Below are 144,179 nucleotides of genomic sequence, written 5' to 3'. Positions count from 1 at the left end.
ATATAAAATCTGACACTGCTTCCATTTCTTCTCCCTCTATTTGCCAGGAGGTGATGGGACCAGTTGCCAAGATCTTAGTTTTTTTGATGTTAAGCTTCAAGCCAGCTTTTACACTCTCCTCTCTCCTCATCAAGAAACTTCTTAATTTTTTTCCCCCTTTTTGCCTTCAGAGTGGTATCACCTGCATATCTGAGATTGTTACTATTTCTCCTGACAATCTTAATTTCGGCTTTTGATTCACTCAGCCTGGCATTTAGCATAATGTACTCTGCATGTAAATTAAATAAATAAGGTAACAATATATAGCCTTGTCATACTCCTTTTCTGATCTTAAACTAATCAGTTGTTTCATGTTCAGTTCTAACTGTTGCTTCTTGGCCCTGCATACAGATTCCTTGGGAGACAAGTAAGATGATTTGGTACTCTCATCTCTTTGAGGACCTGTACAATATTGCAAACCTCTGTACATAGTTCTTCAGGGACTCTAGTTACCAGATATAATTCCTTAAACGTACTCATCACTTCCCCTTCATAGTCATAAGGGATGTCACTTAGGCCTTATTTATACAGTCTGATGGGTTTCCTTACTTTCATCAAATTAAGTCTGAAATTTGCAATAAGAAGCTCATGATGTGAGCCACAGAGCTCCAGGTTTTTTTGTTTCGTTTGTTTTTGTTTTTTGTTTTAAACTGACTGTATAAAGTTTCTTTACCTTTGGTTGCAATGTAATCAATCTGATTTTGATATTAGCTATATGGTGATGTCATGTTTAGAGTGAGTTGCCTTTTGAGTTATTGAAAAAGAGTGCCATGATCAGTGAGTTACCTTGACAACTGCCCTGCTTTATTTTGTATTCCGAAGCCAAATTTGCCTGTTTTTCCAATTATCTTTTGATTTCCTACTTTAGTATTTCAATTCTCTATGATTAATGTGACATCTTCTTTTGGTATTATTTCTAGAAGATGCTGCGGTTTCTTCATAGAACTGATCAACTTTGGCCTTCTGGTTGGACCATAGACTTGTATTGCTGTGATGTTCACTAGTTTGCCTTGGATTTGAACAGATACCGTCACGTAATTTTCAAGATTATGTCCCAAGCACTGCTTTTCTTACCTTTTTATTGAATATGAGGGCTACTTTTCTTTCTTCTACTACATTTCTTTTAAGAAATTTGCTTGACCACAGTAGTATATGTAATGATCACCTGAATTCAATTCACCCATTTCTGTCCACTGAAGTTCATTCACACCCAAGATGCTGATGTTTAATCTTTCCATCTCCTGTTTGACCACATCCAACTTACCTTGGTTCATACATCTTACATTCCAGGTTCCTGTGCAATATTGATCTTTACAGTGTCGGATTTTCCTTTCGTCACCAGACACATCCACAGCTGAGCTTCCTTTTGGCTTGACCCAGCTGCTTCATGAGTACCGGAGCTATTCATTGTCCTACACTCTTTCCCAAGAGCATATTTGATACCATCTGACCTGAGGGACTCATCTTCTAGTATCATATCTTTTATAATTTTGATACTGTCCTTGAAGTTTTTCTGACTTTTTGTCAGAACTCTTCACCATGACCTGTTCACCTTAGGGAACTTTGTACAGCATAGTTCATAGTTTCACGGAGCTATGCAAGCCCCTACTCCATGACAAGGCAATAATGCAGGAGGAGTAAAGCACAATAGTGTTCTGTTACGTTCATATACCATGATTTGTTTAGTTATTCCCTAATTGATAAAGGCTCCATTAGTTTCCAGTTCTTTGTTACTTAAAAAAGATCGACTATAAATATTTTTGTACATGTAAGACCATTTCCTCTAATCTCTTTGCAGCTTAAGTTAGTAGTGATATTGCTATGTCAAATGAAATAGGCATAACATAACATTTTGGGCTTTCTGGAATGCCTGGATCAATTCACAGTTACACCAAGAGTACATCGATGTGTCCATTTTTACCTTCCAACATTTGCAATTTTTGGCTTTTCACAATTTTGCTAATCTGATAGGCATGAAATAAAATTTTAGTGATGCCTTAATTTACTAATTATTAATGATTTGAATAATTTTTTATAATATGACTATAAATAACTTGGATTTTTTTTCCATTAAGAACTCACTGTTGATCTTCTTTCATGATTTATCATTTGGTGGGTAATGTGTATTCTTACAAATTTGAAGTTCTTTTTATATCTTGGAAATGGGCACTCCATCAAAGAAGCTTACTGCAAAGACTTTCTCCCAGTGAACTATTTCTTTTCCAATCTTAGCTGTAATTGGTCCATTTATTCAAAACCTTTTTAATTTTATGTAATCATAGCTCTCCATTTTATCTTCTGCGATCCTCTAACCTTTGTACAGGAACTCTTTCCCTAGAATAGATCTGAAAGATATTTCTTTAATTTGTACATGATGGTACTCTTTACGTTGAGGTCATATGTTCATTTGAAGCTTCTCTCAGTGAACTATGGTGCAAGGTGTTGGTATAAACTTAATTTCTAGGAGCAGCTAGGTGGTGCAGTGGATAGAGCACTGGCCCTGCATTCAGGAGGACCTGAGTTCAAATCCGACACATAATGCTTACTAGCTGTGTGACCCTGGGCAAGTCACTTAACCCCATTGCCTAGTCAAAAAATAAAATAAAATAAACTTAATTTCTTCCAGACTCTCATCCTGTTTTCCTGGCAGATTTTATCGAAGTTAGTCCTTAACCAGTAAATGGGGTCTTTGGGTTTCTTACATACTAATCTGCTTTTTTTTTTTGTTTCAGTATGTTGTACAGCCAGATTGCACCACTGGTAGACCACTGTATCTTTTTTAAACCAATACCAAATTATTTTGATGATTACCGTTACGTAGGATAGCTTGAGATCTGATATCATCATGCTCCCTTTCCATTTTCATTATGTTCCCTTTTCATTATGCTCACTTTTAAAATGATTTGCATGAGACTTTTGGCCTTTTTTCATCTAGGGAATTTTTGTTGCTATTTTTTTTTAAGGTCTATACAGTAATCTTTTAGTGCTTTAGTTGAATGAGTAAATTAATTTAGGCAGCATTGTCATTTTTATTATATTGACTCAGCCAACATTTGAGTAAAAACCAATTATGTAGGTGTGTCTTTATTTTCTTACTGTTTTGTAGTTATATTCAAGTCCTTCTTGTTGGATCTCATTAGGTGTACACATTCTGTAGTTATTTTACATGGAATTTTCTTGTTTTTCTGCTATGTTTAGTCAATAACATGCAGAAATACCAATGATTATGTGGACTTATGCTATATCCTGCCACTTTGATGAAATTATTGGCTCAATTTTTTAGTTGACTCTCTAGGGTTTTTGGTATACCATGTTGGGACCAGTTCACAACTTTACCAATAGTGCATGTGTCCCTTTTTTCTCCCCCCACATCCCCTCCAGCGCTTGTCATTTTCCTTTTCTGGCATGTTAACCAATCTACAAAAAAAGACCATTTGTTTCTTCTTTGACCATGCTTATTACTTCTATTTTTGTCATTGTTATAGCTAGCATTTCTAGAAGTATTTAACAAATGAACAGCTTAAAGTTTTTTTTTCAAAATTTATTTATTTATTTTTAATATTCTTTTTTTTAGTTCCAAGTTCTCTTCCTCATTCTAGTCTTCTCCCACCCTTAAGAAGGCAAACAATATGATATCAATTATAGATGTGAAATCATGCAAAACATATGTCCGTATTAGCTATGTTGGGAAAAAAAAGGGAGGAAAAATAAAGTGAAAAAATTATACTTCAATTTATATTCAGAGTTCATCAGTTCTCTCTGTGGAAGTGGATAGCATTTTCCATGCTGCTGTTTTCAGGGCTAGTTCTGGGATTCTGCATGTTTTTGGTGCCTCCAAGGTGGTATTATCCAGGGATATGTGTGGTTACTGCTTTCCTGGTCTGTGCTATGGTCTTTATCCAGGAAAGGCCCCTGCACCTTTGCAGCCTGTCCCAATGCTCCTGCTTGCCTTGGACCTGGGACCAGGGTGCCTGCTCCCTTGTGACTGATCTCATGTGCTTCTCTCCACCCTGGAACTGTGACCCAGAACTGCACATGGGCAATGGAATTGCCAACAGCACCTGGTTCTGTGCTCAGTGTCAGCTCAGGGTGCCTGTAATCTCTTTCTAACCAGTTGTCCAATCTGCTTACTATCTCTGGACTGAGAGATCCCAGAGATGTTGCTGCTGTTGCCACCACCTCTAAGACCCCACCACTGGTGTTACCTCTGTGTGTGCTCCAGACCGACCTACACCCCAGTGTCATGGACCTCTATTGCCAGTGTCCTAAGTTGTCTTGGAATGGAAAAATGTCTCAGTCCAATCTTTTGTTGACCATATCACTCCAGAATTTGATGTGATGCATTAAAGTTATTGGGAGGAGGAATGTTGGGAGAGTTCAGATGGGTTCCTGCCTCTCCTCGCCATTTTGCTCCACTGACATCTTTTCTTTATGTTGGATCTTACTGGAAAAGGACTCTAGTTTTCCCCATTTAATGTAATGCTAGCTCTTGTATAAATACTAATGTGTATATATATGTACTAGATATGTACTATTTGCCATGTTGTTCATGTAATTAATATAATTAATTATGTTTATCCCTGCTTTCTTGGTTTAAATCCATTGTGGTCCTAGTGTGAAACCTTTGTGATAGATTGCTGTGGCCTCTTTGCTCATATTTCATTTAAACATTTTTAATATGAATATTCATTAGGGGAGTTAATATTCATTAGGGGAATTGGTTTATCATTTTCTTTCTCTGTTTTAACTCTATGTTTTAGGTATTAAGACCATATTTGTATCATAGAAGGAATTTGGTAGTGACCTTTCTATTGCATAGCATTTTTTTCATTTGTTAATTCTCTTTTCTTCAGTTTTATACTGCTAATTTTATTTTGCTTTTTCTTCTTTTTCATCAAATTAGCTAAGGGTTTTCTCTATTTAAAAAAACAGCTCCTAGTTTTATTTGTTAATCTTATGTTTTTTGTTTCACTTTTGTTAATCTCTTCTTTGATTTTCAAGATTTCTCTTTTGATATTCAGTTTATGTTTAAAACATTTTTGTTTTCCAGTTTTTTTCCAGTTCATGCTTTATTTATTTTTCTTTATTTCATAGATGAAAGTGTAAATATTACCTTAAGTACTGCTTTGGCTGTATCTCAAAAATGTTAGTAGAGGTCTCATTGTTGTCATTACCTTTAACGAAGTTATTTTTTGTTTCTGTATTTTGTTCTATATACCACCATTCTTTAGGATTAAGTTATTCAGTCTCCTGACAGTTAATTGTGGTTAACTGACAGTTAAATTTTGCTACTCAGTATTTCCTCTATTTGTACAAAAGATTGAATAATTATACCCTCGCTGAGAAAAAAAATAATGGTTTAAGATTTAAACAAGTCCTTCTGTGTTGAAGCATTGAAGCATTTATTCTGAAGACCTGGGACCAGTAACCTTAGACCCAGAATTTGGTGGACTTAGCAGCCTTGGAATCACTGGGCTTTGTGACCTTAGACTCAGACTTGTTGACTTTGTTAACTCTGGCTTCAGACTTTGTGGCCTTGGCAACTTTAGTATCAGATCTGGTGACCTTGGGGTTGGTAGGTTAGTGCCCTTTGATTCAGACATGAAAAACAAAATTGATGTGATTTTATCAATAGATACAGAAAAAGCTTCTGACAAAATACAGTACCCATTTTTGTTTTTAAAAAAATTAAAAACATAGGAATAAATGGTAAGTTAACTTGGGCAGTCTCAGAATCACTTTACCTTAAAATGGCATATTTGGGGTTTTGCATTATTAGGAATTATCCATTTTCATCTTCATTAGTCAATTCATCCATTTCCCATCCATTACTCCACTTCATTTCACCTCCATTTAAATAGAAATAAAATTTAAAGCTACAGACATATACACAATCTGAAAGTCTGGTTTTCTTAATAATACTTCACATTTACATAACACATTAAGGTAAATGAAACAATTACTTTGCAACAACTCTGTGTCCTTTTTTTTTTTTTTTTCCTAATCCCTATAACATTTTTTCATTATGGATTTCTTTAACTAGTGTCTGGGAGGAAATTTCCTCAAACTATGAAGTTCCAGGGAAATTATAAGGAAACTTTTTATCAAGGAAGAGAATTCATTCCACAGATAGATGCATTACTGAAACTGGGAAGAACTTTATGGAAAAAGAAATCAAATGCCAGAAATAGTTTCAAATGGGCCAATTCAACAACAACAACAACAACAACAACAGTTTAAATTAGAAAACACAAAATGGTGTCTAAACAGGAGACTCAGTAATATCATTTTCCTCCCGTATATAAAGAGAGTGTCTTTCCCTGAAATTACTTTGTGTTTATTTAGTGTACTTATACTTCTGTGTATTTATGTAATCTGAGTCCCAAAGCCCATTAGAATAGGACTCTTTCCTGATTGGTGGAGATCAATGCTCCACTCCTGCATGAGGGGCAAGGTGGAGTTGGAGAGATTGAAAGAGAGGAGAAGGTTGCTTTCTTCAGGTTCTTCAGGCTTTAGACCAGCTTTGAATCTCTTTAGGTCTTTTTGATCTCTCTGGGCTCTGCAGAGTTGCTTCTGTCTTCTAGGTTCAAGAGAGAAGATGGATGGTGCCAACACCACTTCAGGTGACTGAAGGAGAAGACTCTGGGAAGAAGGCGACAGGAGGAGTTGGCAGTCTGCATCATGTCCCTAATTCCCAGCTTGCTGCATTAAACATTTTGGGGAATTTCTCCGTGGGTGAGATTTGGAACTCTATGTCTTGATTGGGCTGAGTTACTTCACTCCCAATAGAGAGCTGCTTCAATCTGTATTGCCTGCTGTATATTTTTCTATGTATACTTTCTCTGATTTCATTTTTTTTTGCTGTTCAACTTGGATAAATGGGTTTCTTTGATAATTGCTGCTTTCTGTATGTTCGTTGTGGAACTGGTATTTGGGACTGAGAGTTAAACCTTGGATATGAAGCTTGTAGTCCTGCTCCTACAATTAATGAAATAGCAATCAGAGATTAGTTTGGACCTGAAAAGCACATCCCTTTGACTGATAAGGGAGTAGATAGATGTATTCTAGCCTAATACCCTCTATCTCTGAGGAGAACAAAGTGGCCAAGTGTCTGGTCCCAACCTCTTGCTTCCCTTCCTGGCAGAAATTAAAATGTCCCTTGGAGAAAAGGGGAAGGACGGCAGGGAGAAGAGGTTAGAGATGTTTATTCTACTGCCTTTTGAGCTACACAATGACACTCCCATGCTCCCAACGAGGGGAACAACCATTGTTACACTTATTTTTGATTATATTATTTTTCCTGGTAGACTATCAACTTTCTGAGACAGTCTTTGTACCCCCAGGCTTAGTGCAATACCTAGCATAAGGTAGGGATGAAATATTTATGGTTTGGTAATTGTATAAATATTGTATGGTATAAATTGTCCCTTTCTCATGTGGACATTTAATTCACCTAAAGAAACCAAAAATGACATTCATGTGAAAAACACAGAAAAAAAGAATCTGAGGAGAAACAGTTCTGAGGCCATGGGAGAAAACAGAACCTCATATAAAAGTACTGAGAAGATCTGAATAAAAGCAGCTCAGAGGCAAAAGTACCACTAATTAAGGTTAGAGCTGGCTGCAGTGCATTGCTTTCCAGTAGCTAACATGGCTATTTGTTCTTCATTTTTGAAAAGGACCAGTGACCAGTGGTGATGTCTTGACTTGCATGTGAAATAGATTTTTTAAGAGAGGCAGAGGTGCACAAAGCTGTCAGCTCACTCTCTCTTCCAGAGTTATCAAAATCCAGTGGTAAGACAGAAATGAAGAGAACTGGCCATGGCCCAGGATGCAGTGGATGACCTTGGCATCTTTGGTGTCTGACCAAGCTCTAAGCACTCCACAGTGCCTGCTTCAGCCACCTTCATGCAGTCAGAACGAATTGTCCTCATCTGCCCATTCCTCCAGAGGAAGCCTTCACATGCTTGGGGTAGACATCCCCCCTAATTCACTGGTGGATTTGAGGTCTGTAGGTTATACTTAACCTGGCTCAACCTATCTGCTGAGACAGTTTAATTGGGACGTAGATGCTGTGAGTGCTACAGTTTCTTGAAGCCGTGGGTGAAAATTGGGTGAAGGTGGACATCAAAGGTGGATGAGCAGACCTGAAAGGGGCTTGGCAAAGCCTCATACCAGGGGCATATGAGGTATTCAAGGAGGACTAGAACCTCTGGTGTGAGAACAGATCAGCTAACATGGAGACTTTCACAAATATGGCTGCTTTCAGGACTTTGGAACCTGTTGCTGGGAAACTCTGAATCAAACACTCTGAAACATTCTATATTATCTATTCACATCATGTGTGACAGAAATGTGTATTTTGGGTTTCTCAGTCTGAGACAGAGATAGAACACATGAGAAAGCCCTGGTCTTAGGAAGGAGAGATGATGAGAAAATTCAGAGAAGCCGACAAGAAGAGGTGTTTAGAGAACATAGAAACTTGCCCCACTGAGAAGCTTGGAGAAGAGAAGCTTACGGAGGGGACAGAAGTCAACGAGACTGAGAGGTTGACAAGAGCTGAAAATAGCTGAATAAGGATGTAGATTCTACAGTGAATACAGGAGGTTCATGTGTAAGTGCTGATGCTCAGAACTGGTTGGAGAAAAGAGCATTCCAAGCGGTGATGAGAGTTGGCTCGGGCAACGTTCCTGGCTCTCTTGGGCCATCTATAGCTTAAGAGAAGCAATACCCTTTTGTGGGAAGAGAAATAGACTAACCCCTGCTCCCCCCACCCCCCATGCAAGGCAGGCTTGTATTTCCTTAACAGGTATTGAATCTGTCCTCAAGACTTGATTGGCTCAGAGGACTCTATACTGAGGCTGTTGATATCACTTCCTTGCCATCTGTGTACAAAGCAGCCATGAGGAGTTCCCAGAGCTCTTTTTGATGTTTGGCTGGGTAGAAAATGATGACTACCCCAATTTTGCTCCCCTGAATCAACTCAAAGTTTCCTGTCCTTGTTGAATATCCTGCTCCTGCCTCCTATTGCTAAGTAAATCTTCTGTTACCTGCTGAATGATCTTCATATATCATATATTTGGTTCCTATATTGAACCAAAACTACCAGGGGACTGGCCTAAGTTATCCCCTGTCCATAACACCTTCAAAGCATGCCCATTTAGCCCTTTAGAGCCGATGGTGAAGAATTTTGCTGATCTCATTGCTTTTCAGTGGAGGAATTGTCATGGTGCCTCACATAGGAAGCCCTCTGAGCTGCTGTTACCTAAAAGGATTTGACATTGCTTCAGAGGCCCATGAGAAGCAGAAACGAGGCTTTGTCCAACAGGGAAATGGAGAATCTTGGAAGAGATGAAGGAGGTCATAGAGATCTAGGCCTGTTGTCCATACACGTCACCTTATATCGTAGTTTCTGTAAATTCGCTAACCTCCCTCAGACACTATATGCTTTGGTAAGAAGTGTGAGCCAAGGTTTTGGGTGGATTCTGATGTTTCAACTATTCCTGGTTTTGCCTTCTATTTAGTACTGTGTTATGATTATTATTGATTTTGTCTTCTGGTTCAGTAAGTTAATATGTTATTTCAACTACTTTGTGTAAATGGGAAAGATGCTGCTGGGGGCTCTGGAGCTATAACTGTGAGTGCAGACATATATTTCCACCACTCCAGGTTACTTCTGGGACCTGAGAGGGAAGACGGGGCACAACCACCATGACCGTGCTTGGCACCCCCCTCTCTGAAAACTCAAACCAATAGTGTAAAATACAGGTGGGGGTGAGTGAGCCAACCCAAAAAGAGAGCAAAGGAGTTGGGTGTCACATTGGACATTTATAATGAATACGTTACACACATTACCCAATACATTACACCATGCCCAAAAGAACCTTTTTTCCCCTCACAGGGCTGTCCCCCTACCCTCCCTTGGATGCCGCAAAGCTGAGAATGACAGGTTGAGTAAACAGATGGTCTGGTTTAGTTTCCCACACAGTTAGTTTGTTTGGGGGTGGGAGAGTATGGGCTCTGTGATCTTGGGACTGACTTTCCCACATTTCTCTGTGAGATGAGTAGAGTGGAGGTGGTTTGGTGGTTTTTGATATGTGCTAAATCCAGTGCATGATTCTGCCACCGTGGCATTAGTTTTCGGAGTCCATGTCTGAATCTTAAGATTTTGAGGGGAAAGGCCCACACCCAGGAGAAGCCACAGAGACAGGAAGTGATACAGATATATTTTTCCTCTCTAAAGAAAAAAAAATCTGTTATCAGACTCTATTCTTCCTCACTGGTCTTTTATGTATACCTGTTGTAAAATATTCCAAAAAAAAAAACCTTAAAATTTTACTACTTAATATAGATATGGGCCGTGTACCATTTATTTATAAATGTACCACTTTCCTTCCTAAAGGTGAGTGTTCCATCATGGGAAAGCTGGTTTGATATTTGTACCCACATTATTTGACTGCAGGATTTAGCAGGTTGCATTGGTTGCAAAGGGCTCTATTTTTTTCAGTGGAATTTCAAGTGCTTATTTTTAAAAATCTCATCACTATTTTTGTTCCTTTTTATGGGGCTCTCAGTCCCTGCTACTTGTGGCAAGTGGGAGTTGTCTGTACACAGAGCTTTCTGTGCTTAAAAACTGTTTGGTTTGCTTTTTTTATAAGTATAATTAAGCAAAAAGATGTGCACAAACAGAAACATTGGGCTTCTTTGCCCAAAAAGCAAGGGAGGCCTGTGTTTCACGGTGCCGTGGAACGGTAGAATCTCAGGAGAATTTTTTTGTGATATATGCTCAAGTAATTAAAAACTTTTTAGGCCCCTTCCTCAATGCAGGGAGAGCCAGTTTTGCAATGAGTCAGCTTCCCACAAGCTGAGACCTATTTTGTTTTTTTTTCTTGTATACAACACTGTCCATAGTATCTTCCCACTTTCTAAAACTGCTCTTCCCAGATGGCCTTGGTCTAGAAGTGGTTTGCTCTACGTGGTTTTAAGCGGAGTTAAGAATAGCAAGAACAAGAAAATTATTATTTTTTTAACCCTCATCTTCAAAAATGCCATATTTTCTCTGCATTTATTATTATAGTGTCAAAATAGTAATTCTCAGGAAATTTTCAGGGCTTTATAGAATGAGTTTTGAGTGAAGAATTATAAGATTTTCATTCTAGTCCTAGTTGTGAGACTTTGTGTTAGTGGGCTTCATGTCTCTGGACCTCAGTTAACAAACTGTAAAATGGATCAATTGAACTCGATGAACTGTAAGGTCCAGTTATCTTCTGATAGTTCTCTACTGGTGCAGCACAGATGGAGAGCAAGAAACAGACTTGGTTCAATCAATTAATCAATCCCTAAATATTTATTTATTTATTTTAAAATATTATATTTTTATTTTTCACATTTTTTAAAAATCCTGAATTTTGAATTCTCTCTCTCCCTCCAGCCCCTCCCTAACCCATTTAGAAGGCAAGCAATAGGATGAGTCACTAAATTTTTATTAAGTACATACTATGTGCCAGGCACTGTGCTAGGCACTTGTGATCACACAAAAAATATGACTACAATAGTCAATAAAATATATGTAACAAAAAAGGATCTCTAATGGTACACTCTGATTTAAACAAAGTAATTTACCGAAGTTGACACTATAGGCACATTCCATTTCAATAACACTTTGCTAACTCTCAGAAAGGGAGTCTCATTTTCTTTTGGGAATCTCAACAGACGAAGTGCCTTGACTGTTCAATAGAACTATCCCTTACACCATTCCCAATTCACTTGTTTGGTGTCATAATTTGGTGGCAGTAGGTAGGAAGCGTGGATGGACCTGTTCAGCTGAGATTTCTTTTTGAAAAAGAAAGGAAAAGTCATCAGGGATTTGAGGATATAGTTTTGGCAGATGTGTGGATAATGAATGGGCTGGGGAGAGATTTACAGGAGGAAGACTAATTGAGAGGCCATTTCCATGGTCTAGGAGAGAGATGATGAAGACCTGAGTTACGATGGTGATTGGGTGAGTAAAAAGAAAGTAATTGACTTGAGAGATTTTGTGGGGGTAGAAGCTGCAAGATTTGGAACTCATTAAATATGAGGGAGAGGGAGAGTCCAGGATAATTGATCAATCACTAAGCACTTATTAAGTGCTTCTTGTATTCCAGTCACTATGCTAAGCATTGGGAATACAAAGAAAGTTTTTTGCCCGCAAATAGCTTACATTCTAATGGGTGAGACAGCATGTATATAAATATGGTGCATATGAGCTACATTCAGAGTAGGTAATCTTTGAGGAGAAGATAGTAATGGCTAAAGGAACGGGGAAAGGCTCCTTCCTGTATTTGAGCTAAATCTTAAAGGAAACTTAAGGATTCTAAGAGGCAAAGGTTCCAGGCATGGCAGACACTAAGTATAAAGGCAGAGAGATGGAGATGGAGTGTCCTGTGCTACCAGCAGCAAATGTGGCTCGCCTGTAGAGCATGTGGAGGGCAGTAATGAGTAAGAAGAATGGAAAGGTAGGAAGAGATCAAGTTATGGAGTGCTTAAAATGCTAAAGTACTTCATATTACATACTTGAGGTATTGGGGAGTCACTGGGGTGGGGTTAGTGACATGGTCAGATGTATGCTTTAGGAAAATCACTTTGGTAATGTTATGAAAAACGAACTGCAGCGGAGAGACGATTTTTGCAATAGTCTAAACAAGGGGTGATGAGGTCCTGAGCTATGGTGGTGGCTGTGAGAGTGGAGAGAGGAGGCTGTACATGAATGATTTTGGGAGGGCAGAATGACAATTTTTGGCAACTGATTTGATACACAGAATGAGGAAGAGTAAGGAGTTTCAGGATGACCTTAAGGTTACAAATTTGCTGGGACGGTGGCAGTTTCATTTAACAGTAAGAGAAATTTAGAAGACAGATGGGGAAGGATGATAATAAATTCCATTTTAAACATAATGGATTTGAAATGCCTATGGGATCTGCAATTTAAAATGTCCATTAGGCAGTTGATGATGGAGAACTCTCTCAAGAGAGAGACTAGGGTTAGGGTTGGTCAGGAAGTAACAACAGGGAGCAAAGATCATTCTGACTCCCACACCAGGACCACTGAGTCTTGAGATTTGGGAGCTCTGGATTTTGCTTATGATATTTCTGAGACTTTTACTTTTTAAGGTTTCTTTAAGGGGGTGATTGATGTATTTTTTCTATCTTTGTTCTCTGTTTCAAATAGATCTGGGAAATTTTTATTTATGAAACAGTTTTTCATTAGATTTCTTGATCATTGTTTGATCTAATACTAATTTCAGGTTTTTGTTGGGGTAATAAGGGAGCTGGGCAGTCTGTTCTTTCACGCCACATGCTGTCCCCCAGCCAAATTGTCAGAAATACATTCTTTTTCAATATATTAAGTGACTAATAGGTGCTTAGTATGCTATATGTTAGTGCAATGAATGGTTTTTTTTTTCGGCCAGTTGTCTTTCAACTTGGTACTTATAATATATCTCTAGCTCACAAAGGTTCATCAGTGACCAATAGGAAAATGGATAATTTCCCAAGATGAGACAATATATTGAGTTTTATCCACCTTGTGTAACAGGAATTTACATCAAATTACATGATGTGGAGGATAAAGGTGTAACAGAATTTAGCAATGTTCTACTAATCCTGGCACATTTTCTTAATTCATATAATTGGTATGATTTCTTAAACATCTGAAAGCCAAATTTATGTAAAATTTTTGCAAGGGCTGAATCAGATTTTATCACATCTTGAGAATTTAGTCTGAATTCCTTACATACATTTCTTATAGATTTACTAGGGGTGGTATAACTTAAAGTTGGGCAATTTAGCTGAAAATTTCTAATTGTCATTGGCAAGATTAAATGATTTTAACTTAGCACTTGTTTTGTTTGTGATGACAAATAATCCTTCAGATGGAACGCTACATGTTTCCTTTGATATAAATACTAGTCGTGAAGAATAAAACAATTTATAAATGGTTGTTAGTAGCTTGACTTTCCTACATCACACAAGTAAACCATTTCACGTGTACTCAACAAAAGCTTTCTTTTTCCTTCGTTCATGTGGACGACTATCGCCATGTTGGCATTTCTTGGCTTTGATTGGGTTTAGTTTGGTACTACAAATGGACTTAGGTGGAGGAGGGGGAAACAGAGAGAATTTCTTGAGATAATTATACAGAATTGAGTATACATATAATTTAAAAAGAGATTATCTGAGGTGGAATTTAAGAATCTGAGAACTCCAAGAGAGGAAAAGGGGAAAACAGATACATGCACTCTTTGAAGGAGAAGGAAGTGATGGGGAAGAGAAAGGGATGTGAAGGCAGAGAAGTGAATCTTGAACCATGACAAGAGATTGGGAGGGTGAAGGAATGCCATCAAGAGGCGAAAAGAAAGAGGAATGACTGAACTTGGAGCTTAGAAAAATAAATTTTGAGTATCTTCCTGAAGAGAGGGAGCATGTTGTAAGGGAGAAGACCCTGTCTCAGAGTCAGGAAGACTTGGGCTCAAACTCCATCTCTGATGGGACTGGTTGTAAACATGCTGGTCATGTGACCTTTGGAAAGTCACCTAACCTCTTCGTACTCTGGGCAACTCTTTAAGACTCTATGTTGCAGAAAAGTTACCTGCATTGATAGAAGGAGTTTCTTCATCTAGTCTATTTCCAATTCCTGATGAGGCAGGATTATGTGTTATGAGGGGAAAACAACTGCTTGTCTTCCTAGGAATGATAAAGTAGATTTATAGGTACTGTGAGGTGAGGGATCAGTCAATGAAAGTAAGAAAAAGAAGAGAATAATAGTATTAATAACTAACAATTGTATAGCACTTACTGTGTGCCAGGCAGTGTGCTAAGTGCTTTACAATTATCTTCTCATTTGATCCTCACAACTCTGGGAGGTAGGTGCTATATTATTCCCATTTTATAAATGAAGAACTGAGGCAGATAAGTGACTTGAGAGGGTGAATGACTTGCCTAGGGTCACAAAACTACTAACTATCTGAGGCTAGATTTGAACTCAGCTCTTACAGATTCCAGGCTCAGAGTTCTATCCAATGCACCACCTAGCTGCTGATCACTCCCCCATCAAGGGTTCTAAGGCAACTATTATGTCAACTTGAGAATAACAATTGAAAGATCTAGAGGATTACTGGGGCATGTATCCATAATGTAACAGAGAGCCTTCTAAGACTTACAAAAAAGGTGAATACTATCCATTTCTGGTGATATCCACAGGCACAATAACAGGTCCAAAAGAAAGACCTAGTACAGCTTGACCAAGAATAGGGCATGAGACTTCTGGGTCATTTGACCAAAAAGTTAAGGTCTTTCTCCAAGATAAACCTATCCAAACCTATAAACCTATCCAAAAATAGGTTTATTATCTCTGTTATTTCAATATTCACTGGAAATAATGCAATTTTAGCTGTCTTCATGGTCTAAGACAGCAAGAGCTCTAATAAAGAAATAAACTGATAAGCTAACAGCAGAGAAGGTTAATATCTAATCCTTCACTTGATAACCTAGTACCCTCCCTCCACCAACCACCACATTCTGGCAGTGCTGTACAAGCAGAACCATGGGCTTGCAATAGAACTCAATTTTAACTTCCTTCCTTCCTATACTACAGAAAACCAAAAGACAGAGTCTTGCCCTGAATAGATTGTATCTTTGCAACTCTCTATTCCATAACAGTACTCAGCTGGAGAAATGAAGAACAGAGGAAACTGAGGCAGGATGCCAGTGTGTGAGGGGCACTGTACTAGGCCTGAATGAAAGAAGACTGCCACTCAGCTGGGGCCCGTTGTATTCTCTTAGAAGTAATTTTTAAAAATAATACTATGTTATGTAAATGCTTGTTTTATTCCATAATTAAAAAGAGAAAAAAAAGTAAAAAGAAAGGAAGAAAAAAAAAACTTGGGGCAGACAGTGGCTGATGAGATGTGAATTTCAAAGTGCAGTAGGAGGTTTGAAGCCCCCAGGGGGACTGCCATCAAGTATAAGGAAAAATATTGAAATGATTAAATGTCTCAGGAAGAAGAAAACTCAATTAAAGATATTGAACATAAGCAAATAAACCAACAGGAAAGATAATTAATAACAGAAGGGAATATGGCTTCCAGATTATGTAAGAGTTCAGATATATGTGAGTAAATATTACAAGACAAAGGGAAAAAAAATCAATATCTTATGAGGCAGAATGCCTCCACACCTCCAACACCTGTTGGATTCCCAAGGGAGCATGGAACCATACTAGTGGTTTACTGAGTGATTTGAAAGAGAAATAAGACTTGTCAAAGTAGAATTTCTAGCTTGTTCAGTAGAAATAATTGGCAGAATAAAATAACTTGAATCCCATGCTGGAAAACCTCACCAAAGAAACAAGAAAGAACAATGAATTGGTAATGAGATACACAGAAGCAAAGGAATATATGAAAAGGAGAAGCAAAAATCAATAATATAAAAAGAAACTTGATCTCCATGTAAATAAAACATATTGATCTTGAAGGTAGGACACAGAGAGAGAGTTTAAGGATTTTAGGTCTCCCAGAAGAAAACCACAAAAACCCTGAAGACCAGAATGCAAGAAATAATGCAAGGAAATTGCCCAGAACTTCTGAACACAGGAAATAGAGTCAATTAAAAAAAAATTACACGATCGTCTCCAGGAAAATGCAAAACAAATAAAAACACGATAAATTCCAAGACACATATGGATTAAATTTAACAATTCCAATGACAAACAACAAATTCTGAAACAAGGAGAAAGACCTTCAAATATAAAGAAAAGGAAATTTGAACAAAACAAGACTATTCTTTACCTATAAGACACTGCAAGAGTGGGAAGAATATTGTGTTATGAACAAGGGCCCAAGATGCAGCCCAAGATGACACACTTTTTGAATCCGAGCCCAATAATTTATGAAAAAAGTCAGTCGATAAATATTTGTTAATGTCTACAATATGAAGAAAGACAAAAGACAGTAACTGCTCTTAAGGAGATCACAGTCCTTGGAGGAGAAAACATGTAAATGAATATGTACAAATAAGACATATACAGGATAAATTGAAAATAAGCAAGAAAAATAAAGCATTTGAATTAAGGGGAATTGGGAAAAGCTTCTTTTAGAAGGTGGGATTTTTAGATGGGATCTGAAGGAAGTCCAGGAAGCAGAGATGAGGAAGGAGGGCATTCCAGGGGTTGGGGAAAGCCAAGGGAAAGGTCTGGTGTCAGGAGATAGAGTGTCTTATTGGATGAACAGCGAGGAAGCCAGTGTCATTGGATGCAGAGTATGTGAGGGGGACACGTGTGAGGTATAAGAAAATTGGAAAGGTAGGGAGAAAGGTTATAAAGGGCTTTGGCTGGTAAATAGGGGATGTTCTAGCTTATCCTGTAAATTACAGAGAGTAGCTGGAATTTGTTGATTAGGGAGAGTGACATGGTTGTGTCTGAACTTTAGGAAGATTACTTTGCCAGCTGAGTGGAGGATGGACTGGAATGGAGAGAGAATTGTGGCAGGGAGACCAACCAGCAGGCTACTGCAGTAGTCCAAGCGTGAGGTGATGAAGGCCTGCATTAGGGTAGCAGTAGTGTCAGAGGAGAGAAGGGGTAAAATCAACAGGCTTTGGCAGCAGATTGGATATGGAGATGGTGGTGAAAGAGTGGAGGGTGACACCTAGATTGTGAGCCTGGTGTCTTGGGACAATGGCAGTACCCTTAAAAATAAAAAGAAAGTTAGTAAGGGGTGAGGGTTTGAGGGAAAAGATAAGTTCAATTTTGAACACGTTGAATTTAAGATGTTTATAGGACATCTAATTCAAACTGTCCAATAGGAAGTTAGAGATGCCATAATGGAGGTCAGTAGAGAGTTTAGGGAGGAATATGTAGATTAGAAAATCATAAGCAGGGGGCAACTAGGTGGCGCAGTGATAGAGCACCAGTTGTGGAGTCAGGAGGGCCTGAGTTCAAATCTGGCCTCAGATACATAATGCCCACTAGCTGTGTGACTCTGGGCAAGTCACTTAACCTTAATTGCCTCACCAAAAAAAAAAAAAAATCATAAGCATAGAGATGATGATTGAATTCACACGAGCTAATGAGATCACTGAACAAAACTGTACAAAAGGAGAAAATAAGAGGGCCCAGCAGAATTAGTGGAGGTAATCTGGATGCAACAAAGGAGATGGGGAAGGAGTTTTCCGATAGGTGGGAGGAGAACCGCTAGAGAGGAGTGTCTTGAAAACTTAGAGGGAAGAGAGCATCAAGAAGAAGAGCTTGAATAGCAAGTGTCAAGGTCTGGCAGAGATGTCAAGAAGGGTGAAGACCGAGAAAAGGCCATTAAATTTGGCAGATCATTAGCAACTTTTGGAGACAGCAGTTTCGATTGAATGAAGAGAGTGAGAGCAAGTACAGGCACCAGTTTTAGATGGCCTTCTCAAAGGGCTTAGCCACAAAGGGCAGGAGAGATATGGGATGATAGTTATCAGGGATGGAAGGATCAAGTGAGGGTTTTTGAGGATGGGGGAGACATGGACCTGTTTGTAGTCAGTAGGGAAGCAGCCAATTGATAAGGAGAGATCGAAGAGAAGAGAGTGAAGATGATAGAGAAGACGATCGGTTGGAGCAGACAGGATGGAATGGTGTGACCTACACATGGGGGTACTGGGTCTGGAGTCAGGAAGACATGACTTCAAATCCAACCTCAGACACTTATTACGTGACTTTGGGCAAGTTACTTTGCCCCTGTTTGCTTCAATTTTCTCATCTGTAAGTGTGGATAATAATAATACTTACCTCCCAGGGTTATTGTAGGGATCAAATGGGACAATAATTGTAAAGTGCTTAACATAGTGCCTGGCACATGGTAAGTACTATATAAATGTTAGCTATTATCTAGAAAGAGTTTTTTGTTTTGTTTTATTTGGCAAGGAGGAGGAATATCTCTTCACATTAATTGGATAAAGGAGGAAATAATGGGAGAAAGCATCGGTTTAATATAAGATGCAAAGAAGGGAAGGAGAAACTCTCAGAAAATGGCCTCAGTTTTTTCAGTAAAATGGTAGGCAAGGTTCTCAGGTGAGAGGATTGGGGGTGGAGGAAACATGAGATGCTTGAGGAGGAATGAGGAGATTTGGAAGAGCAGCTGTGGTAAGTGGGATAGTAAACTGATTAGGGAGGTGATAAAGGATTGTTGCCTCATAGCAGCAAGGCAAAGGACTGCCTTGAAATTAGTAGTGGATCAAGTCAGCTCACTTTCACACTTTTCTCCAGCTTCCTTCAGCAGCATACGTGTAGGAGCGAAGGCAGTGGGAGTGATTGAAGGCTGAACGTAGGGTGAGATTGACCATATGATCAATGGGCAGTAGACTCAGGAGAAAAGAGGACAATGTATACTCCAAAAGGTTTACTCCAAAAGGCCACCCAGAAGAAATGGAGACAAGATTTCAGGGATGTAGCAAAGGTAGAACTGAGCTCCCCTCCACAAAACTTCTCCAAACAGATCTAAAAATGTACCAGACCAAATTCTGATGGAGAAATCCAGAATAACTCATAATGAGTCATTTGTCTAGCCCAGCTCTGTATAGAAAGACAGAGAGGTCTTCAGACACAGAAGGCTAATAGGGCCAGGAGCACACCCAGGGAGCCGTTATGCACCAGGGCATTGGAGGTCCCAGACCCATAACAGGCTGCCACTAGACCCATACCAGGTACTACAATGGGGACAGGTGCCAATTGGAAGCTTCATTACCTACTACCTAGTTCTGGGTCACAGATCCAAGGTGGACTGAGAAGGGGACCTGTACACAGGGTAGTGTGGGTAGGGAGGCCATGGATGATATTCCAAGAAAGGAGGAAATTAAAAGTCAAGCAGCAGTGCTTGACTTTCATTTCAGTTCCAGCATCTAGTTGTTTTTTTTTTTTTTTGTCTGGAGAGAAATAACCAGAGTAGACCAAACCAAGGAGAAGCATATAGCTTCTTCACTCTGAACCAAGAGAGCTCTGCAACTGGCTAATAGGGACTGATTCAACAACATCAGTTATTGCTCAGACCAAAACTCAGGTCAAGAACTCACAGAGCTCAGATTAGGGGGAAGACTTTTCCCTGGATAATACCACTTTGGGAGCACTAAAGGCTTACAGGTCCCCAACTTATCCTTGAGACCATGGAATCAAACTCTAAGAAAGCAGCAAAAGGACCAGCTCGGATCTTCCCTCCCAAAGTGTGGCAGACCTCAGTCTCAACATTGTCAGAACTCAGGGAGTAGGCAGGAAGAATGAGCAAAACTAAAAAAGAATCCCTCAATAAAAGGTTATTATGGTGTCAGGAATGCTCAAGACATAAACTCAGAAGAGAATAGCTCCAAAACATCTATAAGCAAAACCTCAGAGAAAAACACTGCTTAGGCACAAACTCAATTAGAATTCCTGGAAGAGATGAAGCAAGAGTTTTTAAAGAGTTTAAAATATTTTTTTATAAATGGAATGAGAGCACTTGAGGGAAAAAAATCATAAAGGAAATTAGAACTATGGAAGAAATAATTGGAAATGGATTAACAGCTAGACACAAGAAGTACAGAACCTTGACCAAGGAACAAACTCCTTGATAATTCAAATGGGACAAATAGAAGTCAATGATTTCCTGAGAAAACAAGGAATATTGAAACAATGTAAAAAGACTCAAAAATTGAAGAAAATGTCATATGTCTCATAGGAAAAAAAATTGAGGAGCAAAAAAAAAAATAAGGATTAGTGGACTATCTCCAAGCTGTGACCAAAAAAGGAACCTAGAAATCATATTTAAAGAAATTTTAAAAGAAACCTTCCCAGATCACTTGGAACCAGAAAGAAAAGTCAAAATAGAATGGGTTCACTAGTCACCTCCTAGAAGAAACAGCAAAATGAAACCTCCCAGAAATGTCACATACAAAATCCAGAGTTTTTACCTTAAAGGAAAAACCTTCAAGAAGCCTGAAAAAAAAATAATTCACGAACAGAGGACCTGGAGTCAGGATCACATGTGATTTAGTAGCCACCATTATGAAGGAGCAGAGAGCTTAGAATTCAACAGAAGGCAAAGGATATAAGCTTATAAGCTAAGAAAAGATTTACCCAGCAAAATTGAGTATAATGCTATAGGGGAAATAATGTACCTATCATGAAATTGAGATGATTCATAAATCATCAATCAGAAATCCTGTTGAAAAAACCAGGGCTGCATAGAAACTTTGCAGTTCAAACACAGGAGTAAAGAGAAACATAAAAAGCTACACATGAATAAACAATAATAAAGGACAAAAAAGGATGAACTGCTTACATCATAATATGGGGATATGATACATATGCCCCTTCTGAACTCTATCATCATCGGGGTTCATAGAGGGAGTATAAGTAGTTAACTGGTTCACCTAGGGGTCAAGATGAGGAAAGGAGGAGATTGTGGCTAATACTGGGGTGATGACCTGGGTGAAAATTTAGGGATTGAGAGATTGGAGGTAAAAGTGTGGATTAAAAGCAGGGTTTGACATTAGAAGGCAGAAGCAGAGGTAGAAATACAACAGATTATGATCAGATAGGAGTTCATGACCATGAAAGCGGTGGATCTGTGGGTGATGGCAAGATCTCTTGACCTTGAAGTGAATAGCTGGAGGTGGAGAGAAAGAGTAGATCTTGTGAAATGGGTAAATTGAAAACTATGAGGTCAGGGTATTTGAGAGAGTATCAATATGTATGATGAAGTCCCCTAGTATGAGGACAGGAGTCGAGGAGGAGAGACGGTGAACCAGATACTAATCTCATTCAAGAAAGAAAAGATATATCCTGGAGGCTGGTAGTCAGTAGCTACCAGAATTTTGATTGGGGGCATAGATATGGATCGAGAGAACCTCAAAGGAGAAGATGTTATTGAATGATGATGGTAGATGGGCATTCAACTAAAAAACAGGCATTCAAAACATTCCTAGGAAAAAAAAACAGACCCGAACAAATTGTAGATTTGTAAATGCCCTAGACAACAGAAATACAAGCAAGGTAAACAAATATAGCAACCAAAAAGGTACAGATAACAAAATTAATTCACCCAAGGAGGGGAAAAACTAAAGAGAGCTGACCACCACTACAATAACAACTCTGCAAGAGAGGGACCATTAACAGATTTCTTTCTAAAAGTGTAGAAAGAGAAAAGGATGAAAATGGAAATCAAAAAGAAGTAATAGTGGAGAAATAGACCTGTAATGTCTTGGACTGAGCCTCATAACACCCCAGCTCAAGGGGAATCAATTTTTTTTTTTTGTTGGACTAAACTGTAGAATGTAAGGTCACCATAGAAGGAAGTCAATAGTTAACGACAAAGGACAAATAACTCCTGTAGCCTCTTAGGAAGAAGAGGGCCGATGTAATAATGGCTGAGGAGGAAAAGAAGAAATTGAAAAGGGAAGTTGGTAAAGAAAAGGGAAAGCTTGTTTCAATGGTGGGAAGAAGTTCAACTGAAGAATGCTGCCAATGGGCAAAAGAGATTATACAGTGAGATCTGAGGACCTTACAATGGGTATAATATGCAAGGATTTGATGCTTAGAGATACGCCTCATCTTACCTCAGTTGAGAAGGGGAATCAGAATTCCTCAGGGTAACTGGCACCCAGAAGGAGCTATGGGCATGATCCAGAGAGCAGATTTCATGGCAAATGGGGGAAAATGGTAACAGAGAGGGTAAAATGTCGTACAGAACTGCATAATCAGGGATGTGGCCTAATTTTTACCAAGGCAACACTTCTATCTCTTGCAAGAATTTCTATGTCTAAGAACGAGGCACAAAAGAAAAAGCAGGGGAAGAGGCAAGATTTACACAGCAATACCATAAGAAATTATTTAGAGGAGAGAACTCAAAATAGATTTATTAGAAATTTTTAATTCCATCAGGAATTTTGTTGTAGTTGTTTAGTTGTTTCAGTTGTGTTCAACTCTTCATGACCCCATTTGGGGTTTTCTTGGCAAAGCTACTGGAGTGGTTTACCATTTCCTTCTCCAGCTCATTTTACAGTTGAGGAAACTGAGGCAAACAGGGTGAAGTGACCTGCCCAGGGTCATATAGCTAGTAAGTGTCTGAGGCCAGATTTGAACTCAGGAAAACTAGTCTTCCTGACTCTAGGAAAATGAGCAGAAAATGAAATGCAAAAACTAGCAAATTGAAGGGGAAGGGCTATAGAGGGATTTTACTTTATTAGTTTACTTGTTAGAGAAAAAGAGGGGAAAACTTGGAAAACTAGATTAAGAGAATGAATAATTAAAGCAAAATCCCCAAATTAGGGAAAAGGGTGACAAATGGAGGGTGAGGGTGTTGAAGGTTGTTCTTGTATTGTTCTTGTTTGGTTTTGTTTGTCCTTCATTCTCCAAGAGAACCATGACTTCAGGGAGGTGATGCCATGACATGCAAGTTAATTGGATTTAAGCAAGACAGGGCTGTGCAAAGTCACCAGCCTCACTTTCTCCTCCAGAGCCATCTGGGTCCAGTGGCAAGATATAAATCAGGATGACTTGAGATGGCCCCGCAGGTGTTGAAGAGAGATGTTGTGAATAGGGTTGCCTTAAAGTAGACTAAGCTAAAATAAATGAAGAAACAAAATACTATCTTTATAAAGGAAGAGGAGGAAAATCCAATTCAGAAATAAATTATATTAGAGACAGATGGAGGAAAATATAAATCTGATTCTCATAACTTTATTTGTAAATTGATTAAAGTTTCTAAAATGGTTCTCAAAGTGTCGTATGAGGACTCCTCAGGGTCTCTGGGATTCAGGGGTTCCATGAGGTCAATATTATTTTAATAATAATAATACTAAAATATTTTAATTCCTAGTAAAGTAACTGTCAATGGATACAGTTTATATAAACAAAAGCTCTTTAGGGGGTATTTAATACTTTTTAAGAGTATAAAGTGGTCCTGAGATTAAAAAAAAAAGTTTGAGAACTGCTAGATTAAACAGTCTAATAAAATGAAAAAGAATGACAGATTGGATAAGAAAACAAAACCTCACAGTCTGTTACTTATAAAAAACACATCTGAAAAGCAAAGATATACACAGAATGAAAATGAGGGGTTGGAAGGAAATTTACTTCTAGTGAATCCAAAAGAGCAGGTTTAATAGCAATCATATTATTAAGATAAAGCAAAAACCAAATTCGCAACATAAAAAGAAGTAAACAAGGAAACTATATGATACTGGAAAGAACCATAGACAACAAACCAGTATCAATATTAAACTTATATCCTATTGTCTTAGCATATAAATTCTTGAAGAATGAAGTGGCTTACAAGAAGATATGGAGAGTAGTAAAATAGTGGCAGAAGAGAGAGTCCCTCTCTGTTTTGGACAAATCAAACAGAAAGATAAACAAGAGTAGAATTGAACAAATTGCCCAAGAAACTAGAGCTAAAAGACAAATGGAATCTTCTAAATGGTGCTGCTAAAGAATACATATATATCTTACCACCACATGGAACTTCTATAAGAAATGAGCATGTTTTAGGGGATGGAGATGTTGCTAATAATGGGCATACATAGTATTGGCATAAATGGAGGACATAGTAAACACATCATTTGCAGTAAAATATTGACCAGTTCAGGGAGCACAAACAAAAGACAGTAACCCAAGTAGAAACTCAACACTGAAATCCTAAAAATGTGTGGGCCAAAGAACACATCACAGAAACAATAATTATACGAAATAAAATGATAATGATGAAACAACATGCCAGAATGTCTGGGATGCAGTTAAGCTGCCATTAAGGGGAAAATTATACCACTGAAAACATCGACAAAATAGAAAATGAGAGTATTTAATAAATTGGATATGCTTTTTACAGTGTTTTTATTGATGTATTCTTTTACATCATTATATTATCCCCAATATATCTCCCACTCCTCCTCTGAGAGAGCTAATCTATTTGTTATAAATAGTATCTTTTAAGGACAAAAAAAAAAGAAGAAAAAAATGAGCACAACTGATTGATACATGAAAAAGTCTGAAAACATTGCAATGTATAACACCTGTGGACCTCCCACCTCTGGAAAGAGTGGGTTGAGGATGCCCTCTCATAACTCTTAACTTGAGTCATGTTTGATTTTTCTTGGCTCTGCTTACTCCACTCTGCATCAGTTCATATAGATCTTTCTATGATTCTCAGTGTTTATCACACACATCTTTTCTTACAGCACCGTAATATTTCATTACAATTACATACTGCAATTTGTTTATCCATCCCCCAATCAGTAGGTATCTACTTTGTTTCCAATTCTTTACTATCACAGGAAATGTTTTTATAAATATTTTGGTGTATATAAGGACTGTCTTCTTATTGATGACTTCGTTGGGGTATAATATCAGTAATGGAGCCTCTGAGTCAAAAGGTATGGTCAATTTAGTGACTTAATTTTATTCACTTTGCATAGTTATAAATTGCTTTCCAAAATGTTTATTCCATATTCAAGCTCCACCAACAATGTATTTGTGTGCCTATCATTCTACAACCTAACATTGACAATTGCCAATTTTTGTCATTTTTACCAATTTGTAGGGTGTGAGGTAAAACCTCAGGATTATTTTGATTTTCATTTCTCTTATTTTTACATTTGTTCAGTTTCATATTATCCCTTTTATTTAATCTATCCTATTAGACTTATCCAAATCAGAGAGTGAGCTATTGAAGTCTCTTTTCACTGTTGTGTTATTTTCTATGCCTTCTTGTTTCTTAGTTATGAATTTGAATGCAAATACATTTGGAGCACAAGTTTATTACTGATATTGGTTTGCTGTCTATACTTCCTTTAAGCATAATGTTATTTACTTACTTACTTCTTTTTATTTTTTGAATGTTTTTAATAGCATGATAGAAACTGCTGCTTTTTTGGATCCACTCGTGATATAGTAAATTTTTTCCATCCTTTCAATTTTATTTTCTGTTATGTCTTTGTTTTTTTTAAAATGTGTTTCTTGTAAACAACAGATTGTATGGTTTTATTTTCTCATCAAATCTATTTCCCATTTTCATTTTGTTAGGTTGTTTAATCCATTCACATTTCAAGTTATGGTAATTAGGTTTATATGTTGCTTTATTTGTCTCTGTGTTTTTTCTTATGGAAAAGGGAATTCCCCAAAAGGGAGCTGAAAAGAAGTGGGAGAAGGAAGAAAGAGTCCAGCATGGGGTAGGGGTGGGGGGACAGGACATACTTTTGAAGTTCAGATAGTCAGGAACAGAGCTGGAAGGAGAATGAAGTCTGACCCAGGCCCTTCAACAAAATTGAAGCTCCAAGAGGAAAACACCAATGAAAGAAGGGAGATGATCCTGGTGGAGGAATATTTCAAGGTGGCCAGACAAAAGAGGCAATAATTCCAAGAGACTCCTTCCCTCCTTTCCCCCTCATTGCCTATCTGGTTGTCATCAAATTTTTGTGAAGTGATTTTTCTACTGATTCCCATTTCTAATCCAAAAGATTTCTATTACTGGTTTATCATGAACCAGGAATAAAATAGGCAATTGGCGATGCAAACTGTTCCCACACAGCTGGAAATATTCTTTAATTTTGTTCTGAGCAGACCACCCAGAGGGAGTGAGCCAGTAGTTTCATTCTTGGCCCTTTTTCCAGGAAGACACAAGTCAAGGATGTAATTAACATCAAAGAAGATGGGGTTGCATTATTTTTTTCAGGACACCAATATAGGATACTCTTAAAACAGCATTTAAAGTCAATGATTTCTGGATGGGCCACCAACTGCTTTCATTCTTGGTCATTATTGCATTATCTGAAGAATTCAAGAATGAATGAATTAGGAAAGGACATAAAGCTGTCAGGATACAAGGTAAAGAGGGGATGTGTCAAAGTTGTCAAATAACTAATTCCCTTATCTCTGGCTATCTGGGAGAATTGAAATCATAGTCAATTGAAAATGTGAACCAAAGTACTTAACTCTTTTGATCTGGAAAGTTGGAGGGTGCACATTATGAAAGTCTTTGAATACCAATGAGAGAATTTTTATATTTGATGCTGGAGGCAATAGAGAATCACTAGAGTTTGAGTATCTGGGGTGGTGACATGGTCAGATCTTCCCTCTAGGAAAATCATATGGACAAATAAGTGGAATATGGATTGCAGGACAGAAAGAATTGTGACAGGCAAAACAACCAACAAGACTTTGCAATAGTCCAGGTGTAATGGCAGTGTCAGAGAAGAGAATGGAGCATATTCAAGAGAAATTACAAAGGTAAAATCAATAGGCCTTGGCAACAGATTGGATAGGAGTGAGAGAGTGAGAGTCAAGGATACCACCTATGTTGTGAGCCTGGATGAGAGGGAGGATGATGAGGTCCTAGATAGTAACAGAGAAGTTTGGAAGGAGGTGGGGTTTGAGGAGAAAATTGATTAGTTCAGTTTTAAACATGTTGAGTTTAAGATGTCTACAGAACATCCTGCTTTGCGTGTCCAATTGGCAGTTGGAGATGCAAGTAGAGAGACTAGAAAAGTATATTTAAGAATCATCCAGATAACATCCAAGACAGAAACTATATTTTAAATGGGACAAGGACCAAGCCACTTCATCCAAGACTGTGGCTGAGCAACAGCATCTACACTGCAATGAAAGTAGGACAAACTTTAGTACTTTGGTGTCCCACTCAAGGGCTGCGATGGGAGATGATACCTGGACTTGCCTATCTGATCCAAATATGGAGGAGGGGGCAGAGCCTGGCCCTGGCAGAAAATATAATCCAGAAATTAAGGTTGAAGATATATTTCAAATAGAAGGAGACTCCCAATAAAATAAAGAAATACAAAGGCTTGAAATAATTCCAAGGTAAAATCTCATAAGAAGATAAATTCAAAATAAGCAAGAGAACTCCAGAAATGAATGGATGCAGGAAATGAAGGAAGAGATGAGACATATAAAGAAAGAAATTTGAATACTTGGAAAGAGAATAAACAGCTTAGAATAGAAGGTAGAAAACTTTATCCAAAGAATGGATTCTCTGAAAAACAGAAATGGAGCTAACAAAATGCAGTAATTAATTAGAGAGAACTATTAAAGCAAAGCTAAAGACTGAAAAATTAGCAGAACGTGTGAAGTATCAGTACAACTAACCTGGAAAATAGGATAACTAAACACACCAGAAATGTTACAGACAAATTCCAAAGCTTTCATATCAAAGAAACAATATTAGAAATACCCAGGAAGAAAGAGTAAAGAACAAGGCACCAGTCAGGATTACACAAGATTATGAAGCAAATAACTCAAAGAAAAGGAAAGTTTGGAATATGATCTAACAAAAGGCAAAAAGCAAAAACTTTAGAACCAAGAATAATTTATCTTACAAAATTCAGCATGAATTTATTGGGTGAAAAAAGGATTTTTAACAGAATAGATGGCTTTCAAACATTCCTGATGAAAAACCAAACCTTGGTGCAATCTTTGAAATATGATCACAGAAAACAAGTCAAAAATAGAAACAGCAACAGCTCTGCCCCACATCCCCTCTCCACTCGTGGGTCCATAAACAAGAGTCACATCATAAACACACTAGAATGAAGACATTAACTTTCAGATTTATCTATAAGAGAAAAGTTTATGACAATAGAAGTTCCAAAGAGGGAGCAAAGACTATTACAGAAGATAAAATGGGTAATTCTGATTACAGATGACTTAAAAGTTCTTGCACAAACCTAATGCAGTTAAAATGTTAAAAAATTATTACACCAAGTTTCTCTAAGGTTTTCTATTTCAGATCTATTCAATCTGATTCAAATTTATAAGAATGAGAGCCACTCTCCAATTGATAAATGGTCAATGAATATGAATAGGCAGTTTTAGAAAAAGATATCCAACCTATCAATAGCCATATAAAAATGTTCCAGTCACTAATATTTACAGAAATTAAAATTATAACAATTCTCTAGTTCTACTTTACATTCACCAGATTGACAAAGTTTACAAAAAAGGAAAATGACAAATGTTAGAAAGCGCTAGGGGAAAACAGGTACATTAATTAATAGTTCCATTGATGATAGATTTGTGAATTGGTCCAGTCATTCTGCAAAAATATTTGGACCTATATTCAAAAAGTTATTAAACTATGTATAACCTTTGACCGAGCAGTGCCACTGCTAGTTCTATACCACAAAGAGATCAAAGAAAGAGGCAAACAATCCATACGTTTAAAAATATTTATAGGAACTTATTCAGTGGCAAAAAAAAAAATTAGAAACTGCGGGGGAGGTGCCTGTGCCGGCCACGCCGTGCACTCTCCTCCTATAAGGAGCAGGCTGCCAGAGTCATACTTACCAGTCTTCGGTGCCCAACCGGATAAACACAGAGACGAGCCTACCAGGAGGTGCCAACACCCGAGCTTTATTCAGAGGCCATCACAGCAAGGCCAAGCAGGAAGGCCATAGCAAGAGAGCAGGAGCAAAGAGAGCTCGTGATCCGACCACGATTCGTTCCTTAAGTACCTACTTAGCCCCTCCTCCTCAGCCCGCCTACCAGTCAATGATTGTAGGGTCAGATACCGGAAGGGGGTGTCTGAGTTTAGTGCACCAAGGGAGAGGAAGTGACGCAGGAGGCTAGGACCGGATACAGGAAGGAGACATCTGGGACTAGTGCATAGACAAAGAGTACGTGACCTAGGAAGTCAGGCCCAGATACCGGGAGGAGGCGTCTGGGGTCAGTGCTACACAAAGGGAAGGTACGTGACCCAGGAAGTCAGGAAGGACACAGGAAGGAGGCGTCTGGGGTTGACGTTGCATTTAGGGAGGGGACTAAGCAAAGGGAACTCGTCCTCTGCCGTCCCACTCCCACGTGGCACAGCCCCCTGCCTCAGGAGCACGAGCTCCGGCTACTTCCTTGTATACTGTACCTTCCCCAGCTTATCTCACATAGCACTGCCCACTGCCTCAAGAGGGACTTCTCCGTATCCAGCCCATCCCAGTTCACCACAACTCTGCCTACCACAGCCCCTGCCTCGGGAGCGTGAGCTCCGGTTACTTCCTAATATCCCGTTCCTACCCCATCTTGCCACAACCTCCACTTGGCAGTAGTCAACATCAGACAGTCCCTCACAGGTGCCTATCAAATGTGGAATGGTTGGACAAGAAAAGGTATATAAATTCAATGAAATAATGTTACACAATAAGCATTGATGAAATGAATGGCATCAGAACAATTTGGAAATTTGCCTGTATGAATTTATGTAGAGTCAAATGAGTAAAGCCAGGAGAACTATTTACATAGAAATAACAACATTATAAAGAAAACTTTGAAACACATGAGAACTCTGATTGTTGTAAGACCCCCCACAGTTCTAGAGGACTGATGATGAAACATGCTATCAGTCTCTTGACAGAGAGGTAATAGATTCAGGATATAGAATAAACATGCATTTTCACACATTATGTAGAACTTTATTTTGCTGGATGTATTTATTACAAGGGCTTTCTTTTTTTCTGTTCCTTTTTTTAAATGGAGGGGTGTGTGTGTGTGTAAAGATGAATGGAAATAGGATTACATGGTAGCAAACCCAAAAAGAAATAAAAAAAGGTAATTGAGGTATATTTTAGTTTGTTCTTGTTCTTGTTGTTTCAAAACAGAGAAGATAATAGAGGGAAGGCCAGAAAGAAGCTTAGACAAGAAATTCAGCTCTGAAAACTACAGGTTGAATTCATTATATACTTAAAAAAGAAAAGTTGCACACAGTAAAGATCTGCAGTTTGATGTGCAGTCCTATTTTTCTGTTCTACCACAAATATGGAAATGTCTTTTTATTTGGTTTGTTCAGAATAAAAATAAGGAATTTAAAAAAGACGTGAGAAGGATTAATTTATTCATAAAGGGGTGGGGTTCAGCAATGAAAAAGGAGAATCTAACAAAATATTATTATAAGAAACCTACTTGCATCATAAATATTCACACATACTAGAAAAATGAAGGACTGGAGTGAAATCTATTCTGCATCAGAATATCCAAAAAAGGCCAGAGTGAATATCATGATCTCAGACAAAAGAAAAGTATAAATAGATATGATTGAGTTAACTGGTATTTAGGGATATAAATAAAATCAAAAGACAGTCCCTACTCTCAAGGAGCTCCAAGTCTTTGGGGGAGACAACAGGCAAACAAATACGATCAAATGAGATACAGACGGATATGTTGAAGGCAGTGTAAGAGACAAGGTAGTAGGATTAAGGACTGAGAAAAGCTTCTTGCAGAAACTGGAACTTTAGTTGATAACTTGAGGGAAGCTAGGGAAGCCAAGAGGTAGAGATAAGGAGGGCCAGCATTCCAGGAAGGAAAAACAGCCCATTAAGCTGCCTAGAGTTATGAGATGGAGTGTCCTGTGCAAAGAGCAGCAAGGAGGCCACTGGCACTGGTTTGCAGAATACTACTGAGGGGAGTATGGTGTAAGAAGACTGGAATGGTAAGAAAGTATCAGGTTATGAAGGGCTTTGAATGCTAAATAGAGGATTTTATATTTGTTTCTAGAGGTAATAGGGAATTATTATAGTTTATTGAATGATGGGTAGGGAGGGTTATGTGATGTGATCAGACACTGCACTTTAGTTTGTCAGCTGAATGGAGGAAGAATTGGATGTGGAAAGACTTAAGATAGGGAGACCAACCAGCACACCACTACAACAATTCAGGTGTGAGTTGAGCATGGTTGCTGTGTCAGAGGAGATCTTTCTGTCCACTGTATACAAGAGATGTTACAAAAGTAGAAATGACAGGACCTAAAAAATGAGTTGATGTGTGTGTGGACACAGGTAGTGAAAGAGAGTGAGGAGTCAGGGATGTTAGCCTGGAAGATTGACAGGTGGTGGTGGTAGTAGTACTCTCCATGGTAACAGGGAAGTTGAGGGGGTTGTTGGGAAGAGGTCCAAAACAGGACTACCCGATGAAAGAATAACCTGCAATTCTGTCATTTTGAAGCTGCAGAACTTCCCAGCTATCTGAGAGCAATTGAATCCAGCAACAGTCCACTGGAACTTCCAACCAGAGACACACCCACAGGTATGTTGCTCAGACTCAAACCTAGGTAAGAAACTTTCAGAGCTCAAACCAGGAGGGTAGTGAGCTGACTTTGCCCCAGAACACAGTATTTTGGGAGCACTGAAAAGCTTGCAGGTTTCCAGCCTGATCTGCACCTGAAATCTTGGGAAAACGCAACACTCAATATCCCAAGAAAACACTAGGACCCAAAAAGACAAGAACTCAGCACAGAAATTTCCCCCCTAGAAGTGTGCAGAGCTTGGCTTTAGCATAAGTCCAAAATCAGAAAGCAGATTGGAATGTGCAAACAAACAAAGGTCTCACCATAAAGAGCTATTATAGTGACAGATGAATTCAAGACACGGAAGAAGAGAATGACTCCAAAACATCTCCAAGCAAAACCTTGAAGAAAAATATAACTTGAGAGCACAAATCCAACCAGAGCGCCTCAAAGAGATGAAGGACGAATTGTTTTTGGTTTTATTTTTGGGGAAAAGAAGTTAAAAATAAATTTTAAGACCAAATAAAAGCAGTACAAAAGAAAAATGGGAAAAGAAATTAGAACTTTGGAAGAAAGATAATGAAAGAAAGGAACAAAAGGTACAGAACCTTAATTAAAAAAAACATTAAAATTAGAATTCAAATAGAAGCTAATGACTATGCAAAATCAAGAAATACTAAAACAATGTTAAGGACTGGGAAAAATAGAAGAAAATGTAAGGTATTTTGTAGAAATGACCTGGATAAGAAGGAGAGAGAATTTAAGAATCACTGAACTACCTGAAAGCCATGAACAAAAAGAACCCAGATATCATATTTCAAGTAATTCTAAAAGAAAACTGACTAAATCTCTTAGAATCAGAGGTTAAAGTGGAAACAGAAAAAATTCACAAGTTTCCTCTTGAAAAAAAACCCAAAATGGAAACTCCCAGGAACATTTTAGCCAAAATCCAGAGCTTCCAGGTAAAAGGGGAAAAAAACTGCAAGCAGGCAAGAAGAAAGAATTCAGTACCAAAGTGCCACAGTCAACATCACATGTGATTTAGCAGCTACCACTATAAAGGAGCAGAAAGTTACAGTAACATACCCACCAAAACTGAGTATAATCCTATACAAGGAATAATAGATCTTTACTCAAAAGGACTAGAGCTGCACAGAAACTTTGAAATATAAACACAGGAGTCAACAGAAGCATGAAAACGTAAATATGAGAGAACAATCGTAAAGGACTAAACAAAGAAAAACTATGTTTTAATGAGAGGAGACAATCGGGTCATTAAAGGGAGTCTAATTAGAAAGAGGGTTTGGGAGTAGTTCTTTCATATTTTTATGATTTTGAAAGAAGAATGAAAAGGAAGGGGAAGAGGGTTACACTGGGAGAGAAGAAAGAGAGAGGAAAAATAGGGAAAATTATTTCACATAATTATTTCCAAAAAGAAAAAAAAATTTGAACTGCACCTTGATCGAAACTCACAAATGGAAGGAATAATTCACATACACAGAGTTGGATATGGGAATACATTTCATCCAACAGGGAAATAGGAGTGAAAGGGGAGGGTTAAGGGAAAAGAGAGAGGGCAGAATAAGGGAAGACTCAGTCATAAGCAAAACAAACTCTTAAAGAAAGGGCTGAAAAAAAAAAAGAAAAATATAAGACAATAATATAGAGGATTATTAATATACAATGAACAGTCATAATTGGTAATAAGATAAAGAAGACAGCAGAAAGAATTATAAACTAGAATACAACTTCTTGGTCATGTGGGCAACAAGATGGAAGACTAGATATTTTCTCTCACCCACACAACCTCATAGACCTCTCCGAAACAGAAATTATATAGCAAAGATAAAGCAATTTTAGTTGTCTCCATGGTCTAGGGCACCCAGAATCCACGAGAAGGTTAAAAAGAAAAACAAAGTCCATGAACTGATACCTACATTGAGCTCCCTCAGCATCCGTTCCCCACCTTCCATGCGACTGGTAGTGAAGCTGCACTACCTGACCCAAGTACTTGACACATAGACTCCCAACAAAATTCAATCCCACACCTTGGAGACCCTGGCTCCAGATGACTCAAGTTTTCTCGGGCTGTGTAGCACTCCACTAAGCCTGATAGAAAGAGTTCAGCATCAAGCTGTAGTCAGTTCTGTCCACCCAAAAGTCACTTGGGGTAGAGACCTTGGCTGGTGAAATAAAAATTGCCCAATGTGGGAAGAGACTGAGACCCTTTACAGCTAGATCTATTTCCTTTTCTGAGATTGGGTTAAGATCTCTATCTGTGTTCTGATAGTTTGGATATGTAACTCCTGTTTTTGAAGGAATTCCTCTATTTCTTTTGTGTTCTGTTTTGTTAGCATGTTGCTCTTCAGTCGTTTTCATTATATCTTACTTGTTGTGACCCTATTTGGGCAAAGATACTGGAGTGGATTGCTATTTACTTCTCCAGCTCATTTTAGAGATGAAGAAGCTGAGGCGAACAGGGTAAAGTGACTTGCCCAGGGTCGCAAAGCTAGTAAGTGTCTGAGGCCATATCTGAACTCAAGAAGAAAAGTGTTCCCTACTCTAGGCTCAGAACTATATCCACTGCAACACCCACCTAGCTGCCCCTACAGTGAAGCTGGAGAATTCCGGTCTTGATCCCACGACCTCTCTCGTGCTAAACAAGCACACTACCATTTGAGATAATTCCTCACATATAATTGCAAAGAATCCATCCAATTGTTCTTCCTATTTATTCTGGTCTTGTTATGATTTCACTTTGCTTTTTGTTATTTTACTGATTTGATTTTCTGATCTCTTTTTAATCAGATTAGCTAAAAGTTTATCAGTTTTGTTAGTCTTTTCAAAGAACCAGATTTCAGTGAGAGCCATATAGCTGTTCTTTACTCTTCCTGCTCCTCAGCTAGCACACTACTTTAGGCTTCAGCCTCATTCCAATCTAGAATTATGTCCGGGTCTGAGATCAGAGCTACACAGCCATAGGCTGGCTCCCATATCTTCTTCCTGAATGGTACATAGTTTACAGTCCTATCCGTGCTGGATCTGTGACCCCACTCCTTGTTCAGTCTCTACTCTGGAAGCCTCCTGGGTGTACATCCTCTCCAAAGCCCATGGGCCTCTGGCAATCTTTCCTTGCTGTCCTGGGCTGGAAAAAAAGACTCACAGTGATTTTCCCTCGGATTTCCCAATCATTACTCATCCTGGTATTCTTCCTCAAACTTTGTCAGAGTAGTTGTGGGAGAGAGCTTGGCTCTACTGCTCCTTCCTATTCCTCCATATTGGCCAGTCTGTTCAGATAAAAATGTTCAGTCTCCTGCAAATCATTTGGGGTACATCATATACACGTTAGTATTAAATATGACACATAATTCAAAGCATGGCTTGATGGGCTGTTTTAAGTAACAAAAATACAACATTAACAATAGTAAAAAAAAAATAATCATATCCAGTTGTTTTCCTCAGAGTCTTATATAATTTGTTTTCCAATTCATTGCTCTAGAATTTGATTGTTCACCGGGTCATGACATTTTCTTTCAAAGGAACTCTTAAAAACTAGCATGGTGCTGTGGACTTAAGGATCAGAGGATCTGGGTTCAGCACCTTCATTCTTATTATCTGTATGGCACTGGGGAATTCACTTAATTTCTGAGACTCAGTTTCCTCAATTGTAAAATGAAAGGGTTGCTTTAGTTGGGCTCTGAACTTTATAGCTTTGGATCTAGGATCCTAAGACATGGAGTAAGAGAGGTAGTGCTGCTATCTCCTCTAACCCAGCTCTAACTCCAATTCCAATCCTTAATATATTAAAGTGTTTTATGTTTTGCTGTTTTAATATACATTTTTCTCTCTCTCCCCCTCCTCCTCCTCCTCCCTCCTCCTTCCTACTCCTCCTTCCTCTTCTTCTTCTTCTTCTTCTTCTTTTTCTTCTTCTTCTTCTCCTCTCCCTCTCTCTCTCTCTCACAATATGATAGAAAATATATCAACCAATCACCCAGGCCTGTGTCTGAAACTCATTTGTTAGTCCTCAAGTAGGCAGGAACAAGATTTAATATCAAAGAATTCCAGAGTCTAAACATTAGAAGGCATCTAGTTCAGCTTGTATCCAAGAATCAGCTCTGTAACTTCCTGACACATAGGAGGCAGCTCATTCTAGTTGAGTTCCAGTTGTTAAATGATTGGGTTTCCAGCCCACATTCACATAAGTTTAAATCTGCTTCTCTTTGTGTCGCCCACACTTCATACTGTACAGTACTACTTAAAAAATGTTAGTTGATTGATTATAATGACCCAAGCCTGGGTCAGTTTTCCTGATGGACAACCCTGTTACCTGTATTGGGGACTCTGGGTACCACTGAGTATGTGTGAGATAATGGGAGTCCTCATTGACTGAGAGAACTGGAGCCCTATGAAGGGAATTCATTTTTGTTGGAGACATACTTGGAGAAGGCCTTCAGGAGAGATGAGTCATGAGGGGCAAGGCAAAACCACTTAAATGGCTAATAGGAAAATTGGAACCACAGACCTGAAGGATTGTCTTCCACTATGAATCCTGAATTCTTGTGTTTGCACCCCTAGTGTGATAATTTTTTCTTCCCTCTTTGGATGAGCTTAGATCTTATCTTACTTACAATTAAAGACTTTTTTGTATTCTATGGATACATTCTAATCGGTTTAACTTTTCCAGTTTCTGTTTGCTATTTTCTTCGATAAGGAAGACCACCACTGGGGTTGTCTTTTGTGTTAGTAGGAAAGGGCTTCTCCTTTGAGAGCAATCAGGACAGTGGTTTTCCTTCTGTGCCTGATGCACTTTAGGCTAGAGATATTTAAGGGGTGCCAGATCGATATAATTCTGGTTTTGGAGACTGGAGAAGAGATAGCCCAGATTTAATGATCTTCAATCCTGTCTGTTCTTCCCTCCATCTTGGATACTGGGGGTGCCAGCCTAGTCGTTTGGTTATATTTAGACAGCCCATGGGGCATGGACATCACATACATACACAGACTCATTCACACACATTACATTTACTTTTTGTGTCATAGTCAGACTTCTTTTGTTATTTTTTTCTCTTGCCTGGGACAATGCTGAATGAATGGATGAAAATTTACATTGCATCCTCCAGAAAGGGAACAGAAGTAAAGCGATGGCTCTGTGGAATCAGAACATATGGAAGATGAAAAGGGAGAAGGATAAAGAGTTACTTGTACTGTGCTCATCTTTCAAGACTTGTCAGCTGTATAATGAGGGGCTTGGACTAAATGATTGTAGTCTAAAACTTTAGGATTCTGGGCAGAGCAAAGGACTCACTGGCTGAGGGAGAAGTGGAGAAGATGACAGAGTTGTTTGACTTCCCTGCCCCAGCTGCCTCCTCTGGCCTGCAATGGAAGTTCAACACATTGCCAAATAAAACATGGCAAAGCATTTTATTTTATTTCTACTTTAAAATCTCGGGAAAAAATATCTCCACAGAATCAAATACTTTCATCCTAATTGAACCATATCACCTCTTATTTAAAACATATAACACATGTTTTTCTCTTTTTACTTATTTCTGGAACTGTGGTTTCTCTAGGGCAGAACCATGCCAATGAACCGAAGCTAGCACACCTAACCTTGGCACTGAGAAGTGGCAAATCTAAAAGCTTATTTTTGTTTTACTGAGCTATTAAAAAAATCTCAGGGGCAGAAGAGAGACAAGAAAAAATCTCTACATATAAATACTGCTAGAGAATGCCAAGAATTTATTCAACTCTGACCTGAAAAAATTTGGCACCTGAAATTAAGGTCCCAAGAGACCATGCCTTCAATTTGCTAAGTGTATGGTTTTAAGCCATAGTGGCACCCGCTTACAGGCATAATTAACATTTCAAATACCTTTTAAGAACAAAACACTGAAGTCTGTGAGGTGACCAGCTACTACTAAGGAAAATATTGAGTTCTGGGATACTCTGTTTGCCCTTGGGAAAGGGTGGGGACATTTGATTGTAATCCCAACTCCCCACCCCCAACCCCAACCCTTGGCAGCCCCAAATACCCCCAAATTAACCCTTGGGCTTCAGAAGGCACTAATTTGCTGATAGTTGGTTTCATACAATGGTCATCCACAAATTTGCATGTTCTTCCATTTTAGGTTATGGGAATGATATGCTTCTAGGGATGGTGGCTGATCTTTTTCTTTTTCCTCCCTAATTTTCTCACCAAAATGTTTAATCGGCAAAAAGACAACATATTTATAGATATAATAAAACAGTAGAGGAAAGAATTGTTTAAATATACATGCTGCATATCATATTTTGCATGTATACATATGTGTGTATGTGTATGCACATGTAAGTATTTTTCTTTTAATTATCCAGTGCCAAATTCAGGAAACTCTATGTAACACTGTCTACACTGGCCCTCAGTGCCTGGAAGGCTAAATATGCTTCATTTCACCCCTTCCTCAGGGGTCTCCAGTAGCCTTAAGGAAGGTTTGGGGGTGTCTAAACTCTCTGCAGATTGCTTCAGCTCCCACAGATTGGTATTCCTTCAAGGGCAGAGATAGCTCCCTGTTCTCCAGTTTCATTTAGCCACAGATAGTTTAGCTTTAACAAAGAAAGATTTACTTCAAGAGTATAAACACAAACATACAAATTTACCCCCGCACATATTATGTGGGCTTAATCATCCCCTTGTACCATCTCATGCTTTGGGGAGGGGAAGGGGAATTAGGGTCATAGTTTAATACAGTCTCAGTTTCATGCCCGGCCCCCCACCTTGGGCTTGTCCCTTGCCAGGGTGGCTGGCTGCAACAAACATGCTGTTTGGAATCCTGGCTCCAAAGTTGCCATGGCTTGACCTCTCAGTCTGGAGGACCTGAAACTGAGGGCAACAACACAGAACAGAAACCCCAGGCCTGATTCTTGGAGAAGAGTAAAAGAGAGGTGGAGATTTCCCCCTCCTGGTTCAGTTTGTGATGCCTGCCCTTTGTGTGAACTGTGATCTTCACTGTCTGGAAGAGAGCGCACAGGAAAGAGAGAGAGCTAGAATGAGAGAGAGAACTAGAAAGAGATCAGCAGTCTAAATCTGGCGGGTTCTAAAGACACAGACTGTTAGGCCTACTTTGTCTACACACTCAACTAAAGGTGGTAGGGGATGTAGAGTACCTCCATGTTGGGTGACCTCAGCATGCCCAAGCAAGTCTTTCATGTTGGGCAATCTGGGGATGTTCCAAAGACCCTTTATACCTTCTCCCCCCCCCAATTCTTCCCCTCCATTGAAATTCATCTTCCCTGGCAATAAGTGGGGATGCATTTTTTCAAACACAGTCTTCCTCCCAAATTCAGAATGGTTGTCTGTGGTCTCTGGGAAGGCCTAAACAATACCTTTCTACTTGCTTCCCAGTGCCACAGAGAAAAGAGTCTCAAAACAGTCAGTGTTGTAGATCATGTACAATCCCACATGGGTAGATGAAAATCATAAATATCCACAAATACAAAGTTTTGTAGATTCAACAAGATAAGAAGCATTTGACAAAGTTTGCCAGGTATCTCTGCTCGCTTAGCCTTATCCCCATAGGGCTTGTCTCAACCCACAAACAAAAGAAAGAGCAAAGACAAAGAAAACTGTCTTCTATCTCAAACAGAAATCCACTGGACACCGAGTTTTCCAAACTACACAGAACTGTCCCTACAGGGCCGTGGAGTTGGCTAGACACCACTTAGTGTTGTCCTTAAATGACAACACTGTCCTGGTCCCAATGATTCCTCTTACTGAATGCCCTTGCTGAAGGCTGCGCTTTATACTAGAGGCACCCCTAGAGAAGATTGGTGTGCTCTGCTTAGAAGGCTTGTTTATTGCACAGACCCCATTTGGATGGCCTCATACGCACTGAGGAATCAACCATTCACGCAGCATTCCTGACCTTCACTGTAAGGAGCAGAGCAAAAGTAGTCCAGGGCCCTTCCTTCCCCCCAACCCAAGATGAAGATTTCACATTGTTCCAGAGGGGGCAAGGATGAATGTATAAGACTGACTTGTTCCTCTCTCTGTTTTCCTCCAAGAAGAATAGAGATGAACAATTTAGAGAGGTTTCTACACCCTTTAATTCATCCTCACTAATCTGCACAAAGTTATGTTTTCCCCCCTTTCTCCTCTATGTTGTGCTTGGCCTGTCTCCCCAGAAGAGGGAAAGATAACTGTAGGGGTGAGAGAGTGGGGAGATAGGGAGGTATGAATGACCCTCTGGGGTAGATTCCCTTAGCCTTTGACTGGCCTCAACACTGGAACACTGGAGGTATCTACAGTAAACAGGTGAATGGTTAAAAAAACAAACCCAAGCATATCAGTTAACAGGTACAAATATATCAATATTTATACAGAATTCAATAATACAAAAAGTATCAGAATTTAAACAGGCAATCAACAAATGTAAAGTTTGCAAAATTAAATCAGAATTAAATTGTGAGTTACACAACAGAAAAAAATCAACTGTACATTTACAAATTAATTTTTTTCTTGCCAAATTCCTCTAGGATCTTATAGTCTAAGGTATCTCAAAAATTATTTTAAATTCCTAGGCAGAGAATCTCTCCTGGTCCCTTCTAAAGCAAAGGGTCCAATTTTATCTCAGGCAAGACCCCACATGGAATGTGGTTGCCTTGATGTGGCTTGCAGGGAAGCCAAAATAGACATCTCTAGCATCTTCTCCCTCCACCCTTCTCCAAGGGATACTTTAATTCCTGCCAAGACAGAAAGCTAGAGGTTGGTGCCAGAGGCTACTCATTCTTCTTTCCTTAGAAAGAAGGGGGTAACCAGGCTAAAATTACGCCTGTCTGCTCCCTTAAGAATTATTAGTCTAGGTGATGTAATTTTTAGGTTCAAGCTAAACTCCTAATCACTATTCATTAATGAGGAAAGAGGGACCCTAAGTTTTATATCCAGGGTTTGATTCTCTTCCTATCAAATAGCAGTTCCACAGTAAGCATATATAGCAAATCGCAAAGAAACTCATTTGTCTAATTCAATAGCAAACCAGAAATAAAAAAGAGTATACACAAGAGAATATATAGTCGACAATACAGATTGAAGGAGCCCTCCCAAAGTGAATGAGCTATTTCAGCTCAATTTCAAGAGAGATTCCCAGATCTCATGCAAAGGGAAAATTCTTAGAAGTCTCTAGTTTAGTAAGCTAAAGATAGGGACCAGATAGAGACTGCCAGTTTCTTCCATGTTGGCCTCCCCTCAAGGACCTAAAGAGAAGTTGGCATTGCACATTGCTCATTGCATATTTCTCTTGAAGCTGGAAGTTAGAAGAACCCCAAATCTCTTTCCTCTCTGGTTCTTGCCAACTCTGCCCTGCCCCTCATGCAGGCTTGGGTCATTGATGTCCACCAATGAGGAGAGAGTCCCATACCAATAAGCTCTGGTTCATATACATCTAAGAACACTTTTCCAAGGTGTGGACATTTCCAGGTTAAAGAGGATGCATGTATGGGAACTTCAAAGTTATGTAAAAGACCACAGTCAGGAAGGCTTAGGTTCAAGTCTAACAGAAGAAATAAGAAAGATTAATACAATTAGTTCTCATATTTCCATTTTTTTTGTAATGTGTGTTATTAGGCCAATTTCTTTGAGTAGCCATGGATTTCACAGATGAGAACTTATAAGTCCTCTATAGTGCTCTAGGGCTCAGAGAAATCATCACATAGGGATAAGGATAGGGATAGGAACTACATCTGTGATTTTGCTGGTATAGAGAAATCCCAGATGAGAAAACTCCCTCCACCAATGCAAGAAAGACAGCACCTGCTCTGCTACTTATAATGTTCAAAAAAATGTCCCAGAATGCAGTGAGAGATTAAGTGACTTGCCCAGGTTTACATTGCCAATATATTTCAGAGGCTGGACTTGTACTCAGCTCTTCTGAGCTCTAAGGCCTGCTCTCCAATCATGACAGCATGCTCATAAATATCCTTAATTCTTTCTCCATTTAGGCTCTGCACAAGACATCCTATATGGTTTTAGGTTCTCACTTTTGGAGAACATTCCTGTTTTATTTCTTGTTTGATATTGATAACCAGAGGATTAGTGAACAAAGTTATCTCTACGGTCGCATTCATCAAGGATGTGTTCTTATAATCTCTTCAATTTTCAATCCCTTCAACTCAAAACTCTGTTGTGAGACCAACTAGAGAATCATTTGGTTGTTCCTTTCTCATACGAGGATGCTGCTGCTGATGATGGTGGTGGTGGTGACGATGATGATGATGATGGTGATGATGATGACAATGATGATGATCATGATATCTAGCATTTTATAGCACCTACTATGTGCCAAGCATTGTCCTAAATGCTTTACAAATGTTATCTCATTTGTCATATATTTACCGAGGATTATTTTGAGAAGCATATAGACCATTCCCATGAAAATATCTAGACATGAGAAGGTATACATGAGTCAATAACTTCTGATGTCTTTTGAATGATTTTTTTCATTATTATTATCTACAATTTCTCCAAGACAACATATACAGCAAAATATTTATAGCAGCACTTTTTTGTGGTAATGGAGAAGTGGACACAAAGTCGATGCTTATCTGATGGGAAACAGATAAAGAAATTGTGGCATATAAATATAATGTATAGTATTTTTAGATTTTTATCTTTCAAGTCTCATCTAAATACTGACCCTCTGCAGGAAGCCTTTATGGACCCCCCTTAATATTAGTACTTTCCCTTTATTGATTATTTCTAGTTTATTCTGTAGGAAACTTGCTTGTACCTAGTTGTTTACATGTTGTCTCCCCTAGTAGACCATGAGCTCCTTTGGGAGCTGGGATTGTCTTTTACTTTATATCTCCAGGACTTAACAGAGTGCCTGCTACATGGTAGGCACTAATAAATGTTTACTGATCAACTGACTAATTGACTGAGGTGAAGAAAACTGGTCATAGTCTTACATGAATTCTAGATTTTAGAGCAGTTTTCGAAGGTTTCACAGGAAGCATAGGTAGGACCTCATGGACTAAATATCCTCTGGGGAAGCCAGCTAAAGAAGAAAGCAGATCTCTTAAGAATGAAATTCTTAAAGAAAAAAATAAACAACACAACAAAAGGAAATAGGTCCAATGAGGAGAAAAACATGGACGTTGTCTAAAGCTACTGATGTGGGGGACACAGGGAACTTCAATACATGAAGATTCAATGAATAGAGGAGGAATATAAATGTTAGAGGTCACAAAGAGCTGAGGTTAGCAAGTAAAACAAAGCACAACAAAAGGGCTTTTTGTATTTAAGTTAGTGAGGGAAAGAAGAGGACCCAAGAAGGGAGATGAAGCCTACTGGGAGCAGAGAGAGTGATGGTAACTGACAATGGAGAGAAAACAGAGCTGCACCATTCTTGTTTGGCTTTTTTTTTTCTGCCAAGAAGAAAGACCTTTGCAGTGGAAATGATAGAACAAAAACTGGTCACTAAAATTTGATTCCCCAAGATAAGTCAGGAGAAAATCAAAGAGCAGCTAGCTCATCAACTGATGAATTCAAGTTACCTGGTCCAGTGAACTACATCCATTGGTAATGAAAGAACTGGTAGACTGGATTGCTGTTAGAATGAGTGATTTTGGAAAGATTATGGAGAATGGGAAACATGCCAAAGGACAAGAGAACACATGCCCCAACTTTCAAAAAAAGAAGAGAATGGAATGTGAAAACTATAGGACAGTGAGTTTGCCTTCAATTCCTGGTAAAGTTCGATAATGGATCATTAAAGAGGTTGTTAGGAACATCTCTAGTAACATCTCAAAAAGGAAATTGTGATTCCAAAGAGCCAGCACAGCTTCCTTGTTAGACTTTTTTTTGAGGGGTGGAGGCAATCAAGAAATAGCGTACACAGTTTATTTAGATTTGAACAAAAGAATTTTACATAAAGTAGTACATAATCTTTGCATGAAGAAGATGGAGAATTGTGGACTAGATGAAAATATTTCAGAACTAGTTCAAGGGCTGGATCCAAAGAAGGGTCATGAATGGCTGGTTCACTATCAACTTGGTAAGAAATCTCCAGTGCAAAAGCTCCAGGGATTTTGCTGACTCCCATGCCGTTCAATATTTTTATTAATGACCTCAATAAGCAAAGAGATGGTATGATTATCAGATTTGAAGTTGACACTAAGTACACAGGATTGAATGGAGATACAGAATAACTAAAACTGTATGACAAACTGAGGATCCCAAAGTAAGATGAAATTCAATCAAGACAATTTAAAGTCTTGCCTGGATTTAAAAGATCAGCTTCACAAATACAAAATGAAGGAGGATGGTTAGAAATTTTTCTGAAAAAGATTTGGGGTTTTTAGTGAATTTCAAGGTTGATAGAAATTAGTATTGTCGTATAATGACCAAAAAAGCTGTTATCTTGGGCTATGTTAAAAGAATTGTAACTCTCAGAAATAAGGCAGTGATAGTTTTGCTCTGTTCTTCACTAGTCATACCAAATTTGAAGAATCATGTTCATTTTTGTACATTGATAAAGCTGGATCATGTCTAGGGAGGGCAGCTAGGATGGGGAACAGCCTTGAATTCAAGTCACCTGAGAACTAACTAAAGGAAATGGGGATGATTTGACTACAGAAGAGAATACTGGAAGGATAGAGATAGCTGCTTTCAAACATTTGAAGGGCTCTAGGGTTTAGATTTAGAGGACTGAGATTTATTCTAACCAAGAACCAGGAGAAATGAGTAGAAGTTGTTAAAAAAAGTGGAAATTTAGGATTGAGGGTCCAAGAAAAAAACTTCATTAACATTTAGGTTTGCCCAGAAGAATATACTGCTTTGGAAGATAGTGGGTTCCCTTTCCTTGGAGATCTTCAAGAAAATAACGATGACTGATGGTTATGTTATACTGAGGATTCCTTTTAAGGTATGCTTGGGAAAGTACTGAAGTCCTTTTGACTCTAAAATTTCATGAGGTTCAAAGAATTGAGGTCACTTTTCCATAGTCACATAAGTATCTGAAGTAGAATTCAAGTCCAATTTTCTATTCACTATGCCACATTATATACATACTCTATGCTACATTGGTAAACAGTCATATGCTATCTGTTGGGTTACAATCAATTTTATTTTTTTTGTGATTCAATTCAATTCATCAGAAAATTATTAAGTGCTCGCTATGTACAAGGCACAGTGCTAGATACTAAGATATGAAGGTCAGGGGAACAGTCCCTGCCCTCAAGGAGCTGACATTCTACTGGATGTTGCTCAATGTTTCCCAAGTCAAGAACATTCCAAGTCTGCTTATGAAAGAAATATTCATGACATTCAAGCATGACGCTTTTGATCAAAATAATCTTTCATTTCTTATTCCTGAACTATATTTTCTAACATTATTTTGCCATTTTCCCCTGTGCCTGCATTTGTACCGAAGTCAACAAATGAATAAGAGGAAGATCCTAAGTTTTTTTTTTAAGTAGAATTTTTCTGCCTTATCCTCGAAAATATGTATCCTCGAAGATATGTAACGTAACATATGAAACAAAACAGATATGAAACATAAGATATGCAACAATATTCATGGTGGTCTCCCTGCTTAAGGTCATCATAAGGAGGAGATCACAAGTTGTCTTGCAAAATAATAATAGCTGGGACAGCTAGGTGGTGCAATGGATTGGCCCTGGAGTCAGGAGGACTTGAGTTCAAATCCGGCTTCATACACTTGACACATACTAGTTGTGTGACCCTGGTCAAGTCACTTAACCCCGACTGTCTTGCAAAAATAAAAATAGTAACTGACTATTAAGGCTTTAAAGTTTGCAGTGTTTTGCATGAATTATCTCATTTAATATCCAAAGAAACCATGTGAAAGGTACTACGTGTATTATTATCATCACCATTTTGCTGATGAAGAAACTGAGGCTCAGAGACATTAAGTGACTGGCTCTAATCAGCCATAACTGCTAGTGGAGGATTTGAATTTAGGACAACTTTGCCAAGACTGTGTTATCCCTTCTAGGCTTGCCTCCCCCCGCCCTGCTCAAGATGATAAGTTACTGATTCTAAATCCAGCACCCCATCTACTACACCTCTCTTCCTCTCATGTTTCTTTTTGCCTCTGGTCATGAAACCAGTCAACTAACTCACTTCCTTCTTTAAAAAGAACCTGTAGATCGTCCTTCAATTTTTTGCACCTTCTGTCTGTCTTCTGATTTTATCAGTTCATTCAGTAGTCACCGGACAAAGATCACTCTGTGATTCTCACCACCTTCTTGTCCCTTTTCTGCCCTTTCCCATTCACTGTGGAAACAGAAGATCCAGGACTATATTATTTATTTCACGGGTCACCATGGCCAATCCATTCATCACCTAGTGATTGACCTGCCGGAGATGTTTCTTCCTCCAGTTATATAACGTGGCAGGTCATGCCAGAGAGTTCTCCTTTGAAATTTCTGGAAACTTCGAGGACAAGTGCCTCATTGTTTGGGTCTTTGGGGATGCTGAACTTCCTGGCTGCACAGGAAGTGAAAACTGCCATGTTGGGGTCCAGTGCCGAAAGGACTTTTTAATGCTTTAGTATGACATAATGGACCTGGAGACAGCAGCAAGATGCCAGGGTGCTGCATCAGATAAAAGATGGGATTTCTAGCTGGTGGGATTCTTTCCCAGATAACATAATGTGATGGCCACTGAGGGATGAGGATCCTTCCGATCCCAGGGTCATGGAGATGTGGCCTTCTTATTATTGATGGCCAAGGGACTCCATCGAGTGAGCCTGGGCCAGAGCTCCCAGCTACCTTTGTCTTCCTTTCTGTGTTCGTACTTTTTTTTTAGCAGGAATGCAGCATCAGCAGTGGCTGGACCAAAGGCAGGAAAGTGGGATTAATGACGGCAATGACCAGGGTGACTGTGGTTGCAGCAGCAATGAGGGAAGGCTGGCAGCAAGGATGGAATTCCCACTAGGGAAAGAAGTCACTGGAAAGAAGATCCTTCCTGGGGTTTTATCAAATTGTGCTCAAAGTGAAATGTAAACTTACTGCTTTCAGTTTGCAAAAACTGTTGATGTCCCTCCTGGGCTTACCTCCTGTCAGATTGCATCAGGGACATGTCAGGATGTCCTGGGCTAGACCTGACTCATGCCAGCTCTGTGGTTCAAGCTTGGGTTTAAAACAAAATGAGACTTGTGGGCAATGTACAATTTAATAAAAGGAACTTTAGAATGGAAAGAATTTGTATTTAGGCAATCAGGATGTTATGTCAATGGCTTATTACCTTTTAGGGGAAAACTAACCAAATCTGTGTGGCAGGGAGCTCAGTAGATGTGGCACCATAGGGTAAAGGAGAGGTCAGAAGATTCAGATATGCCTGAGGCAAGCATTAGTAAAAATTAAAGTGCCGTCTAAACATGAGTCTTTTTTATCATTGAAGGTGGTGGTGGTAGTGGGCAGTGGTGGTGATGATGAGCCTAGATGAGTGGGAGGATGGTGGTGCTATCAACCAATAAAAAAAAAAAGGACAGATATTTGTTTAATTGAATTGTACTTTTAAGGAAAATGATGACATCAGTTTTGGACCTGTTGATTTTGAGGTCCTGACCAGATTTCCAGGTGACTCTATCTAGCAGATAATTTTCCAATTAAAGGCAACAGTTCTGAAGAGAGATGACAAGTTGAAATATGGATTTGGGGAAGATTTGTTAAATTGAACTGATTATAATTTAAGATCATAGAGGTGATAATTAAAGCCTCAAGAACAGATGAAACCACCAGAAAGGGAAAGGAAGAGGACAAAACCTTAGGAGACATAGATATTAATGTGATAGGCAGAGGTTGAAGCAGCTACAAAACAAAGCCTGTGACCTCTGAGGTCAGCTAATGTGTGGGCATTTCTACTCTGCCTGAGGAATACTGCTTTTGTGGGTTCCCTTTTGTACTGACAGGATGCTCCATTCAAGAGGAATTCAGAGTCTGGGCCAGGAATCTGTCATTTGATGAGATACTAAAGACAGAAGCTTCTAAAGGTTCCCTTTTCCTCATTACCTCCTAGCAACCACAAAGAACAAGTAGCCAATGGAGATGTTCCTTTGTAAATCTACCTCTCGCTATTGCTACCAAAAGAGGGTAAAGAGCTAAGGGCTATAGGCAAGAAAGTGTGACAACACTCTGAGAAGTCATCCATCTACTTTCATGTTTTGTCCTGATGGTGGAACTCCATCGTGACAAAATGAAGTGTCCTTATTTCCTCCCCAGTCACTACCTCGGGTCTTAGTTTTTCTTTTGTATTCTATTGTTCAGTTGTGTCTGACTCTTAGTGACCTCTATTCTGGCAAAAATACTGGAGTGGTTTGCAATTTCTTTCTCTAGCTCATTTTACAGTTGAAGAAACCAAGGCAAACAGATTTCAGTGACTTGTCCAGGGTCACACAGCTGGTGATTGTCTGAGACTAGATTTGAACTCAGGAAGATGAGTCTTCCTGACTTCAGATCTGGCACTCGAACCACCTAGCAAAGCAGCTTTCCAGTTAAGGTTTAGGTACCAGTGTACTAACCACATTGTTGCTTAATTTTAAAGTATAGCTAAGTACTCAGAAAGCAAAATTCTTTAGGTTGAGCTCTGTTTGCAATCTAAACAGGAAGTGGAAGGAGATAATATTCTATTCCACTGGGAAAGTTGTAGATCCCAGCATGTTTGTGACTATTAGAAACACATTTCAGCAAGTGGCCATATTGTGTAATACTAGCCATATATGAATAAAAACACAGAACCACTGGTCTAAGAAAGTTATAATTTAGGGTGGGAAGATCAGTGCTTACCCAAAAAAACAAAAGAAACAAACCAAAAAAATCCTAAACTGGTCCTCTGATGTACCATATGTTTACAAAGTCAAACGAAAAATGAAGACCTCTTGGATAGAAGAAATGGTGTTTTCCTGCGTATGTGATGCTGCTTCTGAGCGTGTTAACATGTTCATAAACATCACTATACATTCATGACCTGATATGTATTTTTCATGCTATACACACGTGTTAAAATGGTGGCTTCAGCGCCATCTTACGCAGGGCTGGGGGACCATCTCCGGTCATCCTGATCCATATCTTGCTACTGGACCCAGATGGCTCTGGAGGAGTGAGGCTGGTGACTTTGCACAGCCCTGCCTCACTTAGATCCGATTCACCTGAAAGTCATGACATCACCTTCCTGATGTCATGGTCCTCTTCCAGAACAAAGGACAGACAACAACAATCACAACAACAACACAGGGCTAAGGAGGCAGTATGATACGGTATGTGAAGGCTAGAGACTCGAGTCCTCGTCTTCTCTCTCTAATTGTATGGTCTCTCAGATGTCTCTCCGGATCTCAGTTGCCTCATCTGAAAAATGGGGATGATAACAATATTTTACCTGTATGAAGATGGTGAACTCCAATCGATCTTTGGGGGCAAACTGCTTTTTTTTCCCTTAGAGGCTTTGATTGTTGAGTTGGTTTGCTTTTAATTTTTATATATGAACAAGCAATTATCAAGGGAATATTAAAAATGCTCCAGATCATAATTAAAGAAATGAAAATTAAAGAAATTCTGAGATTCCACCAAACAGCCATCAGATTGGCAAAGAGGACCAAAAAAGAGAATGATAAATGTTGGTGGGGAAGGTGTTTCAGAAAAACCAATCAAATTAATGCATTGTTTGTGGAGTTGTGAATGGATCCAACCATGCTGGAAAGCAATTTATAATCGGCAATTAATGCTTACTGACTGACTGGAAGCAGGGAAATCACTTCAATGGTGAACCAGAATAGGAATTATGCCTCTGAGGGGTCTTTTGGAATTGCCTAGAGGCCAGAGATGGTTTGGGGCTTGCTCTTTTTACAATAGTGAAATCATGTGTGGGCCCTTTTAGCTTCTAACTTTAGTGATCACTCAAAATATAAAAGACTAAACAAACATTAAATGTTAGCAATGTTTGTGGGTTTGGGGATCATTTCTCAAAATTTAAAATTTTAAAATAGCAATTTGACTTTCTGCTTAGAAAGATATTTCAAAGAAACATAGAACTGAATCTTATAACCAGAATATGTGATTCACATATATTACTTATTCTGAGGTCATGAGCAGTTTATAAAAAAAATAATGCAAAGTCAATAATGATGCCTGGCATTTGTACAATGCTTCAAGATTGGCAGAGGCTTGTATGTAGAACAGACAAGACCATGAGGAGTCTTCTTGACTCCTTCCCAGATACCAGATTTGTAGGAGCAGCAAGGGGGTGCAGTGGATAAAGCACCAGCCCTGGACTCAGGAGGACTTGAGTTCAAATCTGGCCTCAGACACATAACACTTACCAGCTATGTGACCCTAGGCAAGTCACTTAACTCCATTGCCTAACCAAAAGAAAAACTTAAACAGATACCAGATCCATCTTCCTCACTGGTTACAGGGTAGACATGGTTGTTCATACCTGCTTGATAAGCAGTGAATAACCAACTACAGTCCTTCCAGTAAAATGGAAGAGCACTGGGCCTTGCTGTCTTCCCTGCTACCCTACCCTCCAACCCCCCAAGCAAGGTCATCCACTCTGTTACTGAGCCCTAAGGACTACCAGGCTCCATTGGTATCCTTAGCACTTAGCTACATTAGCACTCTCTGCCCTGCCCCTCACTGCCTGGAAGGCTAAGGTGCATTAGATTTCATTCCTCCTCCAGGGTTCTCTAGGACCCTTAAGGGAATTTGGGATGTTTAGGCTCTCTGCCATTGGCTCTAAGCCCACTGATGATGCTTTCCCTGAGTGTGGGGGGCCTCCCTGCACCCCACTTCCATTTAGCCATTTAACAATCAGATTAGGTTTTACAAAGGAATATTCACTTAAAAAGGAACAATCACGAATATAAAAACTTACTGCCCCAATACATTAGGTTTAATCTTCCTTTCCTTTTGTACCATCTCAGTCTCTGGGGAGGGGAAGAGGACTAGTTTCACAGTTTAGCTCAGTTCCTACATAACATAGTCCCAGTTTCAAGTACAAAATCCTCTCTGGGTTTGATTCCCTGGATTTTTAGGGCTGCTTTGCTGGGCGGGCTGGCCAGATGCAACATCTAGCCTGGAATCCTTGGCTTCAAGATCGACCTGACTCAAACCACCCTCTGCACCTGAAACTGAGAGACCGAGGAACACAGAACAAACACAAACATCCGCTTGCAGCCAAGGTAAAGGCGAGAAGGAGAGTTTTCCCTTCTTACTGGTTTGGTGAATGGAGCCTGAGCTGTGAGTGAATTGGAGACAGCCAGAAAGACAACAGGGATTGCTCAGACACAGAAAATGAGGGACTGCCTCATTCTGGCTGCTTTTAAAGATGAAGACTCTGTCTATGCAGCCAAGGGCTACCTAGCCCTGCCCTTGTGAGAGGAAACACAGAGGCCTCCATATTAGGTGATCTGGGTGTGCCAGACAAGCCTCTTTACATAAACATTGAATAAGAGGGTTTTTTTTTTCATTCATTCATTCATTCATTCATTCACTTCTACATAACCTGATTTGATTTCACAAAAACCCTGTGGGGTGGGTCCTCCTATTATACTTAATTTGCAGAGGTCAGAACTTAAGGCTCATAGATGGAAGGAAATATCTGGGATTTCTTACTTATTCTATATTAGTTTGTTTGTACATAGTTGTTTGTGTGTTGCCTTGCCCATTAGATTCAGAGCTCCTAGAGGCAGAGACCATCTTTTCCTTTCTTTATATCCTTGGCACTTAGCAAAATGCTTGGCACATAGCAAATATTTTAATAAATGCTTTTTCATTCATTGATTCATTTAAGAGAAAAGAAGAGGATGAACTTAGGAGGAATGATGAGTTCTGTTTGAAATATGTTGAATTTGACATGCCCATGGGACACACAGTTGGAAATAATCATAGGAGTTGACTATATCACTGAGAATCTATAGAGAGAAAAGAAAAGGGAGCGCAAGACAGTTACAATCACAAATATGGGATGAACACGGTTGATGATCCCATAAAAGAGAGTGAGAAGGAACAGTCATGTAGGTAAGAACCAGGAGAGAAAAGTTTCAGTCTAAACTGTAAGTTCAGGAACCTGATTTCAAGAGGTTTGGAGGTAATTCAAAAGTGAAAAGGTAGAAGCCACACTTTTAGACAGCTTTTTTCCCCCTAAGATTTGGGAATCTGAGGAAACTGGAGCTCTGACAACCCAGGGTCCAAATCTAGGCTTCTACATGTTTCCAGGGCATCTAAGTGGTACAGTGGATAGTGCACTGGGCCTGAAGTCTGGAAGATCTGAGTTGAAATCCAGCCTCAGACACTTAGTAGCTGTGTGATCTTGAGCAAGTCATTTAACCCCTATTTGCCTCAGTTTCTCATCTGTAAAATGAGGACACATGGGAGAAGGAAATGACAAGCCACTCCACTATCTTTGCCAAGAAAACCCCATGGACAGGTCAATGAAGTCAAGACAAATCAAACACAAGTGAATGACTGGACAACACACTTGTTTCCACTTCATCACCTACCATTTACTGTTCAATTCCATGTGATCTGGCTTCTGATCTACCACTCTCCTGTACCTCCTCTCCACAAAATGGCCAATAATATTATAATTGATCAATCTGATGGCTTTTTAAAAACCCTGACACTTCTTGACCTCTTTGAAGTTTTTGAAACTATTAACTACTACTTTCTCAAATAATTTTTCTTCCCTTGGCTGTCATGATACTGCTCATCTGGCCCTTTTCTTACCTGCTTGACCACTTCTCATTGTCATTTGCTAGGTCATTATCTATGTCCTACGCCCTAAAATGTGAATATTCCCCAGGACTCTGTCCAAAACCTCTTCCCTTATCTCTCTACACCATCCCTCAGTGACCTTGTCTGTTCTTCAATGACCTATTGGATATATCCATGTATGTATCCCATAGGTACCTCAATTTGAACTTATCTTTCCCCCTCCCAACCATATTACCTGGAGTCTACTGCTAGCTTTTCTTACCACTGAGTTCCCAGGAAGGTACCCTGCTCCTGGACCTACTCTTCTTTGTACTTTGCATTACTGGGTCCAAGAACATGAAGCTTCTGTTCCAGTCCCACTCAGAAATGGTGTTTGTAGGCTTCCTTTGCTCAGAGCCCAAACCCAAACCCATTGTCCTGTTTGAAGGACACCTGCTCTGTCACTGAAGCCCTCCAATTATTATTAAACATCTGGGTCCTCAATTAACACTAAGGATCCAACACCAACACACACTTTATCGTACTAGAAGGATAAAGAGAATTCCCTTTCCCTCTGGAATATGGAATTTGGAAGCCTCCTTGTTCCTCGTTTTCTCAATTGAGCTATCTTTGAATCACTAAAATAAATCCAACTTGATCATAGTGAATAATTTTTTAAATGTTGCTCTAGTCTTTTTTTGACAAGATTTTATTTTTAAAATTTGAATTATATTCATGATATTGATATATAATTTTCTTTCTTTGCCTTTTCCTTATTTGGTTTGGGTTAAGACTGTATTTGACTAGTAAAAAGAGTTTGTCAGAGTTTTAAAATTTCTGAGTTTTTGAGAAATTTGTGTTAATCTGGAAAAACTTAAAAATTTGGTATGACCAATAAACAGACAAGTAAATAAAACAATGAGAAACATAGTAACTTGAAGGAAAAATTGCTCCTTCAAGAATAATTGTTTTCTTGTGGGTATCACAGATAATGAGTAAGTAGGTAAGGTGAGAAGAGAGAGCAAATAATATTAAAACGATTTAAGAAAGAATACAGAGCAGAAGTAAAATCCATTAAAAAATTATAGGGGTCATGTGTGATAGGCAGGCAAAGGTACGTGTACATTTACTACCTGCACCTATGCAAGAGTCCTTTCGTGCCTTCACTCCTCATTGTTAGTACCTTCCCTCTGAGATTAACTTCCATTTACTTTTTATATACCTTATACATACACGGTTGGTTATATGCTGTCTCCTCCAATAGGATGCAAGCTCTTTGAGGAAAGAGACAGGGTGCATTTGTTTTTTGTTTTTTTGTGGTGTTTTTTGTACTCCCAGAATTTAGCGCAGTGCCTGACACATAGTAAATATTTAATAAATGCTTGTTGACTAAGTGAATGAAAAGAATGTTTGGAGTTAATGATTTTGAGTCACTGGAGTTGGGAAAATTTCAACTTCTCTTCAAATATTTGTACACTTGGCTAGATTATGTGAAGTAGGCACCTTTTCATTATAAAAGCTTTATTTTGGTAGTCAGGGTGAAGCAAAATTTCTTCCTATGGTGCTGCAGAGGAAATATGTGAAAAGCTCAGAGTTTAAGCTTATGGACCTCTTGCTCTCCCTAGGCAATGACCCAGAGCTGAAAATAATGGAAGAGACCTTCCTGACCTTACCTAATTACTTAACATCTATCTTCCTTTGCCACCCCTCCTGTCTCAGAGATAGACTGTGAGTTATCTGGGGTATTTGATAGAATGTATTATACTTCATGAAATATCCAGATTGTTGAGGAATGGTATTCACCTTAATGAACTATGAACTTCAAAGTAGAATTGGTGCCCTTGGAGCTATTACAGGAAAACATAATTACAAGGGAGACCTGGCTCTGGTTTTGGACTAGCTGGAAATTGTAGGCAAAATCTTAGATCTTCCCTCCCCCAACCCTAGCTCTAAAACCACAAAACCAAAAGATGTCTTCATTCTTTTATGTCATCTTAGCAGATGCTAAAACAGAGGATATGTATACATATATATGTGTTTGTATAATTATATAGATTATATATATACACATTTTCCCCACTTATTCAACGTAGGACTTGACCGTCATCATAATAACTTGTGACTATTCAGAAAGGACTTTAACAGAAAAATGTTTGTATTCTAATGAGGGAAGAAGAAATAACCGTGTTCTTCAGAACCCTCATTATCGTCATAGATCATAGAAAGAATAAAATAAGACAGGGGGTCATAGAGTGATTTTGTCATATGTTGATGATCTGAATAACAGAAATTCACTTGAGAGATATTCAAATCCACACTAGATCATTTTGTACTTGTTTTATTGTTGCTTCTGTATATAATTTGAGATCTGGTACTGCTGGTTATCTTTTTATCACCATTATTTTTACCATTTATTTTTGCATCATTTCCCATGAGATTTGTGCCCTTTTGTTCCTCCAGATGAATTTCATTACTAATTTTTCTAATTATATAGATATATAAATATATACATTTGGTAGTTTGGTTGGTATAGCATTGAATAAGTACATTAATTTAGGTAGTTTTATCAATTTCATTACATTTGCTTGATTTCCTATGAGCAATTCATATTTATGTTTTATAGTTTTAATGATATAATTCTTATTTGTTTAAATTCCAAGGATTTAGTACAGCCTCTATTTATTTTAAATGGATTTCTCTTTATTTCTCATCCTGCTGAGTTTTGTTGGTATTATACAGAAATCACATAGAGAAAAAGAGTTTTGGGGCAGCTAGGTAGTGTAGTGAACAGAGCAACTGGCCCTGGAGTTAGGAGGATTTCAGTTCAAATGTAGCCTCAGACACTTACTAGCTGTGTGACCTTGAGCAAGTCACTTAACCCCAATTGCCTCCCCTCCCCACAAAAGAGTCTTGTGTTATCTTAGCAATCATCATTGTCCATAAATAATCCTGAACTTGAGCTCTTCTGACACTATCTTTTTAGAACTGTGTCACCTTTTGTATTCATTCTCAGCTTCCTTTAACTTCTCCAGCTCTCCTCACATTTGACTTCAGTCTTACAACGTTCCCCAATATCTCCTAAATCCATTTTCTGATGTGATCAGCTCTTCTTGCAAAGGTCAGTCTCTATTCATGCACCCTTGATCCCATTCCCTCCTGTCTTCTCTAACAGATGTTGCTCACTGTCATCCTCTAATCTCTCTTTCCCCATCTACTGGCTTCTTCTCTACTACCTAGAAAAATGTCATCATCTCCACCACCTATGAACAAATAAACAACCTCCCCCCCCGCCACTTATTTTTACCATCCCGGCTAGATTATCAGCCCGTATGTCTCCCCCACAACCTCTTCTCAGCTAAACCCTTTTAGGAAGCCATTTTTCTTCATAGTAGATGCCTTCAATGCACCAATGGCCAGATCTAATAACTGTTTCTCAATCTTTATCCTTCATGACCTCTCTGCAGCATTGGACTATTGATTACTTTTTCTTCTTGGATATTCTCTCCTCTCTAGGTTCTCTTCCTACCTATCTCAGTTTCTCAGTTTCCTCTGCTGTATCTTCATCTACATCATGCCCATTGACTGTGGGTATCTTCTAAAAGCTATATCTTGGGCTCTCTTTTTTCTGACTACACTATCTTACTCCTATAGATTTAATTATCAACTATATGTTGACGAATCTGTATCTTCAGCTTTGGTCTTTCTACTGATCCTTTTGTCTGTCTCAAATGCAGCTTGTAGACATTTCAAACTCAACATGTACAAAAGAGAATTCATTATCTTTTGTCCCAAACTGTCCCCTGTTCTGAATTTCCTTATTACTGCCAAGGCTACCTCAATCCTCCCAGTCACCCAGGGTCACAACCTTGGTGTCATCTTCAACTTTTTTCTCACAATCATTCCATATTGCTTTTACCAAGTCTAATTTCTCCTTTCCCAACATCTTTCCTATATGTCCCCTTCTCTCTTGTCATATAGCTGACATCTTCATGTGGGCTCCCATCATTTCTTGCCTGTCTTGATTGTTTATACTTAACAAAGTGATGGAAAAATGATAATAATGCAGATTTAACTTAAAATGTCATGCAGACATCACCCCTCCCCCAAGAAGGTTAGTTGTTAAACATTTACCAACACATCCCTGCTCTTATCCCTTTTGGTTTTCTGGTCTGGTCTTCTCTTTGCATTGCAATAGCCTTCTGCTTGTTCTCTCTCCCTCAAATTTCTCCCTAATCTAATCTATCTCCTACTCAGCTTCTAAAACAATTTTCCTAAAGAGTAGCTCTGACCATGTTATTCCCTTCTCCTCTGCCCTTCCCTTCCCCCCGACCCCGTGGACTCTTATCATCTCTAGGATCAAATATAAAGTCCTATGTTTGGCATTTAAAGCTTTTTATATCTGGCCCTTTCCCTCTTTTACCCCACTTCTACATTCAGTTCGACTGTCACCTTCTGAGGAAGGTCTTTCCCTGCCCCACTAGCTGCTAGTACCTTCCCATGTGCGATTAACTGCCCTCAACTCTTCATATGATGCATGTACCTCGTTATTTACACATTGTCTCTCCCTATTAGAATGTGAAGTCCTTGAGGTCAGGGGTTGTTTTTGTCTTTCTTTGGATACCCCGTGCTTAGCACAGTGCCCGGTACATAAAAAGTGTTTAATAAATGCTTTTTTGATTGATTAATTGATTGATCTGGCAAGTCATATTTGCTCATTTCTTTACCACAAGCATAAGAAAAGGAAACTCACTATGAGGCTGGCTGGTGAAAAAGAGTAGAAGAACATAGATGCATGGGAAGTGAATATCAGGTAATCTCACTGGCAGGATAGCTCACTGCTCCATGCAATATCCAGACTTGGATATTTTAAATCACTCATAATGAAATGTACATCGGAGTCCCTTTGGTATCAAACTCCATCCTTAATTCTTATTGTATACTTAGATCTAGCAATGTGTTTTTGGAGAGGCAATCGGGGTTAAGTTACTTACACAACTAGTAAGTGTCTGAGGTTGAATTTGAACTCAAGTCCTTCTGACTCCAGGGCTGGTGCTCCATCTACTGTGCCACCTAGCTTCCTGACAATGTGTTTTTAAAATAAAATTTTGCTCACATAATTTTGTTTTTATATTGCCTTCATTCTCCACATATGTCTTCTCACTCCTCATAATAAAGAATCTTTTTACAATCAATAAAGGATCTTTTTATAAATTAAAAAGATGAAGAAAAGAAAAATCAGCAAAACCAATCAGTACACTGAAACAATATGACAGAATATGTAATGTTCCACATGTGTAGCGTGGCAAAGGAGTTGGGAGAAGTATCTTTCCACATTTCTTCTTTGGAGCCTAGCTTATTCTTTGTTAGCTTTCAACATTCATTTTCAATTTTTGAGGTTGTTCTTTACACTTAGATTATTGTAATTCTATATTATTTTCTTGGCTCTTCCTACTTCACTCTGCATGAGTTTGTGAAAGTCTTGCCTTGCTTTTCTGTATTCACCATATGCATCATTTGCACAGTGGTATCCCATTACATTCACGTACCATGATTTTTTAGCCATTCCCCAGCTGATGGGCATCTACTTTGTTTCCAGCTGTGACCCCTCCGAAATAGTGCTACTATAAATATTTAAGTGTAAATATGGAACCTTTTATTTTATTCATGGACTCTTTAGTTCAAAGCATGCAGATATTTCAGTCACTTTATTTGCAAAATTACAAATTGCTTTCTAGAATAGCTACTCTAATTCACAGCTCTGTCTACAATGCCTGTCTTTCCAAAATACTTCCAACGGTGACTACTTCTTTTTATCATTTTTGACAATTCTTGCATGTGAAGTGAGAAGCTTCAAGATTGTTTTGATCTGTATTTTCATTATTATTGGTGTTTTGAAGCATTCTAAAAGTATGGACTGCTTCACACTTTTGCATGTGAATGCCCATCCTTGGTTGAATAAGGCCATTTGATAACCTTCTCTGGATCCTACCAATTCTGATTGCAATTCCAACACAGTTAAAGTAAGTCCTATAGTCCGATATTTTGAGAGGTATATTTTATCAATAAAAAATGGCATAATCACATCAGTTAGTTTTTTCACTTGAGTACATATCGTAAAGAAATATGAAAACCCAGAAGTCATCTTCGAATGTAAATCATTAGTTAGGCCTATGTGTTCTCTACTGAGATTTCCATGCAATTTGTTCACACTGTCCTGCATTTGCAAAAACACCCACAGGCTTCCTTCCCTTCTAACACAAGTTTAGTGGAAAGGAATCATTTTTAAAAAATCATTTTCTAAAATAGTTTGATGCCCTGGATATTTATCTTAATTCAATCCTGAACATTATTATGAACATTTAAAACTCAAACCATTCATCTGCTCTTAAACCTTCAATTAAATTCCACAATGCAAACCTCCTGGCACTAGAAAAGCATTTCATATTTATAAACTAAATCTGAAACTAGAAAAAGTGATGAAGTTTTTTTTTTTATGAGAACCCACTTTCTGACATCACATTGGCAGTGTTTGTGATTGGCTGCTGGAGAACAAAAAATAGTTTATATCCAGCAGGAACGAATGAGTGAGCAGAGGAAAAATTAAATCTGTGTCCACTCATTCACTCCTGCTGGCTTGCCTGCTCATCTCAGCTCTACAAAGGGGTAAGTTTTAATGCACTGACTTAGGGTGGGGTAGGAGAGAAGGAGGCTTTGCCTTTGGTTTCTTAATTTCAAATTCTACAATCTTTCTCCTGCCTAGAATGGTAATATGGTTTGGGGTTTCTGTATTGTATTTTCTCAATTTTTAGATTCTGTCCAAAAGAATGTACTCTTCAAGCTAAAGCTCAAGCCCTTTAATGCTTTGGGAATTAACTTGGAATCATTGCCCTTCTTCTTATTTCTGCATGCCACAAATGCGCATTTGTGATCTTCCCTTTCTCTTCCCCCACCAATCACTCCCTGGGTATAAAAGATAGATTGTTGATCTGATGCGCCCAAGAGGCTGTCTTTGTGTTTCATTGAAACCTATGTAATACTGTATCTCACAATACTTTAGACTTCAACCTAATATGCATTCACTTTTTTTTTAAAAAAAATTATATCGTGAGCGCTGTGTTAGGCAATGGAGATACAAAGAATTAAAAATTCTTTTTTTAAGAAGCTTATATAATAAAACACTATATACCATCTTTTCCAATATATTATATATACATATACATATATACACACATATATACATACAAAGTCTTAGCATGTCTATATATACATATTTGCACATACAACATAAGCATATATACATATAGACACAAAATTCTAAGACTTTCTTTGCAATCAGGAAAATACATAGTGCATGATGAAATAGGGAATTTGGTAGCATATCATATACTCATCTTCTCCACAGAAACTTGCAAACCCAAGATGATAGGGTTAGGATTAGAATTTAGGGTTAGTTTTGTATTATGTCATAATCTGAATAGATCATTCAGGATCTTGATTTTGGATGGAGAAGAAAATTCAAATGAAATTCCAAACCACATTCCTCTTATTTTAGTAGTAGGTTGATTGTTGCCTTTCAAACTCTATTTCTTATTGATATATGCCTTATTTTTTCTTCTTATTTCTGTGATCTAAAGACTTTCTTAATTTAATCAATTCCATTCTAGTCAACAAACATTTAGTATAAAGTACTTAGTATAAGGTATTGAGCTAAGTGACAAAGTAGGGCAGGTGATTCCTAGATATAGTTTACTGGGAAAAACACTTTCATGGATAAGTGTGATACAAGGTAGAGTCTAAAAGAAATCAGACAATGTGATTTAGAGAGAGAGCAAACTAATAGCTGGGGAGACCAGAGAAAAGTGTACAGGGGAGATGACCTGAGCTAATCCTTGAATGAAAAATAGGATTCTGACAGGCTGAGATGAGGAGGGGCATGCACTAATGGACTGAATGAATGCACACAGTATGGGAAATAGTTAGTATTCCAGTTTGGCTGTAAGGGGAGTAGAGTTCCCTGAAGGCTCAAAAGCTGGGTTGGTGCCAAATTATGAAGGGACTTAAATGTCAAGTTTGTACATTATCTTACAGACACTCTGCCACTGCAGAGTTTTTTAGCAGGGGAGTGCCTGATGTACAGGCCAGCCCTGTACATTAACAAGACAATGTGGGCATCTTCCTGAGAGATGGGAGTTTGGAGTTAGGGAGACCAGTACATCAGTCCAAGTTAGACATGAAGAGCCCGAACTAAGGTCATGATTATGCAAGTAGAAGGAAAGTGATGGATGAAAGAGAGGTTTTGGAGATAAAATGGACAGAACTTGCAATTTGTTTATACTGCGGTAAGGGATGCATAGCAAGGCCAAGGTTGATTCTGAGGTTTGGAGCCTAATTTGAAGGAGGCCTAGGTTTGGGGGTGTTGTTGGAGGTACAGGTCGGAATTGTTAAGTTTGGGGTGCTGGTGGAACTTCCAAATGAAAATACAGGAACGGGGAATCTCCACTATACAGTACAAGGAAGGCAAGGGGCAGAGCAAATTCTTTTGAAAACAACATTCTAATTTACTGGTGTATACCCTAGAAAGCACCATATATGTTTTCCCCCTTTTCTACATGAGGTTTTTCCTAATCCCTAAAGCTACTAGAATCTTCACAAAGCAAATAAAAATAAAATAAATTAAATTCAATATATGTATTTATTTTGCATATATTTTGTCATACTTATGGCATACCACCTGTGGGTTACTTTGCAAATCTGCATTTGCATTGAGGAGTTGGGTCCCCAAAGGACAGCTGCTATCTGAGATTCTGAGTTTTAGAACTCAGTTCATAGTTTTAAAACTGTAGCTCACGAGACAACATCAATATGTTTCCAATTAAGACTCAAACAATAGGCACAATTGGCTTTTAGCAAAGACAACATAGGCAAAAAGAATTCCCTTATAGCCTGAGGTTCACTGTCCCATAAATACACAGAGCATCCATGGGAACAGCCAGCTCAAATTAGAGAAGAGATGTAGTAAAGTGCATCTCAGTCGGTCAATAAACACTTATGAAGCACCTACTGTGTGCCAGGCACCGGGTTAAGTGCGTATTAGATAACATGTTAAATGTAGATGTCTGGCAAAAGCAACTGATAAATCGTGACATTGCAGAACTTGGAAGTTCTTTCTCTCTTTGCGTTAAGTCATTACTCAGTTCCTCTTGGATGCTCCATCAGCACCATTACTGTATGGGGCACTGTTAAAACCTGATGATTGCATTTCTGAGTGGGAGGGTTTTGGGCAGTGATCAATTCCCCTATATTTACATGTGTACATATTATGTCCTTCGATATCAAATAAATTCCATGAAGGTAGCAACTATTTTCTTTTAATCTTTCTGTTTCCAGGACCTACCTCAGTGCCTGGCACATAGTAGGTCCTTAATCAGTGCTTCTTAATTGATAAAAACATAATGGAAAAATTACTTGTGTTTGCTAATGTGGCAAACATTACCCCAAGTACCACTTTAGCAGTAAATAATTAGATAGCAGGTATATAACTCCCAAGAATTAAGTCTTCCTTCCCTCCCCTTTCCTCTCCTCCTCCCTTTTCCTCCTTTTTCTTTCTTTCCCCTCTTCTCCCTTTCTTTCTCCTCCCTTCTTTTCTTGTCTCCTCCCACTACCAGTGCCATTTGAAACTTTTGGTATCAAAGAGTATTCTGAAGCACAGTACTTGGGCATCAGGGTCTCAAGATGAGTGCATTGTATGGTGCTTACATGGACAAAGCATGGTGCCTATGGACAAAACATAACAATCTAGGTCAGAAGTCTTCCTTTGGGTTTTTCACAGTAGCAATGGTTTTGGTAAGGAAAGCTAGCATGCAGTTTCAGATAGAGAAGCAAAACAAAACAAAAAACCTTTTAAAGAGAAAGAGCTAGCCTTTGAGTCAGGAAATCCTGGGTCCAAGTCCTAACTCTAACACGTATTGGCTGTGTGAATCTGGGCAAGTCACTTGACCTTTCAGTGGCCCAGGTAGCTCTCCAAGATGCTATGTTATAAAGTAGATGCCAGAGTGCATCGGCAGAGGTGCACTGAGCATTCAGTTCACTGAGAAAGTCACAGATGCCTTGCCACTCCAAAAAACAATCTTTTTGCAATGAATGTTGGTTTGTTATGACACATCAAAGAGACATTTTGAAAAGAACATGAATTTTACAGTTTTCAGTATGTTTTGTAAAATGTAGTTCCTGGGGTTGTATTTTACTGGGAACCTCCACTAAAGCTTTACTCAGAGGCTTCATGGTGCTGTGTAAATACATCTAGCTTTGATCATGGGCCTGATGATGGATTGTGTCTGTTTAAATACCAGTCTATTTAAATTTGTAAAGTCTATGATGAATGAAAAGTTCAAGAGACATAATTTCTGAGTAATTAGTCATTTTATTAATTACGGCTAGCAAATAGTTAACAAAAGGATGGTCATTGGGCTTCTCTTGTAAACCAAAGACAAATCATGGAGGCCTCTCAACACTTATATGCCCTTGGAAGAGTGGGTGTTCCTGACAGGTGGCAATCAACTCTGGTTAACAATTAATGAGAGAATATTATAATAAGAGGTGGAGCTATTCTAATGAGGGGCTGAGGGGGAGACACACACACACACACACACACACACACACGCACACACACAAGACTTTGATTATGTCAGTCTTACTCCCAGACTACTCCCAGCCTCATGCAATGTAGACAAAGGGATCTATACCACACCCCCACAATCTTCCCATCCCCCCTCCAGCTTGCCCTAATAGAACACAATAAGCCAGAATTTATCTAAATTAGAGTCTTTTTATAAGGTTTTCTAGTTGAGTGGGGTAAGTCTTCAAAATATTTAAACATTTCCCAGGAAATGAATCATTTCCATTGCTAAAGCATTGGAAATTACAACTCTGTGATGTTTCTTTTTATACAAGAGAGAATCTACTCAATTGCTTTTCCAAGTGAGTGTTATTCAAACTTCTTGGAACTCTATGAAATTTCTCAAAGAAAAGAAAAAAAAAAGGAAATAGAAGATTCCACATATTCCCTCTCTCCCTGCCTCCCCTGTGTGGGAGACAAAAGAAACTAGATTGTATGTGGAAATAGTTGCAGAAGTCGATATGATACACTATCAAAGGTATAATTTGGGTTGGTTAAATGGGACCCTCTTCTCCCCTTTTCCTTGCCTCACATCACCCAGATTCCTTCTGTCACTAGCTCCTTCTTCACCCCTTCTCACAGTGAGGTGGCCCTTCTCTTTGCCAAGGCAAACCCTTCTACTCGCATAAATGACCCCATTTCATCCTCTCTCCTGAGAGGTCCTCCTGACTTCTGGGCTGGCGCTCTATCCCCTGCACCACCTAGCTGCCCCCGTCTCTCTAGCTTTTCATGACACTACCCTTTCCTGGGTCTCCTCCCAACTATCTGACTGCTCTGTCTCAGTCTCCTTTGCTACTTCATCCAGGTCAGGAATCTGGCCTGGGCCCTCTTTTCTTCTCCCTCTATATTATTTCTAGTTCCTATGGATTCAATTACCATCTGTATGTTAATGGTTCTCATATCTACTTGTCCAGACCTAACATCTTTGCTGACCTCCTATATCATATCTCTAACTTCCTGTTGGGCATTTTGAACTGGATGGATGTCCCATAGACATCTTAAACCCAACATGTCCAAAATTGAATTCACCACCTCCTCGCCCCACACTTCATAATTTCCCCTTTTACTGTTGAGGACACTCCCACCCATCCCCCAGGCTTTTGATATAGACATCACCTTTGACCTTCCTCTCTCTGGTACTTCCACCTCCATATCCTATCTATTGCCAAGGCCCGTCAATTTTACCTTCGTAAGATCTCTCGGCTATGCCGCCTTCTCTCCTCCGACACTGCTACTACCCTGGCATGGCCCTTATCGTCACATGCCTGGACTATTCCAATGACCTTCTGCTTGGTCTCCCCACTCCAGTCCATAAAGTGGTCAAAGCTCAAATCTGATTATATCGCTTCTATACTCAATAATGCTCCCTGCCACCTCCAAGATCAAATATAAAGTATAAAATCAAATATAAAAAATAAAATAAAATTCAAAACTTTTCATAGCCCCATTCCTCTCTATCTTCTGGTCTTTTAACATCTTACCTCACCTCCTCCCACTCTCACCCCCACCATATACGCTATAATCCAGTGACACTGGCCTTCTTACTATTCCTCACACAAGATATTCCACCTTTTTTTTTTTTGGAGGTAATCAAAGTTAAATGACTTGCCCAGGGACATACGGCTAGTAAGTGTGAGGCTGGAACACCCCATCTTTTGACTCTGGGCATTTTTGCTGACTGCTCCCATGTCTGGACTGCTCTCCCTCTTCATCTCTAACTTTTGGCTACCCTGGTTTTCTTCAAGTCAAGCTAAAATCCTACTTTCTACCGGGAAACTTTTTTGATCACCTTTCATTCTAGTCCCTTCTTTCTGTGGTTATTTCAAATGTATCCTGCATATAGCTTGCTTGTACATAGCTTTTTGCATGTTGTATTCCCCATTAGACTATGAGCTCCTTGAAAGCTGGGACTGTCTTTCGCCTTCTTTTGTATCCTCAGAGTTATGCATAACGCCTGGAACATAGTAGGTGCTTAAAAAATATTTGTTGACTGACTTGCTGACTAATGTGAGTAATACTTTACTTTTATATAAAATAATTTAAAAGCAATCCTTTTAAATCCAGAACTGGTACTAAGAAGTTCCTGAAGGAGAAAAAAAAACCTTATAAATGTATTATACAGTAGGTTGGAAAGTAGACATAAAAATTTTAAAAATGACTTAGTTTTATTTTGTTAGATTCATAATTAAAACTAATGTTGTTTACTTGAAAGGGGCTGGTTACATTAGGCCCCTCTTCCAGTGGAGGAGGTGGACATATGGATAGAGATATGACTCCAGATCAATTTATCTATTTAACCAAATGTTTAGCCTCATCTAACATACACAGAATTTGAGAATTCAAAGGTAGTTGGAGTTTGCAGGTCCTAGATTGTAGCATTCAGCTTTCTTTGTCTACCTCAGTGTTAAGTTTCCACAGCTCCCTAAGTCCTGCAGGCCAGGTGTTGTTAGCCATTGTCTTGATAAAACTGATTTCCTGCAAGAAGTTTTATGGGCAGCTTCATTCCCCAGAACCAAGGGAAAGGAGGGGCCTCAGCAGCTGGCAAGGAAGCAGATGTGCTCTTGTGTTCCTTCTGTCCTTTCTACATGAATGAGTTCATCTATGCGGGTTGTGTATTATGGAACAGCGTATAGAAAGGACTGGGCCTCTCTTCCTTGAAATCTCAAATCTAACACAAATATGATATTATTTATGAAAACTGGATTTTTCCACTTTTCTATCATAAACACACAAAGACAAGCATCCCTCTTTTAGAAATGGCTGAGCAGAAGTGGCAGCCACAGCTATAAGTCAAGTCCCAATAGAACTAAGTTTATCACAGCATCCTTGGTTCCTATTCCATATCTTCCTACTATTATCTTCTGGCCTTCACTTTTTTTTTTTTGCTACAAAGTCTAAATAAAAAAGAAAGTCTAGGGTGGGGGAGAGGTGAATCCTTTTCATTTTTTGTTCCCTATTGGTTTGGAGGAGAATTTTATTAGGGTTTTTGTGTTTGTATAGGAATTTTTGGTCTGCGCATTCATCATGGTGGGGAATTCCCAATGTGGAGCCTAGTTTTATTGACGCACACCAGCAACTCATGAATAACTTGGGGTTACCACCAACTTTTCCCCATTTGCACTTTCATGTAGGTGAGGAGAGAGGCAGTCATTGATTATATTGAGCATAAGAGATATGTTCTGGCATCCAAATAGAACATAGGAACACATTTTCTCATAGAATTTTTGGTATTGTTGATATGCTCAGGTACATCAATCAATCAATCAATAATCAGTCAGTCAATAAACATTCATTAAGAACATCTAGGCACTATGCTAAGAGCTGAGGATACAAAGACAGTTCCTGGCCTCAAGGAGCTCACAGTCTAATGGGGACACAATATACAAACAGCTATGTATGAATAAGCTATATACAGCATAAATGTGAAATAATCAACAGAGGGAATTATGGGAGATAGGGGAGAAGGGGGGAGAGAGTGGCAGAAGGCAGGTGGGTAACATGAGAACCAGAGAAGAGGAGGGAGCTTTTGGCAAATGGCTTTAATTTTTCCAAGCATAACTATGTACTCTGTGTTGGCACTGGGAATAGAAACACAAAAACAAAACAAAACAAAACAAAAATGCAATCCTTTCTTTCAAGGGGCTTAAATTCTATCAGAGAGATGTGTAAATATATAAATATATACAGAATAAATAAAGGCAAATGGGCAAATAAATACAGGCAAAATAGGTCATGGGATGGCCTAGTAGCCATATGTTATAGTGTCTCTATATAAAGCACATTTTCTGACCCCTCTTTTCCCTTCTCCCCAAGCAATGTTTAGTGCAGTTCTTAGGATAACTGGAAGGGCTTGGGTGCTATATCTTTACATGCCACCAGAGGGCACTTGAAGCTCACCATTCTCATTACTTCACCCAGGCACAAGAAGTATCTAATGAAATATCCTCCCTGCTGCCCTCCTGGATTCATATCTAATCTAGAGGTTTTAGATCTTCTTATGGATATTATAGGTATTCCTATTACAGTTTTTTTTTTACTCCCATCACATTGGATCTCATTTTCTTAATTTTTCCTCTCAGCACGACCCCAAGAACTGCTCACACAAACAGATTAAATGGACCTTTTATCTCAGTGAAAATGAAAAGCCTCACCTAGTAAGGTCTTAAATCTTGAATCCTTCATCCTTCTATTCTCCGCTTATTTTTCGTTGGGTGCACAAAAAGCCTTTTAAATGAAACACTTTGCATTCATTAGTGCAACTCTATAGCAGATCCACAGTAATTACCACAGTAAACATACACAAAATCCAAGATTAAACATAGGAATATGTGGTGTTAGCCTTCGTATGGGCCAACACACAGGCCAATATTCTTTGTTTTTATTTTATTTTTAATTTACGGAATAAGAAAAGCATTTCCATAGCATAGTACAATTTAAAAAAGATGATTGCACATGAAACTACAAATCTACTATGCACAACTTACTACTCTTTTCAAATGTACAGCAAAATTTTCATGTAATTTTTTTTCTTCCCTCTGCCCTCCACTATAGAGATGGCCATTAGACACAAAAAGGTGTATGTATCTATATATATACATATATGTATATATACACATACACACACATATATACACACACATATTATAATATATATGTATATATATGTATGTGTGTGTATGTATGTATGTATATGTGTGTGTGTATATATATATGTAAAATTATTCTATACATTCTTTTATTTATCAGTTCTTTTCCTGGATGCAGATAGCAACTTTCTTCATATGTCTTTTATAGTTAATTTGGGTACTTATAATAGTCAAAATTACTTATTCACTCAAAGTCATTCTTAAAATAATATTGCCGTTACTGTATATAGTGTTCTCTTGGTTCTGCTCATTTCATTCTTCATTATTTCATGCAAACCTTTCCATGTTTTTCTAAGATCATCATGCTTTTCTTATAGCACAGTAGTATTCCATCACAATAATATACCATAACTTGTTTAGACTTTGCCCAATTGATTGAGTCCAATATACATGGAAATAAAATTATTTTAAAAACTTCAAGCAGAGTGAAAACAAGTGAAACCCAATGAACAGATTCCTCCTTGGATGTGAGAAGAAATACAAAAACTGTTTTTGCAATGACAATACATTTGTAACCTGTTTAATTTCAGGAAGCAACAAAATGAAGACTGCCCTGATTTTGCTCAGCCTTTTGGGAATAGCCTGTGCTTTCTCAGTAAGTTTTTTTCTTGCTCTCTTAATTTATCCATTGTTTATAGAAAGACAAACAGACAGATAGGTTGATAAACTGATATGTACATGTAATATTGATTTTTCCCTTCCAGGTAAAAAACTTATACCGAAGGGCCAAATTAGAGGATTCTGAAGAAAATGGGGTAATTGATTTTTTTTACATTCTCTTTTTTTTATAGGCTACTCAAATGACAAGTCTCATTATAATGTGATCTTATTAGTGTGGTTATTCACTCCAATGGTATCTATAGCAATCTTGCCATGCCTACCTATCATTAGGGACTCTTGTCCACATCCTCCCATAAATCTGACACAGGTAGGTGGCAGATAGACAATTAAGCCTTCCTCAGTTTCTTCTGACATCAAGGCTACCAGTAGACCACTCAGACTATCATTTACCACATGACCAGCACATCTTCTATTTCTAGCATACATCTCTTTGATAATGTCTTTTGCCTGCATTCTTCTTCATGATTTCTTCCTATGTGTTGCAGCCTGCTCATACCTTCAGCTGCCTTCTAAAGATATATGTTTTTGGTTATTCAGAGACTGTTTTGCCAAATGACTCATAACCGTACATTGGTGGAATATTGGTATTGAAAAATGAGAATTTTTTTCTCTGGGAGAAATTTGGAGTCATTAAAGAAGCTTTGTCATTTCCAGAATGGAACTCAACTACTCTCATTTCTTCCATTTAATTTGGAGACCATTTCATTCATTTGTTCATTTATTAAATATAAACATTTAATTTCATTTTTTCCCTTAGGTCTTCAATCACAGACATCGATATTATATTTACAAATATTCCTACCTTTACCCACCTCTAAAACGAATTCCAGTTCAGGTAATTACTTCAGTTAACTTTTTTCGCATTATAGATGTTTAAAGATCAAAATGCTTAAATCATTGTTTGAAAGTATAGACAAAAAATAATTTTTTTTTTACCAGTGACTACTCAAAGAAATTCTGAAAACTTGTAGCATCCAACATGGCCTCAGCTTACTTTGATATACAAAACTTTCACTGTCTCAAACCAGAGCAGATGGCGGTAGAGAATCTATTATTCTTTATAAATAAACCAAAGCAAGTACCAACCACCAACGGTGTTCTAAATATTTCACTAAAGCACAAAAGGAGTTTGTGTTTTAAAGCAAGACCATCATTGCCATGTCTAGAATTTAAAAGTAGTCTTCAACAAGTTAAATCCAGTTGTTTTGACTGACTGCCCAGTTAATGAATTGCCAGAAATTAGTCATTCTAATCTATACAGTCAATAATTACAATAAATTACATTAACATAATATTTTACTATTACCATGGCTCTACATCCCTTATTTCATTTAAACCTCACAACAGCCCTGTGAGGTAGGTGGAACATATATCATTATTTCCATTTTACGGGTGAGGAGATTGAGTTTCAGGGTGGTTAAGTGATGTGCCCAAGGTCACATAGTAAATAGAAAAGCCAGAATTTGAACCTAGGTCTTTTATCTCCAAATCTAGTGAGCTTTTTACGATGCATGTATGAAATGATCAATCTGATGAGTTAACAGGTCCTATTATGGCTGATTCAACAATGTCATAAACAAATGGTCTAAATCTTAGCATCAAAAATTGAGGCAAGTTTAAAGCTCCTCAAGAGTGAAGACAATTTGAATGTTGTCTTTGAATCCCCAGAACCTAGCACATAGTGGGCACTTCGTAAAAGTTTGTTGAATTGAGTTGGGAAAAGTGGGAAAAGTCAATGGACAAAACCTTGTCAAGTCCATGGAAAGATCCAGGGAGCCTGATGCTCAAGGATTGATCCAGGAAGCCTCAAAAGGAGTCTTGGCAACCCTAGAGAACTTCAAATTACATTTTCTAATTTGTTCATTAAAGTATAACTGATGTTGAAGACTAGCAATAGAGTAACTGTTTAGTGTACTGTACTGACAAAGGGTAATGGGTATAGAGGATAACTAAACCCCTTATGAAGGGATAGGAAATCAGCAATGGAGATGAGTTTCCATCTTCCCAGAGAAATCTCTTCTATGGAAAGGGATTTTTTTCTTTTGTTCCAAACCTATTATTTCATCAATATGTGGAACTTTTTACATGGAAACTTTCTCTGCTAATTCAAATCAGTAACTTAATTACACTTATAGCCTTGGAGAATTGTCTGGGGAAATACCAAGAAGTTGTAAGTCTGGGGAGCACCTACCAAAATGTGTCAGAGGTAGGATTTAAGCCCAGGTCTTCCTGACTTGAAGGCTCTATCCAGTACCCCTCTTCTATAGGGAGGGATATGTCCTTTAAAATTTGAAAGAAAAAACCAGACACTTTTGTAAAGATACTTGCCCTCACCACAAAAAAAGCAATAATCTGAGATTTAACTATTTTAAAATATTATAATGTAATTTACATTCAGGGAATCAATTGTATGCCATGGTCAACATTGTAAGAATGATGGTCTTGGCATGATGACTTTGACATATTTCTCTGGTGCATTTGTATTGAGTAATTTCTAACTCTTAGAGTGTTGGAAAAGGAGCATTTTGATATATTTGTAGTGTTGTTTAACATTTTTTAAATTTAGGGATGTTTTTCTTTTCTTTGTTTTTCTATTCCAATGGACACTATCTCCTTATGGTGTGTGTAAATGGGTAAATAATTCTAGAAATTCACAGTAATCTATGGAGACATAAGCAGAAATGATATGGATAGCTAAGGGTTCTTAGGGTTATATTCTACCATAAAAATACACATTGAAGATGTAAAGAAGGGGAAAAAGGAAGAAAAGAATGAAGGAAAAAAGAAGGAAGGAAGGTAGGAAGAAAGAAAGGAAGAAAGAAGGGAAGAAAGAAAGAAGGGAAGAAAGAAAGGAAGAAAGAAAGGAAGGAAGGAAGGAAGAAAGAAAGAAAGAAAGAAAGGAAGGAAGGAAGGAAGAAAGAAAGAAAGAAAGAAAGAAAAAAAGAAAGAAAGAAAGAAAGAAAGGAAGGAAGGAAGAAAAAAGGAAGGAAGGAAGAAAGAAAGAAAGAAAGGAAGGAAGGAAGGAAGGAAGAAAGGAGGGAAGGAAGGAAGGAAAGAAAGAAAAAAGAAGGAAGGGAAAGAAAGAGGGAAGGAGGGAGGAAGGAAGGAAGGAAAGAAGGAAGAAAGGCAGGAAGAAAGAAAGAAAAGAAGGAAAGGAAAAAAGAAAGAAAAAAGAAAAGAAGGAATAAATAAATAAGGAAGGAAAGAAGGATAGAAAGAAGGAATAGCACCTATAGAAGTGAAGATGTTCAATATCTGGAAGGACATTAATAAGCTGAAGAGGGTCTAGCAGTAGAAATCAGGATTCTAAGGCTCTGTGAGTCTGTGAAATATCCCAGGTGATAATGATATCTGATATTATTTCTACACAATAGTTTGAGTTATTACACTTTTGCGGAGGTTTTTGTTATTGTTGTTATTATTGTTTTTTTGCAATGGAAACAACATAGAAAATATAAAAAGACTAAATTCCACCTAGGACAGAAAGCGAATTTATAAGGAGAGAAAGACTTATTAAGTCTTTACTAAGTGTGAAGCACAGAGCTAGGCACTGAAGATACCAATGGAAAAGCAACACAATGCTTGCTGTCAGGAAATGCACATTCTAATAGAGGAAGGCAGTACGTATAGGAAATCTTAGCTGCAAGTTAGATAGAAGGGCCCCATGGTCCCTAGGGTACAGTGGCAAAGCAGATAGAAATGCATCTTTTTTTAAAAATGCCATTTCCATTGATAAAAACACATCCATTTCTGATTTTTGAGTCATTTGACAGCGCAAGAGACTTGGGTGGTAAGAACTTTCTTTTTCCAGTTGTCAGGAGCTATGGCTGCTGAGAAGGCAGGGTTTGCAGCTCTTGTTGAAGCTTCTCCCCTCAACGTTAATTGATAAGCAGATCTGGGAGCAATGAGTCACTGAGTCCTTCAATACCTTCATAGGCAAGACTATTGGGTTGAATCTAATAAGATGAAATTCAAAAAGGATCGATGCCCTACACCTGGGTTCAAAAAATGAACCTCTTAAGTATGGGATAGGAGAGGTGGTCCGAGGGTAGCTCCTCTGGAGTAAAAAAAGCTCTAGGTGATTTTATGCACCGCAAACTCAATAGGAGCTGGCATCGTGAGATGTCTGCCAAAAAAAAAAAAGTCAATGTGGTCTTGGGCTCCATTAACAGAGAGAGCTTCCAAGAATGAGAGCATGGTTGTTCTACTGTGCTTTAACCTCGTCAGAGGTCATCTGGAGTATCATGTTCAATTCTGAGCCCCATAGTGGGGCAGCTAGGTGGTGAAGTGGATTAGAGCTCTGGCCCTGGAGCCAAGAGGACCCGAATTCAAATACGGCCTCAGACACTTACTAGCTATGTGACCTTGGGCACATTACATAACCTCAATTGCCTCCAAAAAAATGAAAAGAAGAAAGAAAAGAAAAAGAAAAGAATGTGGCAAAAATAGAGTGCTGAGAGGAAGTCAAGTAGGGTGATGGAGGACCTTGCATATAAGGATTGGTTGAAGGAATGAGGCACATCCAGCCTGAAGAACAGCAGATTCCTGAGGGACACAGTAGCTGTTTTCAAGTATTTGAAGGGCTGCTATGTGGAAAATGGATTAGATTTGTTCATTTTGGCCCCAGAACATAGAAATAGCAGCAAAGAGGCAACTGTTTGATGTCAATACAAACTATTAATAATAAGAAGAACTCTACAAAAATGGGACATGTTACCTGAGGAGGTAAGGAGTTTCCCCGGCACTGGAAGTCAGCTGGAAACCAGAAGCCCAATTATTACTTAACTGCATTAAAGTAACAACTTTTTTTTGAAATATGGCTTTTTGTAGATGAATGCTAAATTCCCTCCTAACTCTAAAATTCTGTGATTCCATGATCCAACAGCAAGAGAATGATATTTCTGCAGTTACATTTTTAAAGAACTAGCTCAAAACTAACTCATTATGACCAAAGCTTAAACGTGCTAAAAGTTTATAGGATTTCAATTCTTACATCTTTTGCTCAATACCTCTTTTGACAGTCCCAGGAAGAAAACTATTTATCTATTATAGGGAAGGCAGGAAGTATTAAGTCTCTGATATTAAAATTATCATTGCTATTTTTGAAGGGTGATGATAATATTTTTCAATCAAGGGAAAATTTAAAAATGTGCTAAAGATATATGGTAACTGACTTTACAAACTCACAAGGTCATCATTAATCAGGAAATCCTCTATTACTCAGGAAACAACTACACCAATTTATATATTATATTCAAGGTTTTTCTTCTATTTTCTCCTGCTATCCATCTTCAAATGCCCCTTCACATGTTTGCCATTAATTGGAAAGAGTAGAGAGAACATAGAAAATACTGTGGCATGTTCTATATTTTGATAGCGCTTTTAGTAAAAGATTTGATGAGGAGAAAGTTGAAATTAATGGCTAAGGTGAAGTTTGTGGATGACATTTTAATTATCTATACCATCCATTAATAAGGAAAAGTAAGAATTTGTACTATTTAACACAATAATCACCATGAAATTATCAGTTAGTGAAAACTATTATAATTGCTTGTTATACCAATGTCACCAAATATAAACAACATCCCCTTCTCAGTTAAACTTTTTCCTGGGTCACACAAAAACTAAAATTTTCTTGAATGATTTTAATTTTCCAAGTGAATATGGTGGTATTTGGGGTTCCCTTAAATCCTACACTGTTTCATGGTTATAGCACTCAATTTAAAACTTTTATCTTGATTGTCATCCTGTGTTTATGTGGAGGGATTCTTTGATGAAGAAAAAACACATATAAAGCTAATAAATCTTGTTTCTCCACCGTATGTTTGTGTATTTCCCTTTCAACAAGAGGTCAGAGAATTATTGAATAATAAAATGCCAGAACTGAAGGAAGAAATCTTACAGATAATAAAATAGACATAGACAGATTAGGTGACATGCAAATTAAATCAAGTGCTATTTTAAATGCATTAAATATGACCATTACTTAAAACAACCCTGTAGTTATATTCAATTATGTTGCTATTTTATTCCCCTACTAGACTCCATGAGTGGAAAAATGATATCTTACCTGAAATTTGTATCTTTCCCATCATTTAGTGGAGTGATTTGCACACAATAGGCACTTACTAAATGTTTGTTAAAATAATGGTTCTTTTTGAATTGTGAAAAAAATTAACTTTATATTCCAAGCAACTATCATTTCATGTTGATTTTTTTTTAAAGGCACATTAAAATAGGACTAACTATAAGCTTTATCTCCAAGTCAGCCACAGGAAAGTTACAGTATTTCTGAGCCTCAATTCTCTTATCTGTAAAATGAAGGAGCTGGATTTGATGACCTCTAAGGTCCTTTCCATTTCTAAAATTCTGTAACTCTGTATTGTAATTTTAGTTTACCATTATATTGACTTTAAATACAGTCTAGTATATACATAGCTGTATTTGATATTTCTATGTGTTGGGTGTTATTTATGACCAGCTGTAGAAAATTCTGATTGTCTTTTTATATATTTTAGCACAATGGTGATTCATCTGAGGAAGGTGATGGTGAAAGTTCAGAAGAGGAGGAAGAGGAAGAGGTGGGTAATTTCTGTGGTCAACGTCAAAACAAACAGAACAGCACAAAAATGAACAAGAAACTAGAGATGCTATACTCCACTAACAGCCATGCCCAGGATTACTTACTGCCCACTGCTTTCTATTTTGGAGAGCAGTGATGTTAGGTAACTCAATTCCAATTCAGCTAAAAATTGAAACAATTTCCCAGATGTTGCCATAACTTTCCAGTTAAAGTCACCTGGGATTGTTATACAAGTTCCGAAGTATTTCTACTTTTGAGTTAGGGTTAAAAGTATGATGAAAAAGCAACTGAAAGCCTATGTTTAGATAACTAGGACATGATGATAGAGGGTGAGTAAATGATAATCTCAGAATTGTTGGAGTGGTAAATATAAGGTGATTAAACTTTAAAATTCCAAAAAATTCTCCACCCATGCCTCATTGGGACATGGAAGTAATTCTGGGATATCAGAAGATCAGATATCTAGAGGTGGAAAGAGTCTCGAATGCCATCTTGTCCAACTCCCTCATTTTGGGGAGGAAGAATTTAGCACAGACTCTCTGACTCCACAGCAGGGTGCTAGACAATGTCCTATGCTAGAAGTCTGTACCCACAGACTTTGAGTTCTGGGAGGTTACGGTAATGATGCTGGAAAAGATTCGTGCATCCTTCCCAGGCAGGAAGCTGAGACATCTTTGTAAGGGTCATCTTAGTTAAAAATAGACAGATTGATCACCAATAGGCTAGGAATTTGATGATAAATTCTGTAGCAACGGACACCCCTTAAACAAAGGAAAAATAGAAATGGCCCTCAGCCCTACGCACCCTCCTTTAAACTCAGGTCATAACTATGGCAAATTGACCATCAAGGAACCAAAGGATGCTAAGAATCACAAGGTCTTCAGACCATCTCTAACATTAACTTAGTTGTTGGTCTTCAAAATGTAAGATACTTACCAAATTATCAGAGAGGGGATATAGATCTGAAGGAAAGAAATCATAACAATCTTTACATACCTGTCATAAGAAAACTCAAGGACAGAAGGATGGTACAGCTAAGTTGAAGGTTGGTTCATAGATTTACAGGAGGCAAAAAAGGGAGTTGATGGAGTTTGTTTTATCATGTGACCAAAGGAAAAAGAGGTGGGGGGTTGGAAATCATCTTGTATCGTAGTGTTCACAGTATTTTTCAAAAAGATCATTGTGAAAATAAATGCAGTCTATCACTATCTACCATATTGGGAGGTCTTACTTAATAAGACCCTCCAAGTCAATCAATAAACATTTAATTCTCAGTGACTTCAAAGCATAACACCACTAATGGGATATAGTTCCCTATTCCAGTATTACCATAATATGAAACCTTAAATGTGATACTACAGATGGAGAGTCTAGTCACAAAATTGGGTATAAATACACCTACAGTATCACACTTGGGGTCTCATGCACCTCAACTTGGTTTATGAGACACTCTGGGTTTAGCTCACTCCATCAAATTGTTCTCACACAAAGAGATTTAATCCCAGAGACAAATCACCCCTAAGTGGCTACATTCATACTCTCCCAGAGTCCTATGGTGTGTGTTGAGGAGAGGTATGCTTTCCCTACTTACCTCTTTCACTCTTCAAGCTTCAACCATTATGTTTTATCATACACAGCCAACCACTCACAAGGCAATGTATACACATTTTCTGTAATGTTTATACATACAACCAACCATTCAAAATAATGCACTTTTAGATTATAAAAGAATCATTTACTTAATTAGGCAAAATAAATGTTAATGTATTAAATTGTTAATGCTAATTTATTAAATTAATTAATTATTTTATTATTAATTGATTGATTGGTTTAATTAATGCTAAATTATTCAATGCTAATGTATTAAACCAAATACATCACAAGATACATATAAAAGCTATAGTGAAAAATGGACGTGTACTTACGGAAATGTGGCAGGAAAACAAATGAAGGAAGTAAACTCCTGTGCTTAGATCCAAGTGCTAAGTCCCAAGCCTGGATGTTGATCCTAACCACTTTTCAAATGGGAAAATACTTTTTATAGGCTTTTTCAATTAATCCACACTCTTCAAGGGACATTTAGAAAATATTAACTCAAAAGGTGAACTGCAGTTCTCTTTATCAAAGAATTGTAAATGTCATCAAACTGGTTATGTTTGGTGTCTACAAGGCAGACCAGATGGTTATGCACTGACTCAGAGGCTACACCGTCCAATCAGAATGGAGCTCCCAGCAACAGAATTAGGGCTTACTCTTTAAACCAGCATTTGTGAAAACCCCTTCTGCATTTCTTGCTCAAGCCAGAAAGGGAGCAGAGATGAACAAATCTTATGAAAGGTGTTACCTTTCTCAAACCGTAGGCGGCACTGAAGGGTAATAATTGGACCTGAGCTCTTGGCCAATGACATTAGTTCTCTCTGACCAATCAGTAATTGCTTCCTCTCAGCTGACTGTTTCTAATTGCTATTACTCCAATAGAGCAATTTTTCACCCTCCTCTCCTCCCTTCAACTCCTCTCAGGTTTCTCCTCCTCTCTCATTATGATGCCCCAGGGATTTCTATCATGTTCAATAGTTTATATGAAAGCCCCCTGACTCTCAGTGACTTGACTTTTACTTTAAAAGAACCTAAATTTTCCAAACCATGAAGTCAATAATCCCTTTTAACCACATGTCAGTTTCCAAATATGTATATGATTTCCCACTTTCTTAATTTTACCCTCTATAGTCACAAATGTATATGCAAATTAGACATCATGCCACCATATTTTGAAGCTCTGAAGTCTTCAACACAGAAGTCTCTGTCTTTGGTGCCCTTGAAATTGTGTTTCTTCACATTCATATTTCTCTAATTTTAAAAAATAAATAAAAAAGATTTCTCCTACATCTTTATGATGCCAAATTGTCCCCATGCATATGAGGTATTACTCCACCTTGTTGTCAAAGAGATCTGAATTCTCAAAGCTATACTGCAGACCATTTTCTTTCCAAAAAACATCCTAAATCTCATTTGGAAGCCATATTTTCAAATGCAGATAATTTAATAGTTTATATAAAGCAAAGTTTATTTTCTGTTCCTATTAGGTATCACAATGTTCATCGATCCTTTGACAATAAGTATAAATCTTTATACAAAATACTTTTTTCTGCTGTTTTCGTTATTAGCTGCTTCTTTTTTTCAAACAGCCTTAAAGAGAGAGTGTACCTTATAAAACGAAAATTAGGAATGGGTGAAGATCTTTTAAATTAGAAAATATGAATCAGAAATAAGAATTGAAGGATGTTAAAGACTTACAGCATACACAAAAGCTTCACAATATACATCATGAATATTTTCTTCAAGAATAGAATCATGTGTATTTAAGCATTCTTTATATACTACTTGGCTATTGGTCACTAAAAAATATGGATAAGCATTTGCTTTCCTGTAAAAAGTGCTACAATAATTGCAAGGGCCATAATTATTGTGATCCTTGGTTCTACCTCAAGGTTGTACTATAATTACCTCCAGACTACCCAGATACAAAAACCAATTGAATAGCAGAAAAAAATGCCGCCCACTCAAATCTATAGTTTTTGTTGTGAATTTTATTATATACATTCTTTCTCCCTGCAAAATTATATAATTCCATATATTCCATGATTATTCCTAAAACAAAGACCTGGCCATGTGACTCTATACCTCAGAGAGTTATTATGAGATAAGTGCTTTCAAAAGCTTAATATCTTATAAAAGTGTAAGCTGTGTTTTCTGGGGGTGTATTTCAATTAAAAATCATCTATTGGAGAAAACCCCCTACATGTTACACAGTCAGTTCATCTAGATCTAAATCATACAGCCATCTAAGTGGAAAAGATTCCCTACCAACAGCAAAGACTTACCTAGACTCCATGGGTTCCATGATGTTTTATACAGTTTTCATCAAGAAAGAAGAAAATAAATTGCTTGAAGAGACCCAATAGAAATCTTATACACATTGCAGTGAGAGCAAATTAGATCCCTCAGTTATTAGTTGTATAAAATGTAGGTATTTTCTGGAAAGAAATAGATTTTCAGCTGATTATAAACGGAGTGAGACTCAGTATAGCTACAGGAGAGCAAAGGGTATTAGAAGTTAGAAGACAATATGAGTAAAGGATGATAGACCGAAATCTCAGTTCTCTATTAGTTTGTGACAAAATCTGAAGCCTGGCTTACTTTTTATTTGCTAAAAGAAAATGTTTATTGTGGACTTTCCTACCAGGAGACTTCAAATGAAAAAGAGGAAACAGAGTCTAACGGAAGTGAAGAATCCACCACTGTATCTGCTTTTACACCTGGATACGGAGAAGACAATACCACTGCAAGAGGGGATGTGGGTTTAGCAGCAATCCAAATTCCAAAGAAGGTGATAATTGCATTTTACCCTAAGTTAACATGACCTTGCTGTCCCTCTGCCATGAGATATTACATTTCTTCTATTGTCTGTAGTTGAAAGAGCTATGAACACTTCTAATGTATGCTTTGAAACAAGCATATAGCCTAAAACTTCAGTTAGCTAGAATGCTTGAAAAACTAGATAACGGAATGTTCTAGTTAACTAAAAATTTAATAACAGATTGGATTTGTGGTATCATCAACAGGGACACTAGTGGCAACAGTGCCCGCCATACTTCTTCCATCCTGTGGGACTCTTGTTCATGTTCTATAAATCTTAGTTAGCTAATAAGTTGTTTTCCGTAAAATGCCCTTTATTCAAACTCTTACACACATCCACACACATATATGTATGTATGTATATGAGAGAGAGTTTTCCTATCTTATTCAGTAGAGCTTTTTGAACAAAACTGCATCTTTCTCAGTTGATTTGTCAGCATTCTGATTACCATTGATTATTCAGTATTAAAGTTATAGACATAAGATTATAGCTGTAGAGTTAGAAGCTAGAGGCCATTTAGACCAGATGAGGACATCAAGTCAGAAGGAGGTTAAGTGACTTGCCCAATGTCACACAGATACTAAGAATGAGATTTGAACCCAGTTCTCCTGACTTTTATTATTCAATTATTATTTATTTAAACCTTTTATTCCTCTATTCATTTAGGAGATACACACACACACACACACACACACACACACACACAAAGATAAATAAAACACAATCCCTGCTTTTGAGGACCTCATAATTTAACAGGTAAGATTAAAAGGGCACATAGATGTCTTACAAGGCAGAGTCCCTGGGTTTGAATACTACTTCTACTTCTTAACAGCTCTTCAACTCAGTTTACTTATCTTTAAAATTGGCAACTTTACATGATTTCTATGATTAATTCTGACTTTGGGGACCAGGGAAAGCTTCATGAACAAGGTAACATTTAAACTGGATTTTGAAGGATATTAGTGAATGGTAGAGACTGGGGAGAAAGCATGACAGGGAATCACAAGCATACCATAGCTGATAATTCTTCTGGAAGTTGTTTTTTTTATTTTTCAAAATCCATAATAACAATTTGTTTTAGATTTCTTTCTTCCCCCTTCAAGTAGAATACAGGGAAAAAAAAATCAAGGATTTGTCATATAAACGTTGTATATATACATATATGTATACACAAACATATATATACACACATATATGCATATATATATGCAACTTTGTGAACATATCCACACATATAGATATAGATATATAGATATAGATAATCCCAGTTTTTGATTTCATTGATGTAGAGCAGCAGTTCTCAAATGTTTTGCTCTCAGGACTCCTTTCCACTCTTAAAAATTATTGAAGACTACAGAGTGCTTTTGTTTATGTGGCATATATACAATTGATATTTACCATATTTGAAATTAAATGGATGTTAAAAAGTTATTCATTCATTTAAAAATAATAATGAACAAATTAAATGTTAATATAAATAACATTTTTATTTTAAAATAATCATATTTCCCCAAAACTTTTAGTGAGAGTAGTGGTGTTGTTTTACATATTTTTTCCACATTTCTTTAATGTCTATTAATAGAAGACAGCTGGATTCTTGTATCTGCTTCTGCATTCAGTCTGGCGCAATGTATTATTTTGGATTGAAGTATGTGAAGAAAATCCAGTCCCCACAGACATGTAATTAGAAAAGGAAGGAGTTTTTTAGTAGGGCAAATAATGTCTTAATATTATTGCAAAATTTGTTTTGGCCTTGAAGACCTGTGAAAGGTTGCAGGGACACCCGGAGGTCTGCAGACCACACTTTAAGAATCACTGATGTAGGGAATTCCCAGTTGGGTATACGGGGAACTGCTAAACCCTGAGGCTGGATCTCCTACTGCCTCTCAAATAAGCTAGATATTTCAGTAGCCAGGTAGGCTGGCAAAAAGCATTTTTAAGGGCGTCCTGTGTGCCAGGCACTGGGCTAGGGGCTGGGAATATAAAGAAAGGCAAGAATAGTCCTTTCCTTTGAGGAGCTTACATTATAAGAAGAGATAACCTGCAAATGCCTAAGTTCATTGGAGACTGAAAAAGGCAGTTGGTAGAGCTTGAGTTGAGTTTTGTTTTGTTTTGTTTTGTTTTGTTTTTGCTTTTGGCTAAGCAATGGGGTTAAATGACTTGTCCAGGGTCACACAACTAGTAAGTGTTATGTGTCTGAGGCCGAATTTGAACTCAGGTCCTCCTGAATCCAGGGCCGGTGCTCTATCCACTGCGCCACCTAGCTGCCCCCTTGAGTTGAGTTTTGAAGAAAACCAGAGAAGGATGGTGGTGGAGATGAAGGATAGAATTTCAGACATACATGGGATCATCAGAAAAATCGCAAAGAAATTGGTGCAGCTAGATCATAGCAGGAGAATTATGGAGGGGAACAAAGTAGAAGTCTGGAAAAATGAGGAAAGGATAAATTTATGAAGAGTTTCAATTACCAAACAGAAAAGTTTATGATTGATCTTGGAAGTAACAGGGAACCATTGGAGCTCATTGAACAGGAGGTGGTTATGAGGCGTGGCTAGGTGGTACAGTGAATAGAGCACCAGACCTGGAGTCAGGAAGACATGAGTTAAGATCTGGCCTCAGATACTTACTAACTGTATGATGCTGGACAAGTCATTTAACCCTGATTGCTTAGTGGATAAAGCACTAAGATTGAGAATCTCTGGTACTGCTACTCAATTCACGGATATATAAATATCAATTTAGAGAACAGCGTGTTATAGGGTGTAGCAAGTTGGTTTTGGAATTAGGCACATTTAGAGTTAAGGCCTGATCCTGATTCTGTGACCCTCAGCAAGTCACCTAATCCCTCAATGCCTCGAAGTAACTCTAAGAAAGTAAGTTATGGATAGTTTTGCTAGAGGGAATTTCTTTATCAGGAGCTCCTTCTACTAAAGAAATGATACATCCTGATTAAAATATCAACTTCCTTAACCACAGTAAATCACTTCACCTATTTAATTGGCAAAAAAAAAGGAGACTTTTCCTCAACCTCTATCACAGAAAAATTAAGCTCCATCATCCCAAGCTATATCTCCATTCCTAGGATTTCAATTTAACACCCAGGTAGAAGAGTGTTAAAAAAGCAAAATACAGCTCCCTGACAGATCCATGGAGAGTATATTATGATTCCTATAAAATTCAGAATCCTAAATACCATAAAAATGTTTCCTTACTCTCAAAACCATCCTATCACAGAGAAGTCTTGTTAGACAAATACTTCTTTTTCCTACTTGTTCTGAATTTTTTTCATATCCACAGCAAGTCTTTTGAAAGCTAAAGTTATCTAGTTAAAAATGAAGTTTGAAATGGCGTAGCCCACACAGAAAAGCACTGAAAAAACAGAAATATTCTTAGTTGTTTTTAAATAGATATTTAACTGAATACTTTCTAAATATTCATTATAGGAAGAAGACAGTCAAAATAAGAAAGTTACCAAAAAGGAAGAAAGTGATGAAGAAGAGGAGGAGGAAGAAGAGGAAGAAAATGAAGAAAGTGAAGCTGAAGTAGATGAGAATAAAGAAGGAGGCAACGGCACCAACCATGAAAACGCCGAAGGAGAAAATGGAAACGGGACCAGTGGGACAGAGGAGGGAGAAGAGGAAGAAGAAGTAGAAAATGGCACCGAAGCCACCGAAAATGGAGAAGAGGCCAGCAACAGCACTGAAGCGACGACCTTTCCAAATGGCAGGTATGAGCCCACTACCCTCTCCAAAGGGGACCGTGGGGTTACTCCTCCTCCGCATGAGGAAAGCTCCAGCAATCTCTACGATGGCGGATATGAAGAACCAGTCACTAATGAATATGATAACGGGTATGAAGTCTACGAGAATGAGAACGGAGGACCTCGGGGTGACAATTACAGAGCGTATGAGGATGAGTACAGCTACTACAAAGGGCACTCGTACAATGGTTATGGAGGTCAAGATTACTACTATCACCAGTAAGGACAGAAAATGGGATCCAGTCATTCCTACTAATGGTTTACACGACCATTGGTTTTTTTGTTTTTTTTTTACAAGTTAAACTCAGGAAAATGCAATATAAGAAACCCACAGTATAATATGGAGTGGTGCTGCTGCTTTAAAACTTTCTTTAGCCAGTAGGTCAACTTTTCAAGTTAGCTGAATTCCTAGTATTTATCTAGGGGAGGCTAATGAAAGCCCTTGCAAATCAGTACCACTTCGTAACTAGGAGGAGTGATCTTTGGGAAATTATAACAATCCTGGAGATTGTTTTGGGGCTGCTGCACCATACCCAGTAAAAAAAACAAACAATATTTTTAATGGCTGGCATTATTATGAAATTATAAAATGTGGTGTTGTTTCAGAATATGCCATGTCAGGAAGCTGTGGACACTATACAACAGATATATAGACTTTTATAACATTGCCTATCAAACACCGTTCAAGTGGAATTATTGCCATGAATCTTCTTGTACACTTTTGTTTATATTCTATTGTTTCTATTAAAGTCAAATGCAATTCACAAAGCATGGTGGAATTTAAAAGAAATGTGGTTAACATTTAACAATTAAACTTTTACTGTGCTTATGAGCTTGTCTGATGAGATTAATCTAACTTTTAAGAGGAATCAATCAAATAAGCTATGTACCAGGTGCTGTGTGTTGGGGGATACAGATAGAAGAATGGGGAAGTTCTTGACTTCAGGGAGCATCTTTTCTATTTCCAGGGTATAACGTGTTCAAATATGACCAAACACTGGACATGTAGGAAAGGAACATTCAGTGATTTGGCAAAGAGTAACGAACAATTGGGGAACTGAGGAGTAGTCTCTTGATGAAGGTGGCACTTGAGGTCAGTTTTGAACAGAGCTAGGGGTTCCAAGAACAAGAAATGAGGATGGAGAGCATTCTAAGAATGGGAAAATGCATAAAATGACATTAAGATAGGAGATGTAATGCTATGTACCTGGAGCAGAGAATTCATAAAAAGGAATTAATAGCCTAGAAATGTAGATTGAAGGTATATGGTAAGGGATTTTAAGTACCAACAAGAAGAATTTGTATTTTACCCAAGAGACAATAGAGAATAACAGTGACCACGGAAGCTCCCATCACTGGTGCTTTTGTTGGTATTGGCTGTCTTACTATTTGCAACGATCTCTGGCTATTTCTCACCTGTATTATCCACCTCCTGGTTCCAGGTGAGTGGACTCAATGTCTGGTCCCAGAAAGACGACTGGCCACAATGCTTCCTCAGTGTTGCCCTCATTTTGAATTCAATACTGCTTTCTTGCTACCACGTGACGTTTTCTCTGTCACTCCCCCGCTAAGCCAAAGCCATTTACAAATTTATAGAGCAGTAATAAAAAAAAAAAAGTCCTTTGCTGCCATCTAGGATGAGGTACTTTTCTTATTTAAGGTACTTATCTTTGCAAAACAGAAGGTGTGATGAAGTGGTTCTAATGAAATATTTTAGGACATAAGAACCAATGGGATTGATGTTGCCTATTAGAAATTCATCATGTGGGTTGATTTGGATTAGTTAGTGCCCTGTAAGCCTCACCTCTTGGTCATGAATTGTCAGCATAGTTTTACTTACTTTTCGTCTTCCAACTCCATCCATTTCTATTAAAATTGTTTCAAAGAAACCATTGCTTCATAGCTCTAAGCTGAAGCTTAGCAGGCAATGAAGGAACTGAAAGGGTTATGTCTTAAATGCTGGGCTTTTATCATGCTGGTATACTGCTAGTCACTAATTAAATAGAAACAAAAATTGGCAACCCCTTTCAATGAAACATTTCACTTGCAGGCAAAGGAATGAATAAGAGTTGAACTTTGGAAGTCCCACCAGCCTCACAATTGTACAAATCATCACCAGAATCACCAATAGGATATTGGACTGCCTCAAAAAAGGTTAACTCTCCTAGCTTTTTATTTTAAGTTATTATTTGAGGGCTAACAGGAATGCTGTCAGTGACTAAAATAACTCCCTTATGTACAAGAACACGTCAAGGTTCTCAGAAAGAACTGCTGTCAGTTCTATAAAAACTTCCCCACTTCTCAGCTCTCATGCAGTAAATATCAGTGAATAGAAAAAAAAGACTCAAAGAAAAACCAGGCCTGTTTATTTTAAAAAGCAAAATGAGCTGGTGGATGAAGGCAGTCACCTGGATAATTCCGATCAAAATCAGCCTTTGAATCCTAGTAATGTTGTTGAAGGAAAAGTAAAGGTTAGTTCTTGAATTATCTACTTAACTATTTACAATAATTTGCACTACCCTCAACTGTTCACATTCCCTCCCTGAGTGTAATTGATTCAACTTTCAAAACATCTCTCACATCTGTCTCTTCTCTCCACTTACACAGGCACCCCCAAAATTCAGGCCTCATCACTTCCTGTTATGACTATTACAATACATTCCTTTCCCCTACCCCTTTTTCTTTTTCATTTAAAATTTTGGTATGTGCATTTTTTAAAGGATCCAATTTATTCTTGATTTTTAAAAAAGCTTCCTGACAACCTGAGTTATCCATATGGGCAATGGACTGCCTTGAATGTTAGTAAGTTCCTTCTTTGATTTGAGATCTTCAAGGAGAGACTGCAGAATCACATTTTATCCATATTCTAATATAGATTCCTTTCCAGACATACATTAGATTACATGGTCATTAAGGCTCCCTCCAACTCTAAAATTCGGAGATTCACATGACACCATTTGTTACGGGAACCTGAATCAGCCTTTCTTTGTTCTTCAAGCTACAAACTTTTTAAAAAATTTAATTTTTTGGTTACCTTTTAAGTTCCAAACTATCTCCCTTCCTCCTTCCCTCCATCCCTCCCCTTTATGGATGAGTTCATACCATTCACATTCAGTTGTAATTACTGGTTGTACATTTCCCTCCATCCTATTTTTCCTCACTGTTTATTCTTCTCTCCCTCTCTTTTTACCCTATCCCTCCTAAAACTCTAATTTACTTCTAACCACTGTCTCCCTAATCCACAAGCCTTTCTAAGAGTCTCTTTCTAATCCTCTCCCCCTTCTAAGAGTCCCTCCCTTATCCTATCCCCTCACCCTCCTATTTCTTTGTAAGTTAAGAAGACTTTTATACCCTTCTAGATGTATATGTTATTCTTTCTTTAACCCATTTCTGATAAGAATAAGGTTCTAGCACTACCAACCCTACACCCCTACACTGCAACAGTTCTTCCATTCACACTTTGTTCATATGAGATACTTGCTCCATTTTACCTCTCCCTATCTAATTTTTTTTTTTAGGATTATTCTATCATACTCAACTCAATCCCCAGGTCTTTTTTTTTTCTTTTTAAGTGAGGCAATTGGGATTAAGTGACTTGCCCAGAGTCACACAGCTAGGAAGTATTATGTGTCTGAGAGCAGATTTGAACTTGGGTCCTGCTGATTCCAGGGCTGGTGCTCTATCCATTGCGCCACCTAGCTGTCCCCCCAAGTCTTCTGTCCCCAAGTAATAATGACATTCTTAAGAGTTACAGATGTTTTCCCTTGTAAGAAGTAAACAGTTTGACCTTATTAAATTCGTTATAATTGGTTCTTAATCTTTCCCTTCTTATGTTTCTCCTGATTCTTACAGGTCAAATTTTCCATTCACTTCTGGTCTTTTTCTCACAAATACCTGAAAGTCCCTTAATTCATTAAATATTAATTTTTCCCCATATAGAATTACATTCAACTTTGTTAGGTAAGTTATTCTTGGTTGCAAACACAATGCCTTTGCACATTGTGTTATACATCCTTCAGAATCTTCATGTAGAAGCTGCCAAATCTAGTGTTATCCTGATAGTAAATGGCTTTTTTCTCCTAGTTGCTTATAGTATTTTCTCCTTGACCTGGGAGCTCTTAGCTATAATGTTACTGTAAGGTTTCATCTTGGGATCTCTCTCAAGTGGTGATCAGAGGAATTTTTTCAACTTCTATTTTACCCTCTAATTCTAAAATTCCAAGGCAATTTTCCTTAATAATTTCTTGATGTAGTGTCTAGACTCTTCTTGATTATAACTTTCAGGTGTTCCAACAATTCTTATATTGTCTCTCTTCAGTCTGTTTTCAAGAACAGTTATTTTTCTAATAAGATATTTCACATTATCTCTTATTTTTTCATTCTTTTGATTTGGTTTTATTATTTTTTTTGGTGTCTTATGAAGTCATTAGCTTCCTCCTGCTCAATTCTAATTTTTAAGTAGTTGTTTTCTTCCATAAGTATTTAGATCTCTTTTTCCAATTGGTTGACTTTTTTCATAATTTTCTTGATTTTCTTACATTATTCTTTTCCCCCCTATTTTTTTCCTCAATCTCTCTTATTTGATTTTAAAGTCTCTTTTAAGCTCTGCCCAAAACTCTTTTGGGGCTTGTGACCATTTTTTCTTTGAAGTAGAAGTAGCTGCTTTAACTTCACTATTCTTCAGAACCCAGATCGTCTCCTATCACCATACCAGCTACCTATTGTCGAGTTCTTTCTCTTTTGCTTACTCTTTTTTTTTTTTTTTAGTGGCTTATTTCTTGGCTATTAACTTTGTGTTAGAGCTGGGCTCTACTCCTGAGGTGTGGGGGATAATGTTTCGGGCTTCAGGTTTTTTGTGTTATTGTTTACTGATCTAGGGGCCAGACCTCAGTCACTCTTCTCCACCCAAGCCACGAGCAGGACTCCAGCAACATTGTCACCACAAATGTTCTCACTCCCTACAATCCCTCCTGTGGCTGGAAACAAAACCTCTCCTATGAGTGCCCACAGTCAGTAGGGCTGGTCTCCTGCAATTGTACTCACCAGTATGTGCTGGCTCCTCCTCACCCACAGCTGCAGCCTGGGACTGCATCTGGTCAGGGCACCTGAACCCTGCATCCAGCACCAGCAGAGGGCCCTAAAATCTTCTCCTGAATAGTCATTTGATCCCCACACTGTCTGTGGGGTGAAAGTTCCTGAAGCTAAGGCTGCTTCTGACACAGCTGCCCCCAGGGCTCATGGTTTGTTGACTCAGTGGTATATGCCCGGAGGTATTTGTACTTCTGTCAGGCCAGACCATGTCCCTAGAAGGTCAGGTCATTCCAAATGTCCTCTCAAGTTGTCTTAGGCAGACAGCTGCTTCACCTCAACTTTTAATTGTATCTGTCACTCAAAGTTTACTTTGAGGCATTATTTTAAATTGTTTGTAGGGGACTTTGGGACAGCCAGATAGTTTCCTGCCAGAATCTTCCCAGAATCTTCTCCTACAACAGACTTAATAAATCCCCCAACCTCCAGTATCTCCCCTTATCTTTCACACTGTTACCAAAGTTGTACTTCTAAAGCAGATTTGACCTATTCAGCAGACTCCAGTGGTTTCCAATTATCTCTAGCTCTAAATACAAACTTCTCTATTGTGCATCATTCCTCTTATGCATTCTACATTCTTTACACAATGCACCATTTCCTGTCTTCATGCTATTTGCCCAGGCTGCTCCTCATGCCTAGCATCCACTCTCTATTCACTTCTATTAAAATCTCTGCTTCCTTCAAAGCTTAGTTTCAGAGCCACCTTCTAAATGAAGCCTTTCCTGATCTTATTAGATGATAGTGTCTCCCCACCAAAAAAAAAAAATCCTTTGTAATACATATTTTTTATATATGTTGTATGTACATATATTTTGTCTTTACTTATCTATGTATGTGTTACCTTCCTTTATAGCATGTAATCTATTTGAGGGTAGGTTTCCTTGCTTCATTTGCACACCCAGGATCTAGTAAAGTATCCATCATATGTTAAGTGCTTAACAAATGTTGCTGAATTGGATTGAACTTTTAAACATTATCTATAGGTTGCTTGGCACTAGAAACACAAAGGCAAAAACAAAAGCATCCCCCACCCCGCACTCCTCCTATTCTTATACCCTTTCTTTGCCATGAGAGAATTGAATGTGTTCATAACTATGAAAAGGACAAAGAAAGGAGAGAAGTGGGTGAAGAAAAATCCCACAAACTTCTTTGGGGATATGGGAGGAAAGAAGGAGTGTTAACAGCTGGGGAAATGAGACAAGCCTTAACTGAAGTGGTAGCAAGTTGTTTGAGGCATGAAAGAGAAAAAATATGCTGACAGAGAAGAGAAGGGAGGGCATTCCAGCTGTAGGTGGTGAGAGAAGAGAAGGGAGGGTGTTACAGTCATAGGTGATGGCTTGTGCAAATGCACAGTGGCAGGAGATTTTGAGCTTGGGGAATGACTAGTAGTGCAGTATGACAGGAACTCTGAGTCTGTGAAAGGAAATAATATGAAATTAATCTGAAAAAAGTTGGAATCACATTGTAAAGGGGCTTAAAAGCCAGATTAAGGAAATCATAACTTTATCAGAGAAGCAATATAGAATCACCAGTGGGTTTTTAAGTAGGGGTGACATATTCAGAACTCCATATTAGTAATACTGTTGGGACAGATATGTGAAGTTGGATTAGAGAAGAGAAAGGCTGAAAGCCAAAAGACCATCTAAGGGACTATTAAAATAGTCTAAGTTAGTGATGAGAAGGGCCTGAATTAGGGTGGTAGCTATGGAGGGAATGGTTAGATGAAAGAAAGGGGATGGATCAGAACAGAGCCCCAAGTAGGAATTTTTGTACCTGGGACAAAAACACAAAAAGTGCCTTCAGCTGGGGAGTGGATAGACAGGTACCAGGAAAATCAATATGAGGAGGACAGAAAAGAGCTCACTGGTATGGGTGTGTGGTCCAATACAATCCAACAAATATTTATCAAGTGCATGTTTTCTGCAAGGCACTATGCTAAGCACTGAAATATAAAGACAAAAGAAAAAAGTACCTGCCTTCAAGAAGCCTACATTCTATTGAAGTGAAACATATAAACCAATAAATAGAGACATGATTAACTAGGGTGAAGCAAGCACTATTAACTAGGGGATTGAAATATACTTCCTGTAGAAAGTGGTGTTTGAGCTGAGCCTCAGAGAAACCTAGGGATTCAAAGAAAAAGAGGGGAGGAAGGAATTCAGAATGGCAGTGTGTGTAAAACTACAAAGGTGGATGATGAAATGTTGAGTTCATGGAACAGCAAGTAGCATGGTTTGGCTAGAAAATAGAATACATAAAAGGGAGTGATGTAAAACAATCCTGGAAAGATAACCAGGAACTAAATTAGGAAATGTTTGAAATGAAAAACTTAGAAATTTGTATTGTAAGCTCAAGGTAATGGAGAGCTACTTAAGTTCCTTAAACAGAGTTGCAGAATAGTCAAGCGTGCTTTAGGAAGACCATCTTGACAGTTGTGTGTGAGATGGACTAAAGAGAGTAGATGCTAGAAGCTAGCAATTCAATTACAATACTGTTGCAATAATAGAGACTAATTTAGCCTGATGGCTGCGTGAGTGAAGAAAGTAGGATGTATACTGTGCAAGAGATGTTATGAAGTTGGCATGATATGGCAACTGGATTTGGGGAGTAAAGAGTGACGAGTCAAGGATAACTCTGAGATTGTGAACATGGGTGACCTTAAGGATTGGATGCCCTCAATGGAAAAAGGGAAGTTTGCAGGAAGGGCAAGTTTGGAGAAGAAGATAAGTTCCATTTGGAACATGCCAGGTTTGAGATGTTTTTGGCCAAAAAAAAAAGTACATGACTGTACACTAAAACTTTCCAATCTTTGCAGATTTAGCAGGGCTCTAAGAGCTAACCAGAGGAGTTTATCAGTCAGTAAACAACCATTCATTTAGTACGTGCTATGTTCCATACATTATGATAAGTATTAGGGTCCAAAGAAAGGCAAAATCACCATCCTGTCCTCAAGGAGTTCACATTCAAATGGGGAAGGAAACATGTAAATAACCAGGTAGACATAGGATATGTGCAGAATAGACAGAAAGTAATTGCAGAGGGAAGGAGCAGGGGGACCACCTCCTAAAGATGGGTTTTCAGCTGAGTCTTAAAGGAAGCCACAGAGGCTAATGAGTGGAGTTGAGGGAGTAGAGAACCCCAGGCCTGAGGGATAGCCAGTGCGGAATCTGGAGATTGGATGTCATCTTTGAGGAATAGCAAGCAGGCCAGTATAGCTAGATCATAGGATATGTGGAGGAGAAAAGGAGGAAGGGAAGGAGGAAGGTTTATAGTCGACCTGAGAGGCAAGAGTGAGCCATTGATATTGATTTAGCAGGGAAATAAAATGTTTGGATGTGATTAAGAAAAGTCACTTTGGTGGCACTGTGTAGGGTGGACTGCAATGGGGAGAGAGTTGAGAGGCAAGGACACCAATTTGGAGACTTTTGCAATAATCTAGCTCAAAGAATTATGGGAAGATGGTGTGTGTTAGACCCCTAAGGAGCCCAAATCCTCCATACACACCTCAGTAAAATTCTACAAATGAACCAGAATGGACAATGACAAAGAAAACCAAAGAAAATGATTTTTAAATTCTATCCAGTCAAAAGCTACACAAGAAGAATCCTGTAGAAGCATTGGATAGAGACGAGCTAGGGTGGATAAAATCTGAAGCATGAAATGGCCTAGTGACAACAGAAGGCAGGGCCAGATCAGGGCTTCAAACAAGGTGACCCAGGGACAGGAAATAGGGTCACCTAGCATTAAGGCAGCATGTGCCTGACCCAGAATTCTGGCAGGCTGGGCCCAAATCAAAGCAAGACACAAGAGCAAACTATTACTTCAAAAGATGGAGCCTAGTCTTGGCCACAAAATTAGGGTCGAGCAGAACCAACCTATACCATTGTGCAGTATAGGAGTAGAACACACACACTCAAACACACAAGCACAAAGAGTGTGATATAGACATACATTCAATTCAACCAAGAAATAGGTAGGATCTGAGTGAAGGATATATAAGAGAGAGGACAGGATGGGTGATTGGGCAGTCATAAGCAAAACAAATTTCAATGTTGGAGAAGGGAATGGGGAGATATGGTTAAAATAGAAAAAAGAGTACCCAAGTACTGCAATCTAGTAACTGAGATTAGAGATATGAGTCAACAGAAAAAAAACCAAAATGTGATGAATAGCTTCGACTGTCTAAAGTCTAAGAAGTAAAGCCAGAAGAAAAAAGTTAACTCCAGAAGTTCAAGTAGAGCATCAGAACAAATAATGTCCTGGCCACAAAGACTACAAGACTTCCTAGAAGAAATTAAACAAGGTACAAAATGGGATAATTAAGGGGAAATAAACCAAAAGGAGAATTAATCCCTCAGAACAAACAGTCTTAAATCTTTTTCAAGAACTGAACTGCCTGAAAATTAGAATGGGCCGAACAGAAAATGACTCCATGAGACAATGAGAAATAATAGAACAAAATCAAAAGATTAAAAATCAGAATAAAATGTAAGGCACATATTCTAAAAAATGGCTGCTCTGGACAAAAGGTCAAGAAGAGATCATCTAAGAATTAATAGATGACTTGAAAATCATGGAAACCATATTTAAAAAAATCATAAATAAAACTGCCCAAATCTCTTAGAACAAAAGGCCAAAATGAAGATACAAAAAAAAAAATTCACTGATCACCTTCTGAAAGAAACTCAAAAATGAAATATCTTTCAAACAGCAGAGAAAATATGCAGAGCTTCCAGGTCAAAGAAAAAAAAATGTTACAAGCATACAAAAAGAAAACTTTTAAATACAAAGGAAACACAGTGAGATCACAAAAGAATTGGTAGTTGCCACTCAGAAGAGAGGGGAGCTTGGGATATAATGTTTTAAAAGGCAAAATACATAGATTTAGAACCAAGAATTATCTGTGGCAAAATTAAGTATAATCCTTCACAGCAAAATGCCTTTAACAAAATAGAGGATTTTCAAGTATTCTTGATTGAAAAAAAAAAAAAAGCCAGAACTGAGTAGACATTTTGAAATGGAAATGAAGGACACAAGAGAAAAATAGACATAAAAATGTGACAATTAGAATGAACTATATGAGAATGAATAGTTTACTACTAATAAAGGGAGAAGAAATAAGCATGCTATCACAACTCTAATGTCTTCAAGGGTCAGAGAGAAAGTTAACCAAGATATGCAGAGGGTATAGGGATTTGTTTTGTTTTGATGGTTAGCTATCATGACTTCAGACAAGAGTACAATAAAAATAAACATGATAAGAGATATACATTGAGACAATAATGTGCTTAAAGGCAAAACAGATAAATCAATATAACATCACATTGAAATAGTAATTCTAATTGGATTTATTAAGTGCTATCTATATGCCAGATACTGTACTAAATATGGGATAAAAAAAGAGGCAAATGACATTTCCTTCCCCACCCTCCCACCCAAGGAGCTCACAGTCTAATGAGGAATACAATATGAAAATAAAAATGAACAAACCAGATATAGATATGATAAACTGGAGGTAATCAATGAAGGAAAGCATTAGCATTAAGGGTGATCAGCAAACACTTGTTGCAAAAGATAGGATTTTGACTGAAACTTAAAGCTAATGGCCAAACAAGGGAAAGAAGGGATCACAGATGACAAAATGGATAATTTTGGTTACATGAAATTAAAAATATTTGCACAAATAAATTCAATAAAAATAAGATTAAAAGGGAAACAAATGGTGAAAAATTTTTGCAATGAGTTTCTCTAATAAATGTCTTAATTCCAAGATAGATGAGTAACTTTCAAATTTATAAGATTAAGAACCATTTCATAAATAGTCTAAGGATATGGATAGGGAATTCTCAAGGGAAGAAACTCAGGATATATCAATACGAAAAAAAATTCTCCAAGTCACTACTAATTAGAGAAATGGAAACTGAAGTAATTCTGAGATTCTACCTCATACTCATCAGATTGGTGAATATGAGAAAAAAAGAAAGTGATAAATGTTTTTAAGAGTTGTGGGAAAACAGACAAATTGATGTACTGTTGGTGGATTTGTGAATGGGCAAAACCATTGTGTAAAGCTTAGAATTATACCAAAAAGTTACTAAATGATAAATACTCTTTCAGCCAGCTATACAACTACTAGGTCTACACTTGAAAGAGAAGAAGGACTTAACGATACAAAAATATTAATAACAGCTTGGGGGGAGGCAGAAAACTGAAAGCTAAAGGGATGTGCATCAAGTAAGGAATGGCTGACTAAGTTGTGGCATATGAATGCAATGGAATATTATTGTGCTATAAGAAATGAGGAAATAGACACAAAGAGACACAGAAAGACTTATAGGAACTGATGCAAAATGAAGTGAGCTGAAACAGAAGAACAATTTATATTATAACGTTATCATAAAAATAAACAATTTCAAAGATTTCACAAACTGAGAATGAAATGAGCAGAACCAGGAGAACAATTTACATGACAATATTATAAAAGCAAATAACTTTGAAAGCTGTATGCTGTGACCAACACAAAGATTATTTGTGATTCAGAGGAATTTTAATGAAATATACTAGCTACCTCCTGACAAAGCGGTTAGAGATTTTTCTCTTCCTTGCATAAGACGCTCTGTGTCCTGACTCCATAACTTTCCACTGGTCTGTACCCCATGGCCCAAATGTTCTCCTTCCTCCTCTCTGCCTTCTGACTTCTCTGACTTCTTTCCAGTTTTTGCTAAAATTTTGCTAAAATTTTGCTAAAATTCAGTTTCTGCAAGAAGTTTTTTCCCCCATTTGGATCTCTGTATATGGAGATCACGACTAAAGAAGTGACAGAGAAAATCACACAAGATAAATGGACAATTTGAATCATATAAAATTTAAAAGATTTTGTACAAACAAAAATGTAGCAAACATTAAGGGGGAAGCATGTACCTGGAAAATAATTTTGCAACAAATGTCTCTGATAAAGGTTTCATTTTCAAGCTATATTAAAATGTATTCAAATTTATAAGATTAAGATCAATAATATAAGATCAATAGATAAATGGTTAATAGATATGAACAGGCAGTTTTCAAAGGAGTATCCAATGAATGTTGGCATGCTGTCTCATTGTTGTCATTCTCTTTAATAAAGTTATTTATTGTTTCTATGATCTGTTCTTTGATCCACTCATTTTGTAGGAGTAGATTATTTTGTTGTTTAGCCATTTCAGTTGTATCTGACTCTTTATGGTCTCATTTGGGATTTTATTGGCAAAGATCCTGGAGTGGTTTGCCACTTCCTTCTCCAGCTCATTTTACAGATGAGGAAACTGAGGCAAACAGGGTTAAGTGACTTGCCCAGGGTCATATAACTAGTAAGGGTCTGAGGCCAGATTGGAACTCAGGTCTTCCTGATTCCAGGTCTGGTGATCTATCCACTGCACCACTTAGTTTATAATTAATTTTAAATCTATGTTTTCAAGGCCCTTTCTTGCATGTAATTGTTATTGCATTATGGTCTGAAAAGGGTGCATTTAATGTTCCTGTTTTTCTGCATTTGATTGTGATTCTTTTTGTCCAAATACATGGTCAATTTTTGTGAAGGTGCCATGTACAACTGAGACAAAGGCATACTCCTTTCTATTGCCATTTAATTTTCTCCAGAGGTCTATCATATCTAATTTTTCTAAAATTCTATTCATCTCCTTAAATTCTTTCTTGTTTATTTTACAGTTCTAGTTCTGAGAGGGGAAAATTGAGGTTCCCCACTAGTATAGTTTCATTGTGTATTTCCTTCTATTACTCATTTAACTTTTCCTTAAAGAATTTGGATACTATGCAATTGGTAAATATATGTTTAGTATTGATATGACTTTGTTGTCTATGGTATCTTTTAGCAAAATGTAGTCTCCCTGCTTATTTCTTTTAATGAAGTCTCTTTTTTGTTTTTACTTTGTCTGAAATTATGATTTCTACACCTACTTTTAAAAAAAAATCTCAGTTGAAGCACAATAGTTTCTGCTCCAACCCTTATTTTTACTCTGTGTCCGTCCGTTTCAAGTGTATTTCTTGTAAATAACATATGTTGTATTCTAGATTTTAATCCATTCTGGTATTTACTTCCATTTTATAAGTGAGTTCATCCCATTCACATTCACAGTTATGATTACTGATTGTGTATTTCCCTCCATCCTATTTTTCTGTTTATCTCTCTCTCTCCTTTTACTCTGTCCCTCCTCAAAAGAGTGTTTTGCTTCTGACCACTGCTTCCCTTAATCTTCCCTTCTAACAGCTCATTCTTCTTCTCTTATCCCCTTCCCTTCCTGCTTCCCTATAGCTTCCCTGTAGGATAATCCTTTGAAAATAGATTTCTATACCTGAGCGTGTATGTTATTCCCTCTTGGAGACAATTTTGATGAAAGTGAGGTTCAAGCATTGTTCACCCAGCCCATTTTCCCCTCCATTGTAAAAGCTTTTCCTTGTGCTTCTCTTTTTTGTAAGATAATCTCCTCCATTCTTTTTTTTATTGGTGAGGCAATTGGGGTTAAGTGACTTCTCCAGGGTCACACAGCTAGTAAGTGTTATGTGTCTGAGGCTGGATTTGAAGTCAGGTCCTCCTGATTTCAGAACCAGTGCTCTATACACTGTGCCACCAAGCTGCCCCGATTTCCTTCATTCTTCTTCTCCTTTCCCTCTTCTCCCAGGGCATCCCTCTTCCTCACCCCTTCCCTTTATTTTTTTTAAATCATCCCATCATAATCAATTCATACCTATAGTCCTTCTAACTGTTCTAATAATGATAAAGTTCTTGAGAGTTACAATTATCATTTTCCCATATAGGAATGTAAACAGTTTAACCTTATTGAATCCCTTATGATTTCTCTTTCATGGTTACCTTTTTGTGCTTATCTTGTGTGTTATATTTGAAAGTTAAATTTTTTTTTTCAGTTCTGGTATTTTCATCAAGCATACTTGAAGTTCCTCTATTTCATTAAATATCTATTTTTTTCCCTACTCAGTTTTCCTGAGTAGGTTTTCCTTAGTTGTAATACTAATTCCTTTGCCTTATGGAATATCACATTCCAAGTCCTCTGATACTTTAATATAAAAACTACTAGATCTTGTGTGATCCTAACTGTGGCTCCATGACATTGTATTGAATTGTTTCTTTCTGGCTACTTGCAATATGTTCTCCTTGACCAGGGAGCTCTGGAATTTGGCTAAAATATTCCTGGGAGTTTTCATTTTGGGATCTCTTTCTGGAGATTCTTTCAATTTTTATTTTACCCTTTGGTTCTAGGATATCAGGGCAGTTTTCCTTAATAAAACTTGAAATATGATTAATAGGTTCTTTTTGTGATTATGGTTTTCAGATAGTCCAATAATTTTTACATGATTTCCCCTTGATCTATTTTCCAGGTCAGTTGTTTTCCCCTAAGATATTTCACATTTTCTTCTATTTTTTTTAAACTTGGTTTTATTGTTTCTTTATGTCTCATAGAGTCATTAACTTCTACTTGCCTGATTGTAATTTTTTTATTTTCTTCAGTGAGCTTTTGTACCTCTTTTTCCATTTGGCCAATTCTATTTTATAAGGAGTTCTTTCCTTCAGTAAATTTTTGTACTTCTTTATTTGTTTTTTAAGGTGTTATTTTCTACAGTATTTTTGTGCTTCTTTTACCAAGTTGTTGACTCTCTTTTCAAAATTTTCTTGCATCGACTCTCATTTTTCCAAATTTTCCCTCTACTTTTCTTATTTGATTTTTAAAATCCTTTTAAAACTCATCCAGGAATTCCTGTTGGGTTTGTGTCCAATTCACATTTTTTCCCTTTGAAACTTTGCTTATAGATATCTTGACATTGTTGTCTTCTTTTGAGTTTGTCTTCCCTGTCACCAAGGTAACTTTTGATGGTCACATTCTTTTTGTTGTTGTTGTTGTTTGCTCATTTTTCAAGCCGATTTCTTGATTTTTAACTTCATGTTGAAGTCGGACACTGCTCTGGGTATGGAGGGAAGCACTGTCCCAAACTTCAGGTTTTTTTGTGTTGCTGTTTTCAGAGCTAGTTCTATGGGACTTTAAGTTTTTGGTGCTTCCAAGCCGGTATAATCTAAGGAAAGGAGTAGTCCTGCTCTCCTGGCCTGTGCTCTGAAAGGGGGAGGGGGGGCCCCGCTTTCCTCTAGTCACAAGTGCTAGTGCTCCTCTTCTCCCTGAAACTGTGAATAGGTTTCCTGCTCCCCTGCAGCCACAAGTGTTAGTGCTCCTTTCTGTCTTGAAACTGAGAACAGGACCCCTATTCCCTTGTGAGTGACCACAAGCACTCTTCTCTGCTCTACAATTGTGACGGGGCCGCAGTTTCACTCTGGCTGCAAGCACTAGGGCTCCTCTTTGCCCTGGAACTGTGACTTAGAACCATGTATGGTTAATGCAGCAGGGTTATGACCCCAGCACCAGTCAAGGGTCCCTTGTAATATTTTTCTAACCAGTTGTCTGACCCCCTTGCCATCTGTGGGCTGAGAGCTTCCAAAGCTGCTGCTGCCACTGTTGTGGCCACCTCCAAGGCACGTGGCTGGAACTGCTACTGTGCAGTCTGTGCTGCGCTCTGGGCCAACCACCACCTCAGTGTGACAGACCTTTCCTGCCAATCTCCTAAATTGTTTTGGGCTGGAAAACAGTTTCACCCCAACCTTTGTTGGCTCTACTGCTCCAGGATTTGATTCAAGGCATTATTTCAAAATTGTTTAGAGGGGAATGTTGGGAGAGTTCAGGTGAGTTTCTGCCTCTACTATACAATCTTCTGCTATTTATTTCTACGCCTTTCTTATTTAACTATTCCCCCATCCATCTTTCTATCAGAATAAAATATTTCTGGTAATTACTACTTGGTAATATAGTCTGAAATTTTTTTCTTTAAATCACTCTTTTTTCCATTATAATGCTTGATATTATTAACCTCTAAATGAATTTTGTTATTATTTTTTATTTATTTTTATTTGTTGTTTTTAAAAATTCTGTAAAGTATGCTATCCTTTGATCTTAGATCCTTTGATCTCTCTCCTTCCTGCCAAAGTTTACCCTTCCATATGGACATTTGATTCATTTTTTGTTGTTGTTGTTTTGGAGGCAATGGGGTTAAGTGACTTGCTCAGGGTCACACAGCTAGTGAGTGTCTGAAGCCAAATTTGAACTCAGGTTCTCCTGACTCCAGGGCAGTTTTCCATCCACTGTGCCACCTAGCTGCCCCCATTTGGTTCATTCTTATAGCATCACAAACATAGAGTTGGAAGGAAGCTTAGAGGTAATTTAGTCTAACTCAGAGGTTCACAAGCTTATTTGGCCTTCTTTTAAAAAAAAAATCTACTCAGCACCCTCCTGGAAATCTACTTTCTTTAACCCTTTAACAGTTTTTTAAAAAAATTTGTATAATTTCAAAAAATATATATATTTTTAAAATGACACATTTTTAATTTAATAATTTATTGTAGATTTGTGGGTTTATTTTCTGCGTTGAAATTTTGATGGTGCAGTATTACATCATGTAACCGTATAGTATTGTATTGTAAACAATTCATTACATGCACGTATTCCTGACAATGCATGCTAGATCTCCTGACAATATGCTACAGGCTCACCTGTCAACACTTGCTTGTTAAGACCCGTCAGCAAACTTGACTATTGATCTGTTATAACTTGCATTTTGTGTGTTTATTTGGAAAATAATATAATCGCTACTACTCTGTTACACAACAGAAGAAACATGTACAAATAGTTTTTTCGAAATTCTCTTCTCTTCTTTCCTTTTGCTTCCATTGTCCCCTTATTTTTACTCAACAACCCACAACTGCACCCAAGGCTACTACCACCCCACCCCGATCATTCCAGTGCCCTCCAGGGGGCAGTATCACCCTCTTTAGGAACCTATGGAACTATATCATTTTACAAATAAGGAGACTGAGGCTTGCCAAAGGTTACAAAAAGGTGGTAAGTGGCAGAGGTAGGATGTCAAGCTGATTCTTTTGACTCCCAATGTAATGCTTGTTCTGCTACCCCACACTGTCTTCCATATGCTCTTGCTCTATCAACCACTACCCCTCTTTCTTCATTCCCTCCTTTATTGGAATTCCCCTCAATCTACATATGTACTTATGTTTCAATTATCCTAAAAATATCTTTTACCTGGCTGTCCCCTCAGGCTATCATCCTGTGTATCTCCTTTCTATTTGCACAATTTCTAGACAGAATCCAGGAGTGGGGAACCCATGGCCTCGAGGCCACATGTGGCCCTCTAGGTCCTCAAGCGTGGCCCTTTAAATCCAATCTTCACAGAACAAACCCCCAGTAGAAGGATTTGTTCTGTAAAACTTGGACTTAGTCAAAAAGCCACACCCAAGGACCTAAAAGGCCACGTGATGTCTCAAGGCCACAGGTTCCCCACCCCTGAAATAGTCTATACCCCATGCCTATATATACAACTCACTCCTTCCACAATCCATTGTGATCTGATTTTTTATTCTGCCACAGAATTGAAACTGTCCTATAATCAAAGGTCACTAGTGACAAGCCTTATTATAAAATTTAGCACCATTTTCACTTTTCAGTCTCCTTGACCACTCTGTAGTCAGAGTGCACTGGCACTGATGAGCACCCCTCTCTCTTATAACTCTCTATTCTCTCAGCTTATCCTTTTGACTTATTCCTTTGTATTACATGTGACTTTCCTTCCCTATTTAATTCCTTAAAGGCAGGAGCTATGCTGTTTTTCATCTTTTTTATTTCCAGAGCCTAGCACAGTACCTTCTACCAATGCATCAGACCCTGCTTAGCACCTTATAATCTTAGACAGTTGCTTGGGACAATGAGAAGCTAAAGTCATGCAGCCAAGATGTATCAGAGACAGAACTTGAACCCAGATCTTTTTGACAATGAAGCCAGCTCTCCATTCCCTAAGCCACGCCATATAGTAGGTGCTTAATAAATATATTTTGCATTGAACATTTTCCCTTTGCAAAAATTCCCTAATGCAAATATCTAACTAATATAATAAACAATACCCCAAGCCCTAAACTCCATTCCAATTATCTGGCAATATGACTTCTCAACCAGAGTATTTATATACTTTCTATTTATCCAACTTGCTGGAACATTTGATAACTGCTTCCTACCACAAAAACACATTTTTAGATGAAAATTACTTTACCCACTCTTCCCTACCCCATAAGCTCTCCCCATGCTGGTGCTAAGCCAACTAAAGCTCATTGGTCATTCAGAACCAGAGCAAACTTTAAATTTCAGCAAAATGCCCAAGTCTTGCAAAGCCTACTGAAGAGTACAGACTGAAGATACCAGGTAATTTTGTAAAATAATGTCCTCAATAACTAGTAATTCTGTTTATAGTAGCTATTTCTCTTATTTGTATACTAATGTCATTTGAGTCTGAAAGATACATGTTAATTGTAAAAGTAAATGCATACTGAAATTAATCTAAAATGAAAGAACAAGAGGGATGAAATAAAAGAAAGCCCCTTGTATTAGGGTGGTATTGTCTGGTCCTCCTGGTACTGGGAAATTAACATTTATAGGATGTTTAGGGAAGATGCCTACTCAGAATGGATGCAGAGAATGTGTGCTGACTGTGGCCTCTTCCTCTTCTCCAAGTGCTGATTCCCATTGGGGTGATAAAACCTGGATGACCGAGTTGTCAAAAGACATGGATGCATCCATCAGACCATCGCCTGCTAAAGGAACTTTAGGAGATCTGACAAGGACTATAAATATAGCTTTTCTCTGTGCAGAAGGAGGACAGGGTAACATTCTTGTTGAAACTTTAGGTGTGGGGTAGAGTTTGCTGTTATATATTTTACATAATGCTTTGTCATAAAAAAGGGAGATGTATCACATTAAGATACCTTACTTTTAAGTTGGTAATCTGCTACCAGTATCTATATGATGGTGGGCAGTTCTCTTAACCATTCTAGGTCTCATTTTCTTTATCTGTAAAATGAGGGATAGATGACTTCTAAGGTCCCTTCTATTGCTAAATTTATGTTCCTTTGACTGACTATTGGGGTAAGTTATTCTCTCTCAAAACTGACAATAGTATAACATAATAGAAATAAATATCAATTATCTATGTTGTATCTCTCTAATCAGGAATATAACAAATAATATGGTTATTTTGATAATTCTTAAAGTTTTACCAAGTTGTAATGAGTAATTTGATACTGGAAATTTGTTATCATAGTTTCCACCATTTCTATCTATAAATTTCTGGGAAATTTACATGGTTGAAGCACAATCTAACTGTTAACTAATTTAACTGTTTAGTGAATGGGTTAGATTACTGACTATGAGCTCAAAGAAATCTATGAATTCAGAAGAACGGACTATTTTGAAGCCTGGACTTTAAAAATAATCTTAGTTTATCTTCAGTGAATGGAATATTTATTCAATTGAATGAATCCTTTAAAATATTTCAATATGACACAAGAATATTTTGATTAAAATTTTCAATAATAGAGATTATTTTGACATTTAATAATGAAATGATGGTAATTTAGTTATGACTTTAAATATTTTAAATGGATTTACAATTTTATTATTATCTTAATGCACTGATATCAATGCCACAGCTAATGATCTAATTTAACCTATCAATAATCAACAAATAATATGTTGTACTTATGTTAAAAATTTCAGAAACACTGACAATGCTTACTTCATTAGGGGCTATTAACATAAAAATATTTAAATTGTTTTTTAAGGACTTATGATTGTAACAGTGTGGAAACTTCTTTAGCCAATGTTCAACTATGACTCGTCTGTAACTTGGAGTCTTACAGAATTGCCTGGAACACAGAGAACTTAAATACTTAACCCAAGGTCTCACAGTCATGATGTGTCATAAGCACATGAAAACAAAGACAGCTCTCTATGAACTCTGCTACACTGTGCTACCAATGACATGATAAATTGTGCTTTTCCCAGGGTCTCATTTAGTCATTTTGTGAGTAGGCTTTGATATAGACAACCTTTCTCCAGACCTTTGAGTTCATCAGTGTAGAAAATTCCCAAGAAGGAAGCTCTCCACCTAGGCAGAAGGGCAACTGAGTTGCAACTTAGAGCCTCAGAGAATCACCAGGACACTGAGTCATTGAGTCAAGTGACTTGTCAGAGGAAAGACATGAACTCAGTTCTTCCTAGCTCTTTATACTAAATAGCTTCTTATATGCTGTACATGTATGCAAAATAAATTCATTGAACACTAAATTTAGCTAAATATAAAGTCTCTCTACAATGAGGAAGTGGCACAGAAAATTTTGTTTTAGGATTACAGAAAGAGATTTAAGTAAAGATTATCTAGTCCAATCCCCTCATTTTTTAAGGGTTTTCTTAATTTTGTAATCCCTTTCTTTCCTTAAAATAAAGAAACTGAAGCCAGGAGAAGTTAAGTGAATTGGCCAAGGTCATATATATTGGAATGACTTTGCATCCATCTTGGCTTGAGGTGAATCAATTTGGTAGTTTTTTTCAGTCTGTTTTACCTTTATCGGAGGTAGGATGCAAACTCTGTTGAACAAGGTATGGTTAGCATTCCTAGCTCTTAAGTCAGAATGAATGATTTTCAAGGTGAGGTGGGTGGGATGCTTACTAATATATAGCAGGGACAGCTGGGAAGGCCACAGCTTACAGGATTCCTGTTGTGGGTCTGGCTTGCAAGCTGAATGTCTACAAACACAGGATTGGCAACAGGAAGCAAAGACCCTGGAGTACTAGTGAGCATGCCAAGGAAGGGCAGGGTGTTGGTCAAACTGGAATTAAAGGCGCAAACATGTCAAGATCTCCTATTTCTTATTCTAGAAGCTAGACTAATGGTGAAATGATTCTTACCTTCCCAAGACAATAACTATGAGAATTTCTGCATGACACTTCCATTTCTAGACATCACTTGAAGTTTTGTAATAATATCATGAAAAGAAATTATGGGCTGACATCTCAACAAAACAAATTATAGACCTGTCAAATGAATTTTTGATGCCTTCTACACTTTACTCTCTCTGGATGTCCCAAGGTCTGGTATCAGGAAATGTGTTTATTAAACACATTGATTATTAATTAACCAGATTAACATCAAATATTAGCATCATATTAACATCAATAATCAATTAACATTGATTATTAATCAACCAGTGTGAGGGACTGTCTGATGTTGGCAGCTACCAGGTTGGGCGCTGTGCCAAGGGTAGGGTAAGATCTGGGTATTTTGGAAGTCGAGGCAGGGGCTGTGGTAGGCAGAGTCGTGGTGAACTGGGATGGGCTGGATACGGAGAAGCCCTGAGGCAATGGACAGTGCTTTGTGAGATAAGCTGGGTGCAAGGAAGTAGCTGAGCTTGAGCTCCTGAGGCAAGGGGCGGTGCCACGTGGGAGTGGGATGGCAGAGGACTGGGTTCCCTCTGCTTAGTCCCCTCCCTATATGCAACGTCATCCCCAGATGCCTCTTGTGACCTTCCTGACTTCCTGGGTCCCTTTGTGCAGCACTGACCCAGACCCCTCCTCCCAGTGTCTGAGTCTGACTTCCTAAGTCACGTACTCTGTCTATGCGCTAATCCCAGACCCCTCCTTCCTATATCCGGTCCTAGCCTCCTACGTCACTCCCTCCCCCTTGGTGTGCTAAACTCAGACAGCCCCTTCCGGTATCTGACCCTACAATCATTGGCTAGTAAGCGGGCTGGGGAGGAGGGGCTAAGTAGGTACTTAGGAACAAGCGTGGTCAGATCACACGCGCTCTCTCCTGGCTCCTGCCCTGTTGCTCTGGCCTTGCTGCTTGGGCTTGCTATGATGGCTTGCTGTGTTGGCCTCTGAATAAAGCTCTGGTGTTGGCACCTCCCGATGGCTCGTCTCTGTGTGGTTATCCGGCAGAGAACCGAAGACTCGAGTGTGAGTAAGACTCTGGTAGTGTGATTCTTATAAGAGAAGCGGGTACCGGCGTACGGCCGGCAGAAGGTCGGTGTGCGGCCAGTACAAACCAGAAAGCATTTATTAAGCCCCTACTATGTGCTAGCTCTGAACAAAGACAAAAATGAAACAGGGAGATTCTCCTGTTAAGGAGTTTGCATTTTATAAGAAGAAACTATATAGACATATATAAGTAGTTAGGAAATCTATACAAAATATATATCCCAAGTCCTTTTGGGGGGGTGGGAAGAGAGGAAGGAGTTGGAGTATGAAGAAAGAACTCAAATAGGTGATTACCCCTGACTTTTGAATGAAGCCAGGGATTCCATGAAGTTCAGATGAGGAGGACACGCATTTCAGATATTGGGGGCTCAGTCTGTGCAAAGACATAAAGATGGATGATTCTTGTGAAAAACAGCAAAGAAACCATTAGTATTTGACAGCAGACACTATGAATTACTGTTGTTATTCAAGTGACAGAAGCACAATTATTTTTCTGTTTTCTTTATTTCTCTTTATTTCTTTCTTTCCTTCATTTGTAATAATCTCAAATGGCCAAAACTCATTATGATCATAGGAAATATTGACAAATTGATGAGATTTAGTGATTAATCATGGAAAAAGAAAGTCATGACATCTGAAAGAGGACACTATAATTTGTACTTTTAACTTTAAAAAAAATCTGATTATTGTGACTAATTACTAACAAAGCAAACAATTGCTGTCTTTTATTAGAAATCCTCAAAGATGCAAGTAATCCTTTTGAGCCTGTGTTTTCTAAGTGTCGTCGGGGCAGCACCAGTAAGTACCCTCTAAGAACCTTCCATGACTCCTGATTCCCTCTAGAATCCAAAACAAACCCCTCTGGTTGTCATTTTTAGCCCATCACAACCTGACTCCAACTTACTTTTCAAGCCTTAGCAAATATAAATCCCTTTTATACTCTCTTTAACTAAGCCAAGTTCACCCTTTTTTTTTCTAGTTCTCATAAATAATATTTTATCTCCCACAGGGTGCCCCATGCCTGGAAAGCTTTTCTTCCTCACTTCCATCTTTTATAATACCTAGTTTTCTTTGGTGTTCAGCTCAAGTCTCACCTCCTACATGAAGCCTTTCCTGTATGATGATTATAAAGGTTCCACAGACATAGTTTCTGAGTAATTTAATCATTTTATTAATAAGACCAGCACGTTATTAATAAAAAGATGGTCATTTGGCCATCTCTCGTAGGCCAAAGACAATCATGGTGGCAGGCTTACAGTTCATATACCCTTCCGGAGGGGTGGCAGTCAACTCTGATTGGATAACACAATGGAAGATGAGCTATATTAAATGAAGGGCTAAGAGTGACATCATCTCACCCTTGGACAGAAAAACTATTTCTATAATCAGACCACCCCCAGTCTTTGGATATCAAGACAAAAGGATCTGTCTCCACCCAAGCTTGATTGAATGGAATTCATTTGAGATTCCTTGTAGGGTTGGGTTGGGTCACATACAGGAGACATTTAACTGGACCTTCAGAGACAGGTCTTGAAAATAGAAAAGAAAAGGGGAAATCTGAATCTCCCTAAATCATTAGTTATTAATAATCATTTCGCTCACCTAATTTCTCCCAACTGCTACTAACCCACCCAGTAATTACTTTGTACACATGTTTTACGTGTACATGTTCCTCCCCCACTAAAAGGGGAGCCTTTTGAGAGCAGGGTTTGTTTTTTTTTTCTTATATTTTTGTATCCTCAGGCATGTTCCTTGGCACATTTGTTGGTATTCAGTCATTTCATTCACGTCTGACCCTTTGTGACACCATTTGGTGGTTTTCTTGGCAAAGATAATGGAGTGGTTTGTCATTTCCTTCTTCAGTTCATTTTACAGAAGAAAAAACTGGGGCAAACAGGATTGAGTGACACTCTCAGGTCACACAGCTACTAAGTATCTGAGACCAGATTTGAACTCGGTCTTCCTGATTCCAGGCCTCGCACTCCATCTACTGTGCCACCTAGCTGCCCTCTCTGGCACATACTGGGTACTTAATACATGCTTGTTGGTTGATTGATTATAAATATATAGCAACGACTGTGTAGTTATCTTTGCTTAATAGCTAGATTAGTAGCACTAACCAGGGTGCTAGCCTCACATAACTCAATCATGTCACCAAGTTGACTTTTTAATTGCACAGAAGCTCTGAAGGAGCCAATTTCAGAGCAATATCCTTCAAATTATCTTTAAAATTCCAATGGCTAGCAACAATTCCTAGAAGTCATAAGACAATATCTCAAAGGAAATTACATTTTTCAAACTTTCATTAAGTAGCTGTTATACAAAAGGAGCCATGCTAAGTGCTAAAGACATAAACAAAACAGCCCAGAAACCAATCTTTGTCCCCAAAGACTCCTTTTTTTCTCTCGTGAATAAAATGCAGGCAAAACAATAATTTTTTAGTATTTACTAGAAGTCTAGATTTTAATTTTAATCTTCCAAGTCTTTGAAAATTACATCAATCACAAAGGCATATTCGAATATAAGATGAAGAGAGGCAATTGAATCAACGCCATTTGTCTGTTGTCTGTAATGTTCTACCAATACTGGCATCTCATTGAAGCCTTTCTCATCTTTATAGCAATTCTGCCCATGCCTAGAAGCAGCACAGGTTAACATTAGGCGTCTATAGTCCAGATTTTCTGACACAGTACCAATTTCATAAGGGGCACTTTTCAAAGTATTAAAAAAAAAAAGATTAAAAAATCCTTTAAAAATAATTACCCCTATCAAACTATGTACCTTGATTTTTGATTGAGATCACTTTTACTAGATGAGAAGGAATTAGGTTTCTCTTATATAGCTTCTGTTTTCACCTTTCACACTTCTCTCTGAATCATCCCACTGAACAGTCAGGAAGCGACCAAATTACTCTGAAGCCTGCTGTCACATACATTATTTTCTGCACTGTAGACATAGGACTAATTAGGTAATGTCTGAAGGGGCATTGACCATTCAATTTGGCAGCTATAGAGAGAATCACAATTCCCTTACCACAGGCACCTAAATATAGGGTTTAGCTAAGTAACACTTCTCGGTACCACAGAGAAATGTCATGACGTCTGGTCAATAGGGTATGTTTGGGCTAAACTGTATCGTCAGGCAGTTATGGGGGGAGAAGTAGATCCAAAGTCAAGATCAATCCCAAGTCCATCAGTACCTCATCAAACTGCAGTCATGGTCGGACCAGGACCAGCTGATCCAGCCTAGCACCAGGAGGATTAGGGAGGAGGAAAGGGAAAGGATTTTTTTTTAAAATAAATAAATTTTAGGCTCCTTCTGAAAATAAGAGAAGTGGATGTTCTGAGGAGCAAACAGCTGCTTTTTCTCCAAGGAGCAGAGCCACAGAAACTGTTGGATGAGAAATCACCATTAAGGGTCAGGAGAGGAAGACACTAGGCTCAGATATGCTGAGTCAGCTATTTTTTGAACCAATAACAATAGAGAAGTCTATTATCTTTCTGAATCATGTATCTAGGATGTAACAGAGGTTAGCAAAACAGATGCCTACTACTGTACTCACTATTGGTGATGCATATGCATACACACCATGTTGCCTAAGGAGCACTGCCAAAGGTTACCAATGCTTGGGTAAGAAACTAAAGTATAGAGGGACACAGATTCCTCACTTCTGACCATTGAAGACATGGGATGCAGAAGAGAAAAACTGATTTTGGAAGCAGTTGGCTATCTAAGAAGATTCTGTCACGAATGGCATTGGGTTTTCTAGATTGGATGGCTTAAAATCTGAAGGTGATGGACTAGTAGGCAGGGATGGAGTATGCTTAATTAGTGCTTCTAAATCTAGTCAAAGTGACTTTAAAATTTAAAAAGGGCTGGAAAAGAGGGAAACTGCCTAGATGATCCATCAAGCTAGATATCATAAAGAGGAGCTATAACTCTTTCTATCACCGCAGGACGTGGCACCTCTGCAGCTTGTAGACCTACATAGTTGTCTAAAGCTCTGAGAGGTTAAATGCAGGGTCACACAGCCTGTGTGTGTCAGAGGAAGGACTGGAACTTGGAGCCTGATGGTCTCAGACTCTCCCACTAGGGCGATCTACCTCTAACCTATTAAAAGTCAGTCATTGCGGCAGCTAGGTGGCGCAGTGGATAGAGCACAGGCCCTGGAGTCAGAAGGACCTGAGTTCAAATCCAGCCACTGACACATGATACTTACTAGCTGTGTGACCCTAGGCAAGTCACTTAACCCCAATTGTCTCACCAAAAAAAAAAAAAAGAATAATTAAAAAAAGTCAGTGGTTAAAATTCCCATACCTATGGAAGAAAAGATTCAACTAGTAGGCATATGGTCAAAAGTGGTCAAAGAAAGTATATATATTCATGTGTGAGAAAATCCAAGAACCAGAGTGAGCTGGTGAGCAAAGTGGAGAACATTTGGGTTAAGATCAGAGAAGGTCATCACCAGAGGGTTAGTTACCTAGCAATAGATTTTTTTTTTTGACACAGTGACTAATGTAATCATCACCAAGGTGTCTATGTAGAGGGAGGATTTGCATAGACGAAATGAGTTCTTGAAGCAGTTACTGTATTTGACTCTATGAAACAGTGTGGAAGAACTCTGTGTTCTTAATGCAAGCAGTTCCCGGCAGCATATGTCTGAATTACCCAAACTGCTAACATTCAAATGACCTTTGGCAGAAATCTGTTAGTTTTAAGTGGCCATAGAAATCCCTCTCCCTTCCTAGCTATTATCATGAGGATTTCCTTCTCCTCCTCCCTTTTTCTTCCCTCTAATTGCTGCTACAGACCTTAATGCAAGTCTCCATTCTGGGCATACTTCCCACCTTGACCCTTGGCCAAGGATTGGCCAATCCTTTGTCTATAGTGACAGAACCTGATGATGAGAACAGAAAGAATAAATCTACATTGCTATTCTTGCCTCCCTTTTCCACCCCTTCCAAAGCCCTCTTGCAGTGAAATTCTTAATTTCGGAGACGGAACTAAGGCATTACTCTAGGAGGCCACATTTTAGAGAGTACAAATACGAAAAAAAATACTTTTAGGAGATTACACAACTTTTAATTTGTTAAATTTTTCCAACATATACTCTTTCAATAGCTTAGCAAATATTGATGTTAGGATCTATTTAGCAAAATAAGTTAAAATTGAAAGCTACCAGATGATATTATTATCAATAATAATATGTGTTATTGTTATAATTTATATTAAGTAGATTAATTAATAAACATTAATAATTAATACATTGTTAATAATGTATATTAGCCACTTCAGCAACTATTTACCCCTCCTGAATTTCCCTAATTACTTCTTGTAGTCTTTCCACATCATGAATTACAAAAATGATTTGAGATCTAGTTTCATGCTGCTCTCCCCCCGACTCCCTACCACCTCTTGTTAGGGTACCAAAATGACTAGTCCTGGATCTCCTTGGAAAACTATCCAGACTCTGTTCTATAACGCAAATATATCTTACTTCAAGCCTTTGCCTATCCCAAAATACACCATAAGTAACCATGGGAAGTTTTGTTTTTAGATTGAAAAAAAAAAGGAAAATGAGAAGAAAAAGTAAGGCTTAGAAGGCACATTTTTTTATTGCTTCTTGTTAGCCTGTTGCTAAAGGTAAAATTCATCAGAAAATTTCAAGACTTGTTCCAGTAACAGGAGAGTACAGGGGAATCTGTCCAGCTGCCTTTTTTTTTCCTTAGTGATCTGGGGGAAGGAGAGAAAGCAGTATGGAATTAGCAGGTGGTGGCAATAGAAAGCTTGAGACAAGCCCAACCATGGGGCCCAAGAAGAAAAAGGAAAGGGATCACTGATAATTAGCCCGGATTGATCAATGTGCCAGTTTTACAATCCAAGGGATCCTGTTCATCCCTTTTCATCCTCCTTGGAGCCTTGCCTCAATCCCACCTGGGCCATTCTTGGCCTTCTAGAACCCCTTGTTCCAGACCATTGGGAGTACCTCCACCTTTAGCCGCCATTAGCAAGGATTCAGGAAGTCTGTGTCCGTAGCTAGACAGATAACAGGTAGGAGGGCTGGAAGAGTCATCTCCTCCTAATACCCCTCCCCCCCCATTTCCTTCTGCCCACCTTTTTTTAGAATACTAGGGTTTTAGTTTTTCTGAGTGCCACAGCGGAAGCCTTAGAGCAAAGTCTGGACTATCCCTTGCTAGTAGAGGGGATTCTTACTTAGGTACAAGTCAAACTACCCTAAGGACAAATAGAGTATGAGAAAAACTGGCCATTGGCATGGATAGAGTCTGCTTCAGGCCCTGCAACTGTTTCTGATGAAAAGACAATAATAATATGGTGGAATAAAATTTGAACTTGGCCTCAGGGTCATTACTCACCAATCTTATTGAGTCCAGGGGGGTCAGTAGGAAGCAGGAGGTCAGAAATAAAGCAAAAAAAAAAGTTTTTCTAAGGCTTGCTTACAGATCTTAAAAAGCACTGGAGTGGCTTGGTCTGGAAGTAGACTAGTCTACATGGTTTCATTGATTTGATTTTATCCCTTTCCTTCTGTGGTTATGAATTTAAAAAAACTTACGTACTTACATAATTGACTCCACTGAAACACATTAGTAAAGGGGAGAGGGCAGAGTTTTTCCAGTCCATGGGGGCATCAAAACCATAAGACTAATTGAATTAATCCAATGAAACCACACCTTTAGATTAAAAGAGGAATGTTGTTGCCCCCAAAAAGGGGCAGAGCTAAAAAATAGCAATAATCTGCTATGTCTGAGCCTTAGCTTTTTTCACCTGGAACCTGGAAGTTAGAGTGTTATCCTACCCCCAGAAATCCCTCTGCATTCACTGGGATTGACAGTGCTTTTTCCCCATTGTAGTACAGGATCATGAAAATGGTCAGCACAGACACTAATACAAGTTAGAAAATGATAAGGTGAGGTTCCAAGTATTTCAATATAATTAAGTTGGTTTAAGTAATATATACTCTATGGTTCAACTTTCACATGCAAAACACTATAGGAATTCAATAACTAAATTCAAAAGATCATACTATAAAATTCTTCAATTCGAAATGTCAACTCCAGAAACAATATAGAAGGAAGTGTGGTATAGGGGAAATAGTCTCTCTCGGAAATTAGGAGACCTAAGTTCTGATCTTGTTTTTAACACTAAATTAACTGTGTGAACTTGGCTAAGTCATACCCCCTCTAAGTTTTAGTTTCCTCAACTTTGAAAAAAACCACAAGGAACATCCCTACAATCCATAATTTTCCCTATTATTAAATTACTTTTTTATACTGGAGCTTTGCAAAAACACTATTTTCAAGAGGACGGAATTCAATATAAATGTCCTTCTTGGAACCCAACCAAAGAAGCTAGTCATTAAGGCAATTTCATGTACAATAGACAGAGTTTTGGTGAAATTGGAACATTCAGAATTAAGTTAATTGACATCAAATGATGCCAAATTTGTTAGTGGAAAATATCTTGTTCTGTGACCCTGAGTAAATAATTAATCATATACCAAAAACTTTTCTTTTGATACTGAATTAAATGTTAATATCACATTTTCCTACACTTAACTGCTAAAGAGCAGCATGACTAGACAGGCATAGTGATATGATAGATGGATAGATAGATAGATAGATAGATAGATAGATAGATAGATAGATGGATGGATAGATGGATAGATACATACATATATACATAGATATAGATATAGATACACACACATATATATATGGGTGTATAGGTATATGTATACTTGTATATGCATACACTCATTATGTTATTTACATGCTACAGATATCTTGTAGTGATAACTCAGTTGTTTTTTGTTGTGCTTTTTAAAGTGGGCTCATAACTTTCGAAAAAATGGCTGTTTACTTAATTGACATTAAGAAAGGAGATATTCTCTGAGTGAAGTGTGATGATACAGTATCTTATAAAATATTTTGATGCTTTTTCTTTTCAAATCATTGTGTCAGATGTTTGAAAACATTAATCTCTTTGCTACTATTTAATTTTTTTATCCTCTTTCAATTGTTTCAATCCTTGGAACGCTAAGCAGAACTGTATGGGAGAAATGAAGGTAAAATGTTAGTTTACTACATAAATGGTAGTTTACTACATAAATAAAACTGTTTATAATACTTTTTTAATTGGCAATCTTTCTTAGCAGAGGATCCACATATGTTTATCAGTTGCTGAAGAACACAAACATTGTTTGCTACATCAAATTACACAACTGCTTATCTTGGTATTAAAAAAACAATTTGTGAAAAATGACTTATTCAAGGCAACTCAATTACAAAATAGTGGCTTAAAAGAAAATGGCATTAGTTAACCTAAATTGAAAAAACTTATTCCTACAATCTTATTAAGGTAATAAAACATTCTCATAGCACCCTCCCTCTCCTTCCAATAATGATGGAACTGTTTTCATAGAGATTTATGACATTGGCACACTTAGACACATAGGTGGGGGAAAGGGGCCATACAGACACCTTCCAAACCTATAAATATAAACTCAATGTGGAAAGCAGGTTTTGGTAGACTGTGCTGGCAGACACATGAAAATCCATGGGCCTTGTTAGCATCCTCCCTCTAGTGGCCACATCTGCTACCATCACTTAACAAAGCCAAAACTGTAGTATTGTTACTTAGCAGGAGCTGAGTCAACTTTACTATTATGTGTGCTTTCTCTGAGTGTGTCTTTGCATCTACTGGGAGGGAAAGTTAACCTTATATAAAAACAAAAGGAATCACTAAATTAATTTTCTGTTTTATGAGTTCAAACCTCAGAGTCAGCCCAAGGCAAAACTGCAGAGGTCAGCAGTTTATATTAAGTGCCTTCCCTAATTCAGCCACCCTTGGGAATTTTATCTGGGGTTTCAGAATCTTTACTCTGCACCTTACTCTCCAGTCTCCTGTGACACCCTATGCTCCAGATTGTCTGCACTCATTAACATTTATTCATTGTCCTGTGTCTAATTCCATCAAAGCTTTGATGTCTTCGCCTGAAAACTTCCTGTTCATATCTTTTGACCATTTATCAATTAGGAAATGACTCATAGTCATCCCCTTTGTCATTTCTTATAGCATCATCATACTTCATCACAATCATATGCTACAACTTGTTCAGCCGTTCCCCAGTTGATGAGCATCCCCTTGATTTCCAAATCTTTGCCATCACAAAAAGAGCTGCTATAAATATTTTTGTGCATATAGATCCTTTTCTTTTATCTCTTTGGGATACAGACCTAGCAGTGGTGTTGCTGGACCAAAGGGTATGCACAGTTTTATAGCCCTTTGGCAATAGCTCCAAACTGGTTTCCAGAATGGTTGAACCATTTTGCAGCTCCACCAACAGTTTATTAGTATATCTATTTTTCCCTCTTCTCCTCCAGCCTTTGTCATTTCTAATGGGCACATTTGGGGATCTTTTTCAGGAGGTGAATAGTGGATTCTTTCAATTTCTATTTTGCCCTCTGGATCTAAGATATCAGAGCAATTTTCCTTTATAATTTCTTGAAATGTGACATCTAGGCTCTTTCTTTTATCATGGCTTTCAGACAGTCCAATAATTCTTAAATGATCTCTCCTTGATCTATTTTCCAGTTCAGATGTTTTTCTGATGAGATATTTCACATCTTCCATTTTTTTCATTGTTTTCATTTTGTTTTATTGTTTCTTGAAGTCTCATGGAGTTATTAGCTTCCAATTATGCAATTCTAATTTTTAAGGAATTATTTTCTTCAATGAACTTTTGTACCTCTTTTGCAATTAGGCCAATTCTATTTTTAAAGCAATATTTTCTTCAGTATTTTTTGTGCCTGTTTTACCAAACTGATAATTTTCTTTTTAAAATTTTCTTACATCACTCTCATTTCTTTTCCTGATTTTTCTTTGACTACTCTTTTCTCTTTCTTTAATGCTTCCAGGAATTCTTGTTGAGTTTGAGTCCAATTAGAATTTTTCTTTGAGGCTTTTTTGTAGCTGTTTCCATTGTTGCCTTTCCAAATTTATGTCTTGTTCTTCCCTGCCACTATAGCAGTTTTTTATGGTCAAATTTTTCTGGCTGTTTGCTTATTTTTCAGTGTATTTCTTGACTTTGAACTTTATGTTAAAATATGGCTCTGTTTGCCTGGGGGTTGGGAGACACTGTGCCAAGCTTCAGGCTTTTCCTTGCTGCTGTTTTCAGATCTAGTTTTAGGGGTCTGCAAGTTTTTGGTGCTTCCTAGGTGGTGTGAACTTGGAATAGATACGGTCACTTCTCTCCTGGTTTGTACTTTGGTCTTTACCAAGGAAGAGCCCCTGGTCCCCTGCAGTTGTATGGGCTAATCTTCCCTTCTGCTTTGGTACTATGACCAGGACCCCTGCCCCCTTGTGACCAAGCCACAGTGCTCCTTTCTGCCTTGGAACTGTGACCTAGAACTGCATATGGGCAATAGAGTTGCCAGTCAGTGCCCACAATGGGTTCCCTGTAATCTCTTTCTAAGAAATTGTCTTACCCCCTCACCATCTCTGGGCTGAGAGTTCCAAAGCTGCTGCTGCTGCTGCAGCTGCTATTGCTGCTACCAGGTGTGTGACCTCTACCAGACCTCTACTCTGGTGTTACAGACTTCTCTTGTCTAAGTTTTCTTGGAAAAATATCTTACCCTGACTTTTTTTTTAACTTTGCTTCTCCAAAATTGGATTTCTAGCATTATTTTAACATTGTTTGGAGGGTTATATTGGGAAAGTTCAGCTGAGTGGCTGCCCCTAATCTGCTACTTAGCTCTGGACAGCACTAATTGTCATGAAGTTTTTCTTTACCTTAAATCTAAATTTGACTCTTCTTTTTGAACTATTGATTTTTTTCATCAAGTTTTGATATTTATTTGTTCCTTTCCATTCAAAATGTCACAATCTTATCCTCATTACCTCATCCTTGTTTTAATACAACTACTCTCTTTGCCTTCAATCTTTTCCTCCCTAATGTAAATACATACCACATTACATCAGTCAGTTCACTTCCACTTATGCAAACTGTCAATGGTTCTCTATAGCGAGAGAGAAAAAGAGAGACAGAGAGGGAGAGAGAGAGAGAGAAAGAGAGAGAGAGAGGGAGGGAGGGAGGGAGAGAGAGAGAGAGAGGGAGGGGGGGAAGAAAGAAAGAAGAAAAGAAGGAGAGAGGAGAATTTATTAAGCTCTTACCATATATCAAGTACTATGCTTTTATGCTTTAAAAAAGAAAAATCTCTCTACAATCTGGTTTCAAACTAACAATCAATCAATCAATCAATAAGCATTTACTAAGCACCAATCTATGCCCTTTAAAGGTGCAATGACTACCAACATGAATATTTTACTCCAAACAGACTGGTCCCCCACACATCTATCCTCATCTCAATAACTTTACTCAGGTAAATGAAGCGCCCTTTCCATAATCATATCAAGTACAGTGGAAAAAATCAGTCACTTTGGAACCAGAAGACCTGAGTTCAAGTCCTGACTTTGCTATTCTTTACCTGTGTGAGCCACCTATCCTCTGTCGCTTATCAAGTATTTATTAAATGCTTACTATGACCCAGGTACATTGTGCTAAGCACTGAGGATACAAAGAAAGGGGAGAAAATAATCTCTGTTCTCAAGGAGCTCATATTCTAATGGAAAAGATGAGACGTAAATAACTAGCCATGTGCAAAGTATATAAAGCATGGATAGTTCCTCCTCAGAGGGGAGGAACTAGGGGTCTGAGAAAGGACTCCAGCAGGAAGTAGAATTTTAGCTGAATTTTTAAGGAATCTAGGGAACCTAAGAATTAGAAGTAAGGAGAGAGAACATTCCATTTGTCAGGATCAGGAAATGGGAATAGGGAGTCAGTCAGTGAGACTGGATTTCAGAGTGCATGAAAGGGAGTAAAGACTGGAAAGTTAAGAAAGGATTGGGTTGTGAAGAACTTTAAATGCCAGACAACTTTATATTTAATAATAGAAGCAATAGGGAACCTCTAGAGTTTATCGAGGCAGCTAGGTGGTGCAGTGGATAGAGTACTGGGTCTGGAGTCAGGAAAACTCATCTCCCTGAGTTTAAATCTGTCCTCAGACACTTACTAGCTGTGACCCCAAGCAAGTCATTCAACCCTGTTTGCCTTAGTTTCTCCATCTGTAAAATGAGCTGGAGAAAGAAATGGCAAACCACTCCAGTATCTTTGCCAAGAAAAATCTAAAATGGGGTCATGAAGAGTTGGTCACGACTAAAATGACTGAATAACAAAAGAGTTTATTGAGTAGGGGAATGGCATGCGGACAAACTTACACTTTGCAAAAAAATCACTTTGACCACTTAGTGGAGAATGTATTGGGGGCAGGGAGATCAAATAGAAGGTGATTGCAATAATCCAAGTTTGGATTTTAGTTTATCTGTAAGATCAGGGGATTAAACTAGATAACCTCTGAATTTGGCTCCAGTTCTAAGGCTATGAAATTTTATTTGCTTCTTTGAATCTTGCTCATACTTCAAAGTCCAGCTTGCAGTCCATATCAAGTCCTATCCCCTTCATGAAGTCTTCCTTGATCATCCTAGTTCTCAGAGATCTCTACCATCTCTGAAGTCCTATAGCAGTAGACTTTTCACTCATTTAGCACTTAGTCATGTATTTGAGATACCCGTTTTAATGCTGCTTAAGTCATATGGTTCATTTTTCATAGGTAATACAAGTCTTATCTCCTCAACTAGATGATAAGCCCTTAAGTCCCGAAGCAGAGACTTTGTATTTACTTGCTTCCTGTCCTCCCCACCACTCGGCATATACCTCAGTATTATGCACATAGTAGACATTTTTTAAAAATTTGTTTAATTAACTAATTGATTTTATTATTCATTTGCTAACTAATTTTATATTGACTAATACTGGTCATGTTTCCAAATTTAACGTGAAATAATTTCTTGTTTTTACAAACACAATTCAGCAAAAAGAAGGTAACAAAGACCGTGTTCCAGTTCACCACTTTGGCAAGGGAAATAAGCAAGAGATATCTTCTAAAGGAAATGTTATCCAGGAAAGTGACAAATCCCAAAATATTTCCGCTGGTAAACAAATGCTGATTAAAGACCAAGGCACTGGTAGTAGCAAGACTTCCCACCACGACTTTGAGGATACCATTTACACGGGGTTCACTGGAAATGCCAAAGCTGGCCGTGGGGACAGTGTTAATAAGGATCTACCTGACCAAGAAGCACACCGTGTCATTCTCGTTAACAAAAATGTCCAACATGGTAGAAAATATGCAAGTGCTCCAAGACTGTGGGTAGTGGAGGAAGATGGAGAAGAGAATAAAATTGGGAATTCTGTATACATGTATCCTGAAGCCCAAGGCAAAAGAGATGAAGACATTGTTAATAAGCAAAGAGATGTCCGAAACCAAAATATTCCAGGAGACCACAGAGCCATTAGTCTTATTCAATATACCAAAACACTATCTCCAAAACACATAAAGTTTACATTTGATTTTGAAGGCAGTGGTCAAGGGAAAGAAGGCAATGACCTTTCTCCTTCTAGTGGAGAAATGGTTGTTCCTGACACCAAAACCACAGATGACCACACAAGTGTTCCAGACCCAGACAAAGCTAAACTTCTCATAGGAAAGGAAGGTAATAATCAAGTTCCAGAAAAAGAGGAATATGACTTGAATTCCAATGGTGGAAGTTCCACTGGAGACATTGTGAGAACTGATGTCAGTAAAACACCAAGAAAAGAGAAAAACATCATTGATAATCAAATTGGAAGAGGCAGTAATGTCATTAGAGGGAGTACAAATTACAAGGAGCTTCCTGGAAATAAAGGAGAGAGTTTTGATGCCAAAACAGGAGACTCTTATCAAGAGATAGTAGGAATTCATCCCTCTCAAGGATCCTTGAAAAAGCAAAGCATTATTGACCAACATGCTAGGAAAGGGAGTAATAATATAATTAAAGGCAAAGACATTTCTAAACATGGCAAAGATAACACAGAGGTAGGAGTAGAAAGTTCTAAGAGAGACCAAAAGACCAAAACTGATAAAGAAAAAAATTTCAATAAGGGAAAAAGTCAAGGCCTTCTTATTCCTTCTCATGGTCACACCTACCCTTTAAAAGGAGAAAATGAAATTAAAAATGAGGTCAATCTTCACAATGGCTACAATAGAGAGAGAAGTATCACAAAATTCCCTGACAATAGCCCTTATGCAGCACAGAGAAAGTTCAGCTCTACCAGGAGTCACCATGGGTCTGGAAGGAAAAGATTCTGGGGTCCTATAAATGTCCATTCCCATAAGAAGTTTAAACCCCATAGAAGAAATGACAGCAGTGATTCATCTTCCAGTGACTCAAGTGACAGTGATAGTGACCAATCCACTGAATATTTTCAAGGTGGAAGTGGTAATTAGTCACCAATTAGTTTGGGGAGATTAGAGTTGTCTGACAGTGAAGACAGTGATCAATTATTTGATTAGGACACTAGGTCTTCTCAGGGTAATTTCCAATACTATAATGACAGACAGTAAGAATTTTTTCAAAGCTGATTAGTCTGATTTCTATTTCTTTAAAGGAGAAAGCCTAATATAAGATTAAATGATTTGAGTAGGTAATATTTCACTTTTTTATTGTTTGCCTAGGTCTTATAAAGCCAGAATATAAAAAAATCTTTATATTATAATTTACTAAAATTAAATACTTTATAAGGATACTGGCTGTCTGTGGTGGTTCTTTATACATACATACATATATATATATAAATATATTAACAAGATTCCTTTTGTTTATTATGTAGGCAGAAATCATGGCATTATTCAGGTTGAGAATCAAGAGCTCAAGAATGAATTACAATTTAGCCTAGTTTTCTTTTCCTTCTGCCTCCAATAAAAGCAAATTTACCTTCCTTTTTTTCTTAATGTTCATCCCACTGCTGTGACCTCTTCTGTGACCATTTCCTGGCACATTTTCTTACATTTTCTTCTTCCTTCTGATCAAACTTCAAGACATAGGGAGACACACCCTAAACTAAAAACTAAAACATGTACACCCTATCTTCAAATGTCATTAAAGAAGAAAAGAAGAGGAGGAATGGGCAGGAAACAAACTCTATATTTTAGTCTGATGTTTTCTATAAATGAGAATTGGCATAAAAGACATCAAGTACGTCTATGCATGAAGGGAAAAAGAGCTGTTCTTGTCTTCTAATGAGGAGAGAAAGTATATGGATCATTTAAAAGAATCAAAAGAAGTCTTCCACTGCAGTCAACCAGCCAATTATCTAGTATTTATTAAGTGTCCACTATGTGTCAGGCACTGTGCTTAAGCACTAGAGACACAAAAAAGGACAAAAAAACAGCCCTGTTCTCAAGGAGCTCTCACCCTAATGGGGAAAATAATGTGCAAATAGCTATGTACAGACAAGATATATATTGAATAAATTGGAGACAATCCCAGAGGGAAGGTGTTTAAGAAGGACTGGGAAAGATTTCTGGCAGAAAGTTAGACTTTAGCTGAGACTTGAAGGAAGCCAGGAAGCATAGATGAGCAGGAAGGACATTCTAGGCATAGAGGACACTCAGTGAAAATGCTAAATCCAGTCAGTGATGGAGTGTCATGTGAACGAACAGCAAGGAGGTCAGTGTCACTGTATGACATTATGCAGAAGGGTATAAGATGAAGGAAGACTGGAAAAGGAGAAAGGGGCCAGCTTCTAAAAAAACTGAAAAGTATCTAACTCTTGCTAAAGTATTATGGGGAAAAAAGTTTTTTCAGCATATGGATTTTATGCCAGTTCCACTCTGATCAAGGGAGAGACTTGGAGGGCACACTAGTCAGAGAAACGTTGGCATTGGCAGTCTAGAACTGCTCCTTCCCAACCTCAAGGAGGCAGCCTCAGGCTGTGGTTCTGTGTAGTCAACACATACATATTATTCCAACATTATTCCTCGCTTGTTGCCATAGTGATCTTTCTCAGTGAATATCCAAAGAACCAGGAGGGCCTGCATCCAACTTGACCCAGAGGGATCTGCATGCGGTCCCATGCCCTTATTCCATAAATTAATTAGCAATTCAGTTTGTATACTGTGTGTACTATTAATGTGCATTTGTTTTATTTCAGTTTCAACTGTGCCAAAAGTTGGTTACCTGGGATGCCAAGAAAATCACCTTTGTTATTTTAAAGTACTGGTGTTGGTATTTAAACCGTATAGTTATCAGATTGCATGCTGTCTTGGGGAGGGGGATGGGAGGGATGGGGGAAATTTTAGAACTCCAAATCTTATAAAAGTGAATGTTGAAAACTAAACATTTAAATAAATTGTATAGTTAAAGTTTGGGACTTGGTCTCACTAATCTTTTCAAAAGTCTGCAAAACTAGGAGGAATATTTATCACATTGGATGTGATAAATGTGTAAGGATGGAAAAAAATTGATAGATTTGCACACTTGGCAATATCGAATAACATGAAATTTAATAGAGATAATTGCAAAAATCTTCACCTGTTTTAAAAAATCAACTTCACAGATGTCACTGGTTATGTACTTCATTAAATCCACTTATAAAACATATACAAACTTCAAGCAGACTAGTAGAAATGAATAAAGCAAATAAAACTATTATACTTAGAGTAGACATCCCCAAACCTGTTTTATCCTCATTAAGCCAGGCAACAAACTCCCACTGCCTTAAAATCCACTCATATGGAGATCTGGCAAAGCATTCACCCTAGGGTCGATTTTTCATTTTCTATTCACAGCAAAATCTTCTAATGAATGAGTATACAATCTATTGGGGTGGCTCAGTAACTTCCAGCACCTAACTAAATGATTCACATTCATAATTTTATCTGTGCCCTTTAACCCCAGCAGATACGACAGAAAACAATTTTCTTCCTTAGGCCATAAATACTCTAGTTCTTACAGTCCTGTTTAGAGGGCAGATCGGGCAGGTTGGTTATTGTCCTTCATTGTTGAAGAGGACCAAAATGACATAACTATGCTAGGGTGGGTTTCAGTTTGTCTGACTGTAGCTGATCAGACCAATACAAGCTCGGAATGCTCTACCTCAGGGTGGGCACAAACAGTCCACGTGAACATTTGTGGTGGATTCTCCAAATTTGTGCATCCCCCGTTTTTTTTTGTTTTGTTTTTTTGTGCTACTTCAATTCTGCTTTGCTCATAGAGCACACAGCATCTTCTTTGATGAGGGCATGCCATGCTGGGTGGTCCTGTGCCAGTTTCTCCCATATCACACAATTAATTCCATTTAAGAGAGAACTTGAGAGAGAGTGTCCTTGTATCGCTTTTTCTGACCACCGTGTGAGTGCTTTTTCTGTGTGGGTTCTTCATAAAACAGTCTTTTTGGCAAGCATATGTTTTGCATTCAAACAACGTGGCCAGAGAGAGTTGTGTGCTCTCTGCAGTAGAGTCTGAGTGCTTGGCAGTTTAGCTTGAGAAAGGACCTCAGTGTCTGGTATCTTATCCTGCTGCGTGATCTTCAGAATCTTCCTAAGACAATTGAAATGGAAGCGATTCAGTTTCCTGGCATGGCGCTGATATACTGTCCAGGTTTCATAGGCAGAAGAGGATTAGTGTTAGACACTGCTATAGATAGAGATATATCATACATATATGTATGCATATTCAGATGTAGTATATGTGTGTTGCCCATTTATGTTATGTGAATTTCTAAGTATATTCACATGGGTTTGCCAAAATAAAGTTCACAGGGAAATCCATTTAGGTATCCCTGAAATCTTACCCATCTCTTTCCAAGGGAAGCTTTGGTTCCTTCCTGGCGGGGAACAGGAGATTGAGGTCACAAGGCTTGTTTGCTTTGCTTACTTCAGAGAAGGGACACCAGACTAGGATTATATCTCTCTGCCCCCTTAAATATAGCTAGTCTAGGGGAAATGATTTACAGATTCAAGTTGCTTTTCCTGGCTACTAAACCTTAACAGGAAAGGAATATTCCAAGCTGTATCCAAAGGCTTGACTGCATTTCCATCAAATTCTGGTTACCCAAACATTATCACAACTAATGAACAGTGAATATACCCATAATCCAAGCTGATAATAAACAGAAATCAGAGAAGTTATGTAGGTTAGAATATACTAAAAAATATAGCAAGAAATGAACTCTCCCATTGGGAGCAAACTATTTAAACTCAACCAAGAGAGAGCCCCACCACCCAAAGGGAAATTTCCAGACATTTCTTGTGTGGCAACCTGGAAATCAGACTCTAGGCTTTCGATATGTCTGCTTCTCTCCAAATGCTTTCTGAAGAGTGTACGTGTCTTCTCTCAAATCTGGAAGCCAGAATAAAAAACTCTTCTCTCCCAAGCTCTCACTAACTCCCCACTTCATGTAGGCACAGAATATCAAGTGATCATTTTCTCTGCTGATGAAGAGAATTTTATACAAATACAGCCGTCTTGAGTCCCAAGTTATATAAACATATATATGTGTGTGTGTGTGTGTGTGTGTGTGCGTGTGTCACATATACATATATTTGTGCATATATTATACCATATGCCTTACCCCAAAAAAGTACACTGTAGTTAAAGAATAGAAATTATTCTCTTCTTTAATCTAATACATTTTCACATGAAAGATAATTAATTCTAAAAATTCAACAAACACTTATTAAGCTCCAAGATACAAATATGTAACTGACCTTTTGGACATGCCCAGAGGACACCGTGATTCAAAAGACTTGGGGATAAGTACCCGCAGTGGGTGACCAAAATGGGTTGACCCACAGACGACTAAATTTGGCACCTCTCCCCCTCCCTTTTGGGTAAAGGGCCTTGTGGGTAGAAGAAGCTGGGAGTCAAGTAGGAAGAAGGAGAAAGTGGAGACAACAATACAAATGAGTGGGGCCAGATGGTAGGGGTACTAAGTGGTTGTGGTGATTCCTAAACCAGGGCAGTGAATGACTAAGCAGAAAAGTACTTATTAACCACTTTTATACATTAATATGCGCTAAGTACTCTGTTAAGTTCTGGAGATAAGAATAGAAAATTGAAACAGTCTCTATTCTCAAGGAGCTCGTGTTCTAAAAGAGACAGCACGTATAGGAGGGTTCAGCTGTGAATCAGATGAAAAGTCTCTATGGTCTTTACAGGCAGTGGCAAAGCAGATGGTATTGCATCTTCTGGATTCAAATCTTGCCTCTCACATAAATTGGCTGTGTGACCCTGGGCAAGGCACGTGCACCTCTCCGTGATCCAGGAAACTCTGTAAGACTATAAACTGCAGTGGTGCAATGGATAGAGCACTGGCCCTGAAGTCAGGAGGACCCGAGTTCAAATCTGGCCTCAGACCAAACACTTGACACTTACTAGCTGTGTGACCCTGGGCAAGTCACTTAACCCTAATTGCCTAGAAAAAAAAGAGACTCTAAACTGCAAAAGAGATGCCAATAATAGGTAGAGTTTAAAAGAAAAAATCACGAGTGGCAGAATGACATGAGCACATTGGCCCTGGATATATCTGAGCTTACTTCTTGTCGTAGAACCTTTGCTAGCTGTGTAATCATGGGCAAATCATTTAATTTCTTAGGAGCTTACTTTCCTAATTTGTAAAACAGGAACAATATTTGTCTTACAGAGCTGTCATAAGAAAAGTGTTTTTGGAAACCTTAAAGTGTTATAGAAATTTGTTCATTTATAATCACAGTTTGATAATAAAGAGTTTGAGCCTAGAAAAAATAAAGGTAAGCTTTATATCAGATTTCCTCATCCAGAAAATAAGGGGCTTGAACTTTATGACCTCTAAAGTCCCTTCAACCTCAGATAAACTAGATGAATGCTTATGGGACTTTAAAAACCTCTGTTCCTGATGGAATGCATTGTTGAAGTCTGTGTTACCAATATGGAGCAAAGTCTCCATCTTTTGGCAACTTGTGTGAATAGCATATACCTAAAAATAAAAGTCAGTAAAATGCATATAGATATCACACATCATGCCTATGCTCAGGAAATTACGTAATAGCAGCCTCTTATTACACTATAGTAACACTGTAGAGTGAATTCGAACCAAAGTCTTATTTCTTCCATTATTACTTTTGTCATTTTTAATTGCATGTGTTTAATCTCTAAGGAAAGACTTTTGCTCCCATTTAAAGAACTTCCACCTGATGAGGGCAGTAGTAGCACATTTGGATATAACATACCCTTAAAATCAACTCCATAGGCCTACTTTGGGAATCAGAAGACCTACTTCTTAATTTGGGTTTTGCCACTTCCTAGCTACATGACTTTGGATAATTCATCTTACCACTGGAGTTTCAGGCTCCTTATCTCTATAAGGGAAATAATAACACTTTCCTTTTTAGGTGAGCTTTTTGATTTTACTCTTAGATCTTAGCCCTTTCATAGAAATCATCCAGACTTTGATTAATATTGGAAAAATCCAGTAATACACACCTGTTGTTGGTGTTTATTTTTGCTTGGAAAAGTGTTGTTTGTTCCAAAAGAGTTTCCGTAGTATTTTTGATCAGTTCATCATAGTTCTTGAGAATATTTATCAATCTTATTTCTCCTTTTTGGCTAGGGAGTGTTTTAGGGGTAATGTCCCCGGTGCTCTGTTAATACTGTAGGAATTTTTGACAGGATACTTAGCAAATCTTGTTTTGTCCATTTTAACATTTCTAAAAGCATTCATTAAGACTGCTATTGCATACGCACTTGCTTTTATGTGTGTTCTTAGCACTGAGCTCTGATTTAAGGATGGAGGAAAGTTTCTTGACATATGCAGTGGCAACTTTCTCTTTGGCAGCTTTATGCTCCATATATCTTGCCTTTAGAAAATCAAGGAGTTTCTAAATTAATCACCTTCATCTATTGTTTCTATTTGTCCTCTGAATTCAAACTCAAATCCTTGATTTTCTTCTTTTCTTTTGTGTACACTAAGAATTTTATACTAACCAAGTTCAAATAATATTTTGATATCATTGGAGAAAAATTCCATCATAAGATAAAGTTATTATAATATGTTTGCATGTGTCATAATAATGTTATTATTATAATTATTATATTAATAATTACATTATTATACTATGTATATGTGGCTTACTATCATCTGCATACATCAATTGATTAATCAGATATCTTGGCTTGACTGTCTCTAACTTGTAAGCCATGCTTTGTTCTAATTAGGAGAGTTAAGAATTCATTTAAGGCTAAACAGAACCATAATGATTTTATACTCTCTCTGAAAAAAAGGACACTTTTTAAAATTCTTCTTCACATTATTGAGTTTGTGAAATGTTTTAGATGGTGTGGGACACTGAATTTGGAGTCAAGAAGTTATGGATTCAAATCCTACCTCAAAAGTTTACTAGCTGTATTACCTTTTTGTGGTTCCAGAACATGAAGGAGTATCACTTGCTTGGCTATTCTCCACGTTAAATTGATCATCATGATGATTTCAATTCTATCACTATAATCCTACACAATCTCCACTGTGGCTCGTTTTTCATTTTTAAGGAACAGTTGCCTCCCATTGACTGTGATACTTACCCTGTTGGCGGTATCATCAGAGTCCAACTCTCCAGAATTCTCAGGGTTCTTGCTAGGACTTCAAAACTACTCTAACTTAGCGCATACCAAGTCTCTGCTGCATATGCGTGAACCTGGGCAGCTTATTCATTTTCTCTGAGCCTCATTTTCCTCATCTATAAAATGAAGGAATTGGAATCAATGCTTTCTGAGTTTCCTGCCATCTTTAAAGCTATGACCCTATGACCCTATGATCAAAATGCTATCGTTCTCACTATCCTTTGATCTATTTTGTATGAACAAGTGAGGATTGAGGAACAGAGTCAAAGGCTTTACTATTATCAATCAAGGTAATACAAATGATAAAAAAAACAGCCACTTTCAGATAGCTTGTTGAATGATAAGGTTCTCTTTCTCTACCCCTGGGACTTTGGGGTATTTAGGGTCTTTCTATATCCAGTATCTTTTCTCTCCAATCCATCCTCTGTAATGCAAATTGATAATTACTAAAGCATGGAGTTGAGATACTCCCTTGCTACTGAATGACTATTAAAAGACAGCACAGTAGTAGAGGCCCATGGGCTAAAGGTTTTGAGTAGGAATGTGGACCCACAGAGTGCCTTGAACCTGAGCTGGGAGTAGTTACCCTTATGGGCAGGGAACAGCCACAAGCAAAGCTTCAAAGAAAAATGTTAATTGGACTCAAGGCCAACAAAAACTCCTGGAAGAGTTAAAGAAATAAGAGTGGTAGAGGAAAAATTGGGAAAGAAATTAAAATGATGCAAGAAAATTATGAAAAGAGCTTGGTAAAAGAAGCACAAAAATACTGAAGAATATTGTTAGAATAAATGTATTTTCCCATATGGTACAAATTATTTCCTGGGTATTGACCCTACTTATAGAGGATATCCCAAATCTGGAATCCTTCCTACTTCACATCTATAGGGTTGGCATACCTTCTGCAGTTATAGTTCCTGATGGTCCAAAAACTAACAAAGTAGTCACATATATTCCTATTGAAGCATAAATTCTGGTATATTTGTTTAAAATACCAATTTCATTATTTTAGAGACATCAAGTAAGAATTTGTTCTCAAGTTTGTTTTACATATGAATGAATCAATAAATATTGGCTAAGTGTTTACTCTTGTTACAAGCACTGTACTAAGCAATAAGGATTAAGGGAGAAGGTGCTAGGTGGAGCCAGAGTGCTGGGCCTGGAGTCAGGAAGACTAATCTTCCTAAGTTCAAATCCAGTTTCAGACACTAACTATCTGTGTGACCCTAAGCAAGTCACTTAGCCCTGTTTACCTCAGTTTCCTCATCTGTAAAATGAGCCGAAGAAGAAAATGCAGACCACTCCAGTATCTTTGCCAAGAAAACCCTAAATGAGGTCACAAAGAGTTGAACACGACTGAAATGACTGAACAACAACAACAGTCCTTGACCTCAGAAGGTGTACATTCTAATGGGAAAGACAATATGCAAATAATCAGGCACCTTCATTTCAAGCAGATGGAATGTAGCCTTAGAGAGGAAGCCTGGGATGGGAGAGGAGAGGGAGAAGGTAGGTGTGAACTCATCACTTTGGCAGCTATGTGGAGAGACTGGCTTAGGGTGAAACTTCAAAGAGATTACAAGGCTATTGCAATAGGACAGGTAAGACACAATGGAGGGTCCAAACTAGGTGATCGGTAAAAAGAGGGAGATATGTACAAGAGATGTTAGGAAGGTAGAAAGCACAAGATTTGTCGATGATTGGATATGCAGAATGACGAGTCAAGGATAACAATGAGGTTTGCAAACATTGATGACTGGGAGCATGCCGATACCCTCAATGGTAAATGGAAAGTTAGAGAGCAATGGACACCTTAAAGAAAGCAGCTTCAGTTGACTGGTGGAGACAAGATGGCAAAGAATGGAAAAGCCAATAAGAAGAGGGGAAGTGGAAGTATTCTTTTCTCAAATTTTTCTGAGAAGGGGAAGAGAGATAGATATAGAATGACAACTAGCAAGAATAGAAGAATCAAGTGGTTTTTTAATGATAGGGAAGACAAATGTGTTTGTAGACATCAGGAAAGGAACTAGTAGGTAAAGAGAGGTGGGAGGTTAGAGAGGGAGAGAGAAATAGAGAGAGAGAGAGAGAGAGAGAGAGAGAGAGATTTATTGGAGAAGATGTAGGATAATTGGATCAAGGGTGTTTTTAGAAAGGTTGGCTTTGTCCAGAAGGACAGCCACATCATTGGATGGGAGTGAAGGAAACAGTAGGGGAAGATGTCAAAGAGGGAACAGAAAAACTATTTATTAAGTGCCAGACACTATGCTAAGGACTTTATAAATATTATTTCACTTTATCCTTACAAAAAAAAAAAGAAAAAAGCAGGTACTATTTTGATATCCATTTTACAGTTGAAGGAACTGAGCCAGATAAAGGTTCAGTGACTTGCCTAGAGTCACAAAGCTAGTAAGCACATGAGGCAAGATTCTAAATCAGGTCTTCCTGTCTCCAGGACTAATGGTCTATTATGCCACCTAGCTGCCTGTCAAAGGGATGTGACATGAGGGGAAATAGAGATGGCAAGTGACTTCATTTTTTTTTGGGTGGCATATGAGGAAAGGTCCTCCTGAGGGAAGGGAGTGCTATGGAAGAATTAAGGATAAAGAAAAATATTTGGACCTTCTACTGTGATGAGTAGGATGAAGAATTGATTAATACTATGAGACAATATCATAATACCATTGAGATTCTAGTAGTTAGTGTCAATGCATCCTTCTTTTTCACCTGTTTCTAGTGCCTTACTCATAGTAGATACTTACTAAATGTTTGTTGAATTGAATTAAATTTAACTCATTTGGAAATTACCAAACTTCCTGTCTCTACCTCTTCTCTGTACTGTGTCCTAATATAAACCTCTGTGTTGGAGAGTTTCCATGATAGTAACCTGCACATCCAAAGCAAATAAAGACTTATTATAAGTTTCATTAATGTGTTTCCTTTGGTATGAAATAGAGGAAACTAAGAGGTTTAAGGATGCCAAGGACAGGAATCACCCAGTGCAAAAAAGAATAACTCTCCAATCAGACTTTATTTACTAGATCACTATGGGAGGTCAGTAAGTCCAGACTACTGTATTTCATACCTCATTACCTCAAATATAATCAAATAAACTAACAAAAAACCCACTTCCACTACAAACAGGTTTTAGAGAACATCCTAACATTAGCATACAAGGACACTAGTTTAGCATCATCTCTGCCCTCTGTTTTTTTCCTATTTTACTTCCTTTGCTTCCTGTGGCTACTGGGGCTAAGTCAAGACATTCATAAAAATCCTGAATCTCAGGATACAGGATTCTCTTGAGGTTATTTGATATTCAGAACATTTATATTCTCTGAACCTTCACTTAATAATAGCTGAACTTTTGTGTAATTTTAAATTGTGCAAAACACTTTAATATTTAGTATTATTGTAAGGCAGAGAGGAAGATGTGGTACATGTGCAGAATCCATCAGCTGGCTCAGCTGATACAACTTTTCTACATAGAGGATGCTGGGAAGCTGTTATCCAGGAGAGTTATGATTTCATGTGGGAGAGGTGCCTTGAAGAGCTGTGGAACATGTGTGAATATCCTATCAAGGGTGCCAGCTGACTAACCACATGATTGAGAGGAGCCTCTTTTTGATTGGCAAAACTGTTGGCATCTTCAAAAGGTTTTAGGCAGCTTTGGCCACTTCTTTTCTTGATTCGTAAACAGGGAGTTTAGTGATTTTTTTTTTTGTTCATGATGTCCAGTGAGAGACCATGCCATGAGAAAGATGGCTTTAGGGCCCTCAACTCTTCTGAAGCCATATGGCTCCCAAGAAATGGAGACTCAGTACATAGCTTCTTCTGTTTTGTTTTGTTTTGTTTTGTTTCCATTATAGGTGAAGGGAACAGAGCTTTTGTGACCTTGTGAGTTCAAAGAGGTCAGAGACTGTGACTGGGAACTGGGCAAGAAGAAGTTAAGAGGAATAGTATGATGGAAGCAAATCTCATTTGTTATAGATAGTTCTATAACAGATCTCTGAAGATTACTGGATGGGAATAGAAATAATGCATATTTCTCAAATGCTCATGGCACTTTTACAAAAATTGAGCACATATTATGGAATTCAGTCAGTCAATAAGCACTTTTTTAATACTTGCAATGTACTAGACACTGTGTTAAACTCTAGGAATGCAGATACAAGCAAAAATCCCCCCTAAAAGAGTTTACATCATAATGGAGAATATTGCATGAAATTTGCAAGCTGAAAGGGGGGAAGGGTGAAAGGTAGACAGGTTTGGGGCGTGATAGAGGAGTCCAGAGTAGTGCAACCTGGTAAGAAATGAAGAGATAGCTATCCTGAGGGCCCTCTCTAAATGGAGGTCCTAGGAGGATCCATCCACACAGAGGCAGGGGTCCCAGGGGCAGAGGATACTTTGAGGTGTGAGTTCCAGAGTTGAAGTGATCTTCCCGAATGAAAAGTTTTCTGGGGCAAGATTGAGAAGTCCAGAGAGATGTAGCCTGGTGGAAAATGAAGAGATGTCTAGCCTGTGTGCCTTCCTTTAAATGGAAGCTGCGGGAGTCTCATAAAAACAAATTTCATACACTTATGTAGAAAGGCATAATTATCAAACACATCCTTTATTGACCACAACACCAATTAGATTCAATAATAATATTCAATAAAAAGATATTTATTAAAGGGTTAAAATAGATGAAGGTTAAATAATCTAAGCCTAAAGAATTAGTGGATTAAATAACAAATCATAAAAATAGTTAGTTAATTTCATCAAGGAAAATGACCACAATAAGACAACTTACCAAAACTTTCGGGATGCAGCCAAAATAATCTTTAGAGGAAATTTTATATCAGTAAACATCTTCAACAAAAATTAATACCTGATATTAAACCAATTAAGGAGGGATAAGTCATTCAAGAGCCATGATTCATGTCTTAATACTTGAATGACTGACTAAAATGTTCAGCCTTGGCAAGTCATTCCTAATTAAGAAAATCGATAACCTTTATTTCTTTTCATAAGATATCAAAAAGTATTAAGTAGAACTGGAGAGTGTACAGAGAAGAGCAACTAAAATTATACAGATCAAGAAGATCTACTATAATTGAAGATAAGAAGATCCTTATCTTGAAAGATGGAAGATATTGTTTAAATTTATAAAATCATGAAAGATATGGATAGAGTGAACACTGGAGGCAAGAAGGCTAAATCCCCATCTAAAAAACCTCTTCATTGGGGCAGCGAGGTGGCACAGTGGATAGAGCACTGGCCCTGAAGTCAGGAGGACCTGAGTTCAAATCCAGCCTCAGACCAAACACTTGACACTTACTAGCTGTGTGACCCTGGGCAAGTCACTTAAGCCCAATTGCCTAAAAAAATAAAAAATAAGAAAAATAAAAAACTTCTTCATTGTTTGATGTCAAGGGTACCACCACCCTCCCAGTAATTCACACTTGAAACCGAGGTGCCACCCTCAACTCCTCACTCTTTCATCACACTCGCTATCTGATCAATTATCAAGGAATGCTGTTTCTACCTTCCTAACACATATTGGATATGCCCTCTTCTCTCCTTTGATACAGCACCATCTTCCCTGCCTCTAGTCTCCTCCCTATTCCAATCCCTCCTCCATCCAGCTGTCAAATTGGTATTCTTGAAGCTCAGATCTACCTATGTAATGCCTCTCTCTTCTCCATTCAGTAAACTTCAGTGGCTCCCTATTCCATCCATGAACCATCCATAAAATCACCTGGTTTTTAAAGCCGATCATAACTGGACCCTTACTGCCTTTCCAGTCTTATTGTACCCGAATTGCCTCTATATACTCTATGATCCAGTGCCACTGGCCTTCTTTCTTTTCTTGGAACTCAATACTTTTCTCTCCCAACTCCAAACATTTTTACAAGCTGTTCCCTATGCCTGGAACTCTCTTCTTCCTCATCTCTATCTTCATCTCTAGCTTCTCTAGCTGCTTATAAGTCTCAGCTAAATTGCCACCTCTTTTTCTTTTTTAAAAAATTATTTTTAATTTACAACATTCATTTAAAAACATTTTACATTCTGAATTCTCTCCCTCCCTTCCAAACTTCCCTCAACCATTGAGGAAGTGTGAAATGTGTTATCAGTACATGTAAAATCATGCAAAACATATTTCCATATTAGCCATGTTGCCAAAAAAAAGGCAAGAAAAATAAAGAGTGAAAAAGCATGCTTCAGTCTGCATTCAGACTCCATTATTTCTTTCTCTGGGAGTGGAAAGCATTTTTCATATGTCCTTTGGAATTGTTTTGGATCATTGTAGTGCTGAGAATAGCTAAGTCATTCACAGTTCTTCATCATACAACGTTGCTGTTACTGTATACAATGTTCTGGTTCTACTCAGATCACTTTGAATCAATTCATATAAGTTATTCTAGGTCTTTCTGAAACCATCTTGGTTATCGTTTCTTCTATCACAATAATATGCCACCATACTCGTATACCACAATTTGTTCAGCCATTCCCCAAGTTGATGGGCATCTCCTCAATTTCCAATTCTTCACTGCCAGTAAAAGAACTACTATAAATATTTTTGTGCATATAGGTCCTTTTCCTTTTCCTTTGATCTCTTTGGTACAGATCTAGTAGTGGTGTTGCCCTTTGGGCATAGTTCCAAATTGCTCTCCAGAATGGTTGGATCCATTCACAACTTCATCAACAGTGCATTAGTGTCCCAATTTTTCCACATCTCCTCCAACTTTTGTCATTTTCCTTTTCTATTATGTTAGCCAATTTGATGGGTATGAGGTGGTACTTCCTAGTTGTTTTAATTTTAATTTTTCTAATCAATAGTGATTTAGAGCATTTTTATATGACTATTGATAGCTTTGATTTCTTCTTCTGAAAACTACCCATTCATATCCTTTGACCATTTATCATTTGGAGAAATGACTTGTATTCTAATAAAGTGACTCAGTTCTCTCTATATTTGAGAAATGAAGCCTTTATCAGAGAAACTTGCTGTAAAAAATTTTCCCCCAATTTCGTGCTTTCTTTCTAATCTTGGCTGCACTGATTTTGTTTGTGTGAAAACTTTTTAATTTACTGTAATCAAAAGTATCCATTTTACTTTCAATAATCCTCACTATGTCTTGTTTGGTCATAAAGTCTTCTCTTATCCATAGATATGACAGATAAATAAATTGCCACTTTTTTCAAGAAACCTTCCCTAGTCTTCCTTTATCTTAGTGTCTTCTCTCTGAGACTGCTCCCAATTTATCCTGCATACATCTTGTTTGTACATAGTTCTTTGTATGTGCAAAGAAACTCCCCAGTGAAACTGTTAGTTTCTTGAAGGGTGAGATTTTTAAGTTTTTTTTTTTAAATTACTATTATTATTTTTTGCCCTTCTTTGTTTTTATTACCAGCACTTAGCACAGTGCCTGGCACATTATAGGTACTTAATATATACTACTTGACTTCAAAGTATGTATCACCAGGCACAATTAAGTGTAGAATTCAAGAGCAAATAACAATGTCCTGCTCCCTTCCCTTCTGATCAGCCCAGTAAGAATTTCTCCCTAAAGTAATTAGGACAGTGACAAGACAAACTCATGGGGGCCCTTTACTGATGCACCTAAGCACATGGCACTTCCTCATGTCTTAACTGGATTAGAGTAATGACCAAATTAGAAGGAAGAAGTCTTTGATTATTTTAATTAATGGAAATAAGGCAGCCTAGTGGACAGAGTGGATAGAGATTGTGGATAGATCTGGAGTAAGGAAGAACTGAATTAAAATCTAGCCTCAGACATTTACTAAGCTGTATGATCCTAAGGAAATTACTTAACTTCTGTCTTCCTCAGTTTCCTCATCTGTAAAATAGCAATACTAATAGTACCTACCTCTCTAGGCTTTTGTGAAGATAAAATGAAATGATATTTGTAAAGTGTTTTGCACATCTAAAACACCATATACATGTTGGTCATTGTTGTTGTTATCTCTTGAGTTCATCTTTGACCACCTGGGAAGAAGAATTGTTAAAGGGGGTTATCAAAAAGAGATTAAATGGTTTGGGGAAAAGGATTTTCCAGTGGTATATTGAAAGTTAAATACTATCGTTTTGTTTGATGAAGCAAAATATTAATTAAACTTAACCCTTAATTCTGTAACAGTGTTTTAACTCATTGTGGAATTTTGTCTATTATTTGACAATATCATAAATTATAATTCAAAAATAACTTGTTAGAGAGAGATTTTAAAGTCATAATATGAGTAACTTTCCATTTTTGATTCTCTCTCTCTCTTTCTCTCTGTCTGTCTGTCTGTCTCTGTCTGTCTCTCTTTCTCTCTCTGTCTCTCTCTCTCACTGCTCTCCCATCCCTTGGCAAAAAAAAAAAACATAGATTAGAATAATCTAAATTAATAAAAATTGTTTGTGGCAGGCTTTTGCCTAAAATGCAGAATACAAAATTTTCTTCTGCAGATTTCACCAATAAAAACATAAATTTCCTTTAAAAGCTAAACAATTATGAATAGGGGGAAAGCAGAGCTTGTTTAGTTCTTTTAGGCCATAATATTTGGACAGGTGTTCATTTGAATTCTTGCTAAAGTTTCCCAAACATAGAGTTCTATCTTTCTGATATCAAGAAGAAAACCATTAACCCATTAGCAAGTGACTTGGTTCTCCAGACCCACTTAATGCTAATGCCTTCCCTCTCAAATTATCTCCAATTTATCCTGGACATCTCTTGTTTGTAAATAATAGTTTGAATGTTGTCTTCCTCATTAGACTGTAACTCCCTTGAGGACAGGGAATGTTTTTGTCTTTCTTTGTATCCCCATGATTTAGTACAGTGTGTGGCACATAGCACGTGATTGATTAATGTCTGTTGACTTAACTCAACTTTTTATGCAGTGTACTGCCACAAAAAAGAGAACAGGAGTTAGAACATACTTTAGTAACCATGACCAAAGCAGCTAACATAGAAAAATATCAGAGACATGCCTTTTGTCTCTTCCCAAACCCTCTAGTATTTTGTTTTATTTAGTTCATGAACCATCAATGTGGCATGAGTGCTATAATAATAATTGTTATTATGTATCATGATACTATTATTATTAATTATTATTTGAGCTTAGAAAGCATTTTCTTCACAAAAACCCTCTGAGATCATGAAGGCAATTATAATTATCTCCATTTTACAGATAAGAAAACCAAGGGTGAGATAAGTTAAACGTCTTGTCCATGGTCAAATGGCTGGTAAGTGTAGGAATAATAACTCAGGTGTAGGCTCCTAACTTTGTGCCTGGGCAAGTGGGAGTCGGGGGAGTGAATATGATCTTAGCTTGCTGTAATAGAAATAGTGTCCAGGAGACTTTAAATAAAGATGGCTGCCTGAACATAGACAGACTGGCCAGCTCCCATAAACCTATTCTAGCAAAAACCTGCAATTGGCCCAGACAGATTTATGACAAACTAGAGCAAGAGACTTCTTCCATTCTAGAGCTTCACAAAAAGACAGCTAGAAGAACACAGGTAAGAGGGTACACCAGCAAAGCCAGGAATAATAGAGGCAAGAAACTGGTAACCTCCCAGGTCAATCAGAGACAATCAGTCTAAAAGTCTCTTTGCCTGGAGGAAGCATTAAAGGAAGATTCCTCGAGAAAGTCCCAAAATTGCCTGGGTGGTCAGTAACCCACAGTGGGGACCTTGGAAGCCAACCAGGAGTGGCTGTAATGGATGTGTCTTCAGACAACCTGAAGAACCTAGGGTCTTGAAGGTCCTACCAATCTGTCTTGAGATGCCTTGGAGATCCCGAATCATGAACCTCAAAGATCCAGGGGGGCTTAACTCTGGAAGGACAGGAAGCCAGGTGACTCAAGGTGAGTCCAAGCAATGCTTACCACCCCACCCTTAAGGGCAGAAAGGGGCAGATCCTGGCCCTGGCACAAAACTCCATTTCAAGAGCTAAAGCTGCAGAGGTAAGTAAACCAAAGGAGCCACCAGGCAGTGTTGGGGTGACAAATTGGCTGGGGTAGAGGAGAGGTATAGGGAAGAGGCAGTAAAGTGATTGACAGCTCTGCCTACCTATTCACTAGCTCAGCCAGAAAACAATTCATCACTGTTACATAAATATATAGCAAAACATGAGTGATTTTGAGAAAGCTCCCCAATGTTGAACATAGCCCTTGTAAACCCAGAGTTTAATGTTCTTATCCACGGAATTATACTAAGATATAATAATAGCCAACACTACACTTTGAAGCTTTACAAAACCTTTAAATGCATTCTCACCTGAATGTCACAACAGCCCTGGGAGGTGGGTCCTATGTCAAAGGGCCGTACTTGAGGACCTAGAAGGCCACATATGGCCTCGATGCCGCAGATTCCCCATCCCTGTACTATGTATATATTGTTATTCTTATTTTACAGATAAGGAAACTGAGGCTCAGGAGGTGTCAGAGGTAGGATTTGAACTCTTTCTCTCATACTCATTTTACTATACCAGATTCATTTTAGGATTCTAAAATAGTATGAACTTCCAATAAGTAATCCCTGTTGCCACCACTTACTCTAAAGTTGCCTGTGGGTAGTTTTCATAAAAAGTAATCAAAGCTCTCTAAATCATATGAAGAAATGCTCTAAATTCCTATTTGACCCAGCAATGCCACTACTAGGCCCGTATCCTAAAGGGATCAAAGGAAAAGGAAAAGGACCTATATGTACAAAAATATTTATAGCATATATATGTATGTGTACGTGTTTTTGTGATGGCAAAGAATTAGAAATTGAGGGGATAGCCATGATTTGGGGAAAGGCTGAGCAAGTTATGGTACATGATTATGATGGAATACTCCTGTACTATAAGAAATGATGAGCAAGATGATCTCAGAAAAGCCTGGAAAGACTTACACAAACTGATGCAAAGTGATATGAGCAGAACGAGGAGACTACTGCATATAGTAACAGCAATATCGTGCGATGATCAACTGTGAATGACTTAGCTGTTCTTAGCAATACAATAAGTCAAGACAATTCCAAAGAATTTATGAAGAAAAATGCTATTCATCTCCAAAGACAGAACTGATGGAGTCTGAATACAGATGGAAACATACTTTTTTTAAAAAACTTTCTTTATTTTTCTTGTTTTGTTTTATTTTGTTTTCTTGTCTGTGTTTTCTTTTACCACATGACTAATGTGGAATGTTCTATATGACTGCATATGTATAACCTATATCGAACTGCTTGCCTTCTCAATGGGGGGGGAGGAAGAGAATTTGGAATTCCAACTTTTTTAAAAAGAAGGCTAAAAATTGCTTTTATATTTTTTTGGGGGAAAATAAAATGTAGTAAAGTAAAGGTGTTTCAGTGAAGTGAAAGATGAAGTTTCTTATTCTCTTCTCTAACTTGGTACTATATCTATATACACATATATACAGTATATATAAATATATATGTACATATATAACTAGAAAAAAGGTCAGTTTATGGAAATGACTATATTTATCTAGTCTAATATCAAAAGATATTTGTCATTTCTACTTGGCAATATAAAAATATCCTTTTCCTTGAGGAAGCAATATTTTATTCAAGTTGTAGAGATATAGTATCTTTTTCCAGTTGCATAGAAACTGGAAAGTGTGAGTAGTATTGTCAGGTTTTGATAATCCTAAGACTAAGCATTTCTATTTCCCCCCTACTCTGTATACTCCTTAAAATTACTTCTCTGTCTGTTGCTAAATATCGGTCATTTCCTGTGTGTTTCCCAACAGACGGTGGAATTTCATTAAGAAACTAGAAAATAAGAATGTAACTTCGACATGTCAAAGGATCACCTGACATCTTACTAAGATGGAAAAATTGATCTCTAGAGGTTGTGAAAGATTGTCTGCTATGGAGAAAAGCATGGATAAAGTGGCTAACCATGACCTGCAGGGAGGGCAGGCAGAAGTGGAAAAGTCTTTCACTTTACCAGACCAAGCATTTAGCCTAAGAACCAACAGAGAAAAAGTCAGATGAACGAGAGAAAGCAGACCATCTCCTCCCCTTCCTAGCTGGTAGGATATTGCTGCAGGACTTTGTTTTTGTTCTTTAGTTATTTTCAGTCGTATCCAACCCTTTGTTACCCCATTTGAGGTTTTCTTGGCAGAGATACTGGAGAGGTCTGCCATTTCCTTCTCCAGTTTATTTTACAGATGAGGAAACTGAGGCCAACAGGGTGAAGTGACTTGCCCAGGGTCATACAACTAGTAAGTGTCTGAGGCTGAATTTGAACTCAGGAAAAGAGTCTTCCTAACTCTAGGCCCAGCACTCCATCCATTGCACCACCTAGCTGCCCTATAGCTTACAGCTTTTTAAAAGGGAGGAGAGATGTTTACTAAATTCTTCTCACTAGCCCAAATGGAGACTTCTTTTCTCTGCTCCTATCCTTCCTAAGCTAGTGCTACCTCACCAAAAATACCTTGTATGCATTTTGCAAATATTTTGTATGTGGGGGCAGGACCTGAATTCAAATCTGGCCTCAGACACATAACACTTCCTAGCTGTGTGACTCTGGGCAAGTCACTTAACCCCAATTGCCTGTCTAAAAATATATATCTATATAATATATTATATAGATATATATATTATGCATTCTTGTTTGCTCCCCCAAAAGAATATAAACTTGACGGTTTTGTTTTTGTCTCCCATGGGCTAGCAAAGGTAGGCACTTAATAAATAAATGCCTGTTGATTGATTTGTATCAGTTGGCTTTCTTGGTTTCCTATTACCTTCAAGATAAAATATAAATTCTTTATCTTGGCATTCAAAGCCTTCCAAAAATTGGTTCCAGTTTGATCATTCTAATATCATATCTTAAATACTGCCTATAACACACATTGCACGTGCCAAACTGATTTACCATTACATATGCTCACTAGTGTGACAGGAACACTTAATCAAACTTACATAATCACTCTTTATTAATCAACTATATGTAATTGTCTATTCCAGGGGTGGAGAACTTATAGCCTCAAGGCCACATGTGGCCCCCTAGGTCCTCAAGTGGGGCCCTTTGACTGAGTCCAAACTTGTGACGTTTGGCCACACTTGAGGACCTAGAGGGTCACATGTGGCCTTGAGGCCACAGGTTCCCCACCCTGGCTCTATTCCATGATCCAAACATCAACACTTCTAAAAACAAGTCATCAACATGATTCCTAAAGGTCCCAAGAAGTACATATAGTACTGAGGCTTATAACAAGGTTTCCTCTCCACCCTGCCAGAAGCCACGTCTCCCTCCAAGATGTTGTTTTAGCAAGTCTTCATCAATCAGCATGGCTCTCAAATTTCCAAGTGAATGCTCAAATTTCTTAGTTCAGGGGATGTAAGTTGGCCTAGTCATGACCCAGGAACATGTCGATGGCTTGGGCCTCTGGGGGATTTTCATGGTTCTGAAAATGGTTAAGCGTGTTTGTAAGTTATAACTAAGTTCTGATTGGTGATTGATTGCCTAAACCTGCTAGTTTTATTCCTCAGATACCTAAGCATACATTCTTCTGGTTGCCTCCCCTTTTGAAAATTTCATTAGGTTTGATATGACATCTGTATCCTTGAGATACTCTGGAAGAATCTGTTCAAATGTTATACGCTCTAGAACAGGGGTGGGGAACCTGCAACCTCGAAGCAACATGAGGACCTCTAGGTCCTCAAGTGCCCTTTGACTGAATCCAAACTCTACAGAACAAATCCCCTTCATAAAAGGATTTGTTCTGTAAAACTTCGACTCAGCCAAAAGGCCGCCCCCAAGGACCTAGAAAGTCACATGTGGCCTCAGCTGCAGATTCCCCACTCCTGCTCTACAGTAACCCCAATGGCTATTTTAAAGGAAGTAGGGTGCTAAAATGAAAAAATGTTTTCAATCTCTTATGCAGCAATGTGGCAAAGATGATAACAGAGGTAAATATTCAATGCTGGAGGGACTAGGGAAAGAGAGGCACATATGTACACTTTTGGTGAAGGTGTGAATTGGTCCAAGCATTTAGCATAATTTACAGTTATACCAAGGAGAAAGTGACTAAAAGGTCCATACCCTTTGACCCAGAGATCCCACTGAAGAAAGGTCTTATACACACCAAAATATTCAGAGCAACCCTTTTTTGGTAGCAGAAGAAACAAAGGAAATGCCCAGCATTTGGATTGGAATAGCTAAAAAAAAAAAAGTACTACATAAATGTAATAGAACATCATTACATCATAAGAAATGATGACTATGAACAATTCAAAGAAGGATGGGAAGAGTTATATGAATTGCAGTGCAGTTCAGAAAGCATCTGGGTCCAGTGGCCAGATGTAGATCGGAAAGGCTGGAGTTGCCTCCCCCCCTTCCAAGAACAAAGCATTGAAGGACCAACACCACACAATTATTGATATATTTTGTTTTCCTACTACCTTCATTTCTAAATATGTCTCCCCCCACTACCTGTTGAGCAATCCCATGTAACAAAGATTTTTTTTAGAAGAAAGGAAAAAAATCAGTTCAGCAAAACCAATCAATATTAAAAAAAAAAAAGCACAATATATTCCACAGCCATATTCCCCTACCTCTGTAAAGAGGAGAGGGAGGTGAATTTTTTCAGCTCTTCTCCAGGGCCACAGCATTGAGTTTAGCACTTTTATGTTCTTTCTATTTGCACTGTTGTAGCTTTTTTACTTACTATTTTCCTGGTTCTGCTTTCTGTTGAATGACTTTATGGGTATCTCATTTTATTCCACTATATTCAAATACTTGGTGCTATACAATAGTAGTTGTTTGTCCGTTTTCAAAGAGGACCAATGACATTGTGTGTGACATTGTGTGTGAACTGCATTTAAGTGAGGCAGAGCTGTACAAAGTCATCAGCCTGACTCTCTCTTCCTGAGTCACTGAAGTCCAGTGGCAAGACAAAAGCCCAGATGAATGGTGATGGCCCGGGATGTAGTGGATGGCCTTGGTGTCTTCGAGGTCCAACTAAGCCTCAAGTGCTCCACAGTGCCTGTTTCAGCTGCCTTGGTGGCCTTTTGAACAAATTGTTCTCATCCGCCCATTCCGTTGGGGGGCACATCTTCACATGCTTGTGGTAGACATACCCCTAACTCGCTGACAGGTTTCAGGTCTCTTGGTTACCCTCAACCTGATTTAGTGCCAAGATGGTTTTCTGGGGTGTAGCCATAGTGCATGTTACAGCTTCTTGGAGTCCTGGCGAGAGTTGGGTAAATCAGGTGGACACCAAAGGGTGGATAAGCAGCCTTGGAAAGGGCTTGGCAAGCTTTCGCATCAGAAGTGCTAGTCCTCCTAAACACCCCATACACCCCTATATAATAGTATATACAGGCTGGGAAGACCTGTCCCCTGAGGCACTAATGCCAGTGAACCAAAGGCAGTCACATTTCCCCAGCCTGGCTGATTGTGGAAAGTATAGCCTAGAAGTCATCATGGAACAAAAGTGCAGCGAGGACGTGTGTGATGTGATTTCTTCACTCAAAGAAGCCAGTGTCTGGCTGTTGAGTAGATCCCAAATGCGGAAGGAATTAATCACTCACCCTGGTGGAACTGAACATAATGTTATGAAACATAGTGTTGTCACAAACCCAAAGACCCTTTCCTCTCTAACACTGTAGATTGTTTTGAGGTTTGACCTCTGCCCATGACCATCTCTTCCATTTTTTACACCTTCTCGCAACTCTCATTGGTTCATATGTCATCTCTTTGCAGATACCCAGCTTCGTCTCTTTTCTGTGTTCTGGTCCCATATCACTGTCTCTGCCTAAATGTCCTATAGCAAAATCAGATTCAATATATCCAAAACAGAACTCATTACCTTGCCCCTAAAGTCTACCTATTCCCTATTTCTCCTATTTCTGTCAAGAGCATCATATCCTTTCAGTCTCCCAGGTTTACAACCTTGGAACTATCCTTGCCTCTTCCTTGCCCCTCTTCTCCCATTTCCAACCAGTTGTCAAAGTTATTGGTTTTACTTCCATAACAACTCTAGTATCCATCCCCTTCTCTCCAATCACACAGCCTTTGTTCAAACCCTCATCAACTCTCACCTGGACTATTAAAATAGTCTCCTAATTTATCTTCCTTTTCCAGGTCTTACCTTCTTTAAGACATCTTCAATTCTTGAAGGATAAATCTTACCATACTCAAAAAATTTCAGTGGTTTCCTGTTGCTTCTAGCATTAAATACAAATTCCTCTGTTTGCTATTTAGAGTCCTTCACAATCTGGTTCCAACCTATTTTTCCAGAAGGTTTTCATTTTACTCCACCTCGTGCATTCTCTCTTCTGGTTAAACTGGTCTTCTTTTTGTTCCTTGCACCCAACTCTGTGCGTCTGCATATGCTGTCCTCCAAACCCGGAGGGCCCACTCTCCTCATTGCTATCTCTCGGAATTGCTTGCTTTATCTAAGCCTCAGCTCCAATGCTACTTCCTGCAAGGGATGGGGGACTTTCCTATTTCCTCCCCTTTGTTATGCTCTCCTTTCTGCCCTTCCCAATTCTTGATTTTAATTTTGTATTTACTAATCAGTTTACATGCTATATCACCCCAGTGGAATACAGAAGGAATCAGTACATAATAGATACATCCCCTTTGTATCACTGATGCCTAGTATAGTGCCTAATAAATATTACATTGAATATAAAATGGTGGAATTTGTTATATTCTTCAATTAAATTAAAAACTATATTAGAAAACTATGTAATAAACACATTAATATTCCAAATGATTAAAAAGAAATTTGGTATTACGTAGGACCATCTCTTCCTATGTGGTATAAACATTTAATACCATTCCAAATTCACACTTAAGAGCTCAGGAAACTGGCAGATAAAATCTATGAGTCACAATCAGGACTTTTATTTGAAGATTTGTGAAGGCTTGAAAAGATGACATTTGCCTGAGGAAACACAAACACAGCCCTGACTTTTGTTAGGGCAATAGGAAACGAGAAGAAAAATTACTTAAATACTATGACCACTAGTGGGAGGCAGTGTGGAATAGTAGATAAAGCATTAGACTTGGAGTCAGGAAGACTTGGGTTCCAATTCCCAACCTACACATGCACTAAGCAGTATGACCCTGGGCAAGTCACTTGACCTCTCTTTATCCCACTTTCTTTACCTATAAAATGAGTGAGTCAGATTTGATGGCCCCTAAGGTCC

The 144,179-nt window shown here is 38.1% G+C and overlaps 2 protein-coding genes across 2 annotated transcripts; both read left to right on the top strand.

Annotated features, from left to right (window-relative positions):
• Window positions 1-59,369: 59,369 nt before the first annotated feature.
• IBSP (integrin binding sialoprotein) lies at window positions 59,370-83,682 on the top strand. Its single transcript, XM_027853344.1, has 7 exons — window positions 59,370-59,420; window positions 68,609-68,673; window positions 68,783-68,833; window positions 69,457-69,534; window positions 75,218-75,280; window positions 79,526-79,669; window positions 83,143-83,682. The coding sequence occupies exons 2-7, from the start codon at window positions 68,620-68,622 to the stop codon at window positions 83,680-83,682; spliced, it is 930 nt and encodes a 309-aa protein (XP_027709145.1). The 5' UTR covers window positions 59,370-59,420; window positions 68,609-68,619.
• Window positions 83,683-85,664: 1,982 nt separating this feature from the next.
• Window positions 85,665-119,874, top strand: MEPE (matrix extracellular phosphoglycoprotein). Its single transcript, XM_027853394.1, has 4 exons — window positions 85,665-85,732; window positions 88,337-88,554; window positions 105,486-105,517; window positions 118,420-119,874. Exons 1-4 carry the CDS (start codon window positions 85,665-85,667, stop codon window positions 119,872-119,874), a joined length of 1,773 nt encoding a protein of 590 aa, XP_027709195.1.
• The last annotated feature ends 24,305 nt before the right edge of the window (window positions 119,875-144,179 follow it).

The sequence above is a fragment of the Vombatus ursinus genome, unplaced genomic scaffold, assembly GCF_900497805.2.
Source record: "Vombatus ursinus unplaced genomic scaffold, bare-nosed wombat genome assembly UNPS02009975.1, whole genome shotgun sequence".
Lineage (NCBI taxonomy): Eukaryota > Metazoa > Chordata > Mammalia > Diprotodontia > Vombatidae > Vombatus > Vombatus ursinus.
Note: the sequence above shows the minus strand (reverse complement) of the source record. Positions and strands in the feature narration are given on the sequence as shown.

Coding starts and splice junctions, on each gene's coding strand:
- IBSP (XM_027853344.1), top strand. CDS start 68,620: ATGAAGACTGCCCTGATTTTGCTCAGCCTTTTGGGAATAGCCTGTGCT. Junction 68,834..69,456: donor AGGATTCTGAAGAAAATGGG/GTAATTGATTTT, acceptor TTTTTCCCTTAG/GTCTTCAATCACAGACATCG. Junction 79,670..83,142: donor CAATCCAAATTCCAAAGAAG/GTGATAATTGCA, acceptor TATTCATTATAG/GAAGAAGACAGTCAAAATAA.
- MEPE (XM_027853394.1), top strand. CDS start 85,665: ATGCTGTCAGTGACTAAAATAACTCCCTTATGTACAAGAACACGTCAA. Junction 85,733..88,336: donor GGTTCTCAGAAAGAACTGCT/GTCAGTTCTATA, acceptor TTACTGATCTAG/GGGCCAGACCTCAGTCACTC. Junction 88,555..105,485: donor GCAGCCTGGGACTGCATCTG/GTCAGGGCACCT, acceptor GATTCTTATAAG/AGAAGCGGGTACCGGCGTAC.